Source organism: Bidens hawaiensis, unplaced genomic scaffold, assembly GCF_021521415.1.
Source record: "Bidens hawaiensis isolate Kalapana, Puna unplaced genomic scaffold, B.hawaiensis_p1.1 tig00036749_1, whole genome shotgun sequence".
Classification (NCBI taxonomy): Eukaryota; Viridiplantae; Streptophyta; class Magnoliopsida; order Asterales; family Asteraceae; genus Bidens; species Bidens hawaiensis.
The window spans coordinates 40,079-184,257 of NW_027496412.1; the positions used below are offsets into that span (position 1 = coordinate 40,079).

At 36.1% G+C, this 144,179-nt stretch overlaps 3 protein-coding genes across 3 annotated transcripts; 2 read left to right on the forward strand and 1 right to left on the reverse strand.

Annotated features, from left to right (window-relative positions):
* Positions 1 to 41,294: 41,294 nt before the first annotated feature.
* Positions 41,295 to 46,969, reverse strand: LOC143588738 (beta-glucosidase 44-like). Its single transcript, XM_077069666.1, has 11 exons — positions 46,697 to 46,969; positions 44,920 to 44,978; positions 43,946 to 44,021; positions 43,770 to 43,841; positions 43,588 to 43,675; positions 43,185 to 43,437; positions 42,945 to 43,060; positions 42,663 to 42,880; positions 42,314 to 42,345; positions 42,132 to 42,234; positions 41,295 to 41,760 (listed from the first exon to the last, which is right to left on the reverse strand). Exons 1-11 carry the CDS (start codon positions 46,893 to 46,895, stop codon positions 41,483 to 41,485), a joined length of 1,494 nt encoding a protein of 497 aa, XP_076925781.1. The 5' UTR covers positions 46,896 to 46,969; the 3' UTR covers positions 41,295 to 41,482.
* Positions 46,970 to 72,802: 25,833 nt separating this feature from the next.
* On the forward strand, positions 72,803 to 73,836 carry LOC143588739 (uncharacterized). The gene is made up of 2 exons (XM_077069667.1): positions 72,803 to 73,297; positions 73,507 to 73,836. Exons 1-2 carry the CDS (start codon positions 72,803 to 72,805, stop codon positions 73,834 to 73,836), a joined length of 825 nt encoding a protein of 274 aa, XP_076925782.1.
* Positions 73,837 to 137,486: 63,650 nt separating this feature from the next.
* Positions 137,487 to 137,852, forward strand: LOC143588740 (uncharacterized). Its single transcript, XM_077069668.1, has one exon. It carries the CDS (start codon positions 137,487 to 137,489, stop codon positions 137,850 to 137,852), a length of 366 nt encoding a protein of 121 aa, XP_076925783.1.
* Positions 137,853 to 144,179: the final 6,327 nt, after the last annotated feature.

Genomic DNA, 144,179 nt, shown 5'->3' on the forward strand with positions numbered 1-144,179 from the left:
GCCATACTTCAAAAGGTGTCCTATCTACTTTCTTGGTGGTGCCATATTCAGAATACGGGCAGCAGAGATCAAAGCGAAACCCCAAAATGATATAGGTAATCTACTTCTAGCCATCATAGATCGAACCATATCCAATAGATTTCAATTCCTCCTCTCGGACACACCATTATGTTGCAGTGTTCCAGGTGGAGTAAGTTGTGAGACAATCCACAACTCCTAAGATGTTCTAAAAACACATCATTGAGGTATTCACCTCCTCTATTGGAACGAAGTACTTTGATTGTTTTTTTGTGTTGATTTTGTACTTCATTTTGGAAGACTTTGAACATTTCAAAGGCTTCATCTTTGTGTCTTAACAAGAACACATACCCATAGCGACTATAATCATCGGTAAAGGTAATGAAGTATCTTTCACCTTTCCTTGTCATTGTCTTAAAAGGACCACATACATCCGAATGTATGATACCTAATAAGTCTTTTGCCCTTTCATTAGTTCCACTAAAGGGCTCCTTGGTCATCTTCCCCAATAAACAAGATTCACATTTATCAATTGAATCATCATTCGCTTCCAAAAGACCATTCTTTTTAAAAGTATATTAATGTGATCCTTTTTTATGTGACCAAGGCGAAAATGCCAAAGAAAAGTTTCACTCAAATCCAATTTGAGTCTTTTGGTTTTAGCTTGGTACGACGAGTTATCAATGGACGTATTATCATGAACTAATTCATATATGCCATTAGACGGCATTGCTTTAAAATAAAAGACATCATTCATGAAAACATAAATACCATTGTCAACAAATTTAAAATCATATCTAAATTGTCTTAAAACAGAAACAGAGATAATATTCCTAGTCAAACTAGGAGAATATAAAATGTTTTTCAAAATAACTTCCAAACCATGTTGAAGCTTTAAAACATAATCTCCTCGGGCTTAGACGTCAACCTTTGCTAAATTGCCCATGAAGAGACTAATATCTCCTTTCTTCACATCATTTCTTCTTGTGAACTCCTGCAATGAATTGTGTATATGAGTTCCACATCTGGTATCCAATACCCATGTGTCAGAAGAAACAATATTAAGATCAATATGTATCATAAAAGATGTACTTGAGGTTTGCCCCGCATCCCTCTTAGCTTTCAACTCTTTGAGATAGATCAGACAGTTTATCATCAGTGACCTATCTCCCCACAACCAAAGCACGGATCCTCAGCTCTAACCTTTAGCTTCTTGGGTTTTGGTTCTGCCTTTGCCTTTCCCTTTCCCTTGAACCCCTTCTTGACTTGCCCCTTACCAACAGCAACCTTTGCCTTTGGTTCTGGGTGATGCCTCTTCTTTAAGCCACCCTCTGATCGCAAGAACGGGTAAAACTGTCACACCCCGACTAGGTAGTTGCGGAAGCGTAATACGGGAATGTAACAGATAACACTGGTATCAACAACATTGTTTATAAATAAATTCAACAACTAATTTACATCATATTACATGGGTTGGTACTATGTTTACAAACTAGATGAGAATCACATAACCGGTTTACGAGCTTTTTATTTAATATTATATGTCTGCGTCTATTCACAGCTATTCAACTCTCCTTCTAACACCAAGCATGTAAGCAATTCATTCCACTTTCGCTTTACCTGAAAAGCATGTTAAAACGAGTCAACTACGTCTAGTTGGTGAGTTTCAAGTTTCACGAGTATCAACGAAATCAGAATACGAGTTCGTAAAGTTTACAGTGTGTATGTACATATGTATGTGTATGATGTATTATACTAAGCCACAAGTGAAACCGAAATGAGCTAAAACGCATGGCCACCCCTGCCCATGCACTCCCGTTGGCATTTAACAGCCACTTTGCCCCAAGTATGTACTATGTCTAACACCACATAGCAGTATGTAATAAGTTTAAATGACAATGTGCAACTGGGTTAACATGTTCCGGCATACCCCACCGGCTCTGTCAGTTGGGTTTGTCAAACCGATAGTACTATCCACACGTCACCGGCACGAAGTTAATCACTTGTGTTTGTGGGGACTTGTCAAGTGTTAGTACTTAGATAATCCACATCATCACACGTTTTCAAGTATATAAGTATATGTAAACATGCTTTTCACCCCAAAAGTTCGTAAAACAGCTTAGAAAGTGGGGGTCGTGAAACTCACCTTATCGTAGTTCGCACGGAAATTACGTATCAATAAGTCAGGTGCCTCGCTTATAGCCTGATTCCTATAAACGGTATCGTATCGTTAATACTAGTACAATGTTCAAGCTAATTCCGGCTATATAGATAATCTGGGTATAGCTGTTAGGCCCAGAACATGACCATAGTCTTAGATTGTGACGTTGTATACTATGAAATGTTAAAAACTGGATTTGGCTCAGTTTCACCGTTTCCCGAGCCTAGCCAAGTTGATTGTTTATACGTTTCGGGATTAGGTAAGATCACATAAACTTAAGTAAATATATTGATTGATAAAATGATTTGATTTATTAAAGAATTTTAAGGTTTCGGTATCTGGTTTGATCGCAGGGTTCGTTTCCGTTTTCACACGGGTTTGATTATACAAAACGCGTACAATCCACCCGAATTGTCCGGAATTCTCGTAAAAAGTTTGTTTTTATCAGTATCATTCAAAAATATGATATTTGACCACTTTTGACATTTTGACATACCAGTCAGTCCGTTAAACACAAAACTGTCGGTTTCGTTAAAACAATTATAATTTAAACCTTTGATTAATCATAACTAAATATATACTTATACATAAATTATGTAAATTTTTGTAAAAATACATTAAGACATGGAGAATTTTATAAAAATATTTTCAGAAATTTTATGATTAATTATTTACTTATAAAAATTCATTTAATAGGTTATAATCGTGTAATAAATGGCCCGTTTCTATCAAACGACCTCCGAAAAATCCAACAATTTTTAGAAATGGCCTCAATGTTATTAAATAGCCCCTGAAAAATCTCCAGAACCTAACTCTTTTGACAAAATGCCTTTTTGTGCATTTTTCGGCTGTTAAGATTCGGTTAAACCATAATTGCACAAACCATACTTAGGCATTTCCAATGATCCCCAAACTTTACCAGTGATCTTACCATCACATATTAAATTCCAAAATCAAGTTTCATAATTTTTCAATATGTTTAGCTATTTTTCCCAAATACACGCTCATAAACGGGAATAAATTCACCAAATATTCTCCGTTTATAGAAATATTACCAAATTTGAACAGGGACTCATTTATATGATCCCTAATGTCCCTGCAAATTTTCACAAGCTAACAACAAGCACGTCACAACCTAATACTAAACAGCTCTTAAATGAGTGTTACGGGTTTACCTTGTCGGTTTTCGATGAGTTTTGCTAGCTTAAACGACTCTCCGGGTCTCGGGTTGCAAACTCAGTGTATCTACATATCATATAACATCAAACCAAGCATAAATCATCCATGTGACAGCCTTGATAATTAGGGTTTCGGTTTTGGTTTCAAACCGAACTTTCGAACCGTAAAAACGTCGTATTCGTGTTCTAATCCGCGTTTTTGACCAAAAATTAGTATGTTTCTGCTTTGTAGACATGTTTAACATCAAAACATGATTTTACTTAATTTTTATGATTTTTGAATGGTTAAACATGTTTAAAACTAAACAAGACTTAATTTTCTATGACTAAACTTGGTTAATCAAGTATAAATATTATCAAAATAGAATGTTTACCTCTAGGTTTTGGCTGAAAGGGGTGAAGAACGCAGGTTTTAGGGAATTGGTTTGAGGATTTTTGTGCAAAATATCTAGGTAAACATATGTTATAAGCTAAAACAAAACAAAAGATTACAATATCTTTTTGCGGCCGGAATAAATGGGGGGCCCATTGGGCCTCCTCTTGGCCCAATAAAGCCTTGGTTTCCATGCCACACGTAAATCTCAGTCCAAAATTTAGTTCGAGTTCGGTTTTTCGCAAAAAAATTAGTTCGAGTGCGAAAAACAGCGCGAAAACGAGTGTTTTTCAGCCTAGTTTTGTAAAATAAGAAAAACGTACTGACTCGTTGTAAAATTCCAAAATATTTTCACGGATTGCTTAGAACATGTCATATAAGTGTTTTATAAATCTTTTTTGGCTTAACGGATGCTACAATTCTCGTTTTGATATTAACGATTGCGTTTAAGCTTATAGCGTATCGATAAACGAAACCTTTTTCATTTAAAGAGTTTTAAACGTACTGGGGCCTAATTATCAATATGTTAGCCTCTATAACATATATATATAACTCGTATATGACCCCTCAGTATGTATACGGGTCATAATTAGTATCGGTCGGTTACTCGTTTAAGCACTACGAATTAACCGATTTATCGTTTACTTGTTACGTAATGATATAGTATACCTCGTTTTGTCACGAATGTCACAAAAACCTTTTTACCCATGCCGGCTTCGGCTGTCTTAAACATTGCATGAAGCTCACCAATGCTTTTATCACATCCGTTCATGTTGTAGTTCATGACGAGTGTCTCAAACCTTTTAGTTAGGCCATTGAGGATCAAATACGTGACTAACTCTTTTGAGATGGGACAATTAAGTCGTTCAAGCCGATCAATGTGGCTTTTCATCTTAAGCAGTGGGTTTCTTCCATATGACATGCATGAAGTGCTCGAACCATTTCGAAGCGCTTCACCCTTGCTTGAGTAAGGAACATTTCCTTAAGCTGGGTTATCATGTCATACGCCCCATGATTCTCGAAATCCTTTTGGATCTCAGGAATCATTGTTCCCAACATGAGGCAAGAAACTTGCACCGAATTCTCGGTGTATTTCAGCCAATCCACGTAGGCATCCAAGTTATTGACATCGGGTTCATCGGGAATAGGATCGTCCAAAATGTAGGACTTCTTCTCTTGCTTGAGAACAATTCTCAAGTTTCGATACTAGTCCATGAAATTGTTGTAGTTTAGACGATCCTTATGTAGAATGGATCTTAATGATAAGTTATGCACGAGTGGGATAATAGCGTTCTGTGGATTGTTTGCGGCCATCTATAAAGAATTTAACAAAGTTCAATTTAGTATTTTCGATATTAATAAATTTTAATCGTTAATACCCTTTATTGTCTCCAAGACAATTAATGATTAAAATCTAGAATCCAACAGTTCATCCAAATAGTAGTTAGGTGACCTTTATCCCACTATTCGAATTAACAAGGTAGTCAATGTTTGACAATTGCAACCCTTTGCAACTTCTAGTTTTAAGGGATCGCCTAAACATCATATGTTTAGTTGGCATGTTTAATCCCATCAACACCTTTGTACGCCATGCTTCGGTGACCCTATTCACATGGTTTCCAAATCAAGTCGTCCTACTTACACACACGTGTGAGTTTACACTTACAAGTGGTTAGGTGACCTTTATCTGTGTTGTAAATCCACCTCAAGATCACAAGTCTTCTTAAATGTGGTTAGGTGACTTTTATCCCACATCAAGACTCCAAGTGAATCGAGTGTTGTATAAAAGGATGATGTTCAACTTGTTTTGAAAAGGGATTTAAGTTTTCAAAATTCTAGATTGGAAAACTTTTAATGTACCTTCCATAAGCATGCATTCAAATGTATGGTACCTTTGAAAACCAATTTTCAAATTCTTTTTAATAAAACCCATTTTATTATGAAATTATTAATAGTTAATAAAACCAATTTTATAACTTAATAATTTCAAAGGAATCACTTTTATGCTAGTTGTCGATTATAATTGTTAACATCCAAACATTATAAAACAATAAACATAAATCAACCATACAAGCATAAAATACAATCACATGTTCATAACCATAGCGACCTAAAATTAACAACACTTGTTGACCGAAACAAGTGTGCCAAAAGGTCTCTCCTAAGGGACGAGCATGACACAAGGTATGAGATGGTGAACTCCCACTTGACTCTGCATCCTTATGCTTCAAGCGTTCACTTGTAGTTGTGTGATCCTTTTTCTTTAATTGGGCTTCCACTTGGGCTTCAACCAAAATGGTATTGTAGTTGCATCTCCTTTACAAAATACATCCTAATACATTTTGTCTAATAAAAGAAATACAACTATTCTACTTATTATTACAAACTATTTGAAAAAATAAATAGATTACAAACCCGAATAAAGAATATTACAAACAAATGAATAAATCACAAGTCTTCTTCAATATACACAAGGTCATGGCTAAGTTATGAACATCCATATAACAGGTCAACCCTTGACCAAACAGGTCAACCTTTGACCAGAATGGTTCCCCTTGTCCCTTAGTTCTTGGCCTAAAACAGAGAACACATAGTTCTCGGACAGAAGACCAGAGCTTCAGAGTTTTCGGCCCGAAAGCTTTGGTTCACCGAGAACCTATTGTTCTCGGTCAACACCGAGAACTAGATTTCGGTCCAACCGAGAACTATGGTTCTCAACCATGAGTTCTCGGTCCAACCGAGAACATGTTTTCGGTCAACCAAAATCTCATGGTTCCCCAACGATGAGTTCTCGGCCAACCGAGAACAGGGTTTCGGGTGTCTTCGGCCAGACCGAGAACCATGGATTCTTACCATTGAGTTCTCGGCCAAAGCTGAAGAACACAGTTTCAGCCCAAACAAAATTTGGCAACCAAAATGACCAATTTTTCTTGTTTTTACCACATACATGTATGGTACTAACTTGAAAAACCAAGGGGCAACCAAAAGGCCTAAAGTTCTCGGCCAAAATGGTAAAAAAATACCATCAAACCCGAGCACTTTAGAACCCGATTTGAAGCATGTAATCATATAAGCGGCTCTTGATACCATTGTTGGGTTTTATCAAGATTATCAAAGTCCAAAATTACCATTTATTTAGGGAAACGTAGCGGAAATATAGTTTTAAATCTTGTTTAACCATTACACATAAACCAGTTTATGTTAAACCCAATCCAGGATCCATATACGATTATACATACTATCAAAGCACAACCATAGAGTGTCTCAAGAACATACCTTCAAGTGAAGAAAATGAAAGGGATGAATGAGAACGAATGGCAAGACTTCAAGAGAGAAATCCTCAAGCTTGTATACCCAACAAGCTCCAACAAACACCTTGGTTGCTAGGTCCCTTAACACTCTTGCAATCTCTTGTTATTGCTCTTAGATTTTCGGCCGAGAGGTTAGAGAGAGTTTGTGTGTGAGAGAGAAGGTGTAAATTACATTCACCAAGAAAAACTAATCTCCCAATAGAAGAGATTGCATGTATTGGAAAAATACAAAGGAGAGAGAGAGAGAGAGAGAGAGAGAGATGGGGCTAGCCACCTTGGGTGGTTTTCCCCCCAAAACTCAAACCCACATTGTTATTATTTTTCCTAATAGTTATTTTTGTTATTCATCCAAATAAATAACGTTTCTCTCATATATAAATTATCCATATAATTTACTTAACACACAAATGCAATTATTTGGAAAACCCATTTTCTAAATGTATAAGTGTTGATTATTATTACTTAGATCATATATAATAATAATTATCGTGGCGTTTGTCTAGGTTGTTATTGGGTATGACCTGACTTGGATCATAACGTACTAGCCACATCAACTCTAGTATGGGTCTTGGGTAGATCGATTCCAACATATTTATCATAAATATCATATATGGCATACACTTACCATTTAAGGTAAGTGTATTAACTATCACATCGAGTATGCACACAGCCCCGAAAACATAACAAGGAAATGGGGCTAGAAACTCACCTAGGTTCTGTTACGTTTGCCGTTAACGGTTATTCCTTTCTTTAATTGAGCTCGGCTAACTGTACATTAGTTACGTGTATCAATACTTGTCTTAATCATATTATTCATTTTTCAGCCAAAATGGCTAAGTCTGATCTATTCTAATGGCCTTGTAAGGCATTGTATTCATAAGCATGGCCTTGTATTCTAATGGAACTTAGTTAGGATACTTCTTGTGTTTGAATGGGCATTTTATGTTAGAATACAATGTATATTCAAATGCGGATATACTTGTAACATTTTCCTGTCTTTCCTTGTTGTATTCGAATGGAGGCTTATTAGAATACAATTGCATTCAAACCATATTGCACTCAAAGACATGTAAGTATACAAATACACAATGTATGCAAATGCATGATGTATTCGAATACATTGTGTATTCGAATACATATTGTATTCGAATACACAATGTATTCGAATACATATAGTATTTGAATACTTAGTGTATTCGAATGCTTAATGTATTCGAATACATGGTGTATTCGAGTACCTGTTGTATGCGAGTGGCTTGTATCTTGTAAACTTGTATTCGAATTGAACCCTTTTTCTCTTTGTATTCGAACACAACATCACCCTTTTCTTGCATTTCGAATACTCATTGTATTCGAGTTTGGTTTGTCACAAAATCTTGCTTTCGAGTGACCTGCTGCTAGATATATTCCCTTTATCCTCGTTATCATTATATATCGCAACATTAATACTCCTATTATGGCACCATATCAACCCTTAATCATTTTCGACTTAAGATCTAGTCCGTTTATCCATAAAGCTTGAACCTTTATTGGTTTAATCTTGACCAACTAACAAGTCCATTAAATCCGTTTTAACATCAAGTTTACATTTTTATGGTTTATCTGCACCCGATTAGCCTCCTTGACAAGTTTTAGAGAAAACCTTTGTTGGTGCATAATGCCAGTAGTTAATTTATCTCGTGTTTATTTGTGTCTGTAATCGTTACATTGTTCGTATTGTGTTGAACGTGTTAGTTTGCTTTAGTGTTTAGCGAACTTGGGGTAGCGAAGTTAGGACAACTTCACCTAGCATGTTAGGCGAAGTTGTCGTATTATATATACCCTAACTTCGGCTTATTTTGGAAGAATTTTGACGGCTGTGTTTTGTGACCTGGGTGTTACGTGTTTTGGTGTCCTTGTTTATCAATATCGCCATATAACAAGTATTCCTTTATATTCGGGTGTTTACGTGTGATTTACGTGTTCATCGTGTTAGCACTCGTATCGTATACGTAGGGGATTCCGCACCCTCGTGTTACGAGATACTCCTATGTAGATCCGGCTGGGAACCTACAATTGGTATCAGAGCATTTTTCTCGTGATTGTGTGGTTCGGGATTATCACACGAGTGTTAAAATTGTTCCGTTAGACCATTCACGAAACTGTTTTACGTTGAAACACCGCTCCTTTGTTAGTTTCTCTACAATACTCATCAATTGCACTTTCCTGTCACTCTCGCAACCTTCAAAATCATACGTATCAAACCTGCAAATGTAAGCCATTCACTTGGCGAAGTTTCCGTTAAACGACACTAGGGTTTTAGAGAAGATATAGGGTTTCAGCGAACCTATAAGGTCAGCGAAGTTGGGGCCAAGGCGAAGTTAGCAGTAGCGAAGTTCTGATAAGTTCACTGCTCACTGTTCACAGTATATTGTATTTGGACTCTAGGTCTCGTTTCATTCAAGCATGACTTCGAAAAACATCACAGAATTGGTAAAGATGGAGGTTAAAGCTGGCTCAGCAACTAAAGCTCCAAAACTTCTGAAAGGAACTGATTTCGTTGCATGGAAAGATAGGTTTGAACAGTATGTGAAATACCAAGATGCAAAGATGTGGGTCTGCATTCAAGATGGGTACATTCCACCGACTACTGAGTTTGAAGGTCGTGAGCAACTTAAGAAATACAATAAGATGGAGGATGATGAAAAGAAAATGTACGAAGCAGAAAGTAAAGCACTAGCAGCCATAACAATGGCACTACCTCAAGAGATCCTCCATACCTTCAAAAAGTACAAGACCGCTAGAGAGTTGTGGGAAGCACTAAAGAATCGCTATGAAGGAAACGTTGGAATTCGAAATTCAAAGTCAAAACTGTTGAAAACTCAATTCTCAGTGTTCAAGTACCTTAAGAATGAGTCACTTGATGATATAATTACAAGATACTATCACCTAATAACTGAGTTGAACAACTACACCATCAAATACGTTGAGGCAGAAATTGTAGAAAAACTACTGGATGCTCTACCGGCCAAATGGGAAATATACATAGCCTTGATAAGAGATAATAAAGATTTTGAAACTTTCGAGTTGGAAACGGTGGTCGCTAAGTTATGTAATTATGATCTAAATATGATAAGAAAAGAGACTCCTACTGATCAGGTTCAAGATCCCGGAATGTATGGTGCAAAAGGGTCTCCAAATTCAAGCTCTAAATCTGAAACGACTGCGTATTACTCAGGAAGTGAACCAAACTCTACTCAAGATGGTCATATGGTGATGAATATGGATGGAGACATATGCTTTGTAGCGGGTGGAAGTAGTTCGTCAAAAACATAGTCCTCAGCTGGTAATTCCTCAGCCAGTGCATCTAGCAAGAATTGCTTGCAGATGCCTATGAGTGTGAAATCAGCTGAACAACAATCTGCTCTTTATGCCTCCTTCATTGCCTCTTATGAGAATTACATCAAGGGAAAGATAGTAGATCCTGGAACCTTGGATGAGGATTATGATCAGATAGATGCCGATGACATGGAGTAAATGGATCTACAATGGCAGATGGCAATGGTTGTAAGAAGGTGAAGAGGTTTATGAAGAAAACTGGTAGAAAGTTCGTTGGAGAGAGACTGGGGTTCGACAAGTCAAAGGTTCGTTGCTACAACTGTCAACAAAATGGCCACGTTGCTAGAGAGTGTACAAATGAGAGAGTCAAACGATGTTAGAACAGACGTACTCAACAGAATGGAAGTGGAAATGAAATCAAGGCTATGGTGTCTCAACAGAACGGTGGGTATAACTGGAATATACAAGTTTAGGAGGTGATTGAACAAGCAAATCTGGTAAACATCGAGACTGGAAGATGTGACAGAGAATCAGTGGAGAATCAAGCATACATGGCAGAAGTGAACGATCAGCTATCAGAGGTATGTTCTGAATTTCACTGTGAGCAATGTGAAAAACTGTCTGATCAATTGAAAGCCTTAACCGATCAGTTTGTTAGTTCGGATATTGAATTAAAAAAATTAAAGGAAGAACATCATTATTCTAAAACTAAAGAAAATAGTTATTCGGTAAAACTAAAATCTAGTGAAAAAGACATCAAAAGCCTTAAGGCCACCCTAGCTGAAAAAATACAAGTAATTGATCTTAGCTATGAGATTGTAGAGGAAAAGACCAAACTGATAGCTGAAAAGGACAAACAGATAGCTGACTACCAGGTAAAAAGTGGTGGAACTGAACAGAAAAATTGAACAATTTAGAAATTCTTTTGTGGTTCTTGATCATATTCTAAGTGTTCAACGTTCCCCAAACAACAAAGGGGGAATCGGATACACTGAAGTTCCACCACCTTATAACAATAATTATACTTACAATCCTGTTAATCAGCAATCCGTTTGTAATGAAACTGGTCAGACAGTTCCAATTAAGGTTCATTCGAACAACACCGATGTTGAGATGAGTGAGACTGTTCAGACAAGTCCAAATTCATCAAGTTTGGACATAACCTTTGAGTCCGTTGAGATGAAAGATGAAGTTGTGTTACTCAAACGTGGGGAGGAATATGATTTTGACAAAAAGAAATCTTCTTTAAACCCATTTGTTCCGCCGTATGTGAGACAAACTGATAGAAACACAACCTCATCGTCTAAAGCAACTCTTGATACAAATTTTCAAAGGAACGTTAATAATTCGAACAACAGTTGTTTTAGATGCAACAAGATATGACACTTTGTCAATGACTGTCCTCTGAAACGGAGAAAATCTAGAAATATGAAGCCAACTACAAACAAGAATAAAACAAGCTCTAAATCTGATGCTGGTAAAAATACTTACACAAACAATTTTAATCGTTGGAATAATCCAAGATTTCAATGAAACCAGCCTCGTCTTTTCTCAACTAATTATGAATCAAGTAACTATGAATCTTTTAGTGCGAGAAACTCAAGGATATATAGATGGCATCATAATAAATGTTCTAGAAATTCTCCATTCAAATCAAACATAAACTTTTCTCAAAGGAAATTTGGATAACCAAGGAATTGGATGTCTTCTAATAGGTTAGATCAACCCAAGACCAAAAGGTCTTGGGTCACCCGCTTCTAATTCTTCTCTTTAATTGTGCAGGAACAGTCGAGCTGGACTGTAAACAACATGTGGGTTGTAGATAGTGGTTGTTCCCGGCACATGACTGGTAACAAGAAATTGTTACGTGATTGGAAGACTGTTCAAGGAGGAAGGGTTAGTTTTGCAGGAGAAAGTGGATGGAAAGTTACTGGCATTAGTACTGTTACTAATGGGAGAATCAAGTTGGAGAAAGTCAATTTTGTAGAAAAGTTAAAGCATAATCTTTTAAGTGTCTCTCAGATCTGTGACAAAGATTATACCGTGCATTTTACAAAAGATGAGGCACTCGTGCTTTATCCTGGTGTAAAGATTCCTGAAACCTGGGTTGTGATGAAAGATCCAAGAGAAAAGAACACATATGTAATGGACATGCGGTCAACCGAGATGGCGACGGAAGAGTCGTGTCTTCTGTCAAAAGCAACAGAGTCTGAGTCAGAATTGTGGCACCGAAGAATGGGTCATATTCATCTTCATAAGATGAACTACATTGTCAAGAATGGGTTGGTACTTGGGGTTCCATTGAAGAACTTCAACTTTGAAGATAAATGTTTGTCATGCAAGAAAGGAAAACAACACAAGAAGCCACATCACTCCAAGAGGGTTAACTCAATTGTCAGCACTTTGGATTTGCTCCACATGGATATTTTTGGTCCCATAAATGTCAAGAGTCTAGGAGGAACATCATATTGCCTGGTTGTGACTGATGATTACTCACGTTACTCATGGGTCTACTTTCTGAAGGCAAAAGATGAAACGGTTCAGTTGGTAATTAACTTGATTACCAAAGTGGAAAATATTGTTGGGAGAAAGGTTAAGTTCATCAGAAGTGATAATGGCACGGAATTTAAGAACTACCAAATGGAGATGTTTGGTTTGCAGAAAGGGATTGAACATCAGTTTAGCGCACCATACACTCCGCAACAAAATGGAGTAGCTGAAAGGAAGAACAGACTTTTTTGTTTCTGATTCCGCCGTTAACAAACAAGAATCTTTCCTTATTTAGAAATCCGTCATTAACCTTCTTGTCGACACAATATGTGTGGGTTATAACATTGTTATTGATTATGGAGTGATTTTTCGGGACCGACAAGTGGTATCAGAGCTTGTTGATTGCTGATTTGGAATATTTGTTGATGATTGAAGATCTGAAGAAGAACAATGACGTAAGCAAAGCATTGTTCCATTAGAGAGTGACGTCAGCTGCTCTGTTTTTTCTTTTCCGTCCAGATCTACAAAAATACGGTGTTTTCTTTTCCTTATTTCAGTTAAAGTTTACATCTTTATTGTCATTTCTTGTTCCAATCGGACCAGATTCATCAGATCTGAGGATTTGATAGTCAGATCTGATTATTTTCAACTGAAAACTTGATTTTTACTCTGTTTCCGTTTTTCAAACCATTAAAATAGCTGGTCTTGAAAAACAAGAAGTGTCTACTAACAAAATACCTAGTTATGGACAGGAAAACTTCACCAAATGAAAAGTTCTATTTGAAGCGGTTGTTTGCTACAACGATGTAGACATGTGGGCATCAATCAAAAATGGACCACGAGCCGAATATGGTGCAGCTACTGGTGTTGTAAGAGATAGGTTGAGGAAAGCTGATGACAGGGCCTTAGCAATGATAAAGCTAGGACTGTCTTGGGAAATACTTACCAAGGTTGCACATCATGCCACCGCAAAGGCAATGTGTGATGCAATTTTTGAAATGTTTGAGGGTAACACAGAGCTCAAGAACATAAAAAAGCAAAGGCTTAAGCAACAACTTGAGAGGTTTAAGTACAAAGATGGGAAAGGTTGAAGTCCATCCTTGAGAGATTCTTGGCAATTGTGAATGATCTTCGAACAACTGATTATGTCATGACTGATTCTGATATGAATACCAAGATGCTCAACTCAATGCCTAAGGAATGGTACACTGCCTGCAAATTCATCCTCCAAAAGCCTAATTTCAATGATTTGAAAGTGGATGATGTAGTGTGTTTCCTTCAGGCTGCAGAAATTGAGATGATTTAAAATGAGATGATCAAAGAAGAAAAGCCTTGTTTCAATGTTTCTAATGCATTGATTACACCCATGGGAAACTTGTCTACCAAGAACCAACAACAAATTCCCATCATTGAGGAACCAACAGAACATGTTAATGACACATCTAGGTTATTTGTTGGAGGTAGCTCAAGCCATGGAAATCACACAAGGTTAAATGTCCAACTCATTGAAGAAACTGGCACTGCCTCAGTGGCACATGTGCCACACCATGGTGGAAACATTGGTCAAGCTAATGATACCCAAGCACTATTCTCATTGTTCACTGAGTCATATAATACATTTGTGGCTAAAAACATAATCCACACAAGTGTCATCCAAGATGACTTGGAGCAAATAGATGCTGATGACCTTGAGGATATGGATTTGAAATGGCAAGCTGCAATGCTAGCACTGAGAAGGAAGAGGCTATTCAGTAGAACTGGTAGATCATTGGTCTCTGGGCCAAATGAAAGGATTGGATTTGACAAGTCAAAGGCTATTTATTACAACTGCCAACAACCTGGACATTTTGCTAGAGAGTGTAACCAGCCCAGAAACTTTCAAGCTAATCAATTTCAAAGTCAACAGCCAAGAAACCAAATGCAATATCAACATAATTTTCAGCAAAATCAGAACACAAACAACTTCAACAACAACAATCCCAACTTCAACAACTTTCAACAGCCTCAAATGTATAACCAACAAGTTGTTCCTCAAAATCAAAACCAAAACTACCAAGGAAACCAATTCCCTCATGCTGCTCAAAACAACCTCAACAGATCCAATCAATCTCAACCAAGAAATCAAGGGAATGTAGCTCTTGCTGCACAACAAGATGGTGATTTTAACTGGAGTAATCATGAAGATGACATCAAAGCGGCAAATGTTGCATTCATGTCAAAGATTGAGAATGAAGCTGGAACATCATCTTCTCAGGTACAATCATCTATCACTGATTTAAATGAAACAATTACTGCTTTGAATATGAAACTAGGCAAGCTAGAGAGTGAGTGTTTCAGAAAACAAAGCATCATAAATGGATATGAAGTAAGTGATGTTGTTAGTGAAGAGAAGATCAGAAGTTTGGAAGATGATTGTGTGAGTAGCTACAAAGCTCAACAAAGGTATTGCACTGAAATTGAAGGGTTAAAGAAGATGTTAATTGTAGAAAAGGTGAAGAACACAAAGCTGGAAACTAATAATTAGTTTTTAAAGAATTTGGTCTCCACAGGAAACATATGTGGGATACTGAACCAAATTAGTGAGAAAGACAAAAATAAAGCAGTTCCACCTCCATTCAATAACAACTTTTTACCTAAATTTGACAAAGAAAGAGGGATACTTATCTCAAGCAGTTTAGAGAAGTGTTTGAAGACAAAGAGGAGTTTGTTGATCTATATAAGAAGGTTGAGGTAAATGAAGAGGGAGAATATGTTGTGAAGGAAGAAGTGAAAGAAGACAAGTCAATTGGAATTCAAGTATCTGAAGATGACTCTGACTCTGAAGATCTTAATGCTGATGATTTAAGTGATTTGAGTGATCAAATCACTGATGAAGAAATTAAAGCTGCTGAAAGAGGTAGAAGTACAAGAAACTAGATTCAATTGAAAAGCTGCCACAACTGCCACCAGTGACACGAAGAAAATGAATGAAAAACTTAGAAAAGAACATGTGTCTTTTGATATATGTGAAAGGTCTAAAGTCAGATATAGTACAGTAAGACCTCCAAGCAAGGCAATGCTACAAAGAATCAAAGATAACAACAAGAAGAAAGTGGCTGAAACTGTTGTATGTGAAAACTTCATTCCAATTTACCCAATATTTTCAAGTCATGAAGTATTTGACATTACGGAAGTGGAAACCATGGATGAATATGAAAAGAGACAATCAAGGCACAAAGGAAGCCTAGATGAAGAGCCCATGAATATGAAGAAGATTGTCTTTGTCAAGGGAAAGATTGAAAGAAATGATATCAAGATTGATGAATTTGTTCATTTCTCAATTGACTTTGATGGTCTGAAGACTCAAAAGACACTTGGAGTTGATCCACCAAGACCAAGTGAAAGGTTTAAGAAAGGAGCTGACCATGAAAAATTCAAAGGAAAAGTGTGGTGCAAAAGATGTGATGAGTATGGTCATCACAATGACACATGCAATGATAGACTCAACTTTAAACCTTTCCATGTTCCAAATGAGGCGAAGTTTGGACAAAACTTTGTTCTCTATAAATTGAAATATGAAGAATACTTGGGAAAGGGGAAAGTAAGTGAAAAGGGGAAGAAGAATGAGTCTGATCAGTCAGTTGCAAAAGAGAAGAAAGCTGAAGTAAGATTGAAAAAACCATTTGATAAGCAAAACAGAAGAAGTCAATCTCCCAAGAAGATTAAGTATGAAAAGAAAAATAATTTCCAACTTTTGAGAATCATTCCCAAAAATGACACAAAATCAGTAAAATCTGATGATTCTCAAGGATCTTCAAACAGTCAAAAGAAGAGAAACAAGGGTGTTCTTCCTAGAAAGAAACCTACTGAATTAACTAGAGATGAGAAATTCTTGCTGAAACATGGTTATGAACCTCAAGGTTTCCTATGGAAACCTAAAGTTGAAAACAAAGTGGAAACATGTATGGATGTGAGAGACTTTTCAAGCAAGAAAGACTATGTTATTCAAGAAAGTAACACTGAAGGTTCTGAATATGAGGGCACAACTTCATTTGTGAAAACTCCAAGAGGGTGTGGATATGAAAATGATGATCCAGATCACATAGAAATTACTCATGAGGACCCTGAACCCATATCACTCACTCCTAGTGCTGCCACTGAAATTGAATCTGATGATTTGCAAGTTAAAGTAGCTTGCACTTCATCATCAAACTAATCACTTTCTTTGTATTGTGCAGGAACAGTCCACTACACTAAATGAAGTATGGTATTTGGACAGTTGATGTTCTTGGCACATGACTTGTGACAAGAGGTCACTTGTCAACTATGAAGAGAAGTTTGAGGGACCAGTGGCATTTGGAAGTGATGAGAATGGAGGAAAAATTGTTGGAAAAGGAATTTGGACAAATGGGAAAGTTACTTTTGACAATGTTTTCTATGTTGAAGGGCTTCAATACAATCTTTTAAGCATATCCCAGATGTGTGATAAAGGTTACAAAGTTGGCTTTGATGATTCTCACTGTTTCATCTTAAGGCCTGAGTATGTTATTCCACCTGACATGATCATGATGATGGCCCCAAGAAATGGAAATTTGTATGAACTGAACATGAAGGATGTTGTTTCTAGGGTTGGCATTTGCTTTGTTTCTAAATCCACTGAAAATGAGTCAAAGCTGTGGCATAGGAAACTCTACCATGTCAATTTGAAGAATATAAATAAGCTAGTCAAAGGTGAGCATGTGATTGGCTTACCTACAAGAGAGTTTAAATTGGATGACAACCGTGTCTCATTCCAGAAGGAAAAGCAGCACAAGTCTTCTCACAAGACTAAGCTCATCAACTCAATTGATCAACTGCTTGAAATGCTTCACATGGATCTCTTTGGTCCTGTGAGTGTACCAAGCATTGGAAAGAAAAGATACTGTCTTGTGATCATTGATGATTATTCAAGATATACTTGGGTTTATTTCCTAAGTAAAAAGGATGAGGCTGCTGAATTCATTATGAACTATCTTAACAAAGTGGAGAATCAATTGAATAAAAGGGTTAAGGTGATGAGAAGTGACAATGGTACTGAGTTCAAGAATGGAGTGATTGAAGAATTTTGCAACAACAAAGGAATACTTCAACAGTTCTCAGCTCCTAGAACTCCTGAACAAAATGGTGTTGCTGAGAGAAGAAATAGAACACTTATTGAAGCAGCAAGAACCATGCTTGCTGATGCTAATTTACCTGTCACATTTTGGGCAGAAGCAATTAACACACAGGCAATGTTCAGAACAGGGTACTAATAAACAAAAGTCACAACAAGACTCCATATGAAATATTCTGCAACAGAAAACCCTATATCAAGTTTTTCAAAGCATTTCGATGCAAATGTTCTCTGTTGAACACAAAGGATTACTTGAACAAGTTTCAAGCTAAATCCTTGGACTATTTCTTTGTAGGATATTCTACACATTCAAAGGCCTACAGAGTGTATGTGAAAGATTATTTGGTTGTAATTGATTCCTCAAATTTGGTTTTCAATGAAAACCAATTCAACACAGTTGATGGTGCATCATGGTTATTTGATTTGGAGAAATTGATAAAGTCTTTCAAGATATATCCTGAAGACTATGATGAAACCTTCTAAAAACCAATATGATTGAAGAGTCAAAACAAAAGAGAGTGGATTTGGAAAGGCTGTGGAAAAGATTGCAAGAAAAGAAAAAGAATACACATTCATAAAGAACTCCTATGGGACAGATGTTGATCAATCTCAAGATGACAATCAAGTGAACAATGAAAGTCTTGTACAAGATCAAGTAAATGATATTCAAGACAATCAAAAAATGCAAAATGATCAAGTACAAGTTGAGGAGGATCCAAGCAATCAAAGTGAAGAAGCAACTGCTACAAGTGCAAGGTTTCAAGACCTATTTGAAGAACTGAGATCAGGAAACAATGGTGCATCCACCTCAAGATAGTTCAATGAGGAGACACCAGCAGTTGATGATTATTCACCTAATTTGATCATTGAAGAACCAGAACTCAATGAGTCAAATCTTGACACAACTATGTCTACTGATGTGATTATTCAAACCCCCTATGTTGAAAAGAATCATCCAGCTGAACACATCATTGGCAATATACATGAAAGAGTCACAAGAAGTCACTCCGAAACTGCGAATATTTGTTTATACTCATGCTATCTATCCCAAATATAACAAAAGAATATTGTTCAAGCTCTTAGGGACAACATTTGGGTACAAGCAATGCAGGAAGAGTTGGCTCAATTTAGAGACCTACAAGTTTGGGAGCTTGTAGACAGGCCAAGAAATAGACATGCAATTGGCACAAAATGGGTGTTCAGAAACAAAAGGGATGAAAGGGGTATTGTGATCAAGAATAAGGTTAGACTTGTAGCATTGGGATGCCTTCAGGAGGAAGGAATTGACTTTGAGGAGGTCTATGCACCTGTGGCTAGGGTAGAAGCAATAAGGATCTTTTAGCCTATGCTGCCTCAAAGAACATCAGGGTATTCCAGCTTGATGTCAAATCTGTCTTCCTAAATGGAAAGATTGAAGAGGAGGTATATGTTTCTCAACCACCAGGTTTTGAGGATCCTATCTATCCTAACAGGGTGTATAAACTGAACAAAGCCTTGTATGGATTGCATCAGGCTCCTAGAACATGGTATGATGAGCTGTCAAACCACCCATTTGAAAATGCAAAGGGGAGCTATTGACAAGACCCACTTTTACAAGAAGAAAGGAATAGATTTGCTCTTGTTACAAGTCAATGTGGATGACATTATATTTGGGTCAACCAATGAAGATGTGTATGGAGTTTGAAGAGGTGATGAAATCCAAGTATAGCGTGAGTTCAATGGGAGAAATGAACTTCTTCCTAGGCATACAAGTTCGGCAAAAGGCTGATGGGATTTTCATTTACACTACAACAAAAAGGGCTTTTTAGTACGCACAAAAGCGTCCTAAAATGCAATTTTATAGGACCTTTCATTTAATAGGACCAACGAGAAAAGCGTTTCATGTAAAGGGGTCGTAATAAGTCTCGGAACTCAAAAAGCGTCCTGATATCCCAAATAAGATTATGAAACCAATATTATGGTCGTATAATATATCCATTAACAACTCAAAATGTGTCCTAATAAAAACATATTACGAAACTTTTACAATGTTTTAACATATACTTACCTACCTTTAATCTTTTGATACACATACAAGTGTCCTTAAAAATTAATCTATAGGGCACTTATGATGTAACACTATATGTACTTTAGTACCAAGAAAAAAGTTCTAATACCCCAAATAAGATTATTAAACCAATTTTATGGTCGCATAATATATCCATTAACAACTCAAAAAGCGTCCCAATAAAAAGACCATCAACATATATATACTCAATAGTTGTTGTGTATAAAAGATTAAAAGAAATGAAACTCAAAAGGCTGTCTACATCTTACCCTCCTCAGACCCTACCATAGCTTTGCTATTGGTGAGATATACTGAGTACGATGATGATGATGATGATGAGTTGTTGTGTATAACATCACTATTGAAACAAATGAAACTTTATTATAATGAATAAACTTATTCATAACAAAAACACTAAACATAAATAAGTTACAACATTATCCAACATAAACTCTTGTAACATTCAATAAAGAAATTAAAAGAAATAAAAGAAACAAGCATCATAAAATCCTGAGTCATCCAACGTCCTCAATCCTCACGGACTACCTACAAATAAACTATCCATGTATAAGCATTAAGTTCCATGTTAATAAAATTACTCGCATCCCAAGTTTAACAAATACATACCAAGATGAATGGACCAGGCCATGCGATGGATGCACCAATAAAATCTTGAATTGTTGAAAATAACCCATACGGTCTCACCAACTTTTCTTCTATTTTTATTGGTACTTGAACATTTACCTCACACTAGTTGTCCATCAAGTCTCGTCTCATCCAAGAACTTATCTTCTTTTCCATGACTTGATCTTCATATTTTCATCCCAATCCTGAGCGAAGATACAATCTTTACCTAAGGTATATTAGCACAAAAATTAGTATTAATATTACTAGATCAATATATAAATAACTTTACTAAGAAAAAAAACAGTTAAGCAATTAAAAATCCAATAAAAACAAGCTCAGGGTATGTTATGTTGGGTTCGGCGTAGTCTACGCTGATCTAGCGTTCACCACGGCGTAGCTCAAGGCAGATTCACGTTCAATCTCCATTTCTAGCATCACCTATGCTACTGCCAGCAAATACTACATCAGCTACAGGTCTGCAGCACCATATTTTCCTTCTCTCTTTATTTTTTTGTTTCCTGCAGTTTAACTGTCCCTTTGGTCTTGAACCTCTTGTACATGCTTCGTATATACTTTCCCGTAATCATTAAAGTTTTAAATCAACACTTTCTACAATATTTTTAATTCTCCCACTCACTAATGATTGCAACTGCACCTATGGTGTTATCCACAATCAAAAATCAGAAAGCTCACCAACAGGTAATACCAATTGTAATTATACCAGTTGAATTATTATTACAACTAAGGAATCAAATTTCCATTTAAACATACTACTTTCAATAACCACAACAAACTATCTATTTAGGATGATTAATTATATCAGTAAGACATCGTTGACTGGTTAATAACCAAAACAATTGTATTTCATATGTGCATATGGTGTAAGATCTTGTTATAATTACACGATAAGTTCACTTAAAGTTGTAACGGGTAGAACAGATCCGTTCTCACTTTTGAGGTTAAAATAAACCAAATACTTTTAACTATGTCGAAAAGACATGTGACCATAGTTTGAAGCTATACTTAGTAAGATATCCTTTAGATGGGTCCGAAAGACCCGTTTTCACCATATAAAGTTATGCTAATCAAATACTTCAAAAACTCCTATTTTAGATTTACAACAAGTACGATTATGATAATGATAATTATCCCACTATTTAAGGATTTAATTTAAGTTAGACTTACCTTTGCCCGTAGGAGCTTGATTACAATTCGTTTGTTTGATCCACTGATTTCCAAGCTATCCCAGAACCTAGCTTGTTAACAAGTCAACTTTCAGACATTCAAAATACATAATGTGGATAGTTAAATCACCCTACATTAGTACTCTTTCATAAGACATCCAATATACAATGCTCACAAAGTCCAACATTCAATAGGTACGATATACCATTACAAATAACAATCCAAGTTTAACCCAAAGGTGTACAATCATTCTTCATTAACTTATATTGTCATAAAATTTATTTCTATGCAGCTCGTTTCCGTGCAGCTACTGTAAACGGTTGATTGGCTCACTTAAAAAATATATTTTCTTATTTGTTCTAAAGTTTTGTAGAAAGTAGACACGTAGGGCTTTCCAACCATATAAAATATGTGTTTATCAGAGCTACGGTTGACTTTATACAATATTTCTAAACACCGGACAGAATACAAAATCCACACAGCTCACTTGATATTCAGCATATGTAGTCTATACAAAATTCTTATTTTGACCCAGCTTCAGACCATGTCTGCTTTTATACTAAAATTATGTAAAAAGTAGACACTCGGGGCTTTCCGTTCGTATAAAGAACTCCTCAAACGGACGCCCAGTTGATTTTATATGATATTTCAAAGTCAGATAAAAATCTGAACTAAAAGCTGCGAAACCATGTTTAGGGTTCTCCCCACTTTGAACCAATAACATAAAAGACCTCGTATACCTGGTTTTAATTCAACTCAAACATGTATAGGAGTCTAGGAACATCCTATACAATGATATAAGTTAAAAGACGTCAAAACACTATAAAATCTATAAAAACTTTGGTTCAAACATTTTATCAAACACTTGGTGTGCACAACAAACGACAAAGCCTTAACATCTTAACTATGGATATGAGATATAATACCCAGGATTATCAAGTTTCATCACACATATAACAACATTTACTCTTAATTCAGTTTGTATGCGTAGCGCGTTCATAAGATGGAAGAAACCACATAAACATCAATTTCTTTTCGACAATTATAACACTATTTCAGATTGAAGATGGCTTCAATCTGATTGGGGCTTGCTTCAATTCCTCTTTTAGTTACCATATATCCCAAAACTTTTCCAGCCTTAACACCAAAGTGGCATTTTGACGGATTCATATTCAGGTTATAATGGTCAAAGATATTGAATGCTTCCTCGAGGTCTCTAAGATGATCCTCAGCTTTCTTTGACTTCACCACCATATCATCTATGTAGACCTCCATGGTCTTACCCAACTGATCCTTGAACATCATGTTGACTAGTCTTTGGTATGTTGCCCCTGCATTTCATAGTCCAAATGGCATAGCAGTATAACAGTATATGCCGGTGGGAGTCATGAATGTTGTATCCTCTTGATCAGATGGTTTCATCTGAATTTGTTGAAATCCAGATGATGCATCCATAAAGGTAAGCATTTCATGTCCTGCCGTTGCATCCACCATGGAATCTATATGTGGTAATGGGAAAGGATCCTTGGGGCATGCCTTGTTTAAATCGGTAAAATCGACACACACCCTCCACTTTCCATTCTTTTTTGAAACAACGACCACATTAGCTAGCCATCGAGGATATTGAACCTCTCTGATCATGCCGGCCTTAAAAAATTTTTCAACTTCTTCTTGTATGATCTTGTTCCTCTCAGGAGTGAATTTTCTTCGCTTCTGATAGACGGGTTTAACAGATAAATCAAGGCCGAGTTTATGAATGATTACCTCTTTTGAAATACCTGTCAAGTCAGAATGCTTGAAGGCAAAGGTAGATCTTCTTCGCCCTAAGAAGGATATTAAATCCTCCTCAATCTTACTGGGGATACTGGATCCTAGGAACACCTTTATCTCTGGATCCTCGGGGTCCAATGATACTTCTTTAAGGTCTTTCTCCCAAGCTTCCAGCACGTCCCTAGGATGTTGTTGTAGTTGCTATGCTATAGTTTGCTTGGCTGTTGGCTTCATTGATGATGAATAATAATTCTTGGCCTCCGCTTGGTCACCCACTATCTTTACAACTCCCCAAGGAGTAGGTAGCTTGATGCATTGGTGATAAGTTGAGGCTACTGTCTTCATTCCATGGAGCCAGGGCCTACCTAATATAACATTGCAACAGGAAAGGTTGTCTATAACAGAAAATTTTTTGTATGAATTTAACCCTTCGATATAAATTGGGAGGTTGATGTCCCCCAATGTCTTCTTGGTTTCACCACTGAAACTGACTAGCACCGATGTTCTAGGAATGATTTCTGAATCCGAGATGTTCATCTTCTTGAGGACATCATGTTGGATAATGTTGACCGAGCTCTCACCGTCAACTAGGATCCTGCATACATAATGGTTAGCGATAAATAAAGTAATAATCAAACCGTCGTGATGAGGATCCTGGATTTTTAGCTTGTCTTCCTCATCGAAGAAGATTCTTTTGTCTGTTGTTAAGGTGGTCGATACTATTGGTCGGTCTCCGTTGTCCAACTTCGTTTCTTTAGCGAGTCTTTTTGCTGCCGAAAAGGAAGCTCCACAAATATGGCAAACACGCAAGAGACTCAAAATATTTCCATTGATATTAATCAATAATACAAAGGAATAACTTTAGGGTTTCTAGGTAGAATGATAGGTGCGCCTAGTTTCCGTCCAAAGATATCCAGTATGCTAAGAAAGTCTAATCTACCGTTTTTCACCGTTGTCATAAATGTGATTTGGTATTTCCTTAATTAGGCACACCTGAGACCTTCTAGAAACCCTAATTATTAAAACCTAAGAAGAAGAAAGGATCAAGGGAATGAAGCACATGGCAAAACATGCAGGTTCATCATTACATTTGGTGGATGAACCAGATGAAATTGAGGAAAATATTGTGGAACCAGAAGTGGTCGTTGGTAAATTCGTTCCAGAATTAAATGTTGAGGAACCTGTTATTAATTTGGGGAGAGATGACAACATTTTGAAGAATCCTGAAGTTTAAGCTACTCATTCATCACAGAAAAAGTAAAGTCCAAAAGCTACTACTCCAAAGATTACTTCACAGGCTCAATCTTTTGGTAGTATTCCTGACTTTGATACGACTGTATTTTTGGATGGTTCATCGAAAAGAGAATTTGATATGTTAAAGAATAAAGTTAATGATCAGGATATTCGTATTGAAAGTCTTAAAGAAAAGAATATGAGGTTGAGAAGTGAAAACGTGGAGATAAAGAAAAAGTTAGAGGAAAGTGAAAACAAGATATCTTTACAAGCTGATTTGTTGAACCAACAAATGAAATACTATGTTATTATTTAAGAAAGTTGGGTATTAGACTTGCTTCTGAGGCTGAACATGTTGATGATAAAGTGTTTAAAAGAGTGTATGGTGGAGATGTTGGATTGGAGGAGTGTGCTTTTCGAATGATGTATGACCAAGACAAGGCTGATATTAAGGGTAAGGGAAAGGTTGTTGAAGAACCTATTGACTTATCTGAAGAAACATATGTTGATCAAAATGTTGGATCTTCATCTGTAACTTTGCTTGCTACACCTGAACCTGTTGTGACAGAACCGATGTTGGATTTGTTGGTGTACAAACCCAGGGTGGATGAGCCTTTAGTTGTTGAACCATTTGTTATTCTGCCTTTGGTTGTTGAACGTTTGGTGAATGAACCCTTGTCTATTGAGGATGATGAAGAAAAAGAGGACGAAGAGGAGAAAATTGATTTTGGAGATTCGCCTGATATTGGTGGCGATTATGATGATTTAGATGATGATGATGATGATGATACTAATGTTGGTCGTGGAATTGGTGTGTTAGTGAGTTCTTGAGGTAACAAAGAACAGGGTGATGTGATTACTAAAATTCATACATCTAAGGATCAACCACAACAACAAAGTGTTGGTTATAAAAATATGGAGGATGCGGAAGTTTTCAACGTTAATCCAATATCAACTAAACCTCCTGCTTTGTTTCAAGCTAAAGGAGCGGTATATGAAGCTGAAGAAGAGGAGATAGTGATGGATTGAGCTGAATTAGCAAGGCTGTTGAATGTCATTGAGGAAGAGTTTAACTTTGACTTTGAACAGGAGATGGGATTTGTATGTGATGATAAACAAGAGTTTATATCTATTGAAGATTCTGTTGTAGAGGATGCTCTAGAGAAAGAACTTGTTCGGTATGTTACTCATGATGATCATGAATTTTCTTAATTTCATGAAGACTTTGACAAAGAGATTGAGATGATTAGTCAAGAGTTTGATGAATCGGATAAACTTGTGGTGGATAATGAGGTTACTAGTAAAAAGAAGAATGATTGGTTTAAATAGCATAATGTTGAACCAGAAAAACAATGTCTCAGGCCTGTCAAGTACTACAAGAAAACAAAGAAAGATCTTGCTCTTGGTAAATGTATCAGCATTGCATATTTGAAGAAAATCAGAAAGATTGTTGTGAGAAGATTGTTCGAGGTACAGTATTTTGAAAGTTTGTTGGAGTTGAAGCCATTTCCTTTGTTTGATGTGTACGATATCTGCCAGAAGAAACTGTTATATGTGCCTGCAAAAGGGCAAGTTCTTATTATATGGGATTTTACTACGGGAGAAGCTGTGATTAATATGGATAGAGGGGAGAAGAAGTATGATGTTATTAAAGTGTTAAATCCAATGTGGCTAATCAACTGATCTAAGAAAGATAGTGAAATTCTTCATGCCAAAAGATTCAAGTATGGTAAAATTGGGATTCAAAATGGAAAAGTGTTGCTGAAGAGGAAGAAAATAATGAGGTTGAGCTCGAAGCAGAACGTATAAAAATATCGTCGCCTCATGGAGGATCTACCAAACTCTCATTTGAAAAAGCATGCAAACAATACAGGGAGAGGGTATTTGGTATGAAAAAATAAAGATCAAAGACACTCATCTCCTAGAAATATCCAAGAGGAGTTTGTTAGAAAATAATGTCTAGTTCTAGGGTCTTATATTTTATATGTAAAACAGATTAGGAAATATGTAAAGCATGTAACGGCCGCATATGTACATATACGACGTATAGGTTATACTCCGTATTTGACTTATCCGAGTGTATATGTCTCCACTGTATAAAGTGGCATATCCGTTGAATTAGATAGATTTTTCCAATGTACAGAAGTTATTATATGTCATATCCTTTGCACTTACAATATGTTGATGATCTATAAATCTTAAACATTAAAGTAATCTTGTGATATCTCATCTCATGATGATTTACGCTCATTATGTTATAGAGTAGATAGGAATTCAAGTCGTATCGATCCTAATAAGTCCAGTTCTTTTCATATGCTTGCTAAAAGCTCTAATCGAGCTGAGCCTAAACAAGCTATAGTCCAAGCTTGTTTAATAAACGAGCTCAGGCTTCACTTGTTGACTTGAGCACAAGCCTATAAGTTTGGCTTGGGTGGGGTTGATGTATGGTGGTGGTGGGTGGTGGACAATGGTGGTGGCCGACGGTGGGGGGTGGTTAGGTAGACGGTGGTGGTGGTGAACGGTGGGTGGTGCGGTGGTGGTGGTGGTGGACGGTGGGTGAGTGGTGGATGGTGGTTGTGGACGGTGGTGGACATTGGATGTTGGTTAGGTGTGGTTGTTTAATCCTCTATAGACCATAAAAGATCTTAGAAGTGGAATGGCCAAGTCTGCACCAAGAAGAGATGTGCAGACGTTTTTTTAATGAAAGGTATTCGAGAAAACAAACTGACTGCAGATGGCAATGTCTGTGCGTGGTCTGTGTGGCGCAGACAAAAAAGACTACGAAGATCTTTTTTTAAAAAACAAACAACACCTTAATGTGTAATTTCTAGAAGTAAGGAGCAAAAATAACAATGTGGGCCAACAATATGATATTGCCCAGTCCTATCAAATATGTATTGATGTTATTCATTTTAGTCTATTGTCAATTTTTAAGAGGGGCCAGGGCACTAGTGTGGGTAAGATTTATGGGTAGTTTACCATGTGACAAACCTACCCCTAACTATATTGGTAGTTTGTCAAATTACAATTTGTGGCAAAGGTTTACCGTGTGTTTATATGATTGTTGGAGATATTTGAAGAAATTAAAACACCCATTAATAATTAATTTATTACATATATAAAATAATAACTCTTCACCATTTTTATTCACTCAAACATTTCACCATTTTTATTGAGTCAACATCCACCATTTCCATTCACTCAAACCCCCAATGGTTAATTTCTACAACGATGATCTCGGGATATTCATACCGCGCGCCAAACAATTTTGATAACGATATTTTTTCAAATAATAGTAGCTTACGCTTTTTCAAAGATCTCATCGAGCAAGCCAAAGAGAGAGACGCATCAACTTCATTGCACATTTCTAAAAAAATCGTTTGACGTGATTGCGAAAAAGGTAACGAAAAATATAATTGGCCGAAGGATCTAGTCTAGATGTGCATTTTTTAATTATTTTGGTTTCGATCATCATATTTTATTTTTCCGGTTTTCAATTATGTAATATTTTTAATTTTAATGAAATTTTAATTTAAATTACAATTAAATGTTTTATTTAGTTTTAAATTTTAACAAAAAACAAAAAAAATTATTGTACTTGTGGTAGGTGTTTCCAGTTTTTTTTTTTTGTTTGTGGTTACTTGAGGATTGAAATGAAATAACGGTGTATGATTGGCCGGTGAATGAATAGTACCATGAGCATTAATACGTATGGGCCAACTATTTTTTTTTAATATCTTATCGAGCCTGAATCACTTTATGAGTTACCAGGCCAATAATCTACCTATACTAATAAAAAAAAATAATTCATGACACATGACATTATAAGATTAATTTTCACTATCAAATTCCCGCCCAAAATCAGTTCTCTTCAATGGATGGAAAATAAAAAAAATCTTGGTTATAAATATAGTATTGATTATAAATTCAACATACCATATTAAGTAGTCAATTTTCATTGATTGAATTATTAATGTCATATATTATATTGTAAATCTATTTAATATAAAATAAATATTAATATAATAATTATGTGTCATAAAGATATTTTCTTTAAAATCAAAATATATATAAAAATAAAAGAGTTTATGTTTAAAGTATACACTAACATTCAATTTTTGAAACATATTTATATTGAAGAAAACTATAATATTTTTTATTAATTTTCTTTTACAATTATTCAGTCTTAAAAATCATAGATAAATTTTCTATTTTTTAAATTTAGTATAAGACTATTGTGATAGTTGAATAACAGTGTGCTTATAAGAACATCATGAAAGTTTTTTAATAAGGAAAATCTAGAGTACTTTTTGTCTAAAGCCGGGTATGGAGTGTAAAACATTTTTGTGAAAGACTTTAGCTACATCTTTCAAATCGAAATGCCTCATTGTTTAAATGTTGCTTCGTTACTGTATAACGCTGGTAGAACAACTCATTCTCGATTTATAATTCAAATGCATTTGATGATATAAATGAATATATTTGTAATACATTTTTTTATATAATATAAAGAGACTTAATTATCTTTTTTTTGTATTAAATCAGTCATTGTAATTTATACATTAACTTATCCCGTGTAATACACGGGTTTCTAAAGCTAGTGAAGTAATAATAAAACTTTATGTAATCTATATTATATATAAAGGAAGAGTGATGGGCACCAATGTAATTTCATAATTCCATGACAAGGACAAAATAGTCATTACATAATTGGGCAAGAAAAGTAATTTATCAATGTCTCCATCCGTTTTTAAAGCTTTCGGTACAACTTGATGAAGCTTCATATTTTGTTAAATTACTCATTTATCCTTTAACCATTCAAAAGGTTGTCAACTACATTAACTACATATATATTTATATAATAATATGCCATAAATTGGATAAACCACAAAAGCACATCAAAGGTCCAATTTCAATAAATATAGTTGTTTATATGCTTTTGATTATAATGGTGTCTAACTTCATCATGATTCATATATGCCTTTTTAGGAGGCTAAGGAGGCCTTTAGTGAATAAATATGATTAAACATTTGAAATTGTAACACCCCGCAACCGCAGCGGAAACATAAACGGGATGCAACAGACACCTCTGATATCAACCACATTGTTTATAAAGAAAACTGAATACATTAATATACTTCAAATTACATTATCTCATATTTCATTACCGTCTAGGTGATACACACATCATACAATACGATACATAATTCTATTTAATATAACGTATCATAACATCCTGCACGCAAATCTTACACACATCAAGCACTTAGCACGTAAGCAATCACTTCATCTTAATCGTACCTGAAAAGCATGTGAGAAAACGGGTCAACTACGAATAGTTGGTGAGTTTCACAATTCGAGTAAACCATGATAAATCAATATCAAAATATAATATTATCGATGTAATTATGCTGAGCCCACAAGTGAAACCTCTGACTATCCACATACAACCTCGTGGTATACTCCGCCCACGAACCTGCCCCAAACCGCTATGTCTAACATTACATAGCAAAATAAATAACAACAAAATAGACATGTGCAACTGGCTGGGAAACATCAGCAAATCCATGCCGAACCAGTTGGGTTTCTCAGACCAATAGTACTATCCACACTCTACCGGCTTTCAGCTAATCACTCGTGTTGCGGGGCCTTACAATGTTAGCAACTCAGACAATTACCATCTTAGTACATTTCCGTACGATTCCCGTACAATAAAATATATATAAACACACGCAAATCCATGCGTTCAGTATGTACTTAAACATTTTAATAGTAACATGTTTCCGCCCCGGGAAAATATTTAAAAACAATTCAGAAAAAGGGGCTCGTGAAACTCACCTTAGCACATGCAAGCAGGTAACAACAGTCATTATTAGTTAACACGTCCAATCTGTAATATGATCCCTACGATCGTTATTATACAATTATTGTTTATATAATCTTTAAACGTGTTAACCTGTACATTTGGGGACACTGTTAACCCAGTACTGTACCTATTCCAGGGCAATGTTAACCCAGAAACACTTCTCCGGACTCAGATTGTGATATCGTTTAGAGTTCAATAGTCAAAATTACTATTAGTTTGTTTTCCCCGTTTTGCGTGCCTAGCACGGTTATCCGTTTTTATGCTTCAAAAATGAGTTTGGTCACACACGACCCGAAAATGGTGGTTGACTGATAATTTAATTAAAGATGTAAAATTAGAGCTCGGTTTAGACGCCCCGATTGGCCGCGGGACCCGTTTCCGTCTTTAGTGTACCGGAAACTGTTAAATCGGATAAAATTATCCAAATCATCCGAATTATTTTCGGATGATTTATTTTTACTTGATAAACTCAGTTATATGAAAATAGTTCATTTTTAGGGTTTTTATACACCAGTCAGCTCGTTTAGGAGAACTTTACCGGTTTACGCGTTTTAAACTTTAAAAGTGTGTTTTGCACAAATAATTATCCGTTTAATCTCGGATCTTGAAATTTTGCACAAATCACTTTTTGACAGTGGGGAATTTTATAAAAATATTTCCAGAATTAATTTTTATATTTAAAATTTATTTATCTATTTTTAAACACCACTTAAACACTAAATATGTCGTAAATACCAAACGACCTTAGAAAAATCCCAAATTTTTCCTGGATGACCCCTGCCATCCACATAGTCCCCTGTAATTTTTCCAGAACCAAAATCTCTTTTTACATGCCATTTTCACTAAAACCGAGCTAGAAAACCCTAGAACTCGTTTAACCGAAAAGCCTACTTAGACTTCTCCAACTGACCTAAAATTTTGTGTGTGACTTATACATGTTATAAAAAGATTATCTGGAATGTTTCAGAATTTGTCATGATATTTTAGTATTTTTCACCATTTTTAGCCAAAACCGAGCATTAAATTCACCAAATATTCATCCTTTGTCCAAACATTACCAAATTTTCACAGAACTCATATTTTCATGTATTTAACACTTCTTTAAAATTTCATGACCTAACTCTAAACCGTCCACAATCTGTCCAAAACACTCATAACCGAACATAAACCGAATATACCTTTTGTTTTCCGCCACTACAAGCTACACACTCGTCTTTCCGCCGTATCTACCACTAAATACAGAACCTACAACCAACATACTACAATACCAAGCAAGTTACACTCACAATCAAGCCTCTTACACTATAGTTTCGGTTATTGTTTCAAAACTAAAGTTTAAACCGTAAAAATTCGTTTTTGGTTCGTTTAACTCCTTTCTTGGACCAAGATCCCTTGTATAACCCGTATACATCACTTGATCATGCAAGAATCGGTTTTCATCTCGGGTTTTCACCCTTTTTCACTTGAAACCTCATTTTCTTGCAAATAAACTCAAGAAACGAAGATGGAAACGTAAATAACTCGATTTTTACCTCGGTTTTCTTGCTACAAACTCGGGTCTTTAGATCATAATGTGGAGAGGAGAGTATGAATGTGGAGGTGATTGTAAAAAAAAATAAAGAAGAGGCAAGGGTTGCCGATCGGAATAAAGGTGGGTGGGGTGGGACCCACCTTTCCATTTCTAGCCACGCAATCGGATTTTTGGAAATCCGGATAATGTTTTGGATAATCTGGTTCAGTTTGTTTTTCGGTTAAATGTTTAATTCGGCATAAAACGAGGCTAAAACGGTCGTTTTCGGCTTAAAAATGAAATTTATATAAAACCGATTTAAAAACTTTAAAAACTTAAACCATGACATTTATTAACTTAACACATCATATTATTAATAATTGCGCATCTTTTTCGGCTTGATCGATCGTCTCTTGCTCGGTTTGGTATTGAAGGTTTCGTTTAACGTACCGACGTACTATTAAATCGAAAATTCTTTTTCTGTGCCGTACTTTACTTATCCCGAAGCATTAATGCTTCGTAAAATCACTAAATATTATAGATATCGTCTATAATTGAACCCTCGATTAGTTCGGGTTTCAATAACTATCGATCGATTAATCGCATATTCAATACGATGAATTATATATTCACGTGCAATCAATATAGTGAACCATGTATTCTCGTATAATTACTATGGTAATTCATGTACCCGACATTAAATATAACGTAACTACTGTCTACCGGTTAGGGTATCCCTGGTTTCGTCGGAATCGTTACAGAAATCTTCAAGCCGAGGTTTAATATTGAAAATAATGATTTTTATCATTTGAGTAACAATAACTAATAAGGGCTAGCTTCCTCATAAGATGTCTTGTTTTATTACTCTCTTTTTCTTTGTTTTTTATGTTTCAAGCATTGTTTTTATGTTTCAATAATATGTGACAAAATTCAATTTTCAGCTTTCATGTGGTTGTTAGTAATAATATGCATATATATCTCAAATAATGGTTTTTTGCGTTATGTAAAGATTGCAAAAAGTTTAGTATACAAACCAGTTCGTGATGCGACTCTTTGTTGTAGATGGATGGCGGTATAATATATTCTCTTTTTGCGGATTTACTTTTTCCATTTATTTTAATAATAAATCATATCAAATTCGTGTACCAAAATTAACCATAAGTAACTCTCGTTTTATTTAATAAACCAACTTACAGAGTTATGACACTTCTGTGTTTTTACTAAAAAATCGATTAAATTTTCACATTTACTTTCTGTTTTTCAATTGAAGATATTTAAGTATACCTTATATTATATTGCCTCTCTATAAGACATTTGAGCATATTATTTTTGATCTATTTAGAATAAGACTCTTCTTGAGTGTTTTGGTGACATTTTGTAACAAAGAAGCATTTTAGATGAACATTGGCTAATCCATAATTTCTTTAAAACCTATTTATTTTCATTACATAATGTTAATTATGCTATAAATATGTTATTATTGTGACTATCCACATTCTTAACTCTTATATTATGGATTATGTTTGTATTAACTCTATTAGCCTATATATAATGGTTTAATGTACTTGTATTAGATATACATATATACCAATGAATAAGAACCTCCATTTTCTACTTTTCATGTTCTCTATACACTATGATAATATGCATATCTAATGTAGTTGCTATATATATATCTGAAAATGAAATTCACCATTTATGTTGTGCGAGTTTGAATCATAAACAAGGTGACCAGGTTAGTTTCATTTTCACACCGGGTAACTAAATCATAATAGTAATACTTTTTTAAAATTTCTCTAAAAGCTTGTGAGTTAATTAGTTTCAAATATTCTTTTTGAATTTAGATTGATGATCAACCCTATATGCATACTGATATGCATGTATATTCATTCATATTTCATTATGAAGGCGAGGTGATCATGTTAGTTTCATTTTCACACTAGGTAACTAAATCATAATTCTTTTTTTAATTTTCTCTTACTGTTTATGTGTAGGATTAGACATACTATTTCCACTTTAATTGATCTTTTGCAGGTTTGTTTTTGTTTACTTTTGTTTAATTGAGATGTGGGGTATTGACATCTAATAACATCCATGGGCTGAGGTTTTCGTGCTTTTGCAAATAACACATTAGCTAACTACGTAACTAAATCATAGATTCATAATTCTTTTATATCATAAAAACATAATTCTTTTACTATTTATGTGATAGGATTAATCAAATTGAATCCTTTGTAGGTTTGTTTTTGTTTATTTTGGTTAATTGAGATGTCGAGTATTAAAATCTAATAACATCAATGGTATATGATATAGTTAACGTCTTTAGTGTGCCATATTGACTTCTAATCTCTTTAGCCAACTATTTTGTTAAATTTTAGATTATTTTATAAAATCACACACCTCCATCTCCTCGTCGTAGTTTCTTTATGGTTTGTTTATTTCCCTTTTATTGAGGATAGAGCATTATCTAAAAGATTTTAACATACAAGCATTTTTTGTAGGTTAATTTTGATGTCTTTATAAAACAATTGATTGGTATTATCTGCAAGTTGCCTTCAGGGGGTGCTTTCTTATCTGCAAGTTTCCTTCAGGGGATGCTTTTGTTGGTGGACTATTAAACAAGTTACCTTCAAATCCTCAATTACTTAAGGTAACTTACAAAGTTTGTTCATATTTTTTGCTTGATGTTTTCCGGATAATAAATGTAATGTATGGGGACAGAAAACTATTTGTTAATTTTTTTTATTGATGAAGAACCAATTATTCTAAAATGCAGAAGGTTTAATTTAATTAATGATTGATGATTTCTCAATTTCATTAACTAATCCTACTAAAACCCCAATCAACTAAAATTGAATGCACTAATATGACAATTGAATTCCAGGAAATTAATGGTTTTTGGAATTGAATGTGCAATCTATAATTATTATATTTTAACACCCTTGAACTTTATAGTGTAGTTAATACCGATCGGTTTCAATCAATTTCATATCTTCCTCTCCGTCTCCCTCTCTCAGTTATGTAACTGACTCACATACCCACTTAAATAGTCGCTAAGAAATTGGCAACTCACTTCATTAAAAACTATGGTACTCTCTTCTTCAACCAAATATTATACAATTATGTTCAAAATCGTTACTAATTTCATCACTTTGGTGTTATTTTACAGCTCTCAGGTTCGGTCATCATTGATACGTATTCGAAATGTCAGCGGACATTATTTGTGCCTATGAAAACCCTACATGTATGAACTATATGTGTTTATGGCATATATTTTAGGGTTTTTTGTTGCTAAATGGTGTATGTTGCTCATGTGTTCATAACAATTGAATGATTACCTATGATAGAATGAAGGTTTGTTATAAGTATCAAAACATGATCTTAATATGATTGTTGATAACCGACCGCATCAGGGTTTGGCTCTTGATGCATCGCCTTTAGAAATGGTGAATATAAAAGAACCGTATCATGTGGTGGGAAATGAAGGAGCTGGGCTTTGGGTGGCTTTAAAAAACGTTATGGTTCCACAAAACTTGGGTGCTATAATCCGGTCGGCTTACTTTTTTGGTGCAGCAGGGGTTCTACTTTCTGCAAAAAATTCTACACCGCTTAGTGGTGTTGTAACTAAAGCGCGTGCTGGTTTTCTTGAGATAACCGAGCTTAGGTGGTGTAAGAATAGTTGGAGGGTTCTTGGTGGTTCGGTGTCTTCACGAGCCATGTCAACGAAAACGAGCATCTTCATTTTCTTAACGAACGAACACAAACAAGAATAACATAACGAACACAAACAAGAACACCATGTTTGTGTCCGATCGTTTGTTCGGTTAAAGTTAAACGAAGAACACGAGCATGTTGTGCTCGTGTTCGTTCGGTTCGTTTACAAGCCTAATTTTAAGTGTTTTCAAATGCAAATGCTTAAAACCTCCTGAACACTTTATTAGAGAAAAACAATTATAGGTTTGTTAAAAGGTGAACGAACATGAACGATTAGTCGAACAAGGTTTTCTTGTTCGTTCTTGTTTATTAAGAAATGTACATATTAGTGTTTGTTTATGTTGGTTCATAAATAGTATAAATAAATCACCGGACATAACTGAATATAACTAATAAAACACCAATTAAAGTAAACTGAACATAACTTATTGGCATAAGTATTTAATAAAACTTGACTGTAATGAGCAATATCTTAATTTTATAAACCAGACTATTTATAACGGGTCGGGCATAAAAACTAAGTGAATATACAAACAATGTTTATGAACAAGTTATGCGTTCAGTTCGTTCGCTTTACTAAACAAACAAAAAAAAGTTTGTTCAAGTTCGCTCATTTAATAAATAAACGAACATAAAGTAACTTCTGGTTGCATTCTATTTGTTTACATGATGCCGGGATCATTTTCAAGAATCATGTTTTTTTTTTCATTTGGTTTCTTGAGGTGAGTTATTTTGAAAACTGAGCCGAGATCATTGTCGTTGGATTTATGTTAGATTGAACATAGTTGCACACCATATTTGTAATCGAAATGTCACTCACACTTCGGTTGCTTAACAAATCAATCGAGTTCACGTGAGCATGTTCTGTTTCGGTCAAAAACCGAATTATTTTGTTGATAAAGTTTTGGCTAGAGAAATACGTTGGATATCATATGGTGTGTTTTCTCAAATGTGTATTAGTTTGACAGAGATCATCTTGCAACATCATTCTTGTAGCGCCACTTGTCACCCGGTAATTGGTCTAAGTTTGGTGCTGATTTTCATGATACTATTGTCACGTGGATTTTTTGGACGTTCTATGATTGGAGTGGTCTAACGTGTCATTTTGGAACGAAGATTTGTGGTACACTGTTGTGACTTGTGAGGAGTTGTATATTATTAAATGTTTTATGCATATATTTGTATATCATAATGGACGTGAAAGGGTGAAAATTTGAATTTTTACTACCTTTTTACATAATGACGTATATATATATTACTTGATCATCAATGTTATATTAATATGATTATTTGTGTTTTTAATAACAAGGGTTTCGTTACAACTTAACATTAAGATGTGTTCAAAACAAAGTTAAGATTAAATGTTGTTATAACAAATATTGGACCAAGGATGGTTTAGACGACTCCGGATCTTGATAGCTTGAACGGGTTCTGCTAAGATGAACAACCGTTTTGGATTTTTCTTCCCAGGTTGAATATTGAAGGATTCCCTGTTTAAATCTAAAGATGTTGGACTTTAAAAAACCGTTAGAAACTAACTGAATAATTCTAAATGAACTAAATAGGTCGGTTCAATCATGTTAGAGATGATATGATTTGATTATGTGCTAAGAAAATCGCCAAAACTTTAACGTACACCGGCAAAACCAAATTGTTTTGGCCAATCGCAAACCCCCCCCCCCCATTCCATACTCTCATACGTACACTCATACTCTTCTCTCTCATTTATCACATTCAAAAAACATATTAACCTATTCTCACGGTCAAATGTTGATGTAACATTCTAAAATATTCTAATATTAAATTAAGACAGTCGCGTTTAGTTATCGTGTGTTAATAGTTAATAAATATTAAATGAAGAAAGATCATGGACTTGGATTAATTATGGTGGATTAAAGGGTAATGGGCCTTAGGTCCATGGGCTTTAAGGGATATAAATACCCCCTTAAACCAACCTAAAACCCTAATCCTCATTCCATCTTTCCATATTGCCTACACACTCAAAAACACACACATACACCTACACCATACATACGGCCGAGAGTGGCGAGAGAGATTTGAGACCAAACGGACTTTAGCTTGCATTAGATCTTTATTACACGAGCTAAATACAAGATCTAGAGTTCATAAACAAGTTAAACAATATCCAAACGAGCACTAAAGGTATGTTCTTCACCCTTTAAAGTTTACGTTTTTATAAGCGTTTAGCCTTAAAACGTAGAACGAGAATAGATTGGGTGTAAATGAAACGTAAAGTTGTAACTTGATAATAAAGCGAACCTAATGAACACATGAATAGAAACGGCTCGTTTAAAAGAAATCCTAAGATCTAGTTTTGAACATTTAAGGATAAAGGTCCGAACTTTATGAGTTTCCGGGTCGCGTTTATCCGAAATTAGCCATGGGGACGATTTACGTGAAACATTAACATCATATCTGGAGGTTTCACGTTAAAACTGAGATGTTTATGGGTTACAACCAAACCCATGGCCGTCACTGAATAACTTCGCCTGCAGCTAAGTTCGCTGCAGGTAAGTTCGCCGGACACCAAGTTCGCCGGATGTTAAGTTCGTGTGAATATAAGTTCGCTGCAACTAAGTTCGCCAGATACCAAGTTCGCCTGGTGATAAATTCTCTTAATACTAAGTTCGTTTGAAATAAGTTCGCCACTAACATGTTCGCTTAACGAATCAGATAGCGAATCAGACTTAATTCGTTATGAAGAATGAGTTAACGAATTAGAAAATAAATTAAAATCCTAATGGAAAATGAGTTAAGACAGTTAATGAAAATAAAATTTTTCCAAGCTGATTTGGCAGCTTAACCCCAGCCAGGGGCTCTGCCCCTTGGACCCCACTAGGGGCTTCCGCCCCTAGAACCCCGCTGCCAGGGGCGCTGCCCCCGGACCCCCGTTCGTTGTGGATTATATAAGATAGAAATACGATACGAGTAGTAATAGTTAATTGATACGTGTAATTGTTATACAGTTAGTCGTGCACAGCTAAGGAAAGGGATTACCATTAACGATGAACGTAACCGCATTCAGGTGAGTTTCTAGCCTCACTTCCTTGTTATGTTTTCGGGGCTGTGTGCATACTCGATGTGATTAGTTAATACACTTACCTTAAACGGTAAGTGTATGTCTTATATGATTTATGTATGAATGAATGCTTGATGATGCATGAACGATCTTTGGATATTGCGTGTACCGTCAAGGGATAGTTTAAAGATATGATCGATATATATATATATATGTATGAGATACAAATGATGTATGTACTATGGAAGTTATAATTAAGAATGTATAGAAAGGTATGGAAGGTATGGTTAGAAAGGGAACGGACCCTAATAATATCCGCGAATGAAGGAACGGGCCCTAATAAGATCCGCGAATGTAGGGTACGGACTCTAATAATATCCGCGAATGTAGGGAACAGATCCTAATAATATCCGCGAATGTAGGGAACAGGCCCTAATAATATCCGCGAATGTAGGGAACAGACCCTAATAATATTTGCGAATGATCTAGGATGAGGTATATGTTATGTGTATGTATAAAAGGAAAGAAAGAAGGTATGATAGTATGAACGTACGAAGGAAGGTAAAGAACTATGTATGCATATGTACTTTCGGATACGTGTATATGAATGTGTAAGGACGTATTGTATGTTACCTGATTAACTAGAACTCACTCAGCGTAGCTGACTTTTAGTATGCACGCAGGTGAGTAGAATGAGTCAGCTGGCTTGAGCGGGGCACATGGCAGAAGAATAAGAGTCTGGCATTTGAAGACTTGTTATGTTATGTTTTGATTTTGAAAGACAAGATGGATGTTTTAAGACATGTTATAACTTATTATTGTAATGTTATGAAAGTTTTAATATTCCTATGTTTTTATTAACTCTGATGATTAGAACTATGTTGATGAGTAAATCCAACGTCCAAATGTGAGGCACCGGTAACGAGGCCTTACAGTTGATTGCAGAAAAATCCCTCTTGCGGTAAGCTGTATCATGCCAATGATGGTTCGATTGGTTAGAAAACTCAATGTAAAAATGGGAAGTACTTGTATAGTGGTTTTTTGCCACTCGAGGGGGACTCATTCGATATGCATTCGCTTGCTGTTGCTACCGAATATCTTATAAACCCATCGCTGCGTCCCCACTGCAACATGCGGACTTTTGTGAAACATAAAGGTATCGATGGTGGTTTTAGAATTTATAGTAGGTTCATTTGGATATTTAAAAAAGACAGAATTTTTGGATATTAAACATTATACTTTAACCTTTACAATCATTTAAAAAAAATTGTTTTTATAGCCCGGGAAAGCAAGTCTAGATATGCTTGTGAGGTAAAGTTTTATATTTTTATATGGTATGCATGTGTACTCAAAGTTACACCACAAATGGCAGCTTGTTAACAAACATGCCCTTTAACTAGCATGATACAACCAGCTATGTTTAATATCATAGTTACTAATTTCCGACAAGAATAATTGACTGATAATATTCAAGTTTTGATATTGACAAAGACAAACGTTTGTTCAAGTTGTTAAAATAGGACCTCAGACGTTGTAAAAATTATGTGAACTATCCACTAATATCTTCATGAAGACTGCATATGATGTTTTTATGGTGCTTTCGCTACTTTACTCACCAACCCTATGAAAGTTGTAAAGTTGAAAGCATGTCAAGAATTACCAAATCTTCTTGAACTGCTCTAACTTACAACTTTAAGTACTTGTAAATTGTTATGTCTAAAATCATTTTTCTTTTTAATTTTTAAATCAAATTTCTTATTTAAGCAGGTAAAATCATTGTTGATGGTCGTTTTGTGAATTCTAATCAACATAAAGGTTTGAATGTGTATTAAATAGTGAGTATTTAGGGTTGAAATTTATCTAGGAGATGAAAGAGATACTCAAATTAAAGCGAATAAGATGTCGATTAACGAATCGTAAGAAAAGGTAAAGGGGTGGGCATACGTGATTTGCTTGTGAATATGCATACTGGCATATGCATATATTGGATCGATGATGTTATAAAGTAACTGATACTTAACTTGCAGAAATAAAAAAGTTTTTATTTGATGTCTTACAATCTAACAAGAAAGAATATTAACAAACATTTCACAAAACACGATATTTCCAACATATATGCATCCATTAATATTTTAGTGCGCACCCCCTCCCAAAAATAACACCCAACAAACCAAATGCACATGCAAGAACGCACTGATACTGATAACCCATTACACAACACGCCAAACACTACAAATTAATTCGAGGAGATGACTTGCATAACCCGCAGCAACGCGCGGACACTTTTGCTAGTAAAACTTTTAGTATCTGACTTAAAATGAATTAAACACAACTTAAACTAATTCATTTGCTTGTAAAAACGTTGGCTGAAATTGTCCCATTCATGGCATTTTGTCAGTTACAAAGCAAAGCATTCGAAAATGATTAATATTAACATTTGCATATGTTTAACCATTTATTTCAACTTATTGACGCATGTTTATTTAGAACTTGTTCCACATCTCATGTCTTCAGTGCTTATTTCTGCTTAGTATTTTCTTGAACCAGTAAGCAGACATCTTCGGGTAACGCTTTAGCGTTTTAAAGTCAACGTAAACAATGCCAAACCTTGAAGTGTACCCTAATCGCCATTCAAAGTTGTCTAGCAGTGACCAAGCAAAGTAGCCAATAATATTTGCACCATCATAAACCGATTGCTTGAGAGCAGACAGATAACCCTTGTAGTAATTGATCCTTGTAGTGTCATGTAAACCCTTAGCAAGGGTTATATTGCCCGGATCATCCATGCCTATAACATACACAATGAAAACCATAATTAATTGGATGATGTTTGTTTGATAAATGTTGTGTATTGATACTTGAACCAAATATAGGGGTAACTATGTCATTAGTAAAAAGTATGTTTCATGTATTTGTTAAAATAAAAGGGTCTAGTATGTACATATGTAAAGTTAGAAACTTATTTACAATTATTAGGGTTAGAAGTCACGACGTTGTGTCTGTTGGTTGGGTATATGAACCCATCAACACCTGTTGAAATAAACGCTCGATTCAACAATCAGAAAGTTTAATTCATAATTGTTCTTCAGTTCATGTTCATATCAGTTTGTTATATGATAGCATCATGATTTACCAACAGTGTGATAATTTGGTTCATACCATTTTCAGCTAGAATAACAGTTGGGTTCCCGTAACGTTCTTTAATGTACATCATTGCTTTGTGTAGACCCCATGGTACGTTGTACAACCAGTATGAATATGCCTGCATTTTCAACGAAGTCATGAAAGTTCTCTTAATAAAATTCATAAACGTCTTTTGCTTTGAAAAATGATGTGATTACCCTTGGACCGATTGGAACCCCTTTGCGCTCATCTACATAAAAGGTAAAGAACATTTAAGTACATTTACTAATTTGAGAGTACTTGTCACATATTAAAACAGGTTGTTCAATAAATATTAGCTCCAATAATTTACACCGGTGTGCCTATCGCATCGTACATGCATTATGATAGAGGGAAAAGAGTCACATTAGCTAATTCTTTGTCAGTAAAAAATCATACAAGACGTATGATTTATCACTCATACGGCAAGTATAACCATTGGCTCGTATGAAACTCAGTTGTTTGTGGATATTGTGTCAGGGGTGAGGTTTGTTTAGATGTCCCTAAATAAAGAAAAAGAGTTCTTACAAGCAAATCCCGCATTCCAGTCCATTTGATAGCCAAGGTCCTTTGGTGTTTTTTGATGTGGATCATACATGTAATAGGTTGTATACTGATTAATCCCAATTAAATCAAAGGATCCCTTCACCATTTTCACCTCTTCTTTTGTGAATTTGGGTAGACGATCCTTGACAATGTTTTGCATGGTTTTTGGGTATTCACCGTATACAATAGGATGCAGAAACCTACATAGGAAAACATCAGTCATATCTTATCATATCATATGCATGCAGGCAATGTTTCATTTACCATCCAACATGAAAGTCACGTGCTCTTTGAGCAGCCAAATTGTCAGCTTTCGATCTTGTGAGCGGTTCATACCAAACAAAATCCAACAAAATCCCAATACGTCCCTTCTGTTTTTCCTGTATAACTTAAAGTGTTCATACTTCATACTAGGCTAGCTATAACAAAATCTAATCACTTAATTGGAAAATTACTAGTTGAAATAATTTAAAGTGTTTAGTTAAGTTTGTTGCGTCATCTTACTTGATATTTTTTACGGTATCTTTCAACTGCGGCCGCATGACTTAAGATGAGATTATGGGCCACAGTGTATGGCTCGGTTGCGGAATTTCCAGCTGTGCAATTCCCGTATGCCTTGGAACATCTTCCTGGGGCGAAAAACCCAGTGTCATAACCCAGGGCGGCCACAACTCTAGGCTCATTAAACGTCATCCAGTTCTTAACTCTATCTCCAAATGCGTTGAAGCAAAAGTCGGCATAATTAGCATAATCTTCCCTGTTTTTTGCACAAGCTAGTAGTTTTAATTTGAAGAATGTATGTAATATATATTTGGGTTAATAGTTAATACCATAAAAAAGTAGTAAACTTTCCAACTTATATTAAAGGCTTAAAGCATTTATTTCTTCCAACATGTGTAGTACTTACACAGCTTGATGGTTCAGCCATCCAAGATACTTTTTTTCAAGGGCTAGTGGAAAATCATAATGATTGAGATTGGCGTAAGGGGTAATGCCTGAAACAAAAAATAAAATAATTTCATTAAAAAGAATGCCGGCCGTTTTCTGATTTGATTTAATTTAATTTATTTATTTAAATTAAAAGAGTACCTTTCTTCAACATGTAGTCAATTAAACGGTTATAGTAGGCTACTCCTTTTTTATTTACCTTCCCGGTCCCCTCTACACATAATAATTGAATAAAATTCAAACAAACAATAAGCACAACTGCTGCTTTCTTAGGTCATGTATTGAGTGATTAAATTGATATGAGGTTCGATAATTACTTGGAAATATTCGAGTCCATGAGATCGAGAAGCGATAAGCATCGAAGTTGATATTTGCCATCAAATCAATATCTTCCTGTACCCGTACAAACACTTTAGCTATGTACGCAACTAAGAATTACACTTTTAATCATTTTCTAATAATCGTCATATCATTTGTAGCGGATCATGTAGCAAGTGGAACCCGCAAAATTTATATGAAACCCGAATGTGACACATGTATTTTTTATTAGCACGGACACAACCCTTTAACCTAAAGAAATAACTATACTAATTTTGTTTTAGGTAATGACATTGTAAAATAAAAAAATTACATATATTTTTTTAATAGGTGTGTTTTCTAACATTTTATTCAAACCTTATATTTTTTTAAAGAAGTGAATCTTCTAAAGACCATACCATTTGGTGTGATGACAAAAGTGGTTTAGTTTTAAAGTGGTGATCATGGGTTCAATCCCTACTATAAGTGATTTGTAAATAATAATGTATTAGGCTGTTAAAAAAAGAGAATCTTCTAAAGGAAAAATCTTTGGTGGGCTGAAAGCAATAAGAAGAAAACAAAAATGCAAGAGGGGCATCTGGGTCCAGTCACCACTGCCCAAGGCGACTGTCAGACACATGCTCACGGGGCCTTTCAATTTCATTTCAACGTTTTGGACCACTAATTTATTCCACTTTATAATATTACTCAATTCTGTTAAAAAATTTCCATATTTATTCATTTATTAATTACATTACAAATATTCATATTTAAAATTTATTAGTTAATTTTTATGTTTATCCTTGAAAACACACAAGTAGTATTAATAAACAATTTTGATGGATCTAATTTCCAAATACATTATTTTCATTTATTAAACAAAAAAAGTTATTAAACAAAAAGAGTTATTATTCAATTTATTTTAAATATTATGTTTTTCAAACAATGAGAGGTGAAATGGAGTATTATGTAATAATTTAATAACCAAAATCACCTTGTAGCGGTGATATTGATCCACGGAAACTTCCCCCGTGGCGTTGTTCGGCTCAAGTCCTGCACATATTCAGTTACACCCTGTTGTTAGCATTTAATAGATAAATCATGAAACAAACAAAATATCTTTAAGTAAACGGAAAGATTGCTTAAAAGTCTCAAATTTCAAACAAGCATAACTCGGGGTGGAGTTATGAAGCCCATTATCAATGGGCGGAATTGTCTTTAGTGGCGAAGCCTTGGCCAACTGAAAGGGTTTGGCTAACTCATAGGGCTGGCCAAAATTCACGAACCCAAATAAGAATAATAATAATAATAATAAAATATTGGGGTTGATATAAAAAGAATCATGGGTGCCCTATAATTTTTTAAAAAGATATTTAAGATTAATCAGACTTAATACTTATAAAAATTTTTGGGTGAAATCATCAAAATTTATATTACTATAATCAGGGCCAGCTTATAGGGGTGGCGGGGTGGTCCACGGCCACGGGCCAGACACCTTGTGAGGCCCGGAATTTTTTTAAAAAAAATATATTTTTATTTTATTAAAAACAATATGTTTATTTAATATTTAAACTTAATTACATGACCAATAGCTTGCTCTAGTGGCAAAGGGGTATTACTCTCAACCAAAACGTTATGGGTTCAAGTGTCATTTGAGACATGTTTAATCTTATTTTTATACAAAAAAATTTTACACAACTCAAATTATAACCAAGTAAACCTAGGGGTGCTCTTCGGGTTCGTTTTTCGGGGGTCGGGTTTTTCGGTTCGGGTTTCAAAGTTTTAACCTTGACCCGAAACCCAACCCGAATCTCTCACTGGTTTTTCGGGTTCGGGTAAACCTATGGATGTTCTTCGGGTTTGTTATATTAATTCTGTATTATTATTATTTTATTTTTATCACAAATCCTTTTCATTTTTCCTTTTTTCCCCCCTAGAATGGATAACTCTTATGAAGATTTATTCAACTTTTAAACCAAGTTCTTTGCTTATATCCCAAAAAAAGTCTTTTTGATTATAAATAACTGGTTATTATTCTTCGTATTACGGGGTTGTTTTACATTATTCATTTTTAATATTTATATATTTTTTTAGATTTTAATTTTATTTATTGTAAAATAAGTTAATAATATAATTAAAATTTGATAACGAAAGTGTTTCGTAAATAAATGATCTTACTCTAAGTCAGTTTAAAAGCTATTTGGGTTTAGTGAGACCCATAATCCGCTTTTGTTTAATATAAAATTGTTTTTTAATTAAAAATAATATCCCGTTTAAAAAAATCGGATTACGAATTTTTTGTAATTTCCTATTTTATAAGAATTTCATATCGAATATTTGGTGAGATTAACTTTTAATTTATAAATGAAATTTTATAACCCGTTTAAGAGTTATCTGGATTCAGTAAGACCCATACTCTTGAATTTGGATCAAATGAATGATAAACCTTCGTTACAAATAAAGTAATAAGGAAGTTTCAGTGAATATAAGGAGGTTTTGTTTATTAATATTTAAGATGTTTTCTGTTTAACGTGTCTCACGTTTTGGTATCTTTTAAAACAATAAATAATTGCTATTTTTTTATTAAATAACTGCGTATTACAGTATATGGTTGTGAAACTAAAATTACATATATAAGTACGTAATATATACAAAGAGCGTATCTCAAATGACATACAGAATCTTAATAATGTTTATTAAAGTGTGTATTACCAATTGACATAATATATAATCACTAAAACACTTTGAAGAAATTAAGAGATGGAGATTACCGGGAGTCTTGATGAACTCATCCCAGATGCTAGGTCCTCGTCCGCCTTTATGGGCCATGCCTTCTACTTGATATGCCGACGTTGCGGTTCCAAACAGGAACCCCTTTGGAAAGCTCTTGCGGCTCACATCGGTTGAGCCGACCGCTACCGCCGATAAGGAAACCACCAAACCTAGTAAAATTGGCAATGGTGTTCTCATGTTTCAAGTGTCTGGAGGAGGTGTATGCAGATCCTATCTATTTATATTTGAAAACAAAAGCTAGGCTGAGTGTCTTTGATACCCAAAGATGGTTGTTTTGTTTTTGTTTACTACGCCATATTATTAAATAGTAAGTTTTTGGGGTGTAATGGTGTTGTATTATATATGTATATATATATATATAGAGAGAGAGAGAGAGTTATTTTGAGAACCATGGTGAGTTTTAAAAACTTTATGAACTCAATTTTGAACCACACATTTAATTAAATGATATGAAATATGTGGCTGAGATTAAATTTAATTAAAAAATGAAGCAGGAGAGAGAATAAGTATTTTTGATAATTACACAAATTTAAACGTTAGTTACATATGTGTAAAAAGTCGATTCGGTGTGTAAAAAAATACCATAATTTTTTGTACATCACTTACACTTACGTATTATACATGTGTAAAAAAAATTCAAAAAAAAATGTTACATTGAGTTCTTTCGAGTTCTTAAAACTCAAAGTGGTTCTCAAAAGAAATCAATAATCTATTATCGTACATTACGTACGCGACACCCTCAACTCTAGATTTCAAAAAACACGCGGTGGCAAATTTGTAAATTATTTCAAATCGTTTTCATAATTAATCATTGCATCGATTTAACCATCGTCACCGGCGTCATTTGCAGACACACACTTCAATTGATTTTGAATTGTTACGTCATTTGCAGAAACCCAGTTGCAGACGTTTCATATTTTGTTCATATGATCGAATCAATTATCAAATTGACGGTCGATTGATAATTGTTTGATGATTACGAGATTATATGAAGTGATTCCATTGTTCAATTTAATGTTAAAGGTGTTTAAGTTTTTTTGTTAGTTTAGAAGTTCTGCTTTGAAGTTCAGAACTTCTAAACTTTTTGAACACCCAGAACTTTTTTGAACGTATTAGAACGTTTAAAGATGTTCATTTTTTTAACATACAGAACTTCCTTGAACGTATTAGAACGTTTAAAGATGTTCATTTTTTTTAACACCCAGAACTTCTTTGAACGTATTAGAACATTTCAAGATAGGGCTGTTCAAAAAGCTCATGACTCGAAGCTCGCTCGAAACTCGCTTGAAAAAAGCTCGGAGAAAGCTCGCTCGAAATCAGCTCGATTGTAAACGAGCCGAGCCTGAGCTAGCCCCGGCTCGACTCGAGCTCGCTCGATTGGCTCGAACTATTTTATTTTAATTTATTATATATATATATATACACACACACACACACATACATACATGCATATAATTATCGAGCCCAATTATTTTAACACATGGGCTTTCCTTTAATCCAGCCCAATTTCCTTTCTCACTCCGTAGTCCATATTCATATTTTTATATATTGAGTAACTGAGAGATGAGACTTCATAATTTACACACTCAATAATCAGTATACGTTCTATTTTTCACCCTAACCCTAGCCGCTCATATTCACGTCCGCCGCCGGCCGCCGCTCATTGATAATACTTCTCTGCTTAATTTTGTATTTGGTTTGGTTTAGACTTGTTGAAAATATTTTGTTTTCGATGGTGTTATTAGACGTATTTATTTAGTTTGTATATGGTTGTTGTTGATCTCCACATCATATTTATTTAAATTAACTTGATGGTTACATATAATTATTATTATTACAGGTAAAATCGAGCCAAATCGAGCCGAGCCATCTCGATTTAAAACTGAGCCGAGCTTAAGCTCAAATTTTTAGCTCGATTAAGAGTTCGAGCTCGAGCCGACCCAGCTCGATTAAATATCGAGTCGAGCTTGAGCTTGCCTTGGCTCGGGCTCGGCTCAGCTCGTGAACATGCCTATTTAAAGATGTTCTTTTTTTGTCAGAACGTTTAAAGGTATTGAGTTTTGTTTCAGAACATTTAAACATAATATTTTGAGCCCTAATCAGAGCTCGATTGAGTGCACTATTTCTGCAATTCCATATTCGATTGATGAATCTAAATCCTTCTACACACTAATTCGACTGATTAAATCATCATTTTTTGATCAATTGAAGATTTCTTTATGTTCAATGCTGTTCGATTTGATTTAGTTTTTGACTTTAGAGATTTGATACTTTAAGCTGTGATTAGAGTTTATAAATTGGATTAAATTGAGCGACGAGTTCTGAATTTGGATCAGAGTCGATTTGTAATCGACGAATTTTGATCGCGAACTACTATTGGGTAATTTACGAAATTTCCACCGCGTGTTTTTTAATCTAACGCTCTAGAAGGTCGCATACGCAATTAATGTATGATAAGCCATTATTGTACGTTAACCCAATATATATATATATATATATATATATATATATATATATATATATGGAGAGGATCATGAGAGAATTCCATTTTATGAAGAGAACTAGAGAACTATAATGAAGTATTTTTAATTTAATTAAAAAAATATTTTTCAAACATTTTTCTTTCATCCTTCTTATATGTTATTATTCTTCACCACAAAAATATATAAAAATGAAAAAAAAAATTAACGTTGTAATGCATATATGCAATACATCGACTTTTTTTATAATGCATATGTGCAATATTATGTATTTTGATATTTGAAATAGTGTTGAATATCATATATATAGTTGTTTGTATTGTATAATTGCAATAGTGTTATACTATATACAAAAATTAAAAAAATCGATATAGTGCATATGTACGTCAGTGTTGTATTACATATATGCAATAATGTGTTTTGTATACAATTATTAGTTTCGTATTTGCATATATTCAATAGTGTGTATTAGATTATGTATCTGTGTTGTATTATATGCAATAAAACACTATTTTATATATACAATACACATTAATGCATGTAAGGATTACATCGACGTGTTTTTTTTGGAACAATATCATCTTATTAGAAGGAGGAAAGAAAAAAAATCATAAAATAATTTTATAAAAATAATTAAAAATAATTTTATAAAAATAATTAAAAATAATTATTTACTAGTTATCTAGTTATCTCTAAAGAAGTTCTCTCTAGATCCCACCTCTATATATATATATATATATCATAAATTATAATAAAAATCATAAAAAAACAAATATGACGGACGATAAAACTAGTCATCTTATCGTCCATTTTAGACGCTCCACTCCGGTAGCCTAACAAACTAATATTATCAAGAAAAAACGATAAAATCGTGACATGTGTGTGACGCAAGAGTTGCAATCTCTGTTATGCCTAGAAGTTAGTATTTTTTCTTATAAAATATGATATTATCTTAATTGAAGAAACGAGGAAAATCAAAATATAGAAGATAACATTTGAGTGGAAAATGTCCTAGTTTGGTCTAGATTGATTTATATATCTCTAGCTAGAAAAGAACTATGAGTTAACTTATTATTTGTATAGTTGTTTAGGTGCAGGGCCGACTCTGAGAATATAGAAAAAAAAGTGGGGTTGGACATAAAAAACGAAAGGCCCTAAAATACAAATCTAAGCCTCATATATAATTTAGTGTGATAACAATAAAAATAAACATTTTTTTTTTCCGTTTCTATCAAAATAATCTAACTAAAATACTAAAACGACTCATGATGCTTTTCTATATTTCAGAGGACTTTGTATATATAGCTTACAATAAAAGCAAAATAGTTTATTAACCACTTTTAAACACATCAGTCATATTCTACCGAATACATGTTTAGATTTAGAAGACATGATATCTGAAAAAAAAAATAACATAAAAAATTGATTCAATGACTTCATTAACATAAATTGATTTAATCATATATCATTCAGTCACTAATTATTTAATTAAATATGAAATTTCTGAATTTAATAATAAACTTTAAATGTCTATTTTAAAGCATAAAGATAGTAACAAAAAGGTCAACAAAACAGATTCTTCATAAATCGAAACTAGAATTCCAACCATCGCGCGTTGCGGCGAGAGCATGTTTGTTACCGCATACGTCAAGTTGGTGTTGGGTATTGCCGCTATTACCATTTAAAAAGTTAAGATAGAAACATTGAAACTATTTTTTTTAAAGAAGGGTTGATGATGCGGTTATAAAACACGTTTTAACAGCTTAAAGTTAACATATTGCAATGGTTGGAGTTAAACCTATAATAATGATGTACATGCCATTTTTGTACAACTTCTGTACACCAAACAAAACAACAAAAAACAATTCAAATGCCTCATTGTTGTGTGCTTTATCGAATGCAGCCCAACATCACTGCAACTTTGGAGCTCCAGTAACTAAGTAAATGTGACCTGAGTATACAGTAAAATATCAAAGGTTTATTCATGAAGATAACAAAGATGCAGGCACTGTGTTTCACATAACATTGATGTACATGTCAATATAGAAAGCATAAAACAAAATATCATAAGACAAGTATGATCCACAACAAAAAAAGATATACACACATGAATCTGACTAAAAGTCTACATAATTAATATATTTATGCATATAACTAAAATTAAAGAAAAGCTTAGAGCCTAATAATGAGTCTTGACTAATGTTCCATCCTACTCTGTAGTCGTTAAACTCATCAAGTGGATTTTTTTTGTTGTTCGTTTCTGAGCCAAAATAAGCGATGAATGTACATCATATTGCTCATCAGCAAATAAGCGATGAATGTACATCAAAGTTTCCAGTAATTCATACCCCCCCCCCCCCCCCCCACACACACACACACAAAAATTATGATTCTCTAATTACTTAAAAAGACATAATTGGGTACTAAGGTAAGAAGTAAATTATCAAATTAGCATTTAACTTAAAACTACTGATCCTAATACTATATACATTAAAAACATCAATTAGTTAAGGATAATACTTGTTAAAGCAAAGTAAAAAACCCAAATGATTGAATTCCCAAGAGTGTAGTGGATTCTGTCAAATTGTAAACTGAGATAAAGATCAGTTAGTCATAAATATTTCACGTAATTATATGTATACATAACTGAGTAAATGTGGGCGTACCTTTCTGTTACGGTCGCAGCTTTGTTTGAGGATTGAAAGTGCTCTAAATCTAGTAAAATGAGGCCAACCCTTCACCATTAACGATTTGTTACAGATCTAAAATGTGATGGCTTGCGATGTCTTGCAGATTGGGTCTCGTTTTCAAATTAGTTTTACTACTGAAGATGTCGTTTATACCATAAACATACCAAAATCCTAAATTAACAATAATCACATTCTTTGTCATTTATACATTTATACCATTTTAAATATGCAACAAAGGCCTGCACTTCCGTTATGATGTGATAAGCAATTTTTTTTATTATTACAAAACTCAATTGACATGGCCACATGCATAACCTCACACCCAAAATGTGTTCACCACAACCTTCCATTTATTCACAACTTTTTGAATAGTAATATTCACTAGTCATAAATATTTTAAAATTTGACTCGTGAAAGAGCAAATGTCCTGTTATAAGTGCACAAATCGGGTATTAAAACACGGAACCCGGGTTTTTTTTATCGGGTACAAACTGGAACCGCTTCCATGTTGGATTAATTTCTATTCCGGGTCACAAGTCGGTGAACCGGGCCTAAGAGGTTTTAATAAATCGGTTAAAGTCTAAGGGGTATTATGAAATATTCTTCCATATGCTTGGTGGCCAAGTTCACCTTGTTGCCCAAGTTCACCTTGGTGGCCAAGCTGAGTAGTGACCACATATTATGCTTGGTGACCAAGTTGGGTTACTAGTATAAATACATGTACAAAGTTAGTGTTAGAAACAACAACAAACACAACAATCACCACCATCACTACCAAAGTTATTGTAATCAGTTTTTTGAGTTATATTTTCTGGTTATAATATAAGTCGGTTATTTCTAAGTTGTGCGTTAATTATCGTTTATCATTCTTGAATTGGTATCAGAGCCAGGTTCAAGAACGCGATAATTAATGGCAACAAAGAAGGTGTTTCGATCGAACAAGTTGGTTTGATTTCCCGAAGAAGTTGTTAACGTGGTTGATAGAACAAGTTGGTTTGATCTACCAAAGAAGTTGTTGTCATTGTCGATCGCATAGTTCGTTCAATTGTTACTTTATTCAAACAAGTTGGGTTTGAGTAGCCATGGGTGACACGACTCCACCGCCGCCGCCAAAGGGGAAAGAGAACGGGCCATCTTCCGTTCAATATCCAATGTTAACTGCAACGAACTATACCGTGTGGACTATGAGGATGAAAGTAGTCCTAAGAGTTCACAAAGTTTGGGACACCATCAACTCGGGTGTCTCTGATGAAGACAAAAATGACATGGCTATGGCCTTATTGTTTCAATCCATACCCGAAACCTTGATCATGCAAATTGGAGATCAAGAAACTGCTAAAGCCATGTGGGATTCGATTAAAACCCGACATTTAGGTGCCGAGCGGGTTAGAGAAGCACGTCTCCAATCCTTGTCAATGGAATTTGACAATATGAAGATGAACTAGTTAGATTCCATAGATAACTTTGCGGGCAAGTTATCGACCATTGCCTCGAAATCAAGAGCTCTCGAAGTTATAGATGAAGCAAGGTTGGTAAAGAAGTTTCTCAAAAGTCTCCCAAGATCAAAGTATATTCAAATGGTTGCTTCGCTTGAGCAAGTGTTGGATCTCAATAAAACGGGATTTGAAGATGTTGTAGGCCGACTCCGAGCCTATGAGGAGCGAATCCGAAAAGAAGAAATTCAAGGGGGTGACCAAGGTAAACTTTTATTCGGTAAATATGATTCATCAAGTCATAGAAGTTTTGAATCTAATGGGGGGCGAGGACGAGGAGGTCGAGGTCGCGGTCGAGGCCGTTTCAATGGCCAATACCGAACCCCCAGTACCGAACATGGGTCATCAAGTCGGGGAAAAGAAAGGGTGAAGATAGATCGGTCAAAGATTTTATGTTACCGATGTGACCAGTTTGGTCACTTTGCATCCGGTTTCCCTGACCGAGTTCAAAAGGGTCAAGAAGCAAACAAAACCGAAGCCCGTGAAAATTTTGATGATGCGGCGTATATGCATCAAGTTGTGTTCTTAAATGAACAAAACCTAATACCAAAGAAATACGAGACCGAGCGGCTCGAAGATGATGTATAGTATTTGGATAATGGGACATGTAATCAAATGACGGGAAACCAGTTGTATTTTTAGAGTTAAACAAGAACATAACCGGGAGAGTTAAGTTCGGAGACGGGTCATTTGTTCAAATCAAGGGAAAAGGCTCAATTCTTTTCCAAGGAAAATCGGGTGACCAAGACTTTCTAACCGAGATTTATTACATTCCGGAGTTAAAAAGTAATATAATAAGTCTCGGTCAAGCAACGGAGTCCGGATGTGACATCCGGATTAAACACGATCTTCTGACCATGTACGATGAGAACGGGAGGTTACTCATGAAGGTCAAGAGATCCGCAAACCGACTTTACAAAATACGAATAAAGATTGGAGCTCCCGTGTGTTTGCAATCAAAGATCTAAGATTATGCATGGCGTTGGCATGCAAGACTTGAGCACATCAATTTCGAGTTAATGAAATCGATGGCTAAGAAGGATCTTGTAAGAGGTTTACCACATGTTGAACACGAAAATCAGTTGTGTGAATTGTGTTTGGTGGGTAAACAAACGAGGCGTTCATTTACGGCTACATCCTCGTTTAGAGCATCCCAACCTTTGGAGTTAGTTCATGGTGATTTGTGTGGTCCAATAACCCCATCCACTGTCTCGGGTAATAGGTATGTCTTTGTTATTATAGACGATTACTCACGATATATGTGAACGTTTTTATTGAAAGAAAAAGGTGAAGCGTTTGAAAGTTTTAAGAGGTTTAGAGCCCTAATCGAGACGGAGGCGGGTTTACCAATGAAAACTCTTCGAACCGATAGGGGAGGAGAATTCACTTCACGTGATTTCAATCGGTTCTGCGATGAAAGTGGAATTATTCGGCATTTAACCGCCCCGTACACGCCGCAACAAAATGGCTTGTTAGAAAGGCGAAACAGAACTTTAATGGGGATGGTGCGGAGTATTCTAAAGGCAATGCAGGTACCAAATTATATGTAGGGAGAAGCGGTCGGACATTCAACCTTTTTAATTAATCGGGTCCCAACCCGGGCCTTGGTTGACCATACTCCATATGAACGGTTCAAGAAAAAGAAACCGATTATTGAACGTGTTCGAGTATTTGGGTGCATGGCGTATGCTAAAGTTAATAGTGTACATCTAAAGAAACTTGATGATACGTCAAGACAGCTCGTTTATCTCGGGTCAGAGACGGGTTCAAAAGCATACCGTCTCTTCAATCCGAACACCCGGAAAATTGTTGTTAGTCGAGACGTTGTGTTTGACGAAAACAAAGGGTGGAATTGGGTAAAGAAAGTTGAGAAGAATGACTACGAGCCAGGTATGTTTTCTATTGTTGGGGGGGGGGGTTGAAAATGGAACTGGTCAAATCGAACCCACCATTGAAGAAACGTCTGGAAGCAACCCGGGTAGCCCAAGCTCTGAACCTACATCGTCGGTTCAACCCGAGTCCAAGGACTCACCCGAACCAAGTCATATCCGGTCTAATTCCTCAACCCGCTCTCAAGTCCAGTCGACGAGTAATGGGTCACAGGTCCATTCGGGTGATAATGAGGCTCAAACGGGTCTAATACGTTTAACCCAAGTCTCGGTTTTACCAAGAAGATTACAAGAAGATTATGTGTTACATGTTGACTCTAACTATGAGCAATTGCTACTTACATCAAGTGGTGAACTGAGTAGCTATTTTGAGGCTAAGTCGAACCAAGAATGGGTTTGAGCTATTAATACCGAGATCGATTCGATAAACAAGAATGAAACATGGAGGTTAGTCGAACTTCCAAAGGGTGCAAAATGTATCGGGTTGAAGTGGGTGTTCAAAATCAAACGAAACGCGGATGGAACGATAAACAAGTACAAAGCAAGGTTGGTTGCAAAGGGTTACGTGCAACAACCCGTGATTGACTTTGATGATGTTTTCGCCCTGGTAGCCCGAATCGAGACCGTTCGGCTACTAATCGCATTGGCTGCATCTATTGGGTGGGAAATCCACCATCTTGATGTAAAAACGGCTTTTCTACATGGTGAATTGAAAGAAGTTGTGTTCGTTTCACAACCTGAAGGATACTAGAAAAAAGGCGAGGAGGCAAAAGTTTACAAGTTGTCAAAGACCTTGTACGGGTTAAGGCAAGCTCTCCGAGCTTGGAACACAAAGCTCGATAACATCCTACGAGACATGAAGTTTCAAAAATGTTCGAAGGAACAATCGGTTTACCGAAAGACGGATGGGAAACATTTTTTGATCGTAGCCGTGTATGTGTGGATGATTTATTTGTGACAGATACAAGCTCGAGTATAATTTCCGTTTTCAAAAAGGGTATGGTGGCCAAGTTTGAGATGTCGGATCTCGGGAAGTTAACCTACTATCTCGGAATCGAAGTATTCCAACGAGAGGACGGGATAATAATTACACAAGAAGGATACGCCAAAAGAATTCAAAAGGAGACCGGTATGCAAAATTGTAATATGTCTCAAGTACCGATGGATCATGGTCAATACTCAAAAGCCGAGAAAGAAGTCGAACTCGATGCAACCGAGTATCGAAAGGTAGTGGGTTGCTTACGATATTTATTACACACTCGTCCGGATATGGCATACTCTGCGGGTATTGTTAGTCGATATATGCAAAGCCCACGAGAATATCATGGTATGGCAATACGACACCTATTGAGATATTTGAAGAAAACGACGAGTTACGGGATCAAGTACGGGAAGAACGGGCCCAAACGACCTGTAGGTTATAGTGATAGTAGTCACAACATAGATGAGGATGATGGTAGAAGTACCAGGGGGCACATGTTTTATTACGGTAATCTCTAATTACATGGTGCTCACAATAGCAAGCGACAGTTGCACTCTCATCGTGTGAAGCCAAGTACATGGCGGCTTCAGCAGCCGCATGTCAAGATGTATGGCTCCGAGAGTTGTTGAGCGATTTGACTGGAGAAGCGTTGCGAAAAGTTGTGTTGAAATTTGATAACACGTCCGCAATAGCCCTTGTGAAAAATCCTGTTTTTCACAACCGAACAAAGCATATAAAGTCTCGCTTTCATTTTACCCGAGATTGCTACAACGACGGCGAGGTTGATGTTGAGCATATTAGCTGGAAAGAGCAACGAACTGATATCCTCACTAAAGCACTCGCAAGAATCAAGTTCACGGAGATGCGCGAGTTACTTGGAGTTGAAGACCTTACTAATCCGAATCAGAAATTAGGGGGGTGAATGTTGGATTAATTTCTATTCCGGGTCACAAGTCGGTGAACCGGGCCTAAGAGGTTTTAACAAGTCGGTTAATGTCTAAGGGGTATTTTGAAACATTCTTCCATATGCTTGGTGGCCAAGTTCATCTTGTTGCCCAAGTTGACCTTGTTGCCCTAGTTCATCTTGGTGGCCAAGTTGAGTGGTGACCACATATTATGCTTGGTGACCAAGTTGGGTTACTAGTATAAATACATGTACAAAGTTAGTGCTGAAAACAACAACAAACACTACAATCAACACCATCACTACCAAAGTTATTTTAATCAGTTTTTTGAGTTATATTTTCTGGTTATAATATAAGTCGGTTATTTCTAAGTTGTGCGTTAATTATCGTTTATCATTCTTGATTCCAGTCAAAAACCGGGTAGGAGAATATGGGAACCCAGTGGAACCGGGTCCGGTTTGTACCCAAAAACCGGGTATTTTGAATTTTATTACAAAACCCACTTGAAAACCATGTCTCTTACCACTATCAATGTAAGATGCTTGGGTGTTAGTCAAACATAGTTGAATCGGTAGTTAAAATAATCCAATTCAAAACCCTAGTTATTTGCTTTCGTATTTAGTTTTTACTCACATAAACCCAGACCAGAACCCTAACCAATTCAGCCCCTCCCATATTACAGCCTGCTAATTAAAACCAATATAAAGAAAACTTATTAATAGACACATACCTGCAAGGCAAAGTATGACTATAGTACAGATTCCGATTCTGAAGCTTCTAGTAATACAGCTGCAGAAAAGATAAGAGCAAAAGAAAATAAGAAGATAACACAAAAGGGCTCATTAACTATCGATGAAGATGAAAGAAACAAAGCCTCAGAAACCCTATATTTAACAACCATCAGTTCTCCACGCCTGAGCACTGTCACCAACAATCGAAGACGATGGCGACAACTGGCGGAAAACAAAGAGGGCACCGCCGTAACCGGTAGAGAAATACACACAAAACCAAATGAAATAATCTGAATTAGCATGCAATAGAATAATTAGCATGCAATAGAATAGAATGGGTTAATCTATCAAGTGCGTCTGTGTGATTGCAGGATGAAATGACTGAGGAGCGACACGCGTAACCCAGGTGGCAATACGAAGACGCTGTAGGTGGTTGTAACTTGCTCATTAAAAAGCTGTCGCAGTAGAACAGTAACTAATTGAGTGTAGGGAAGCAACTTCACAATTAATATATATATATATAAAATAAATTATAAATCAATTATATTAAACAAATAAATATATAAACTTAAAGTGAGCTTTTAAAATTGTTGGCCTAGAAACTGCATTAATATACAAAATACGTTTAGAAACCCATGGCCCTAAACGGGGACTGAGCCTGGGACTTGAGCCCTCCAAGCCCTCCCCCATAGCCGGGCCTGTTTAGGTGTATGAGTATACTAGGTTAGAACTCGTTATGATATACGAGTGGTTAGAAAAATACAATAAAAAAATGAATTTAATATTATTTAGATAGCATGCCTTGTGGATTTATATTATAATCGCCAAGTTAGTGGATTATCTTACATAAATTCCGTCTAAAAGAAAAAAATGACAACTAATAAAAAAACACTTTAATAACATAGATAATAAGATATATAAACAATTATACAACTTTAAATGAACATGCAAATTACAATTATCTGAATATCTCATATATATATATATATATATATATAAGGTTTGTAGTTCTACTTGTGACTTTAGAAATTCAAACACGGATACAATAACATAATTTAAAACTTTTACAATATAAAACTATTCATACTATGTCTTAAAAAAACCACATTTACTATTAGTCTATTGTGAGATCATCAAATTTTTCTTACATTCTTTCTTCACTTCCCCATCTTTCATTTGTCGCATTCTTGTTTCATAACATTAAATTACGTTTATAACTTTTGAAAAAAAACACTTATAACTTCTGAACAAATTTGATATTGTTTTAAAAGAGCTTATTTAAACCCAAACTCATTCCGTTCATAACTCAGACAGAATCAAACTCATTTTATTCAAAACAGTTAAATTAGAAATTTATTAACTATGAAAAGTTTCAGAATATAGAATTTATTAATATGGAATTGTCGAAAAGGTTTTAGAATTAGTAAAATGCTTGTTTAAGATATTTAGGTTGTTAGGTCCAAATTGAAAAATGTTGCCCTGATTTTTGGAAAATAATTGACAATTTCTAGTTTTGCCTAACTTCATTTCAACCTTAGTTGTGACAATCAGCTTAATATATAATGACAATATAAAAGTTTATTGAACGATGTATTATTACTTTAATAGCATAAATAGTGAGAATTCTTTATTTCCATCAATTCGGAAACCATGAATTCTGCTCTACCCATTTAAATGGAATTTGTATAGAGCTTAATAAAATCAACAAAATTTTTTAACAAAACTGAGTTTTAACTTTTAAGTACATAAGTTTTACTTTTATTTGAAGACTATATTACTTCACAAACTCATAGTTTCCAAACCATAGATACATCTTTCTGATAATATCATTTTACTTACCAAATTTCCTATTTAAATGTTCTTATGCTTATCTTTCTTTTTAATATTTTAAATTTTCACATTAAGAAGATTCAATACATGAAGCTATGCCAAATGAATGACATTTAAACTCATCAATCATTAACACATTAGTCTCTTCAATTTCAATATGCTAGATACGAATAAAGTATAACTGAACAATACATATAAAATAGTTACAACTATGCAATCAGAAACACACAGAATGGCCTAATACATAAAAATATTCACTGATCCTCAAGAGATTAGTTAAGCGTACCTAGCGTCGTGTTTGCATTCTTGTAGACGTGCATTAGAATGTTATCTAACTGCAAAAAATAAATTAAAGGTCATACTTATTTAGTAGACTAATAAACATATAATGTATATGAATGAATTAGTTAAGGTTTATATATAAGATAACCCTTAATGATCACGTCTGCCTTTAAATCCTGGGATCAATATCATAAACATGTTTGAGATTCAGATGTTAAAAATGGATCTAATCAAAATTTAAAACAATAATTGAATCAAAGCTTTAAACTTACATCAAATTATGTATAACACTTGTCGTCCTCTAACCCTAGAAATTCCAAAAGCCCGATTCCCTATAAACAATAGTGAATGTAACAATCAACTAATTTCATATTAACTTTTAATCCAAAATCATTGAATTAGAAAGTAACCTTATCAATTGAAGGTTCTACTAATCAAGTTAGAAGACATAATTAGTACAATCGAAAATACCCATTGCGAAGAAGGAACTAGCGATGATTGTTGATTTTTGGTTGGAATGAACTGAAGATTAAAGATGGTGACAATAGTGTATTATGAAAATTTGGATTTGACCTGAAATTGGTATGAAGTATATGTGGAATCGATTAAATCAATGAGGGTGATTATTTTAATTTATGATATTTAGGAGAAATCTTGAAGTTGATTGTAATTTAATTTAATTTTGAATTATTTTATTAGCAAAATAAACATGGGAATACAAGTTATTTTTGGAAAGAAACCTTGTTTTAATAGTATAATAGATTTGATTCGAGTCAACCTAGATGTGTGACCAATTTAATGGAAATGTGGCTACCCATTTATAGTTTTAGAATAAAAGCCTAAAGATTTCATGTGATGAATTGGGTTTTAACTTTTAAGAGTAGGATGTCTCTTTCGAGTCCCAATCAGGGCATCTCAAATCTCAACTGTTTCGGGGGTCTAAAGTGTAAAAAAACATATATGCCTCTTTCTTTTCTAAAGAATCTTGTTAAAACCGTCATTCCTTTAGTTGGGCTTTGGCACCAGCAAACTGAATCACCACTTGAACAGAACTTGATTGAAATGTATTGCAAATTGAGGCTTCACGACTGACAACCACTTTATCTTATTATAGTATACAGATCGATAGAAAAGAAGTAGTTGTGAGTGAGAGAATAAATGGACAACAGATTTTTGAGTGTTGGAGTAGACACAAATCTTTAAATCTGATTTCATGATTTTTGAATTGCCAGTTAGGTTTATTTATTTCAGTCAATCAATCACCCTTACTAAAATCTCATTCATAGCTAAACTATTGTTGTAACAGCCCGACATTACCACACCATGATATTGTGTGTTTTGACTGGGACATACCACCATCGCTTTATGGATTTAAAGCGCTTCATGGTAGGAAAGGTATCCGCATGTGTATATGCTTACATGTGACTATAAAAGACGGATTTCATACAAGATATCACATGCAAGGAATGTTCTTATTCAAAATAAATGCTTGTTCTCAAAGATGTGTGTGCGTGTGTGTGTAAAATGTTCTTGAGTTAATGCATTGGATTCTTTTTCTTTATCTTGTTTAAATGGGACGCTCATGTATTGGTGTAACGATTCCGGCAACTCCAGGTATACCCTAGCCGGAATATACTATTTACGTGTTATTTAATATTGATATATGAGTTATAGCACATTGATACGAATATATATGGTTCACAGTATGAATCATACTCAATTATATAGTGAATCATATTGGAATTACAATTAACCAATGAACGATTATTGAAACCCGAACGAATCGGGAATTACATTATAGACGAAGTATATAATGTTTAGTGATATTTACGAAGTATTAATGCTTCGGGATAAGTAAATTATAGCACAGAAAAAGGATTTCGATTTAATGGTACGTCGGTACGCTAAACGAAACCTTTACCACCAAACCAAGCAAGAGACGATCAATCAAGCCGAAAAAGATGCGTAATTATTAATAATATGATGTTTTAATGTCATGGGTTAAGTTTTTAAAGTTTTTAAATCAGTTTTATATAAATTTTATTTTAACCCGAAAAACAACCATTTTAGGCTCGTTTCAAGCCGAATTACGAGTTTAAACGAGAAACGAACTGAACCAGATTATCCACAACATTATCCGGATTTCGTAATCCAAATGTGTGGACAATATTTGAGATGTGGGCCCCCCCCCACACCCCCACATATGGCCGGCCACCCCCCTTGTTCATATTATCTTTCATTTTTCTTTTTTTCTATCACAAAATCTCTCAAACTCTCTCAAATCCTTCAAACCTTCAAACATTCAATCCAAAGAACCCAAGTTCTAACCAAGATTTGAAGGTATAACATATGTTTTTAAGCTTGAATTTTGTTTTCTAACTTTATGATCTTGAGAAAAGGAGGTTTCATGTGAAAAATGGGTGAAAACCCGAGATGAAACCGATTCTCGTGTGATCAAAGGATGTATACAAGTTATACAAAGGATTTTGATCCAAGTAATTAGTTAAAAGAGTTTAGAATGAAATTTTACGGTTAAAATCTTGTGAAAATGAGTTTTCATGTGAAAGATGGGTGAAAACCCGAGATGGAACCGACTCTTGCATGATCAAGGGATGTATACATGTTATACAAGGGATCTTGGTCCAAGAAAGGAGTAGAAAGAGTCGAGAACGGATTTTTACGGTCAAAATCGTTGTTTTGATGTTTTAACCGACACTAGGAAAGTAATGGCTTGATTGTGGGTATAACTTGCTTGGTGTGGTGTTGATGTGCTTGTAAGTGTTGTATCTAGCGGCTAGCAAAGGCTAGAAACCGAGATCCTTGCGATCTAAAGCTAGAAAACACAAAATAGTTCGGTTTTCGTGTGTTTTATGAAAAATGGACAGATTTACGTGTGCTTAGAGTCGGGTCACGAAATTTCACAGAGATGATCTACACATGAAAATATGAGATCTGTGAATTTTTGGTAATTTTTGGATAAAAGATGAATATTTGGTGAATTTAATGCTCGGTTTTGGCCAAAAATAGTGAAAAATAGCAAAACATGATGAAAAATTCCGGAAAATTTAAGATAAGCTTTTTATAACATATAAAAGTCACCCACAAAATTTGAGCTCAGTTGGAAAAGTCTAAGTAGGCTTTTCGGTGAAACGAGTTCTAGGGCTTTCTAGCTCGGTTTTGGGTGAAAATGGCTTGAAAAATAAGTTTTAAATACTGGAAAAAATTCCAGAAAGTTATGAGGATGATAGAGATCATCCCAGAAAAATTTGGGATTTTTCTAAAGTGTTTTGGTATTTTTGATATATTTAGTATTTTAATAAGATTTAAAAATAGATAAATAAATGTAAATATAGGAAAATAAATCTGGGAAAATTCCAGAAAGTTATGAGGATGATAAATATCATCCCAGAAAAATTTGGGAATTTTCTAAAGTTTTTTGGTATTTTTGATATATTTAGTATTTTAATAAAATTTAAAAATAGATAAATAAATGTAAATATAAGAAAATAAATCTGGAAAATTTTTACAAAATTCCTTACTGTCAAATTAAGTTTGTGCAAAATTTCAAGACCCGAGACTAATCGGGTAGTTATTTGTGCTAAAAAGAACATAAAAACAAGTTTTTAAAGCTTAAAAACGTGTAAACCGGCAAAGTTCGCATAAGCGAGCTGACTGGTACATGAAAACTCTAAAAATGGACTATTTCATAAATCTAAGTAAATTAAGTAAAAATAAATCATCCGAAAATAATTCGGATGATTTGGGTAATTTTACCCGATTTTACCGTTTCCGGCACCGAAATGACGGAAACGGGCCCCACGGCCAAACGGGGTGTCAAACCGAGCTATAATTTCATCACTTTAACTAAATTGACTGTCAAACTCTAAGCAATGTCACAATCTGAGTCCTTAGAAGTGTCACGGGGGTTAACATTGTCCCCGAATCGAGTACAGTACTGGGTTAACAATGTTCCCAGATGTACCGATTGATACGTATTTAAGTTATGGGAATTATATAGTAACGACTAGATATTATATTACAGATCCAGGCACGTAGCTGTTCCTTATATTACTCACCGACTCACAAAAAGGTGAGTTTTCACGAGCCCCTTTTAATGTATTGTTTTAATTATATTTTCCCGGGGCGGAAAACATGTCTTATTTAAAGGATTTAAGTACATACCGATCGTATGGAAATACTTGTACATTTATATATATATGATCTGATGCACAGAATATATAAAATGTTTATCATGTGTTATTGTTCTGGGGTAACATAGTTCCCAGGGGTTATTATTGTTCTGGGGTAACATAGTTTCCCAGGGGTTATTATTGTTCTGGGGTAACATAGTTCCCAGGGGTTATTATTGTTCTGGGGTAACATAGTTCCCAGGGGTTATTATTGTTCTGGGGTAACATAGTTCCCAGGGGTTATTATTGTTCTGGGGGTAACATAGTTTCCAGGGGTATTTATTGTTCTGGGGTAACATAGTTCCCAGGGGTTAGTATTGTTCTGGGGTAACATAGTTCCCAGAAAGTTAATGGAAATGTTCTGGGGTAACATAGTTCCCAGCATGATTATATTGTTAATAAATGATTATTAAAATGATTTGTCAGTGTTTATTTAAATTAGTGAAACTCACCAACTATTCGTAGTTGACCCGTTTTCTTTACATGTTTTCTAGGTATGCCCAAGTTGGAATGATTGATATGTGCTTAACTATCTGTGCTACCTGTTGGAAGCTTGCTGCTCTATGTTTTGTAATGAATTTATTAATGTCTTATTGGTAATATATGTGTGTAACACCTAGACAGTAACGCAACTCGCAACAATGTAATATGTTATAAATTAATGTAGTGGTATTTTCTTTATAAGCAATGCTGTTGATATCAGATGTGTCTGTTGCATCCCGTGTACGTTTCCGCTGCGGTTACGGGGTGTTACAATTGGCATGACAGTTTACATTAGTCCTCGTACTTGTCCAGTATTATCCGCCTTACTCTCGGTGAGAAGTAGGCGGACCAGATCTTAGTATTGACTGCCTGTCCTCGCTTCTGAGTGCATTGAAATACTCTCCCATACAGATGGTTGGCACCTTTTCCGTGTTGCCTTGTTGACCTTTTCTTCTGTCTCCTGGGCTTGGGTCCATTTTGCCTATTGGGCTTATTCGAGAATATCTCCTACAAGTTCCCCAAGTCTTGGGCCCAAACACCTTTGTTTAGGCTTAGGAGTTATGTTCCGAATATGGTAGGTGGAGCATTGTTATAGTTTTTATGTTATGATCTAGGTAAAAAAAAAGTGTGCCTGAGGCGAGCTAAGAAGATGGTCTCTTCGCTTTATGCTAGTCAAGGCGAGCGATGTTTAAAAGGCGAGCTTGAGACGAGATTTTTAGGCTAAAAAAGCAACCTAAAGCGAGGTCGAGGCGCTCACCATTTCGTACGGAAGTGGTTTTTTTAGCATATAAATGTTATACAATATGCGTTTTACGTTGTATGTGTAGGTATTTTTTATATTAAATCATATATAGTTCTTAAATATAGTAGCTTGATTATGAGCCGTGATGCTTAAATCCGGTGATATATATATAAAAATTATGTAAGTATGTTCGCCACGTGTACCAAGGGCTCTCGCTTTGGCACCTGGTGCTTCACGCTTCTGTTATAAACTCCATCTCTTTTCTTCGCATGTCGTGTTTTAAAACGAAGGTTATGATGACCTTGGGCAAAACGTCTTGTCGAGTAGCTTGCCTCTTATGAAAGTGATCCAGCGAATGAGTTTAAATTCGTTGGGACATGTGGGGGTGATCGATGAGCCCTCCTGTTTTCAAACTTCATTTACTACAAAATAAACCCTATATTTGTTTCTTCATCGTTCCTCTTCCTTCTAATTTCTCTGGTTTCTCTGCTAGTTCCCTTTCCTCAGGTTAGCTATGATTACTTGTTTTGGTTATATCGTTATGTATCGTGGTGATCTGAGCGTTTCACGCTCTTTATTGATGAAAGAGGAGATGCTGACATTTTCTTTTGAATATCAAATTCCTTTTCATCTTCAACCTTGTCTTCTTCAATTCGAGGATGTGCGACGAGTTGTGCAAAAAAGATTTGTCTCTTTACTACCGTATTTTCTTTCTCTAATGTTTGTTACCCTTTGACTACTTTTCAAATGGATTAGTTGAAACATTATTGTGTTCATTTTCCAAGTTCATCCTCTAGGATTTTGTGTGTTGTTCCATTTGAGATGTGATGTATTATAACTTATACATCTTTTCAGCACTAAAATATCTCCAAAAAAGCTTAATATAGGTAATTATATTAAAATAAATAACCACTAACGTTTATAATTTCTATATATGGGTAAATATAGCCCTAAACCTAAAGAATAAAATGAGCTGATATATGAAGAAAAATGAAGAAAATGATGAAAAAAACTCAACACACCTCATGGTGAATCAAGCGTGGCCATGCCTTGAACATACGATGAAAAGACAAAAAATCAAGAAGTTATAACACGACCATGTTAACCAAAGCACACCCAATGTTGTAAGTACAATAGAAAATGACAAAATAGAAGATTCTGAAGCTAAACATGACCATGTTAACCAAAACACACCCCATGCTGAAAGTACAAGAGAAAATTACAAATTTTGATTATTCTGGAAGTCACCACAGCTGTGCCCAACTCACCACGACCATGTTCACATTTGTTGTACAATCTGACAATGAACATTTATTACAACACGACAAAAAAGTCACCATGGCCGTGTTTTTCTAAACACGACATTGTTTTGATGACCTGATCAGCCTACAAATTGAATGTTCATCTTCCACATTCAATACATCTTATAACACCATTATATTCACTTCACCCACCTCCTTTCACCACAATTAATAAGGGAATTGTCCCATCCATCAAACGCTTGAAGATTAAGAAAATTAAGCTTGTGGAAGAAGTTATTAGAATCAAAGATTAGTCATCCAAATTGATTAGATTGTTTCAATTTGATCATGTTTATATCTATTACTTGGATGATTACATTATGTTTATTATTGTCTAAATTTTCATAGTATCATCTTGGTTATAATGAATCTTAACTGTAGTATAATAATAGTTAAACAAGTCGATTTTTAATAAGTAAAGGTTATGTTACAATTATCATTTGATGAAGAACATTAAAATACTCTTAAAATATACCCCAAGTGCCAAACTTGAAAATAAGCCAATGAATTTCTAGTCTTGTGAGGCCTTGGTTATGAACGTTAACCGAGCTTAATGATAAGCCGTGGAACTGCCATTCTTGTAAGGGCTTGGTTGAGAAAAAAACATAAATCCTAATATTGACATGGATTAAGTGAAGTATTATTGGTAATTGATCATTTTAAAAGAGGAATAATTAACAATGTTGTGAAAACGAATTGTTGGCATTCATCCACTAAATCGATTATCTACTTGTCAAGTGAGCGTGCAACATAACATATTTAAACAACTCTTGGGTGGTTATTATATGAGTTCTATAATTATTCAAGAGTTGTGTGGGTTAATAATTGATAATTCAAGGTTAATCCTTTACAACTTAATAACTAATATTAATTGGTATTTTAAGTATAAAACAAAGGTTATTTTTACTAAAATATCGAGGTCAATTCACTTAGTAATTTAGGGGATTGTCTCATCTTTAAAGAAGTTATCTTATAGATACTTATTATAAATCACTTGCTTACCTAAAATGATGTTTTATTGGATGTCATGAACTTATGCATACTTTTTTCTTAACTATTAACTATCATGGAATAACATGATTTAGAAACTACACGTTATTCCCACATTTAATCACCATAGAAAGCTTATATCACATGTTTACCAAATAATTACTAAACCAAGTTAAGAGGAGTTTTAACCAAGATGATTCACTTTTATCCTTGATCATCTCTTTAAAATATAAAAACCCAAAAATATCATCTTTAATTTATGCTTTTAAATTTCTCTTTAAAACTTATTTATCAACCCAAAACCACTATGATGTAAATATAATGATTTAGTAGTGAAAATCAACAAGTGTGTCAATAGATCGATATTTAGTTCTTACCTATAACTTACTACATATTCTATAGGTACACTTGCATATTTGTGTGTGGTTTAGTTAAGATAATAATTATTTTTATAAATTTAAAATTCGACTTTGTGTGAACAAACTTTTGAAAGACTCAACAAGCTCTTTCCATACTCTACTCACAACACACATCAAGTTTTTGGAGCTGTTACCGGGGAAACACTGTGAATTTTTACAAATAGTCCATATTAAACATTGTATACAATGTTTATATTTAAAAACCTATCAAAAAGAACATAAAATTTTTCTATCTTCTTTATTTTTAGTTTTATTTTTTATTTTTATCTTTCTAATTGATAAGTTGGTTATCTTAGCTCAGTTTTAGTTAGGCCATTTGATTGTTTTACTTTCCTAGTTAGTCTATGTCCTAATTCTCTCTCTAGAATGGCGACTTTGCTGAAATTTGTTCTTCTTGTGATCGATCTTGTTTAGGGTTTGGGGTTCATTCGGATTCCTTATTGGTAGTAATCCTTGACTATAACCCTCAGTTCTAAACTTTGCTCGTTCTTTTCTTTTATGTTCCTTGCTGCCGTCATTCTATATTAGGGTTCTTTGGTGTTTTTCGTTTTTCTTGTGCATGGGCTGTGTTTGATTATGGAGAGAGGTGTTAGTGATGTTATGGATCGGCCACCAAGTGATATTAACATTGAACGATTGAATCATGGTTTTTCAGCCAAAAAGGTAACAAAAATTGATGGTATTCCTCCTCGTAGGGGAATTTTAAAAACGTCGTTGGCTGCAAACTAATCAAATGCAAGATCTTCAGTTTCTTTCATGGAGAATTCTACGTTTTATATCCCGTTGCGTAAGAAAGATCAGCCTCCACAACTTTATGGTGATGCAAGTGATTCAAATCCGGATATGGAAGATGGTAAGGTAAGTTTTGGAGATGCTTTGGAAAATAATAATAATAATAAAAATGCTGCTGCAATAGGTGGTGTTTCGTTTGCATCAGTTGTTAATAGTGGTCCAAATAAGAAGGTAAATTTCCGTAATCTTGAGGCTGCTGTGAAACTTGATAATGTGGATATTGTTATTCCAAGGGAAACAGTCAAAAGGGTGCAAGATAGGTTTACAAATACTTTGTTTGGGTACTTTCTTGGTAAGCAATTACCTTTTCCGGTTATTGAACATTTTGTAAAGAATGTCTGGACCAAGTTTGGATTGCAGAAGGTTATGATGAATGCGAATGGATTTTTCTTCTTTAAGTTTGAGGACTAAGGGAGGAATGGAAAATGTTCTTGAAGGAGGACCTTGGCTGATTCGTAATGTGTCTATTATTTTGAATGTTTGGACTCCAACGGCTATTCTAAAGAAGGATGACATAAAAAGGGTTCCGGTGTGGGTTAAGATCCATAATGTTCCATTGGCTGCATACACGGAAGATGGGCTTAGTCTATTGGCCACAAAACTGGGTAATCAAAAACTTCTTGACTCTTATACGAGTTCTATGTGTTTGGAAAGTTGGGGACGAAGCAGCTATGCTAGGGCTATGATTGAGCTTGACTCAGAGAAGGAATTAAAAGAAAAATTGGTTGTGGCTATTCCTAAGTTAGAGGAGGATGGGTATATTCGGGAAACGATGAAAGTAGAGTATGAATGGAAACCTCCAAAGTGTAATGCTTGCCGTGTGTTTGGGAATGTTGACGCCAATTGTCCTAAACAGCCTAGGATTGACGTCAAGGATAAAAAGATTGATGCTGATGGGTTCCAAGAGGTAAAGATGAATAAGGCGGCACATAAACCGGGATTTCAGATCCCAAAACTTAAAAAAAAGATTTGAGTATAGGCCAGTCAAGAAAAGGGATCAACCGAGTACATCTAATGCTAAACCTACAGTTGATTTGGTGGAGGTTTTAACAGCTAATTCTTTTGCTGTTCTGAATGATATTGAGACCAATACGGTGGAACAAGTTAATCAGGAACATTTGAAGGTTGGGGAAAATAAGGTTATTGAGGATGATTCAGATATGGAGGAGGAATTTAAAGAATCAAAAACTTAATTGGGTCGGCTAATAGATGATAGTTTATCTGAGGGGGCAAGCACTCCCGGTTTAGACGGTTCTCATGTGTAGTATAGCTGCTTGGAATGTAAGGGGGCTGAACTGCTCGCTTAAACAAACTGTGGTTCGTCATGTTATGTCTGAAAATAATCTTCAAGTGTGTGCAATTTTGGAGTCGCATGTGGATGTTAGTAGTCTTTTTGATGTGTGCAAAAGGGTTTTTAGAAAGTGGGAGTGGACTTCTAATGGCAATGTTTATGATAAAGGTACTCGTATCATTCTAGGGTGGGACTCGGATGCTGTCGATGTAATGGTGCTGTCCCAGTCTTCGCAGGTTATGCATGCTCAAGTTTATTTTTAGATTGATAAGAAAATGCTTTTTTGTTCCTTTGTGTATGCGAAGAATTGTTATATGGAAAGGCGAAACTTATGGAAGGATCTCTGCATCCAAAAACAGTTTATACAAGATAAACCGTGGGTTATATTGGGGGACTTTAATGTCTCCCTCACGTTGGAAGATAGCTATGCAGGTGTTTCAAAAATTAACACGGGTATGAGAGACTTTAAGGAGTGTATAAATCAGATTGAGGTGTTGGATATCAATAGCTCGGGATTACATTATACTTGGAATCAAAAACCAAAGAAGGGTATTGGGATTTTAAAGAAACTTGATAGAATTATGGGGAACATGAAATTTATTGATCTTTTAGGTCTTCGTATGCGATTTTTCAGCCTTATCGTGTGTCGGATCATTCTCCATGTGTTCTCAAGCTCCTGTCAATTACTAGATGGAAACCTAAGCCATTTAAGTTTGCAAATTTTCTGGTTAGAGGGGGTTTAAGGATGCTGTGAAAGAGGCTTGGGGTAAGAAGGTAAGGGGAAATAAAATGATTTGTGTGGTTAAAAAGTTGAGAGCTGCAAAACCAGCTTTGAGAAAGCTTTTATATGATCAAGGTAATTTGCACTCTAAAGTTACAATCTTAAGATCGAATCTGGATTTGTTGCAATCTCAAGTGGATGGTAACCCTAATGATTTGGAGCTGCGTGAAATGGCAGCCGCTTGTTTGAAGGAGTTTGAGGAAGCGGTGTATGATGAAGAATGTTTCTTGAAACAAAAAGCTAAGATTGAGTGGCTTAATGCTGGTGACTCAAATATGGCCTATTTTCATAGATCTCTCAAATGTAGAAACCATAGAGGGAGAATTGAAAGAGTTAAAAATAAGGATGGGGTGGTGTTTGAAGGTAACTCGGTTGCTCAGGCCTTTGTTGATCACTATCAGAATTTTTTGGGTTCAATAAGTCATATAGATAATCTTAGTCTGCATGGACTATTTACTAATAAATTGTCTATGGGTTCAGCTAATGAAATGGTAAAACCGGTTACAAATGAGGAGATTAAACAGGCGATTTTCTCAATTGGGAATAATAGAGCCCCAGGTCCGGATGGGTACTTGGCTGCGTTTTTCAAGGGGGCTTGGGATGTAGTTGGGAATGAGGTGTGTGGGGCGATAAGGGATTTCTTTATGCATACAAGAATGCTTCGGGATGTAAATCATACTATCATTGCTCTTATCCCTAAGGTACCCACACCTAAATCTGTTACTGATTTCCGTCCTATTGCTTGTTGTAATGTGCTGTATAAATGCATCACCAAAATTATCTCTAATAGAATTAAGGTGGGGTTGGATGAAGTGGTAAGTATTAACCAATTAGCATTTATACCGGGGAGAAGAATCTCAGATAATATCCTTCTTACCCAAGAATTAATGCATAATTATCATTTGAACAAAGGAACTCCTAGATGTGCTTTTAAAGTTGATATTCAAAAGGCTTATGACACGGTTAGTTGGGATTTTCTTCATAGAATTCTAGTTGGGTTCGGATTTCATGATGTGATGGTTAATTGGATTATGGAATGTTTGACTACCGCCTCGTTCTCTATTTGTATTAATGGAGACATTCATGGTTATTTTGATGGGAAACGAGGCTTGAGGCAGGGTGATCCTATGTCTCATTATCTCTTCACTTTGGTGATGGAAGTGCTAACTCTTTTACTCCATAGGGCTGTTCGCCAAAATCTTAACTTCAGGTTTCATGCTTTATGTGAGAAACAACGGTTAATCAATCTGTGTTTTGCGGATGATTTATTCCTTTTCTCTAGGGGTGATGTAAGGTCTAGTAAAATTATTATGGATTCGTTAGAGGAGTTCAAAGAAGTGTCCGGTTTGGTCCCGAGTGTTGCTAATAGTACGGTCTTCTTTGGGAATGTGGCGGATGAGGTTAGACAGGCTATTCTTTCTTGGATGCCGTTTGAGTAAGGGAAATTACCGGTGCGTTATTTGGGGGTCCCGCTTATCTCCACAAAATTTCTCTATTCGGATTGTAAGGGTCTGGTTGAAAAGATGGAAAACCGAATGGATGATTGGAAAAATAAATCTCTATTGTTTGCGGGTAGGCTTCAATTGGTAAATTCGGTTCTTTCGTCTTTGCATGTTTATTGGGCTTCAGTTTTTATCCTTCCTTCTCAAATTATTAAAGATTTAGAACAAAAGATGAGACAGTTTCTTTGGAGATCCGATAATGAGGGTAAGTATAAATCTAAAGCTTGTTGGAATTCTGTGTGTCTTCTGAAGTCGGAGGGGGGGGGGGGGGGTTGGGTATTCATCGATTAACGGATGTTAATAAAGTGCTTATGGCCTACCATGTTTGGAGTATCTTGTCTAATAGAAATTCATTATGGGTTCAATGGGTTCAAATGTACAAGCTGAAATGTCGAAATTTTTGGGAGGCTCAGTTGCGTGGGAATGTTAGTTGGGGCTGGCGCAAGATCCTTAAGATCCGTGAGACCTTTAGACCGTTTATATGGAAACTTATTGGTGATGGTATGGATACGAATTCTTGGAGTGATAGGTGGAATGACTTTAGCCCTTTACGGGGTTTTATTACTCCAAGGATTATTGCTAGATCTGGTTTTGATTTGGACTCTAATGTGGCTGAGTTGGTTGAGTTTGGGACTTGGAGATGGCCGGTTGCTTGGTATGATTTATTTCCAGTCCTTATTAATATTCCAATACCTATTATTGATCCAAATAAAAGAGATGCTTTGGTTTGGCGAGTTTTTGGAAAGGATTATACGGCGTTTTCAGCCGCTATTGCTTGGGATTCGATTCGGGTGAGGCAACCTGAGGTGAATTGGGCAAAAATTGTATGGTTTAATCAGTGTATTCCGAGACATGCGTTTCACATGTGGCAGGACGGAAGTTGAAGACGCAAGATAGAATGAAAGAGTGGGATGCAACAAGCTTGACAAATCTGAATCTCATGTGCTGCTCATTGTGCTTGAGGGGTCCTGACTCACATGATCATTTATTTTTTGATTGTATTTTCTCTAAACAGGTGTGGAATCAAATGAGACCAATGTTTGATATGGATCATGTGGATAGTAGCTGGAATAATATTGTTGATTATATGGTGTCCCGAGCAAACAATCGCTCGGCTAGTGCTATTATTGAGAAGATTGGAGTAGCAGCGTGTTCGTATTTTATATGGCAAGAGCGCAACTCAAGACTCTTTACGTCTAATAGAAGAACTCCCTGTCAACTTAGGGAGGTGATTATGAAGACCATAACTTTGAAGATTATCACGTTAAAGTTCAAGAATACGGAAACGAAGAACCGTGTATGGCAAAAATGGAAGATTTCTGGTATTGGGGACGGCTATGGTTGAGTCTTTGTTTGTTTTTCTTTTTTTTTTTCACTATGTAACATGTAATATAGTGGAAGGGTGTTGTGTTTTGTAATTGGGGGGTCTAGCTTGGCTGGTGGGTATTTTCGTGTAATTGGCATGTCGTTTACATGAACTAGTATGATACTCTGTCATACTACTTGTTTTTTTTTGGTTGAAGTTTTAATCGAATCACCGGGGTAACCCTTTACCCAAAAAAAAAAAGTTAGTCTATGTCCTCTACATCTAGTCCCGAACTCATTTCACCACTTTCCGAACCTGAACGCTACTTTCACCGAAGAACATGCACTCGGGCATAAATAGCAACCGAAGGAGTTAAGGACAACCAGAAGGAGATACAACAACCGAGGAGAACCAAGAGGAGCCTATGATGGCAGAACTAAACAATGGGCTAAACATTAGCCAATATGGCAAACCGACACTCGACGGCTTTGACAATAGTGTTGCACCACCTGAAATTCTTCTAAACTTTGAAATCAAATTTAGTACAATTCATATGATTAAAAATTGTCCAATTTCATGTACTTCACGATGAAGATCCTTAATTCCCGATTTCTTTGAATAAGTGGAACTTTCAAAAACCAAAATTGCTTCGAAGATCAATCTAGAATTAAACTCTTTATGTTTTCGCTTTATGGCCACGCCTTGAAATGGCTTGAATCTTTATCATCCGGTTCTATCACTAACTCGGATCAGATGGTAGAGCAATTCCTTCTAAAATATTTTCCACCCAACAAAACTGCCAAGTATCGTGTCGGCATCACAAGATTCTGGACTGATGACGATGAGTCACTACATGCAACATGGGAGAGATACAAGAGCCTTCTTCAACGATGTTCACGCCATGGATTGAACAAGTGGCTTCAAGTCTAAAAATTTTTCGACGCTCATACTTGTCAAAACAAACAAGCAATCGATCATGTCGCTGGTGGAGATCTCGGAACCAAGTCTCCGAATGAGGCATTCAAGATGTTAGAAAAAACTGCCAAGAAAAGCTTTGCCTATATCCACCTCGATCAAACCATCACACAAAGGCATACACCATTGAGGCCCTCTTAAAGAAATTTGAACAGCTTTAGTCTGATCTAGTCAAAGCAAAGGTAAAGTTTGACACGTGTGGGGAGATCACAAGGTCAAATACTACAAAAGTATGACTATCGAAGAACTCGTAAGCCGAAAAAATAACATGTATGGTAAGACTTACAACCCTGGTTGAAGAAATCATCCTAACTTCAGCGGGAGGGATGGAGCCAACAATCAAGCCCCACCTGGCTATGATATATGGCCTTTCAATCAAAACCAACACTCTCAACCTAAACCTCCATACCATAACCAAGGTGCAAGTGCCAACCAATAACCAAATGGTGGATTTATAGCGGAGACTGTTCTATCGCAACACACAACAAGTACTGGCGCTTCAAACAAATTGACCGAAGACCGACTCATGAAGAATGAAGTGGAGCTAAGGAACCTGAAGGCATCTTTGCAAAACATCGAAAACCAAGTAGGCCAGTTAGCCCAGTTACTTTCTGAGAGACCGCCTGTAGGACTCCCTAATAACACAATTACCAACCCCAATGCTCAAGCCAATGCTATAACCCTAAGAAGTTGCATAACTGCTACAAACAACTCACAAGTCACATTTATCCAATTTGAAGGTGAATGAGATTCTTGACACACAAAACAATCAACCTAACCCAACTACTCCTAAACCTATCAAAGAACCTGAGAAACCATATGTTCCACCAATTCCTTATCTAGATCGCCTTAAACAATAAAAGATGGAGGTACAATATGGCAAATTCCTACAACTCTTTAAGCAACTACATATTAACCTCCCATTCATAGAAGCAATTTCCCAAATGTCAAAATATACAAAGTTCTTGAAAGAAGTTATATCCTACAAAAGGAAGCTAGAAGGCTATCCCATATGATACTCAATGAAGAATACTCCTCTATTCTCCAGAACAAGCTTCCGAAGAAAATGACTGACCTGGTAAGTTTCACTATCCATGTCTGATAAGGAACTTGTTTTTCAGCAATGCTTTAGTAAACTTAAGAGCTACCATAAACCTAATGCATTATACAGTATTCACCAAGCTAGGACTTGGAAAAATCCCATTTGAGCATTCAACTAGCCGATAGATCAGTGAAATACCTAAGAGGCATAGTTAAAAACATGTTAGTGAAAATCGACAAATTTGTCTTTTTAGTCGACTTCGGGATTTTGGATATGGATGAAGCTAATTTTGTACCCCTTATCCTATGAAGACAATTCTTAGCTAGCGCTAGAGCTAGTCTTGTAAAAATCGGTAGTATCTGCTTATCCAAGGAAGACAGTTCTTAACAAGACTCTCAATGATGCTCAGGAGAATTAAACAACTATCGAGAAGGAACTTAAGGCCGTATGCATTTGACAAATTTTGTTCTTATCTAGTCCTTTCAAAAACCATCTTCTACATAGATCATGTGGCGATTAAGTACTTGTTCAGCAAACAAGATGCTAAACCCCGTCTAATCCGATGGATTTTACTTCTACATGATTTCGATATCAAAATCAAGGACAAGATGGCTGCTGAAAATGTTGCGACCGATCATCTTTCTCATCTGGAATGCCCAACTTCACAAGGAACAACGGGAGTCAAAATAAATGACAATTTTCCTTACGAATTTTTTATGCATATACTCATAAAGGAAATCGTAACACCCCGGCTTTAAGCGGAATACGCCCGAGTGCAACGTACAAATCACTCATAAGCTTGTAACGCTATTAATAGTGACAATATATTTATTTTATTTCATAATTTCACAAGTACACAAATAGTTTGATAATAAGACAAAAAGAACATCACATCTAAATGAAGAAAATATTATTCATTGAAATAATCCTAAGGTATAACTAATTTTCTTGTCCTGTCACTTCATCGTATTAACCTGCAGCACGTTTACAATAATATATTTTGTCAACAACACATGTTGGTGAGTTTTCATAAGTTTTTGCGTATATAAATATATATAAAAAGTGTGATTCACCGATCGTCAAGCAATAAACATTCAAACATAATGTAAATGAAATCAAATAGTGTCGTCCTCCCCCGTTCATTTAGCCGAAGCCACAGAAGTCGGGGAATAGAAGTCGGCTAAATGAGAACCACCTTACGTAAACAACCGAAGTCGTAACGTTAGACGGCGCAGGTACGTCCCGTCGGACTCTCCCATTATATGTATGCGTTTGCGTAACTTCCACCATAAAAACAGTAAACATGTTGCAAGCAAGTTCACGTATAATCATAAACAATATGCAAGAATAATATTAACATGTGTACGATAAATGTGAATCGTTTTCTATATTGGGATTATAAAAAAGATTTTGGTTATTTGATTTGTTAAGTTAATTTATTTTAGTCTTAAAAAAACAAATGGGTTATAATAAATATTAATTAATTTAGATGAGTCCGCTTTGTTCCAACCAAACAATTAATTAAGAAAACTAGTTTAACGAGTGGTTCGTTTTTTGGTCGGACACGAACCCGGTTATTGAGTCGGGGTTGTGAGTAACATAATTTGAAAAAGATGAAGTGGTATGTTAAAAAATGTTTGTTCTTGATTATTAGTTTGTTAAAATAAAAGTTGACTTTTAAACATAAATTCATAAACCGAACATAAGCGAGCCGATTATAAAGGATGATATGTCTCCATGAATGTCGTTTGGGTTTTCATCATGGAAACAATCGCTATGCGTAATGATAAGAAATAAACAATACCCGTGGATTGGATCAAAAAGAAAAAGAAAATAATAATTCTTGAGCAATTGTCTTTTAAAAGTCAAACTTGAGACTTAAGAGAACTTGTCAAGCTTGAATGATTTTGAGTGTAAATTAGTTGTGCAAGGAATATAGAGAATGAATGAACTTTATATAAGCTCAAAATCGTTAATAACAAGGTCAAGTGAGTTAATTTGACGGCTAGTCAAGAGGATAATCATAAGGCTTGAAATCATGGATTTTAACTAATTGAATTTTTAAACCCATTAAATGTCTTTGACTCAATTGATTAAAGAAAGATAATATAATACTTAGAATTAAATTTGTAACATCAAATATAATAAAACAACATTATAAACCTAAACAACATCATGAACATAAATACAAAAATAATTCACCATTTTATTAATAAATGAAGATCCGAAAGATGTCGAAATTTTAAAATGGTTCCGGTTTTTGGCTTTCAAAAATGATGAATGTCACAGAGATCATCCTTGGTTAGCTAATATAGTAAATTACAAAGCCAGTGGAATCTTTCTCAAAGAAATGAAGTTTGGGAGATTATTCTTGGTTCGCTGATCATCCTTGGTTTACTGATATAGTAATTAGAAAAGGAAGAAATTCTTTTTGATGCCAAGTATTACTTTTGGGAGGGTCCTTACTTATTTCGCGTAGTAGCCGATCATCTCATTAGAAGATGTGTGTATGGATATGAAGCACGTAAGATCCTGAAATAATGTGACCATGGACCATCAGGAGGTCATCTTGAAGCATCGGAAATTGTAAAGAAAGTATTCGACGCTGGCTTCTATTGGCCTACCATTTATCAAGATGAACGTTAATGGTTCGGTCATTCGATACATGCCAATGTGCTAGCAACATCTCATCTGAATATGAAATGCTACAAAGACCATTCCAGGTTTGCGGTAATTGACGTTTGGGGCTTCAACTTCATGGGACCATTTCCAACATCAATTGTTCATCACTACATCCTAGTTGCGGTAGACTAGGTGTCCAAATGGGTTGAAGCCCACCCTTTACCCATGAATGATGCTAGGATGGTGGTCAAATTTCTGAAGAAACTATTTTCTCGTTTTTGTATTCCTTAAGCACTAATAAGCGATCAAGGAACACACTTCTGCAATGCGCAAATGAAAAAAGTATTGACAAGATACTGGGTGCGTCATCGACTCGGTACACCTTATCACCCCTAAACTAGTGGTCAGTTAGAAATCACCAATCGGGGTATCGAAGGAATCTTGGAGAAAACTGTCATTTATAACCGTAGAAACTAGTCGGAGAAACTAGACACCTCTTTGTGGGCTTTTCGTACTGCATGCAAAACTCCTACAAGCACAACACCATTCAAATCGGTGTAGGGTAAAGGCATGCCGTATCCTAGTCGAGCTAAAACACAAAGCATATTAGGCACTTAAAACCGCCAAACTAGATCTGCATCCATTGGGTAAAACAGATTCATGCAGCTACATGAGCTAGACAAACTCAGGATGCAAGCTTATGACAATTCAAGAATCTACAAGGAAAGGAAAAAAAAGAATTCATGATGCACGTCTAAAAGGTGAAAAACAATATATAGCAGGAGATTGATGTATAATAATTTATACATCTTTTCGTCACTAAAATATCACCAATTAAGCATAATTTCGGCAATTATAACAGAATAACTAACCACTAACGGTTATAAGTTCTATCTATAGGTAAATATAGCCCTTAGAAATTTAACAAGCTACTAAAGAAAAACGGAGATAAACAGTGAAAACAGACTCAGCACACCCCATGGTGAATCAAGGCATGACCATGTCTAGAGCTTACGAAGTAAAGATAAAATTCAGGAGGACAAAACATTGCCATGTTAACCTCAACACACCCATGTTATTAAAAAAAAGAGGTAAAAAACAAAATAGAAGGTTCCGAAGCTAAACATTACCGTGCCTTCCCAAAACACACCCATTGTTTAGTACAAGAGAAAAGGAAAAAATTTGGACTGTTGTGGACTCACCATGACCGTGCTTTTCTTAATACGATCGTGTTTTCCCTTACTGCACGATCTAACAATAAGCACTCGATGCTGCCGAACAAAAATGTCACAATGGTCTTGCTTTCTTAGCACTACCGTGTTTTGGGCACCTGATCAATATATAAATTGAATGCTTATCTTCCACATTCAATAGACCTTACAACCTCATTTACTCCACTTCAACCACCTATTTTCACCAACATTAATAAGGGAATTATTCCATCCACCAGAACCTTGAAGATTAAGGAGATTAAGCACTTGGAAGAAGTCATTAGCATCAAATAATCAGTCATCCAAATTGGTTAGATTGTTTCAATTCGATCATGTTTGTATCTATTACTTTGATGATTAACATTATGTTTATTATTGGCTAAACTTTCATTGTACCATCTTGGTGATAATGAATCTTAACTGAAGTTTAATAATGATAGTGATAAACTGTTAATTTTTTATATTTCCCTTGTATATTTAATGTATTATTTTATTAGTTTTTTCATTATTAGTTAGAATTTGTATACTAACATATTTGTGTTTTATAGGTTCCGAAAGTTGGACGTGGTTGAAAAGGGCGAAAAACGAGTCATAATAAGCTTAAACGAGAAGCCGGAACGAATCAGGAAGGAATAAGAGAGATAGCCGGTCAAAGAGATAGCTTAAACTTTTGACATTTTGAGGTACCAGTCAGTTCGTTAAACATAAAACTGCCGGTTTTATTAAAACATATATAATCTAATTCTTTAAAATATCAAAGTTATTTATGTAATTATATATAAATTAAGAGAGTTTTTGTAAAATTAATTAAAATTTGTATAATTTTATAAAAATACTTTTAGAATTTATATGCTTAACTATTTATTAATAAAAATTCATTTTATGTGTTATAATTAACCGATAAATAACCCATTAATACCAAACGATTCTCGAAAAATCCGATAGCTTTTCTAAGTGATAAAATAACATAACATAACACCTATAAAATTTCCAGAACCTAATTCTTTGGCCAAATTACATTTTTGCGCGTTTTTTGGCTGTTAAAACCTGATTAAAACGCAAGTACACAAACTGTATTAAACATCACCAAATGATCCCAAATTTTACCGTGATCTTATCATCACATGTATGAGTTCCAAACCAAATTTCAGAATTGTTAAGAAGGTTAGCTATTGTTTATAAATAAACGCTAATAAACGATTATAAATTCGCCAGATATTCTCCTTTTATCTATAAATTACCAAATTTGAACAGGACTCACTTATATGATACCTAGTGTACCTGAAAAGTTTCATAGTCTAACCAAAAGCACGACACAATGGAAGCATAAACAGTCCCTAAACGAGTAAACCAGTAATACCTTGTCGGTTTTTCGATTGATTAAGCTTTCTGTTCGGGTTTTCAGGTCCTTGGTCATAAAGTTAGTGTATCTACATATCATATAACACAAAACCAAGAATAAATCATCCATGATCAAGCCTTGTTAATTAGGGTTTCGGTTAGGGTTTCAAACCAAACTTTTAAACTCTAAAAAAATTATATCAACGTTCTAATCTGTGTTTTTGGTCAAAAATCTATATGGTTCTGATATGTAAACATGTTTAAAGATCAAAACATGATTTTAGGTCATTTTAATAGGTTTTGAGTGGTTAAACATGATTAATACTAAATAAAACATGTTTATATGTTAATTATATGATCAAAAGTTGTTTAAATCTTCATAAAATTTGATCTTACCTTAGGATTTTGGCTGAGAAAATTGAAGAACAGCAGAGAGCAGGTCTATTGATGTGTTTAAAGTGTGAAATGGACTAAGAAACATCAAGAAGATGTTAAAATATCAAGGGGGGGGGGGGTTCCAACTTGGCGGCCGTAAGTTATGGGTCTCATTTGGCCCCCCCTCTTCTATAATATGTCTCGGTTTTCATGCTACGTTTAAATCTCAGTCGAAAATTTAGTTCGGGTTTGGTTTTTCGAGAGAAAACTGATTTGGGTGCGAAAAACAACGCGAAAACGGACTTTTTTCGACTCATTTTTGCAAAATAATAAAAACATTTTAAATGGTTGTAAAACCCAAAATATTTTCACGGGTTTCTTGAATCATGTCATATAGGGCTGTCACTTTTACCCAAAACCCGAAACCAACCCGAAAAAACACGTACCCGAACCCGAACTAACCCGACCCAAAAAACTCGAACCCGAGAAAAGGGTAACCCGAACCCGAACCAAAGTAATTCGGGTTGGTTCTCGGGTTTGATTTATAAGTTTCGGGTCAACCCAAATAACCCGAATAAACTTTTAGATTTATAATTAAATATATTTTTAGGTATAATTGGCTTAGTCTTAGCCACTAACATTATCAGAATCTGGTCCTAAACGATTGTTGTCATTATAACTATTAAAGATAGATTGTTTATTGTTAATTTATGTTTTTCGTTTATTTTGATAGCAACCGTAATCGACAAACCAAATCACGTCCGATTGAAGATGATTATGGTTCTCGTTAATTTTACTCTTCTTTTGGATTGTTTTATCAAGTTATGTTGGCTTTTTAGTTGATTATTTGTTTACGAGGAAAGAATAATTGTTTTTTTAATTTTAGAATTATAATTATTTTATTTTATTTTTGTTTTTTGTTTTGTTTTATCGGATACTTGAAACCCGATTAACCCAACCCGAAAAACCCGAATTACCTGAACCAGAAAAACCCGTGAGAGATTTGGGTTGGGTTTCGGGTCATGATTTAAAACTTTGAAACCCGAATAACCCGACCCGAAAAACCAAAACCCAAAAAATGAACCCGAAGAACACCCCTAATGTCATATAAGTGTTCTATAAATCTTTTTCGGCTTGACGGCTGCTACAATACTCGTTTTGATGTTAACGATTGCGTTTAAACTCATAGCGTATCGTTAAGCGAAACCTTTTTCGTTTAAATGGTTTTAAACGTACTAGGGCCTTAATATCAATATGTTAGCCAATACTAATAGTAAACCCACGCTATGCTGCGGAAACGACAATATGTTTAAACATATTTTTAGTAGTTACAACTTTTTAAACGTATGATGAGATATAGTTTATTCAAAAAAGTGAATGTTTCTATTTGTACGTTACAATTATTATATGAATCCTAAAGACTTAGTTTTATACCCGTAGTCCGGTAGTTTAACGCCATAACGACAAATCTAACTTTTTAACCATAAATTTCTTGTTGATAACTTACACGATTGGTTTAATAAATTTGATATTACACTCCACAACCGTGCCCTGTTAGATCTTAAAGATAACAAATAGCAAACAATATTAACAAATGATTTTAAAAAAACATGGTCTTTTTTTTTCGACAAATAATCAAATGTAACTTTTTTTTTCTATACCAATTAAGTGAGGCTTTAGTCATTGTGTCGACATCTGACAATATATATAAAAATAATGTAACATCCCTAAATTTCTAAAAATGATATTTAATATATTAGTTATTTATGAGTGAAAAGTTTACTTGAATTAGTAGAGGAAAATAATCAAATAATAAAGATGGAAGGTTAAATAGGCTTTAAAGATGGAATTAAATATGGAATAAAAAGGAAAGATATGCCTAAGGTCCATGGGCTTAAGGGAGTATAAATACCCCTTAAACCCTAATCCTTTCCATTTTCATCCATCTCTACACCTTAGCCTACACCATCAAAAACACACACTTCTCCAATTCCCGTTTTTGAGAAAATAGCCCACACAGACATGAAGATTCCTGGAGATCTAACCGTCAGATCCGTCTCTAATTTTAAGTGCGTGTTTATGGCATAAAAATGAAGATTTCCACCTATTAGATCTTCTATCAGAGGTCGGTAAGTCTGGTTTTTAACATAAAAAGCATAACAGCTAAAATAAAAGATTCCGACAACATTTTTGGCATTTCCGGCAACTGTAGCGGCGGTTTCCGGTGACTGCGAGCTAATGGGTTTGTAGATCGGGGCGAGAAGGTTTCATGGCCGCTTGAATCACTCAATTCTAAGTTAGTTTGATATGGTTTTGGTCTTCTCGAGTGATTTCAGACATAAACCTCAAAGTTAGCTGTGCTTAGTTAAGGAAATGAATTACCAGTAACTCTGAAAGAAACCGAGCTCCGCTGAGTTTTTAGCCCCTTCTCTCTGTTATGTATTTCGGGTCTGTGTGCATAAATGCGTACTCATATGTGTTAGTTAACGCACTTATCTTAAGTGGTACATGTATGCTATATGAATGTCTTATGAAAGATATATGAATGATATGGAACAAATGAATAAAAGGTTAGGATGATATATGTAGATGTTTATATATATATATATATGGTTGTATGAAAAGATATGTATGGTTGCATGGTTTGTATGGTTGTATGCTTAAAGGGTTGCAGACCCTAATAATATATGCGAAGGTTAAAAGGTTGCAGAACCAAATAATATATGCGAAGGTTAAAGGGTTCCAGACCCTAATAATATCTGCGAAGGTTAAATGGCTGCAGACCTTAATAATATCTGCGAAGGTTAAGGGGTTGCAGGCTCTTCTAAATTCTGCGCAGGTTAAAGGGTTGTAGACCATAATAATATTTAGAAGGTTAAAGGGTTGTAGATCCTAATAATATCTGATAAGGTTATAGGGCGAAAGGTTCTTTAAAACGTAGTGATAATTACGTATGTATATGTAAGCTAAACCAAGAAACTATGAAAGTATGAAAGAATGGAAGTATGAAAGTATGAAAGAATGCAAGTATAGAATTATGTATGTATGTATGTATGTATGTATGCATGCATGTATGTATGTATGTATGTATGTTTGCATGCATGTATGTATGTATGTATGTATGAATGTATGTATGTATGTATGTATGTATGTGTTTTGGATAAAAATCAGCTAAGGATAATGTATCCAAATCTGTCAAGTGAGGTATAGTGCTAACACGATAATAGTGAATGTATAATCGAAATCTTGATTAACACGATGATTTGATCACGAGGGAAAAAACCCTTAATTACGATAATCTTACTTCGGTAAAAAACTAGCAAAGTAATCTTTGGTCGAATTGCTTCGGTCAAGGATTAACAATGTAAAATCTTTGGTCGGATGGTACGTGATTATAGTAATCTCCGGCACAAAAAACCCCTGGACGGTGAAAACTATCACCGTCAAGTTTATTAATAGTAAAAGGTGATTACAAGTGTTGTGGAGTTTATGATCGAGGTTACAAACTAAACTAGTGAGTATAGAGAGTTAATTGCTTCTGCTCTAGTGTGTGTGATAGTACATGTTTCTTTCTACTCGATCATAACTCGATTATATAAGAAATTCAAATAACAATATATCCTAATATTCCGCAAGTCTTCCACTAGCCACTCCCATGACTTTGACCACGTGCCATATAAGTCCAGTAGCGAGATAAGAGGAAGAACAAGTCTAAGAGCCGTTGTTGATATTTAAACATCAATCTTCACATGAATTCGTCCATTAACAGCTATGTTGAATAAGGATCCTGGATCCATACTCCAGCTAAAGAATGCTCCATGAGGATAGTTGATGCTAGCACGTCTTAAAATTGTTATACCTGTCTAACACATCACCATACTAAACACAATCATTAGTATACAAATAATACCGAGGATCGTCGATCCTTTGTACCCTGATACATATCTCAAGGATAATTTATCCATAAGATAGTTAAGGATTAAGGATCCTCAACATAAAATTCATGCACTAACAATTACCCCCAAAATGGCGGGTGATAGTGGAACACAACTGTCATTTTGAAATTCATACTTACTACAAAGAAGATGATTAGACGTGTGTCAAGCGGTTAATATCTATTAACCATTATTATACGCCGCCTATATATGCGATGATCATAATTCTTTTATAACCACATATCCAACCGTCTTTCAGGTATCCTTCTTTCTTCTTGTTTATTTACTTTCAACATGTTGACTGTTTCTGTATCCTCTTCCTCTCCTTCTTTCAACCATACCGACCCCGATGATCTTTACTCGCAAGGTATCCTTCAATCACCTTCTTTAGAGATCTGTACATTCACAAATTCGGAAATCGATGAAATCCGATCACATTTTCCAGCCGAGACAGTTTCCGACCATTCGATTCCTCAGCCCGTAGCTACAGCATTTCAAAAAACTTGGTTTGCTTTCCGGCCCAACCGTTTCTCATAGGTTATAAATATCCTTTTCCTGACTTCACTCAAGGTTCTTCACTTTGACAAGGATTTGTTATATCCAGGCCATGCCAATGCTGTGGAGAGTCCTTCATACCATAGAAAGAATAACCGTAGAGGAGGGTATTGAGTTTGGTTTAGCAGAGTTATCATTCCTGTACAATCTTGTTACCCATGGTTCCAAACGCTTCATCTTCAAATCAAAACCTCACCAAGTGACCCCCATTTCCAAAGTTACCCTAAATGGTACCCTCTGGAGGAACCAATTTTTCTTCATAAAAAGGGATTCCATTTCGGGTGGAACTGATCTTCCCAAGAAGTGGATACCAAAGGGTAGGATGTAGGATACTTAGGTAACCAAGGTAGAATACTTTATTCTTGCGCTAATATTCTTTATTGCTTATGCAATTGAGAATTTTGATTTGCTATCTGATCTACCTGGAGTTGAAGATAGAGTTGAGAAGTTTCTATCACTGGATCCTGCAATCAGAACTTTTTAAGCCAAGTTCATAGAAGCCTTTCAAGGATCAAAATCAGAGTCAATCATGTCAAGTAAGAATAACAGTTTTTAATATTAAAAATATAAATATTTGAAAACTTATCTGTGAATTGCTGTTTACAGGTGCTCAAAAGTCAGGAAAGTCTGTTTCTAAGTTCTCCTTTGAGGACATTGATTGCATGTTTATCAAGAAAGAGACCCCGAAACCAACTCCATTGTCTGAGCCACGTCCAATCACCACTCGAACTAAATCAGGATCCAAGAGGAAGAAGAATTCAGATCCAGAAAACCCCTTTGATACTGAGAAACAGCTCCTTGAAATGATTTCGACTGTAAGGATATTTTATTCTTTTAATCTTCATTGTCTCGGTATCCTGCTTAACTTATCCTGTTTTCTTGGTATAGGCCATCAATTCTGCTCGAAGCCACTATGAAAAGACTGTTGGAGAGTATGAAGAGACCCTTGCTGCGATGAGTTCCATAGCTGCCGCCAAGGACAAGGCCCTCTCCAAGATGACCAAGGAGAAAAAGCAGGCAGAAGACCATGCTTCCACACTTGCAGTCCAGATGCAGGACGAGATCAACCGAGCCACTGAAAAGGCAAAGTTCTGGGCAGCTAAGTCGGTCCTCGAAGCTAGAGTCAAACTGGTGACCGAGGCTAATGATCTGTCCTTTGACAAATCTTTATGGGAAATCAAGAAGTGGAAGCAAGCCTTGATCAACTTGGGTGGAGCTGAGGATGAAGCAGAAGGTGAGATGGTTGATGCAGGTGAAGCAGGAACAAGCGTTGTGAAGGATCTGGATGAGGCTGAAGGAGGCAATGAGGCAACGGTGGAAGTGGAAGCAACCGCATGAACGGGCGATGAAGGATACAGAAGAAAAGGCCCAAGCCCGTTTTATTTTATGTTGTGATGTTTTCATGAACAATAACTTTGGTTTGTAATAAAAAAAAGTAACTAGGATAAAGGATCCATGATCCTTAAGACAATCTGCGGGGATGACAAAGGTGGAGGGATCCTCTGTTTGTGGGGATGAAACCTTTGTTGCCCATGTTTTTTTAATTTTCCTGCACTTATAAACTGTTAGTAACATTCACTTAAACCGGATGGATGGTCCATCTTTTGCATGGTGAAGTCCGGGTTAAGAATTTTGGATATGTCCTGGAGGCTTATTCAAATTAATATAAATCTTTTGACTATTCGCTTGTTGTTTATTTGTAAATGTTTGTTAGATATAACTTTAGCATTGTTAAAAGTTTTGAAAAATAATTTTAACTAAAAGATTTTAGGATAAAAAATCCTTATGAAAATTACTTAGGATAGAATATCCTTAAATAACAAACAGTAGGATAAGATATCCTTAAAAGTTGATAAAAGTTATACCATAGAATATCCTTGAAGGATAAATTTTTGGATAGAGTATCCTTAAAGTTAAGTAAAAAGTTTTATTAATAAAACAACTTTAAGGGAATATCCTTCTAAACTGAAAAATCCAAAATTATTGCGACTAATATAATACATAAATTAGTTAACAGAGATCATACCAAAAGGTATAGGTAGACCTAAGTTACCATAAGTACTAAACGTTCAGTGATCCTTGAAGGAATAACTTTAGGATTCTGGATCCTTAGAATTTTGATCTTCACAAAGAACTTAGAAAATCTGTTGCAAACCATTCATAGTGTTAACTGGGATTAAACCCAATAAGCTGGGAACAAGCCCAAATAATAAACTGGGGATAAGCCCGTGTAATCTGGGGACAAGCCCATGAACTGGGGACAAGCCCAAATAATAAACTGGGGACAAGCCCGAAACTGGGGACAAAGCCAAATACAGATGCTAACTAGGGACTCGCCCAAACCGGGATTTAGCCCAAACGAAGATAACGTGAAAGCATTATAAACCTTAGCTAACATGAAAATGTTAGAAACCTTTGTCTTGAGAAAATGTGAAAACGTTATAAACCGGTGGTATGGTACGTCTACCATAAATCGTAGGATCTTCCAGATAGCCGAAAGCAACGAAATTGTCAGCTACTAAGCGTGTACTGGTGGGACTACACATTGGATAACGTGCGCTCCAGGCGAGAGGGTAGAAACTCTATTTATAAGAAAGGTGAAAACCTTTAAACCTTAGAGGATATGACCATCGGGGGTCATATCCAAACGTGGGCTAGGCCAAGAGAAATAGGATAGTACCTTGAATGTAAAGGAGATGTGGCCAACCTCTTAGACATTGAACCTCTTATTGAAATATGCATTGTTACTTAAAAACTTGGAGAGGATATGTTGTTAAGAATATGTTATCTTGGAATTAATACTAGGAAATTGTAAAGAATAAGTAATCAGATAAATATTACCGATTTCGGGATCCTAGATCCTTTAAGGGTAATATATCCTCTCAGGATACTGAATCCTGATCAGAAAAAATACTTTTTGAGGTGGATAGCATTCCATGCTCTTGGTAATCTGCTGCCTTCCATTGTGAGCAAATGATATGCGCCCTTTCCTGCCTCCGACTCAATCTGATAAGGTCCTTCCCATTTGGGTGCTAACTTTCCATCAGTCGGATTGGTAGTATTTTGAAAGGCTTTCCTCAAAACTAAATCTCCTTCTTGAAATCTTCTTATTCTTATATTCTTGTTGTATGCCCCAGCTACCCTTTGTTGATAAGCTGCCATTCTGATCTTGGCTAGGTCTCTGAGTTCTTCTATAGTATCCAAATCTTCAAGAAGGATTTCTTCATTGGCTTCAGGATCACGGATGCTTGTTCTTGCTGTAGGAACCACCATCTCTGTTGGAATTACTGCCTCTGAGCCAAATACTAATGAGAATGGTGTCTGGCCGGTTGCATTCTTGGGTGTTGTCCGGTCTGCCCAAAGAACGTAAGGTAGCTCTTCGGCCCACTTTCCCTTATTGGATCCTAGTTTCTTCTACAGATTATTGATGATAATTTTGTTGCTAGACTCCGCTTGACCATTAGCTTGAGGATGTACTGGAGTAGAAGTTATCATCTTGATGCCCCAACTGTCAAAAAAGTTAGTAGTTCTTTTCCCGATAAACTGGGAACCATTGTCACAAATAATTTTCGAGGGAATACCAAATCTAGTAATAATATTTCTTTTAATGAAAGATATCACCTCTTTTTCGCGTACTTGAGCAAAAGCTTCTGCTTCTATCCATTTTTGAAAAGTAGTCAGTCATTGCAAGCATGAATACTCTTCCCCCTAGTGCCTTAGGTAGTTTGCCTATAATATCCATACCCCATTTCATGAAAGGCCACGAAGAGGATATAGGATACATAGGTTCTGCTGGCTGATGGAGGATGTTTGCATGTCTTTGACAAGCATCACATTTATTTGAATATTCCATTGCATCTCTCTTTATTGTTGGCCAGAAGTATCATGTTCTCAGAATCCTGGAAAACAGGGCTCTACCTCCGGTGTGATTACCACAGTCACCTTCATGAAAATCTTTGAGCACCTCTTGAATTTCAGGACCCTCGATGCACCTCAAGTATGGACCTGCAAGAGATTTCCTGTATAGCATATCATCTAATAAAATGTATTGTGATACCTTGAGTTTGAAGGATTTTGGATTCTTTGTTGCTGGAATCTCTCCTGTTTGGATGTTCTTCTTGATTGGAAGGATCCATGATTCTCGGTTATTTGAGGATAATGGATCCCAGAGTACGATTCTTTTTCATTTGTTATTTCTCCAACTTCTTGTTCTCCTATTGCTGGTGAGAGAACATGAATGATTGGAATCTTCGTACCTTCTGGAATTTTCAGGGATGAGGCTAAATTTGCCAAAGCGTCTGCCCCGACGTTTTTTTCCCTTGGTACCTGATCAATGCTAAACAAATCGAAGGATTTTGCTAATTCTTTCACAAGTTTTAGATATTTGATTAGTTTTTCTCCTTTAACAACATATGAGCAATTAAAGTGGTTAGCAATTAATAATGAATCTATATATACTTGAAGATACCTGATCCTCATGCACTTAGCTAATTGCAAACCTGCGATCAGAGCCTCATATTCTGCCTCGTTGTTTGTTGCCTGAAATTCACAGGCTATAGACTGGGGTAATATGTCCCCCCGTGGCGATTTCAGTAGGATCCCCAATCCTGTTCCTCTTATGTTGGATGCTCTATCTGTGAAGAGGATCCATGGATCCTTAGTCTTTTCTAGTTGTTGGACCTCCAAGTCAGCTTCTTTTTGTATGTCACTAGTGAAATCAGCCACAAAGTCCGCTAGTGCTTGAGACTTGATTGCTGTTCTTGGCTCGTATTGGATATCATACGCACTTAATTTTACAGCCCACTTGGCCATCCTACCTGATAACTCTGGTTTTCTAAGAACATTCTTCACAGGATAGTTAGTTCTCAAAATAATAGGATGAGTTTCAAAATAATGTCTCAATTTAGAAGAAGCCATAATGCGTGCAAGAATTAACTTTTCTAAATGAGAATACCTGGCTTCCGCATCTAGAAGACTTTTACTTACAGAGTAAACAGGATGTTGTTCGCCTTCATGATCCTTTACCAAGACGGCACTTACTGCATTTCCTGAGACAATAGATATAAGGATTCTCCATCCACTGGCCTCATTAGAGCTGGAGCTGAGGATAAGTAATCCTTCAAGGCTGTAAGCGCAGCCTCATGCTTTTCCGTCCATTCTAACTTCTTATTCTTCCTAAGGATGTCATAAAAGTCCTTGCACTTCTCGGAGGATCTTGAGATGAACCTATTGAGAGCAGCTATTCTTCCTGTGAGCCTTTGGACATCCTTAGTGTTTGCAGGAGATTTCAAATTGAGGATGGCTTCAATATGTTCGGGGCTTGCTTTAATTCCTCTTTTAGTTACCATATATCCCAGAAATTTTCCAGCCTTAACACCAAAATGGCATTTTGACGGATTCAATTTCATGTTATATTGGTCGAGGATATTGAACGCTTCCTCGAGGTCTCTAAGGTGATCCTCTGCTTTCTTTGATTTTACCACCTTATCGTCTATGTATGAACTTAAGGGAGTATAAATACCCCTTAAACCTTAATCCTTTCCATTTTCATCCATCTCTACACCATAGCCTACACCATCAAAAACACACACTTCTCCAATTCCCGTTTTTGAGAAAATAGCCCACAAAGACACGCTAATTCCCGGAGATCTAACCATCAGATCGGTCTAAATTTTAACCGAATGTTCATGGCATAAAAAATGAAGATTTTCACCGATTAGATCTTCGATCAGAGTTTGGTATTCTGGTTTTTATAAGCAAAACCGTAACAACCAAAATAGAAGATTCCGGCAACTGTTTTGGTATTTCCGGCAACTGTAGTGGCGGTTTCCGGTGACAGCGAGCTGATGGGTTTGTAGAATAGGGTGAGACGGTTTCGTGGCCGCTTAAATCACTCAATTCCGAGTTCGTCTGATATGATTTTGGTCTTCTCGATGATTTCATACATAAACATCAAAGTTAGCCGTGCTCAGTTAAGGAAAGGAATTACCAGTAACTCTGAAAGGAACCGAGCCCTTTTCGTTGTTATTTTTTTCGAGGCTATGTGTGTACTGATATGTGTTAGTTAATACACTTATCTTAAGTGGTAAGTATATGCTATATGAATGTCTTATGAAAAATATATGAACGATATTGAACAAATGTATAAATGTAGATGTTTATGAATATCTGTATATATATATATATATATATATATATATATATATATATATATATATATATATATATATATATATATATATATATATATATATATATATATATATATATATATATATAATGCATGTATGGTAAAGAATGTGTGGTTGAGTGGTTTGTATGGTTGTACGCTTAAAGGGTTGCAGACCCTAATAATACCTGCGAAGGTTAAAGGGTTGCTGACTCTTCTAAATTCTGCGAGGGTTAAAGGGTTGCAGACCCTAATAATATCTTCAAAGGTTAAAGGGTTGCAGACCCTAATAAGATCTTTGAAGGGTTAAAGGGTTGCGGACTCTTCTAAATTCTTCAAACGTTAAAGGGTTGCAGAGCCTAATAATATTTGTGAAGGTAAGAGGGTTGCAGACCCTAATAATATCTGCGAAGGTTACAGGGCGAAAGGCTCTTTAAAACGTAGAGATAATTGCGTATGTATAAGTAAGCTAAAACAAAAAAGTTTGAAAGTATGAAAGTATGAAAGAATGGAAGTATGAAAGTATGAGAAAATGCAAGTATGAAGGCATAGAAGTGTGTATGTATGTATGTATTTATGCATGCATTCATGTATGTATGTGTGTATGTTTGAATGGAAGAAGAAAGTTAAATATGCAATATGTATCTACAGACACGTATACATATATATGAATGTAATGTATGTTGCCTGATTAACTAGTACTCACTCAGCGTACCTGAATTTTAGTATGCACACATGCAAATAGGATGAATGAGATGGCTTGAGGGGGACACATGATATGGACTGAGCTGACTGGCATCTGGTGAAGAAAAGTTATGATGTTTTCTGTTAATATAATTTGAGAGTTTAAAGACAAGATTTTAATGTTTGTAATGAATGGTCGATGTTTTTATATTCCGCGAAAAGTTTTAATTCACTATGATATTTAGAATTGTGTTTATTAGTAAATCCAAAGTCCAAAATAGGGCACCGGGACCGGGGCCTTAGGAATAAATTTAACTCTCAAAAGTTTTTAAATGAGATAACATAAAATACAATAATACTATATGGTTGAACAAAATATACCTCTCATAAGAACATAGTAGACAATAAAACTAGGAAAAACTGTTTATACTCATCGTATGTGTAAATAAAACATCATCCAGTGACGAATTCAGTTTTTTTCATTGGGTTCACTATTCGGTGGCGTTCCCGTGACACGCCCCATCCTTTAATTTACACCGTAGATCCAAGTCAGCCCCTGAAATCAACTTTACTAAGTCTTGTGTTCACGAAAAGTTTGTCTAGTAATTATTATAGAAACTGCATGTTACCTACTAATTATTATAAAATATATATATTAAAAAACATATTATCTATAACATGCACGTAACTTTGCACCAATGATCTTTGGTTGTTTATGAAGATTCAATGTCCATATCAAATACACAATGTCACTCTGAACAACAAACTACTATGGTAGTCACAGTTATTTGGGAAGCCCTTTGAAACCTTCATAAATGACCAAAGATTAAATGTGCACCCGGGCCAAAATTGATATTATTTTAAATGACCTAAAATCATTTTGCATATAAATGTTTTGACGCAAACCAAAACCAAAAGTATTTTTAAAGATGACTTGAATTCGATATGCTCATAACATGTGTTAACCATAACCAAAATTGATAGTTTTGACCTGAACAAAATTTTAAACTTTTCTTTTAATGACCTAAACCCATTTGGCCTACAACCCGTTATAACTCGAACACGTTTTGACCTGTCAAAGTCCTCAATCTTTGACCCAAAACAACAAAAAGTATTTTGAAAAAATGATCGAAAGTTCGAAACTCACCAAATTGATACCTTTTTTTTTAAATAGCACGTAATCATTTTTTTATAACATGCACATTTATATTCGGTAAATCTTACATCGAAACATCGACAAAAAGATATATGTTGTGATTGTATGTTTGAAATTTATTAAAATCTATTATATTCATATATATAAAAGAAAAACAAGTAAAAGAAAAAATATTAAAAACTATATGAGTAAACTTAAGGGGGTGGAAGAGTAATTATTAATTAAAATTCATAAAGTTGAGTATAATTAGAGGGTTAAATCTGTAAATATGTGGATAATTGCATATTCGAGTTGTACTCTTATGCTTAATTGACTTGTACTTTATAATAAACACCTCAAAATAAAATAAAATTTATATGGAAACGTCGACAAAATTAACCATGTTGCAATGGTAAATTTGTTTTTTTAAACATAATATATTAAAAGATATAGAAGAAATAAAAATTTAAATTAATTTGTCATAAAAATGGGTAAGGATAAGGGATTTATATGAAACAACTTGATAAATTAACAAAGTTTTGCTGAAGTTGAAGGATCATAATTGTAATTATTTTCTAGACTACATATTATTAACCGTACAAGATGTCTAAAATACTATATTACCCATAAATTTTCAAATTTTCATGCATTAGAGATTATGATTTATGCAATAGTGATTGTACCTTTTAAAATTTAAGATGTCGATCACTCATGCATTATATATAGTATAGATAATATATATATATATATATATATATATATAACTCATATATGACCCCTCGGTATATATACGGGTCATGATCAGTATCGTCGGTTACTCGTTTAATCGATACGAATTAACCAATTTATCATTTACTCGCTACGTAGTGAATAAAGTATACCTCGTTTTATTACGAATGTCACATTTCCCTTCCATGAAGAGCACGTGATAAGGTGGCCAATCAGAGAAGGACAGTTGGATGGTTTGTTACAACAATGCACATGGCTAGCTGTCATCTCCTATCAAGTGATGCCACGTGTCCAGTCAGTTAGAAAGAATATCCTCTGGAAGAGGACATCTGCACCAATCATATTCCTTTAACCATTGGCTATAAATGCTTAACTCATCATCATGAGGTATTCATTCACACTTCGGACATATTACATCAATCACTTAAGTACTATCTCTCTCTAAGAACTGTACTTATTCTCACACCGGTGGGTGGTTACGGGAACACCGCTACTCTCGTCCTTCTCGTGACGAGCTCACGGTGGTTTTGTTTTGCAGGTTATTGTCATTAGAGCTGTTAGATCCGAACTTCTGTTAAGCTATTTCCTACTATATAATCCATACCTGGTGGATTCATCGGTCTAACCAATTCGGATTTAGGTACGTGCTTCTTCACGGTACTCGCTTTGATACCTCTTTGTTCTTTTTTTTAAAAGAATTTCCACTAAACTAGGTAACGGTAACTGTACGATACCGACAATCAATTATCTATAATACCAAAATCGTAATATCGCAACCAAAACCTAATACCAAAACTAAAATATTTTATTTAGTTTATTGCTTCCTCAAATTCTATATAAAAACAAGAGAGAAAGTTAATATATTTTATTTAATTATATACACGATTACATATACATGAAATAAAATATACGAATACACAATATATGAACATACACATATAAATTGAGAATGAACTTATTCAATTAAGATATATTATGTTTTGAAAATCCTGCTTGAAAGTTAAGTCATAAGTGTTGGAAACATAATAAAAACCCCTACGTATTCTAAACGGGTACTAGTACCCGTAATACCCGTACCTGTACCCGGAAGTACCCGTACCTATAATCAGTTAATTTACGTACCCATACCCGTTCCCAATAGACACGTACAGGTACAGGTACAGGTACGAGTACATGTATGGGTACTGAACAGGTACGGGTACGGGTATTTAGGAATAAAAGCTCATCCATATCTTCACCTACGAACCATAGCCGAATTTGAAGTTTCTTGGATCATAAAATTGCATAGTTTCTTGGTTTTGAAGGCAATGAATAATTCGGTGAAGTGCTATTTGATCAAGATCAAAGACTACGGGTTTTATCGCCTTTAATATTTCGTTTCTACTGTTTTTCACCATGTTTCCCTTTATTATTATTTTGGTTGATTTCCCGACGCTAGGCTAAACATTATAGACTACCTAGGCTATCGACCTCTGTTAATGTTTAATTTTTATATTGATTATGCTTTTCCTTATGCCTTTACGAATCAGTAAACAGTTTTGTTTTATTTAATACATGAATATGTGTGCTTGATTATGATTGATTAGTTTTATTGTTCCACATTATCCTTGGTGATTGTTTCATATAATAGAATTTTGTTAGGTCATCTACGGTGGTGACAAGACGATCCGCTGGACTAATTGGTCCTACGCCTGTTGATGCGGGATGAGTGAAAATGGAGGCTCGTAGGATTCGTCAGATTCCAGATCTGGAAGTTCTCCCCCTGTGAGATCTCTTCGTCATAATCTCTGATCTAAAAAAAGTTCTAACTCCTGAAGAATGGTTGCAACTACAACAAGAGAGACTCGTGGCTGAGTACGAGCATATGCTGCTTAAAGAGAGGGTTCGTGCAAGGACTTTAACATATGAAGATGATCATCCTTTATCTCCATCTCCTCCACTAACAGTTTTTCACAGTCAATTTGATGACAGTGTTAGGACTACGGCGTATTCTGAGGAAGTGGAAGAAGACAAAATTCATGACAGAGGTCGTCGGGTTGCGCGACGTTTCTCTCACAGAACCGCATATGACCAGAGTCATGCTTCCAGAAGTCGAAGGGATCCACATATCGTCGTGATGATGCCAGTTATTTCAGTGAAGACAACCAAGTTTATGGCCGGGAAGCGGCTAGTCGCCCACGTGCGGTTGTCAGACACACGGAATACTGTAGCGACGCGGAGGAAGATATCACCAAGCCTTACCGACCCGTAGCTTTTACTGAGAAGTAAAATTTTTTCCCGCGGATTGCTACAACTCATTCCCAGTTAACGTAATGATTCCAACTAACTTAGGTAAATATAATGGCTTGACAGATCCTAGTAATCATTTGGTCAACTTTACCGCGGTTGGTAGAGTTGTGATTGAACTTTACCATACTGGTGTCATATGTTTACCCTTACTCGACTGGGGCAGCCCACGAATGTTATGAAAATTTGCCAGATGGTCAAATTCAAAGTTGGAATGACTTAGTTGCGAAGTTTTCACAACACTTTAGCCAACAGAGAAAGCATACGCAGGATCCCGCAGAGATTTTGGATGTGATCGGACATGACAATGAAACTGTTGACGATTTCATTTATCTTTTTAACGATGTGAGTATGAATATTGGAGGTATTAGTGTGGATTTGTTGCGGGGTACATTCCAGAAAAAATGTACATAGTAATGCTTTGATTCGTTATTTGACTGGAAGAGATGGGATGTCCAAGACCTGTAACAAGATTGAGTCAACCGCAAAGGTGTTTGTGGCAACATAGAGAGTTTTGGAACTTGATAGTCCTAAACAAACAGTGAAGGCGGAATTCAAGAATGCATAGTCAGATAGGCCAGTACCGGGATCTATATGGTCTCGAAGTCAACCTCCCGCAGAAACTTCTAAGTAGCCAGATGCAAGATCACTAATTGGTAACAAGAACAAAGATAGTAGTTGGGGACATGGTAATAGCAAGTGAACCCCATTGACGAAAACTCCATCAGAAATTTTAACAACAGTTAATGTGGACTTAAAAAAACCACAGCCGATTGTGCAAAGAGCACATCTGAACCCAAATAAGCAATGTCTGTTCCATAATGACATAGGTTAATACATTGATGACTGTGTGAGTTTGAGGAATGAAATTGAGCAAGCAATAAAATTGGGTAAACTCAAAAATTTGTTGAAGAATATTAGACAGGGGGCCGCAAGCTACCCACACAGGTAAATAATGGTCTGCCAAAAAAGCAAGTAAAAGATTTGAATGTTCACATGATCCAAAGATGAAAACTTCCAAGAGTCAAAGGATGATTGGAAGAGCTAGCCGATAGTCTTTCCAAGAGTCAAAGGTGGCCCGATACGTCTTCTTTGATAAAGGTGGTACGTTCGATATTATGTATGAGCAGTGTTTTGAATAGCTTGATGACAAAGATAAGGCGAGCCGATAGTCTTTCCAAGAGTCAAAGGTGGCCCGATACGTCTTCTTTGATACAGGTGGTACGTTCGATATTATGTATGAGCAGTGTTTTGAATAGCTTGATGAAAAAGATAAGGCGAGGTTGAAACCCATTCATGCCCCCGTGACTGGTTTTGGTTAAGAAGTTATGCACCAGCATGGTGTTATTTCCTTTCCAGTTACCCTTAGTGATGGGATTCATTCACGGACAGAAGATGTGGAGTTTTTGGTACTTCCCGCGAGGTCGAAACATGATATAATTTGGGGTCGGGAAGCTATTGGTAATTTCAATGCTAACCCATCTACCGCACATGGTGCAGTGGGAGTTCCAACACGCACATGTATAGCAATCATACATGTTAACAAGCATTGTTTCACCATTGAAAGTTCAAAGCCAAGTAAATTTCCAAAACTGATCAAACGTACTGAACTTGAAAAATGGACGATGACCCAAAGTTTCCAGAACAAACAATGACAATTGGGCCCACTATTTCTGAAATAGTGTGAACATTTTTGAAACATTTGCTCACAAAGAATGTGGATGTTTTTGCCTGGAAACCCGCAAATATGATGGGTGTTCCAAGGGAAATTGCGAAACATAAACTGCGGGTTAATCCGGCCTTCACCCCATTGTTTATAAGAAGCAGAAGATGGGTCCAGACCAAACGAAAGCAATGAATGAGCAAGTCCAAGATTTGTTAAACACAGGGATGATCTGAGAAATGCCAAACTTGGGTTGCTAATCCAGTCATAGTTCCTAAGTGCCATGGGAATTGGCAAATGTGCATTAGTTGTAAAGACTTAAATAAACCTTTCCCTAAGGATTGTTATCCCTTGCCGGAAATAGACTTGAAGGTGAACGCCGTTGCATCTTTTAAATTCCATTGTTCCCTTGATGCGTACAAAGGATATTACCATATCCACATGGTGGCTGGGGATGAAGACACGACTGCCTTTCGAACAGATCATGGAACATTTTGTTATAAAATTATGCCTTTTGGGTTGAAAAACGTGGGTGCAACATATCAACGGTTGATGGATGATGCATTTGAAGGTCAGATTGGGAATAATTTATAAGTTTATATGGATATTTGATAATTAAAAGTGTCGAGGAAGATCAGATGCTGCGGGACGTCGAAGAAACATTTCAGACTTAGAAAAGAATCAACATGAAACTCAATCCTAGCATATGTAACTTTGGTACGGAAGAGGGAAAGTTCCTGGGTGTAATAGTTACAAATGATGGTTTCAAGGCCAACCCAGATAAAGTTCAGGCAATTGCTCGCATGCTTCACCTTCTTCCCTTTAATAAGTGCATACTTTGAATGGAAGACTGGTGGCGTTGAACAGATGTTTGGCTAATCATGCATCTAAGTCATTTCCATTTGTTTCAACACTCCGCAATTGTTTTAGAAAATCACATTTTAAATGGAATGCGAAAGCTGAGCACGCATTTTTAGAAGTGAAAAAATGTTTAATGGAGTTGCCAAAGCTGTCCGCACCACAGGCTGGAGGACCATTGACCTTATATCTGTCCGCATCAGATATAGAAATTGGTGTAGTATTTTTAACGGACAGGAAAACTGTGTAAATACCAATTTACTATGTTAGTCGAACACTGGCGGATGCTGAAACTCGGTACTCTATGTTAGAGAAATTGGTCTTGGCATTGCTTTACGCGGAAAGGCGTCTTCGCAGATACTTTCAAGGTCATCCGATTAACGTTTTGACGGGATAAATTTGAAGAGTGTGCTGAGCAGACATGAGTTTTCTGCATGATTAGTAAAATGGGCCATTGATTTGGGTGAGCATACAATTGAGTAATAACCAAGACCCGAAATCAAAGGACAGATTTTGGCATATTTCGTTACTGAAGTTCCGCAAAGTAAAGAAAAAGAATGTTTGACCAAACAACAATCTCTAGTATCACCTGAGAAGATCAAGTTTGGTGTTTGTTTATAGATGGTGCATTTAGTGGGGAAGGACCTGGTGCGGGTTTAAGGTTGATTAATCCAGAAGGACATGAGTTCATGTACGCTATCAGGTTGGGTTTTAAGAGTACCAACAATGAGGCAGAATATGAGGCATTCTTAGCTGGATTACGAATTACTAAGAAACTTGGGGTATGCCATCTTGAAGCACGCATTAACTCAATGTTGATTGCGGGGAAAATTAATGGATCGTACGAAGCCAAGAATGAAACTATGGCCTCATACCTTTCTCAAGTGAAAAGCTTATACTTCAATTTGCATCTTGTAAAGTAATTCACATCAAGCGCAGTGAGAACAACCGTACGAATGCTTTAAGTAAGTTAGCATCAACAAGTTTTGACCACTGAGCCAAAGATATGCGCATTGAAGTTCTTGATCTACCATTGGTTCCGCAGCACCAAGTGTTAGTCATTCAAAAAGGAGTTATATCGTGGATGACACCATTAATGGCATATTTGTCTTCAAGAATACTTGATGAAAAAATGGCGGCTCAAAAAATTCGCCATAAAGCTTTGAATTCTTAGCTTCAAGATGGTATTCTTTACCACTGATCTTTTTTATGGCCACTTCTCCAATGTGTTGATGTGGAAGATGCTAACTACTTAATTCAAGAAGTGCATGAAGGCATTTATGGCTTACATGTGGGAGCAATGATGGTAGTCGTCGAATTGATGAATGCGGGGTATTACTGGCCCGGAATGCATGTGGACGCAGCTGATGAAATCCACAAATGTGATTCATGCAAAAGACATGCATCGAAAACTTTGCGTCCTAAAAATGAGTTGGTACCATTATCTCCTGCTCGGCCATTTCAGAAGTGGGCGATTGATATTATGGGCCCATTTCCAGAAGCTCTAGGGCGTGCAAAGTTTTTAATAGTCGCCATGGATTACTTCACCAAGTGGATCGAGGACAAGCCAGTCGCATCTATCACAGCCTCAAGCATGAAAAAGTTCATCTGGGAGTTCATTATCTGCCGATTTGGCTTTCCGCAATCAATAGTTAGCGACAATGGAATTCAACTTGCGAATGGTGGTTTAAAATAATGGTTGAAATAAGTTCAAGTTAATCAAGTGTTTACTTTAGTTGCTCACTTGCATGCTAATGGTCAAGTGGAGCGAGCTAACATAAGTATCAAAGATGAGATTAAAGCAAGATTGGGTAACAAGTGTACGGGTTGGATTGATGAGTTACCACATGTGTTGTGGGCTTATAAAACTCAAAAGAAAACGAGTAACTCAGAAACACCATTTAGCCTTACATATGGAATTGAGGCTATGATCCCCTCGGAGATTGGGATTCCATTCACACGAACGCTTTCCATTGTTGACGATGTTGAAGAACCGCGCCTTAACCTAAATTTACCGGAAGAAAGACGTATATTAGCACTCATTAGAGAGAGTAATTACAAACTTTAACTCCAGAAATATTATGATTCAAGGGTCAAGGTTTTCAATTTTGAAGCGGAGAAATTGTATTCCGCAATAACGAATCACGTACATGAGCCTTCAGGAAAATTAGCTCCAACCTGGGCCTTACCTTACAAAGTCAAAGAAGTATTGAATAAACGTGCATACAAGCTAGAGAAAATAGATGGAACTAAGATTCCACGAACTTTGAATGTAGCACAATTGAAAAGGTGTTATATTTAATTACCCGTGTGTCAAAGAAAGAGGCACGCGTGCCTTTTTTTTGAACTTTATTTACGGTCTGCGTGCCGTTGTTTAAAAAATTGATCTATCACCTTTTTTGATTGATATCATAAAGAAGGCTTGCATGCCAATTACTTTTATAAAGATAAAATTATCTTTTTGGCTTGAATATGATATTGTTGTAATGATGTGCGTTCCATTATAGCCTGAGTGTCATCACATTTAGTTAGAATATGCACCATAATGACCCGCGTGTGAGATACACATTCCTTGGGTCTGAGAACTCAATATCTATTAAGGTGGTGTGCGTGCCATATTTTATTCAAGTGGCGGTTGGGATTAATCTTGATCTTGAGGATCGGGAGGAGTCTCTGACTTCTCTTCTGAAGGGCCGTAGAGGTAATCGCGGAGCAGTTGCACGCCATTTTCCTTGGAAGAAAAATCCGGTAATGCATCTAGAAAAGGAAAGGTTAGCTCATCAAAGCTTGTAATTTCTCGCTGTATTCAACCTCCAGGTCATGGACATGCAAAGGATGCTCTTCAAGTGGCCGCTGGTTCTTCATAAATTCAACGCCTTCCACAAAACTGAATTTGCGTCAGGCTTAAGAAGAGGCATTCAGAAGTAATGCTAGATAATCTACAAGCTCTGGCCCATCCTTGAATGCTCAATAACCTGAAGATAACAAAGAATGAGGAACCAAGAAAAAAGATAGAAATTTTTTAAAAGAAAGCTAAAATTACTAACCATCGGCAAGCTCTGAGTCATTGCCATTGCTTTTCTTCTTCAGACTGTTTGGCCTTCACCTCCAGCTCATTATAGCTCTTCACAAGCTTTATGTTATCTTCTTTGAGCTCCTGAGCGCGCCTCTCCGTGTCCTCTACCTGTGTTTTCCGCAGCTTAGACTCCTCATAATTTTTGATCAGTTCACCTTGAACAGTGACCTGACTATCCAGCGCCGTATTGACTTCCAATGCCCTTGCGAGGTTAGATTCTTTCTGGCGGGTCTTCTCCCGAGGAGCCGTAAGAATAGCGTTCTGATTCTTGCAAGCCACTTCCCGTGCCTTGGAGGCAGTCGCTCGACATTCCTTCTTAGCCAACATGTAACATTCGTTAATTTTCAAAACCGAAAACCCGACCCATTTTAAATATTCGGTTTTGTTTCTATTTAAATTTATATATTTTTATAATATTATTAATTAATATCAATTTTCGTTAATGTATTTTATGTGATCATTTCTATGCAGTTATACTTTAAACAACCCTTTTAGTATTACATACTCATTTAAAACATTCATAATCAAGATCAAATATTTATGTACATGTCCCATGCAATTTACTAGAATTATTATTTAACTTATTGCTACCGCTGCTGCTGCCGCTGTCGCCGTTGCCGCTACCGCTACTACTACTATTCATTATCATCATCTTTGTATATTATGTAACTTTACTAATAAAAACTAATGAATGTTTTAATTAAATAAAGTTTATTAAATAGTTAAATCTTTTGAATACCCGATTAAACTATTTTTAAATTGTGTTTTAATTATATTAAACTTGATTTAATTTCTTTAATTCCATAAGAAACAACTCTAAATTTTTACTATAAAAGGAGGAAAAACCCTCTATTATTTTCACACCTCAATACATTTTTTTCTTAAGGTGAAGAGCACTAACAAGTAAGTTTTTACCATTTCATGCATTTTATAGCAATTGTTTTGATATTTATCTTGAATGTTTATACTTGTTTATAAGTTGTTCTTCATTATCATATTATCATAAAAATCTTATATTTTGGTTTTAAGAATCATTATGATCATGGATATCCAAAATAAACACTATGATTTTTCTAAATCTTGGATCAAACCTAGTTATTTTACAAGGACAAGCATGAATATATATTTATCTAAATCTTATTATTTGTTGATCATCATAAACTTGTAAACTTTCTTTTAAATAAAATGATTTATAAAAAATTCTTTTATTTAAAATATTAAACAATAGATATAGCATACTTCATATCTTTATTTTTAATAATTGAGTAAATTAATTATTGGTTATTTTATTTCAATATAAACTAATATTTATAATTTCTTTAAAGGAATTCATGCAAAACATTTAAGAATTAGTAAATTAAGTATGTTACTTGAAAAAAAAACGTTTAATCATAAATTGTTATTAATATATTTATTTAATCTTATATTAATAAGTTATAACTATTTATCTACAAATCATTATTCAACTAATAACATCATATGATTTATATAAACTTTATTCATTTTTGTAATACTCATTAAAAATCCCCAAGTCCCCATTTTCCATAAGTTAATGAAATAAATATTAAAATAATGCATAATTTCTAAAACTAATATTATTTAAATTTTATAATCCTGATAGTTAGTCTTCAAATTTTGTATTTCCTTTTTAATTATAGTTTGTGAGGTTCGATCGTTTCAATTTCCTAAAATGCGCTTTCGGTTATTATTTCAAGTTGTCTTCAATCTCAAAGGTGAGTTTCTCACACCCCATTTTTACCTTATTATTACTTTTGGGGGTAGCATATATATATATCTATCAATATTACAATGTCGTTTATTCATTACTTACAAACTACAATTTGTTACATAGATTTGTGTGTTTGTTTGCTTACTTGCTAAAAGATTACGTGCATGGTTTCCTCAATAAGTATGATCATCCCCCTATGCACTCATGACCTCGATGTTATGAAGATATGAAGATATGGAAGGAATGGCTTGATTAGTGGCTAAAAAATAGGAGATTTACTTATTATATTTCGTGTATAAATAGAAGCTTGATCAGCTAGGTTTAGACACAATCATACACATACACACTCTGCTCTCTACGATATTAGCATTATACATACACTTAGACATCATTGTAATCACTAATCAAAGCTTCCAACCCTGTATCCTTATTTTCCATATTAATAAAGTGGTGATAGACAATTGTCATCAATCAGCCGGGGTTTTTGTGCTGGCGATCCGACCAAGATCAAGGGCTTTTCCTCGTAAAAATCCTTGTTTTCATCATTATTTCATTTACATATTCATTATTATCATCATAGCACTAGACCTCACAATTACGAATTTGGTTATATTATCATTAATCGATTTTTGACCAAAACAATTTGGCGCCCATCGTGGGGCAATTGGTGCTATAATCCATATTATTCCTATAAATGTTCAATCTATTTACCTACACTACCATCAATGGCCTCTCAACAATCTTCTGCTTCATCAACCATTCCTTCATCAGTTTCACTCCCACCGAGATCCTCACTACCAACGCCTCCTCCACTTGCGGAAGCACCAAGGGCTACTGCCGCTGGAAAAAAGACACAACTACCAATCTTCCAGAGCTCGAAAACCATTGTTGCTACTTCGGTGATTAACTCTAACAATGATGTTTCTTCTATGTTTTCACAGGTTAAAGCAAATATGGAGCAGCAAACCAGGACTAATCAGAAGATCCTTCGTGAGATAGAAGATCTCAAGAAGAACAACAGGCCACTGGAGGATCAGACTCCTTTGGTGCCAAAGGATGCTGGATTTCACCACTCATGGATCCTTGGCTCAACTTTCTCAAGGATCATCTATCCTTCAACAGGGGTCTATGGGTCAACATGATCAGAGATCCTCGATTTTCCAGCAAGGATAATCTATCCTTTAACATGGGTCCATGGGTCAGCAAACTCAAGGATCCTTGTTCCTTCAACAAGGATCATCTATCCTTCAAAAGGGATCCATGGTTCAGCAAACTCAAGGATCCTCGTTCCTTCAACCAGGATCCTCTGGAATGTATCACCAAGGATCCTTCAACTCCCAAATTCAAGGATCCTTAGGATTTCAACATTAGAGGTCTTCAGAGGTCCATGAAGGAGACATCATCCCCATGCAAACCATTGCCTCTGGTGGACCAACTACCATGGAAGATGCTTCTAATCATGGCTACACTTCTGGGATGCCAACATTCAATCAACCAAGAGGTAACATGTATAATCATATATCCATAGACACTAACCTGGGCTCTATGCAGGATACAAGTATCAACCAGGCTATGGTTAAGGAACTTCAGAAGCTTAAGGATATGATATCCAGCGTGCCAGGAGTGGTCCGTCCAATTCCTGAAATACCAGAAGGAAGCCATAAGTTGTCCAGATTTGCTCCACCCTTATGTGATACGGAGATCCCGATAGGCTTTCAAACCCCCAACATGAAGGTGTATGATGGGACCACTGATCCGGAAGAGCACGTGGCTCAATATAGGTAGAGGATGGAGATCAATCCATTTCCTGAAAGACTTAAGGAATCATGTCAATGCAAGGGTTTCGGATACACACTAACAGAATCTGCACTTAAATGGCTACTAAGTCTTCTTCCCTATTTTGGCACTTCTTTTTCGCGTTTAGTTAACTTGTTCAATAGCCAATTTTCTTGTAGTAGGAAATTTGAGAAGTTAACTAGTGATTTGTATAGAGTTATCCAACCTTATAATGAATCCCTTAGGGATTTTGTTACAAGATTTGGCAGGGAGGCCCTAGAGATCCCTAGTCTTGATATGACTATTGCTGTTGAAGCATTCAAGATGGGACTTCAAAGGGGCTCCCCATTTTATGACGATCTTGTGATGACTCCATGCAGGACTTAGATGAAGTCGGAAACAGGGCACTCATATTTATATGGCTAGAGGATGACAAGAAGATCCAAGAACGGTTAGGAGCTCCAAAAATACAAGAGTCATCTAACCAGAAACAAGGATCCTGATTTAGGAACAATGACTCAAAGACGTACTCCAAATTCAACAATAAAAATGTCCGGGCAGTTGAAGAAGGAGAAGATGATGAGGACTACCCAAGTATTTCCGAGTATTGCTTCTCTGTTGATACTCATTGTTAGGACTGATATTTTTAATACTGGGGATGTGTTATCCTTGAAGATATGTCTGGATCAGTTATCCTCCTGAAGAGTTCCAGAACCATGCCGAAGATCAAGGATCCTCAGAGGTTGGTATTATTAACATTTGTTTCATGTGTGTAGGTTATTATTCAATGAATGCAATGACTCTAAGACTGAGTCCACCTTAAAATTCGCTACTGGAAGCTCCCAGCACGTGGTCAAGGAACGTTGGAGGAGTTATGGAAGAGTGGCGGATAGTTAGGACTTTTTGTTACGTGTATTTTTCTTTATAAACATCGAGATATGATCGATTAGAAAATCACTTGTACTCTCACACACGCTAGAGCAGAACCGATAACTCTCTCTACACACTAGCTTACTTTGTAACATCGATCGTAATCTCCAAACACTTGCAACCTTTTTTGTGATTAATAAATTGGTGATTGACGATTTATCATCACCCGGGGTTTTCTTCTTATGATATGAACAAGATCAAAAGGTTTTTCCTCGCAACAAATCACAGTGTTCATCTTTACTTCATTCACCTAATCACTGTTATCGTTTTAGCACTAGACCTCACATTATAGATTTGGATACATTATCCTTAGCAGATTTTTATCCAAAACACTTTGGCGCCCACCGTGGGGCAATTGGTGCTATAATCCAGATTATTTCCTATCAATTTTCAACCTTTCATACCCATATCACCATCAATGGCCTCTCATTCAACCTCTGCTTCGTCAACCATGCCATCTTCGGTTCCTCTTTCATCCAGAACCTTGCCACCGATGCCTCCGCCAATCACGGGAGCACCACGACCTGCTGCTGCTGCTGGGAGCAAGACACAACTACCAGTTTTCTAGAGCTCGTAAACCGTTGCTGCTGCGCCGGTGGTTAATATAACAGTGATGTTTCATCTATGTTTTCGTAGGTTAAAGCATACATGGAGCAGCAGTACAACACTAACCAGAAGATCCTTCGTGAGATAGAAGATCTCAAGAAGACTAAGAGACCGGCAGAGGATCACACTCCCCTGATGCCCAGGATGCTGGATTTCACCAGTCTAGGATCCATGGCTCAGTTCACACAAGGATCATCTATCCTTTAACCGGGGTCCATGGGTAAACAAACTCAACGGTCCTCGCTATTTCAACCAGGATCATTTATCCTTCAACAGGGTTCCATGGGTCAACAGACTCAAGGATTCTCATTGTCTCAGCCAGGATCATCTATCCTTCAACAGGGGTCCATGGGTCAGCAAACTCAAGGATCCTCATACTTCCAACAAGGATCATCCATCCTTCAACCAGGATCCCCTGGGTTATATCACCAAGGATCCTATAATTCCCAACCTCAAGGATCCTTCTTTCAGAATCAAGGATCCTCAGGAGTTTAACATCAACGACCCTCCGAAGTCCATGAAGGGGACATAATCCCCATGCAGACCATAGCCTCTGGAGGACCAACTCCTGTGGCAGACTCTTCTTATCCCAACTACTCATCCGGGATGCCGACCTTCACCCAGCAAAGAGGTAACTTCTATGATCATATACCCTTAGATGCTAACCATGGTTCCATGCAGGATGCAGGTATCAACCAAGCTATGGCCAAGGAACTACCAAAGCTCAAGGATATGATATCCAATGTTCCCGGGGTGATACGTCTAATCTCCGAGATACCAGAGGGAAGCCACAAGTTATCCAGATTTGCTCCACCTATCTGTGATGCTGAAATCCCAAAGCGATTCCAGACCCCCAACATGAAGACTTACGATGGGACCACTGATCCGGAGGAGCATGTGGCACAATACAGAGAAAGGATGGAGATAAATCCTATTCCTGAGAGACTCAAAGAAGCCTGTCTATGCAAGGGCTTTGGATCCACACTGACAGGATCAGCATTAAAATGGCTGCTAAGTCTTCCTCCCTTTTCATTTACCTCTTTTTCTCATTTAGTTAACTTGTTCAACAGTCAATTTTCCTGTAGTAGGAAATTTGAGAAGTTAACTAGTGATTTGTACCGAGTTATGCAACCTAGTGATGAATCCCTTAGGGATTTTGTTACGGGGTTCGGCAGGGAAGCTCTGGAAATCTCGAATCTTGACATGGCTACTACTGTTGAAGCATTCAAGATGGGACTTCAGAGGAGCTCCCCATTTTATGATGATCTTGTGATGACTCCTTGCACGTCTCTAGATGAAGTAAGGAACAGAGCACTAAGGTTTATACAGCTGGAAGACGAAAAAAAAATCCAAGAATGATTGGGGACTCAGACAAAACAAGAATCCCCTAACAAGAATAAAGGACCCTCATACAGGAACAACAACTCGAAGCCGTACACCAAGTTCAACAATCAAAACGTACGAGCAATCGGAGAAGGAGATGATGATGAAGACTATCCCTGCATCTTTGAGTATTGTTTCTCCGTAGATACCCATGGCTTCATTTGTGCCATGAAGGATCTAGGGGAGAGAGCAAGGTGGCCCCGTAAGAACGAGAAGCCAACCACCTTTAGAGACAAATCTAAGTGGTGTGATTTCCATGAAGATTTTGGCCATATGACGGACGATTGCATTGGTTTAAGGAGGGAAATTGGATGCCTCCTGAGCAAGGGCCACTTTAAAGAGCTCTCGGGAAGTAAAAAAATCCAAGATCTAGGATCCTGAAGATCTTCCACAAAAAGCAACACCACCACCACGATGCGCATGTGACCAACTTCGTCTCTAGATACTATAACATATTTTGAACTTCCTGTTCTACAATGAGGAAGCTTACCAAAGAGACTGAGTTGGATGATGGGGGAAGACCACTTATTCCCACTACCTCAATAACCGACAAGAGGATCTTCTTTAATGAAGAAAATAAGACGAGCATCCAGGAATTTCTTCATGACGGACCTGATGCCCGTATGATCAACTTCATCTCCGGAGGATCAGACATATGCGGCACTTCCTTCTCTGCAGTTAAGAGGCTCGCCAAGGAAATCAAATTAGATAGCGGGGACCGACCGGTTATATCTAACACCTTGACCACTGACAAAAGGATATTCTTCGACAAAGAAGATAAATCGAGCATTCAGGATCCTCACCATGACGGTTTAATCATTACCTTATTTATTGCTAGCCATTATGTACGCAGGATCCTGGTCGACGGTGGAAGCTCGGTCAATATCGTCCAACATGATGTCCTGCAGAAGATGTACATACCAGATTCAGAGATCATCCCAAGAACATCAGTGCTAGTTGTTTTTAGTGGAGACACCAAGAAAACATTGGGGGACATTAACCTCCCAATATACATCGAAGGGTTAAATTCTTAACAAAGATTTTGTGTTAATGATAACCTTTCTTGTTGCAATGTTATTTTAGGCAGGCCTTGGTTACATGGGATGAAGGCGGTGGCTTCTACTTACCATCAATGCATTAAACTCCCTACCCCTTGGGGAGTAGTAAGGATAGAAGGTGATCAGGTGGAGGCCAAGAATTACTATTCTTCATCAATGAAGCCGACAACCAAGCAAACTGTAGCATAGCAACCACAACAACAGCCTAGGGACGTTCTAGAAGCTTGGGAAAAAGACATTAAAGAAGTATCCTTGGATCCTGAGGATCCAAATGTAAAGGTGTTCCTAGGATCCAGTATCCCCAGCAAGATCGAGGAGGATATAGTATCCTTCTTAGGGCGAAGAAAATCTATCTTTGCCTTTAAACATTTAGACATGACAGGTATTTATAAGGAGGTAATTACTCATAAGTTAGGCCTTGATTTATCTATTAAACACGTCCATCAGAAGCGATGGAATTTCGCTCCTGAGAGGAACAAGATCATACAACAAGAAGTTGAAAAACTTCTTAAGGCTGGTATGATCAGAGAGGTTAAATATCCTCGATGGTTGGCTAATTGGTTGTCGTTTCAAAAAAGAATGGAAAGTGGAGGGTGTGTTTCGATTTTACAGATTTAAACAAGGCATGCCCCTAGGATCCTTTCCCATTACCACATATAGACTCCATGGTGGATGCAACGGCAGGGCATGAGATGCTCACTTTTATGGATGCTTCTTCTGGATTTCAACAAATTCAGAAGGAACCATCCGACCAAGAGGATACAACATTCATATACTATTATATGGCTATGCCTTTTGGACTAAGAAATGAAGGGGCATATCAAAGACTGGTGAACAAGATGTTCAAGGATCAATTAGGCAAAACTATGGAGGTCTACATTAATGATATGGTGGTGAAGTCAAAAAGAGCTGAGGATCACCTCAGAGACCTTAAAGAAGCGTTCGATATCCTTGACCAATATATTATGAAACTAAATCCGTTAAAATGCCATTTTGGTGTTAAGGATGGAAAGTTTCTAGGATATATGGTGACCAAAAGAGGGATAGAAGCAAGCCCAGAACAGATAGAAGCCATCATTAACTTAAAGTCTCCTGAATATGCTAAAGATGTCCAGAGACTGACCGGAAGAATAGTTGCACTTAATAGATTAATTTCCAGATCCTTCGAGAAATGGAAAGATTTCTACGACATCCTTGGGAAGAATAAGAAGTTCGAATGGACGGAAAAGCATGAGGCTGCACTCAAAGCCTTAAAGGATTACTTATCCTCAGCACCGGCTCTGATGAAACTTGTGGATGGAGAATCCTTATATCTGTACCTAGCTATTTCAGGTAATGCTGTAAGTGTTGTCCTTGTGAAGGATCACGAAGGTGAACAACATCCGTTTACTATGTAAGTAAAATTCTCTTGGATGCAGAAGCCAGGTATTCTCATTTAGAAAAATTAATTCTTGCACTTATTATGGCTTCTACTATATTAAGACATTATTTTGAGACTCATACTATTATTTTAAGAACTAATTATCCTGTTAAGAATGTGCTTAGAAAACCAGAATTGTTAGGAAGGATGGCCAAATGAGTTGTGAAATTAATTGCATATGATATTCAATATGAGCCTAGGACAACCATCAAGTCACAAGCACTAGCGGATTTTGTGGCTGATTTCAGCAGTGATATACAGAAGGAAGCTGATCTAGAAGTTTAACAACTAAAAGAAACCAAGGATCCTTGGATCCTCTTTTCAGATGGAGGCTCCAATGTAAGAGGAACATGATTGGGTATCCTACTAAAATCGCCACAAGGGGATATATTACCCCAGTCTATAGCCTGTGAGTTTCAAGCAACGAAAAATGAGGCAGAGTATGAAGCTCTGATCGCAGGTTTGCAATTAGCTACGTGCATGAGGATCAGGTATCTTCAAGTATATATAGATTCATTATTGATTGCTAACCACTTTAATGGCTCATATGCTGTTAAGGGAGAAAAACTAATCAAATATTTAGATGTTGTGAAGGATTTAGCAAAATCCTTCGAATTATTTAGCATTATACAGGTACCAAGGGAAGGGAATACCGGAGCAGATGCCTTGGCAAATTTAGCTTCATCTTTGAAGATCCCAGAAGACACGAAGATTCCAATCATTCATGTCCTCTCACCAGCAATAGGAGAACAAGAAGTTGGAGAGATAACAAATGACAAAGAAATTGTACTTTAGGATCCGGTATCCTCTAATAATCAAGGATCATGGATCCTCCCAATCAAGAAGTACATTCAAACTGGAGAGATTCCAGCCATGGAGAATCCCAAATCTTTCAAACTTAAGGTATCACAATATATTTTATTAGATGATATGCTATACATGAAATCTCTTGCAGGTCCATATTTGAGGTGCATCGAGGATCCTAAAATCCAAGAGGGGCTCAAAGACTTTCACGAAGGTGATTGTGGTAATCATCAACAACTTGAAGAAGAAGCTAGAATCCAAGAAAGGAAAGCGGTCCGAAGAGCTACCTTATGTTCTTTGGGCTGACAGGACAACACCCAAGAATGCAACAGGCTAAACACCCTTCTCATTGGTTTTTGGCTTAGAGGGAGTAATTCCTACAGAAATTGTGGCTCCTATGGCCAGAACAAGCATCCGTGATCTTGAGGCCAATAAAGAAATTCTTCTTGAAGACTTGGATACTGTTGAAGAACTCAGAGACCTGGCCAAGATCAGAATGGCAGCTTATTAACAAAGGGTAGCTGGGGCATACAACAAGAATATAAGGATCAGAAGATTTCAAGAAGGAGATTTAGTTTTGAGGAAAGCCTTCCAAAACACATCCAATTCGGTTGATGGGAAGTTAGCACCCAAATGCGATGGTCCTTATCTAATCGAGTCGGAGGCATGAAATGCATATCATGAAACGCAACAGATTACCAAGAGCATAGAATGCTATCCAACTCAAGAGGTATTTCTTCTGATCAGGATGAAGTATCCTTTGCTGACCCGTTATCCTTGAAGGATCGAGGATCCCAAGAATTGGTAATATCTATCTGATCACTTATTCTTTTTAATTTCTTATTATTACTTAAAGAATAACATATTCTTAACAATTTGTTTCTTCCAAGTTTTAAGTATCAATGCAGGGTTATAACTACATATTTGATGATCAAGAGGTTGGCCTAGCCCATGATTGGATATGACTCCCGATGGTTATATCCCCAAAGGTTTAAAGGTTTTCACCTTTCTCATGAATTAGAGTTTCTACACTCTCGCCTGTAACGCACGTTATCCAACGTACAGTCCGGGGCAGCGGGACCAGTACACGCTTAGTGGCTGACAATTTCGTTGTCATAGGCTATATGGAGGATCCTACGATTTATGGTAGACTTACCATACCACCGGTTTATAACGTTTTCACGTTATCTCACGTTTGGGCTAAATCCCGGTTTAGACGAGTCCCTATTTAACATCCGTATATTGGGCTTCTCCCCAGTTTGGGCTTGTCCCTAGTTTTTGGGCATGTCCCCAGTTCATGGGCTTGTCCCCAGTTGCACGGGCTTGTCTCCAGTTTATTTATGGGCCTGTCCCCAGCTTAATGGGTCTAACCCCAGTTTATATTATAAGTTGTTTGCAACAGATTTTTTAAGTTCATTTTGAAGATCAAGACTTATGGATTCGAAATCCTTAGCTTATTTCTACAAGGATCGTCAAAGGTTCTGTACTTATGATAACTTAGGTCTATATAGACCTTGTGGTATGATTTATACTTATAACTTTGTATCGTATTAGCTAGAATGATTTTAAATACTTTTGTTTAAAGATTTGATATTTTTGAATTACCCTTCTAAGGATACTCTATCATAAAATTTTGTTTCTACTATTTTTAAGGATATTTTGTCCTAAAATTTTTTAGAATACTCCATCCTTAACATTTCACAATAAAATTTTTGAAGTTTACAATAAAGTAAAGTTTATATAAAATAAACTTTCACAATAACAAGCAAATAGTCAAAAGATTTATATTATTAAGCATAAGTCACTTGGACTTATCCAAAATTCTTAACCCAGATTTCACCATGCGAAAGATGGACCATCTATCCAGGTCAAGTTAGTAGTACTAATTGTTCATAAGTGTAGGAAAATAAAGAACAGGGGCACCAAAGGCTTCATCCCCACAAACAGAGGATCCATCCACCTTCGATACCACTGGGAATTGTCTTGAGGATCAGTGATCCTTAAATCCTACTTACTACTGTCTATTACAAACCATAACCATTGTTCATAAAAACATATACATAAAAAAATGGGCTCGAGCCTTGTCTTCAATATCCTTCATTGCCATTTAAGCTGAATCTTCACCATCCGCAGCACCTGCTCCTTCGCCGGCTTCAGCCACATCCGTGACTCCGCTAGTCCCAGCCTTGTTCTCCTCAGCCATCTCCACGTCCTAGTCACCACCAAGAGCCGCCAGAGTAGTCTTCCACTTCTGCACATCACAGGCCGCCATATCAAAAGCAAGATCACCGGCCTCCATCGCCATCTTAATCCTTGCTTGCAACACCGACCTGGCTGCCCACATCTTAGCCTTATCTGTCGTTTGCTTGACTTCCTCTTGGCGCTGGGCATCTGCTGTGGATATCTGATCCTCAACCTGCCTCTAGAGCTGGGCTAAAGCCTTGTCCTTGTTGACCACCGCATTTCCTAACCCAGACAACTTGTCACTCATTTTGCTCACAATCTTTTCATAATGCTCTTTGAAAGCATTCATAGCCTGTAACCAACCATTGAGTAAGAATTAGAAGGATATTGGATCCTTAAATTCAACGTAGCAGGATAAAGGATACTTACAGAGAGGATCGTGTCATAGTGTTTCTCGGGATCAGAGGACCTCTTTCTCTTGGAAGCGGCTGACTTGGCTCTAGTAGTTACAGTCTTGGGCTCGGAACTGGTTGCTGCCTTCAGAGCCTCTTTCTTGATGACTTGAGGAGTGATCATTCAATCAATGTCTTCCAAGATGAAGTTTCTGACCGATTTTTGAGACTTCTTGGCGCCTACAAGGTTAAGTAAACAGATAAGTACTCTATCTAATAATATTTATTTTTAAAACTATTATACTAAACTTACTTGACATATTGGAGTCTGAGGAGATCTCACAAAAAGTTTTGATGAATCGGGATTGAAAAGTTCTAACCTCGGAATCCAGTGCAAGGAACCGCTTTGTTTTCTCTTCTGTCCCAGGTAGCCTAGCCAAAGAAGCAAAATTCCGAACTGCAAACAAAAGAAGAATCAAGGTTAAGTTAATGATCAAGGATCCTACCGCTACTAAGGATCCATGATCCTACCCTTTCTGACCCATTTTGAAGGAAGGTCAGCCCCTCCGGGTATGGAGTCACGTTTTACGAAGAAAAACTGATTCTTCCAGAAGGAAATCATTCAGTGTGATTTTCAAAATCGGAAGGGGTTGTCGAGGTTTAGATTTCAAGATAAATCGGGCTGGACCATGGGTAGTAAGAGTATACAGATGGGACAACTCTGGAAGGCCGAAATCGATCTTCTCTTCCTCAATAATTTTTTCAATAGCGCAGAGGACTTTCCACACCATAGGCATAGCCTGGATGTAGGATATTCCAGTGGAATCAAAGAAGCTATGTGTAATGGAAGGGAACAGATAGCGATAACCAATAAGGAAAGGGCAAGCTGGAAAACACACCCAATTCTGTGAATATATGTCGCAACGGATGCTGGAATCGTACGGACGGAACACAGTTTCTGGCGGAAACAAAGGATGGAACTCATCGACTTCGGGATCCGTGAATTTGTAGATTTCGATAGAAGGATTAGCTATTAGGTTTTGTGGCTGCAACTCCGAAAACCCAGAATCACCGGAGGATTGCTCGGACGGCTTAGAAGGAGATAGAGAAGATGAAGTGATAGTCATTATTATCAAAGCAAAGGAAACAACATAGAAGAGAAAGGATACCTGGTGTGTCGCCTGAATATGTGGTTAAAAAAGATATAGGGACGGCATATATAGGCGGTTATGATTAATATCAAGGACTGGATAGTAAATATCCCTGGCAACCGTCTAATCACCCAGTTTTCGCAGAAGATTCAAATTTCAAAATACCTGCTGTAAAGCATAAACACCCGCCATTTTGGGGGCAATTGTTAGGACTGATATTTTCAATACCGAGGATATGTTATTCTTGAAGATATGTCTGGGTCAGTTATCCTCCTGAAGAGTTCCAGAACCATGTCGAAGATCAAGGATCCACAGAGGTTGGTATTATTAACAATTGTTTCACGTGTGTAGGTTATTATTCAACGAATGCAATGACTTTATGACTGAGTCAACCTTAAAATTCGCTACTGGAAGCTCCTAGCACGTGGTCAAGGAACGTTAGAGGAGTTATGGAAGAGTGGCGGATAGTTAGGACTTTTTGTTACGTGTATTTTTCTTTATAAACATTGAGATATGATCGATTAGAAAATTACTTGTACTCACACACACTAGAGCAGAAGCGATAACTCTCTCTCTCCACACTAGCTTACTTTGTAACATCGATCGTAATCTCCAAACACTTGTAACCTTTTTTGTGATTAATAAATTGGTTATTGACGAGTTGTCATCACCCGGGGTTTTTTTCTTTTGTTCTGAACAAGATCAAAGGGTTTTTCCTCGTAACAAATCACGGTGTTCATCTTTACTTCTTTCACCTAATCACTGTTATCGTTTTAGCACTAGACCTCACATTACAGATTTGGATACATTATCCATAGCAGATTTTTATCCTAAACACTCATGGTTTGATTTGTGCCATGAAGGATCTTGGAGGGAAATCAAGGTGGCCTCGAAAAAATGAGAAAACAACATCCTTCAAAGACTAGTCTAAGTGGTGTGCATTCCATGAAGACTTTGGCCATCAGACAGAAGGTTGTATTGGTTTAAGGAGGGAAATTGGATACCTCCTGAGCAAGGGCCATTTCAAAGAGCTCTTGAGAAGGAAAAAGGTCTAGGATCCAGGATCCTGAAGATGTACCACAGAAAGCAACTCCGCCCCCACCAGACGCACAAGTAATCAACTTCATCTCCGGTGGCTCAGATATATGCGGTACTTCTTTCTCCTCGTCAAAAAGACACGCCAAAGAAACCAAGTTGGAGAACGGAGAATGACCAGTCATATCCACTATTTTGACGACTGACAAAAGAATCTTCTTTGATGAAGAAGATAAGAAAAGCATCCAGGATCCTCACCACGACGGTTTGAATGTAACTTTATTTATTGCTAACCATTATGTGCGCAAGATCCTAGTCGATGGTGGAAGCTCGGTCAACATCATCAAACATGACGTGCTGCAGAAAATGAACATCCCGAACTTGGAAATCATCCTGAGAACGTCAGTGCTAGTGGGTTTCAGTGGTGAAACCAAGAAAAAATTGGGGGACATCAAACTCCCAATATACATCGAAGGGTTAAACTCTTACCAAAAGTTTCGTGTTATTGACAATTTTTCTTGTTGCAACGTTATTCTTAGCAGGCCTTGGATACATGGAATGAAGGTTGTAGCCTCTACTTACCATCAGTGCATCAAACTACCAACTCCTTGGGGAGTAGTAAAGATAGATGGTGACCAAGTAAAAGCCAAGAATTATTATTCTTCATCCATGAAGCCGACAGCTAAACAAACGATAGCATAGCAATTACAGCAACATCCTAGGGACGTGCTGGAAGCTCGGGAGCGAGACATATTAGAAGTATCTTTAGATCCTAAAGATCCATACATGAAGGTGTTCCTAGGATCCTGTATCCCTGACGCGATCAAGGTGGATATAATATCCTTCCTAAAGCGACGAAAAACCACGTTTGTCTTCAGACATTCAGACATCACATGTATTTCTAAGGAGGTAATTTCTCACAAATTAAGCCTTGATCATTCTATTAAACCCGTCTATCAGAAGCGAAGGAAATTCGCTCTTGAGAGGACCGCGATCGTACAAGAAGAAGTTGAAAAACTTCTTAAGGCCGGTATGATCAGAGAGGTTAAGTATCCTTGATGGTTGGCTAATGTGGTTGGTGCTTCTAAAAAGAATGGAAAGTGGAGGGTGTGTGTCGATTTCACCAATTTAAACAAGGCATGCCCCAAGGATCCTTTCCCGTTACCATATATAGACTCCATGGTGGATGCAACGACAGGACATGAGATGCTTACCTTTATGGATGCTATTTCTGGATTTCAACAAATTCAGATGGAACCATCTGATCAGGAGGATATAACATTCATGACTCTTACCGGCATATACTGTTATATTTCAATGTCATTCGGACTAAGAAATGCAGGGAAAACATATCAAAGGTTGGTCAACATGATGTTCAAGGATCAGTTAGGCAAAACCAGGGAAGTCTACATAGATGACATGGTAGTGAAGTCGAAGAAGGCTGAGGATCACCTCATAGATCTTGAAGAAGCATTAAATATCCTGGATCAGTACAATATGAAGCTGAACCCATCAAAATGCCATTTTGGTGTTAAGGCTGGGAAGTTTCTAGGATTCATGGTGACCAAAAGGGGAATAGAAGTGAGCCCCGAGTAGATAGAAACCATCATTAATTTAAAGTCTCCTATGAATGCTAAAGATGTCTAAAGACTAACGGGAAGAATAGCTACTCTCAACAGATTCATTTTCAGATCCTTAGAGAAGTGCAAACACTTCTATGATATCTTGAGGAAAAATAAAAAGTTTGAATGGACTCAAAGGCATGAAGATACACTAAAGGCTCTTAAGGATTATCTATACTCAGCGCCCGATTTGATGAAGCCACTAGATGGTGAGCCGATGTCCCTGTACTTAGCTGTGTCAAGTAATGCAATCAGTGCTGTTCTAGCCAAGGATCATGAAGGACATCAACAACCGATATATTATGTAAGTAAAATCCTGTTAGATGCAGAGGTCAGATATTCTCACCTTGAAAAAATAATTCTTGCTTCGATTATGGCCTCAACCAAGTTGAGACACTATTTTGAAACACATACTATTATTATAAGAACTAATTATCCTGTTAAGAATGTGCTTAGAAAAGCAGAATTGTCAGGAAGGATGGCCAAATGGGCTGTGAAATTGAGTGGATATGATATTCAGTATGAGCCCAGAACAGCCATTAAGTCACAAGCGCTTGCAAACTTTTTGGCTGATTTCAGTAGTGACATACAAGAGGAAGCTGATTTGGAGGTTCAACAAAAGGAAGAAACCAAGGATCCTTGGATCCTCTTTATTGATGGATCATCCAACGTAAGAGGAACAGGATTGGGTATCCTACTGAAATCGCCACAGGGGACATAATACCCCAGTCCATTGCGTGTGCATTCCAAGCCACCAATAATACCTGGTAAGTTTCACTATCCCTGTCTGATAGGGAACTTGTTTGTCAGCAATGCTTTAGCAAACTTAAGAGCTACCATCAAGCTAATGCCTTATACAGTATTCTCCAAGCTAGGACTTGGAAAAAACCCATATAAGCATTCAACTGGCCAATAGATCAGTGAAACACCTAAGAGGCATAGTTAAAAACATGTTAGTGAAAATCGACAAATTTGTCTTTTTATTCGACTTCGGGATTTTGGATATGGATGAAGATAATTTTGTACCCCTTATCCTCGGAAGACAATTATTAGCTAGCGCTAGAGCTAGTTTTGTAAAAATCGCTAGTATCTGCTTATCCAAGGAAGACAGTTGTTAACAAGACTCTCAATGATGATCAGGAGAATTAAACTATCGAGAAGGAACTTAAGGCCGTATGCTTTTGACATATTTTTGTTCTTATCTAGTCCTTTCAAAAACCATCTTCTACACAGATCATGTGGCGATTAAGTACTTATTTAGCAAACAAGATGCTAAACCCCGTCTAATCTGATGGATTATACTTCTACATGAATTCGACATCGAAATCAAGGACAAGATGGCTGCTGAAAATGTTGTGACTGATCATCTTTCTCATCCGGAATGCCCAGCTTCACAAGGAACAACGGGAGTTAAAATAAATGACAATTTTCCTTATGAATTTTTTATGCATATATAGACTCATAAAGGAAATTGTAACACCCCGGCTTTAAGCGGAATACGCCCGGGTGCAACGTACAGATCACTTATAAGCTCGTAACGCTATTAATAGTGACAATATATTTATTTTATTTCATAATTTCACAAGTACACAAATAGTTTGATAATGAGACAAAAAGAACATCACATCTAAATGAAGAAAATATTATTCATTGAAATAACCTAAGGTATAACTAATTTTTTTGTCCTATCACTTCATCGTTTCAGCCTGCAGCACGTTTAAAATAATATATTTTGTCAACATAATGTAAATGAAATCAAATAGTGTCGTCCTCCCGTTCATTTAGCCGAAGCCGCAGAAGCCGAGGAAATGAGAACCACCTTACGTAAACAACCGAAGTTGTAACATTAGACGGCGCAGGTACGTCCCGTCGGACCCTCCCACTATGTGTATGTGTTTGCGTAACTTCCACCATAAAAAAATAAACACGTTGAAAGCAAGTTCACGTATAATCATAAACAATAATATTAACATGTACGATAAATGTGAATCGTTTTCTAAATAAGTGCATAACTAAAGAAATAAAAACTTGTGACATGCTACACCCCAAAAATATTAAAAGAGTTAAAAAGGGGTTATGAAAAACTCACATGTTAAGTAAGCGAGTCGAGAGCGAAAAATGCCTTTAAGTAAGTGAATCGACAAAGTCGGTTCAACGAATGACCCTAGATAAATAAATAGCTAGACATAAAAAGAATTTGCAAAAAGAAAGTAATTTGGCGATTACTTTCGGTTTATGACAAAGCAATTTATAAAGAAAAATATATGTATATTGGGCTTATAAAAAAAAGATTTTGATTATTTGATTTGTTTAGTTAATTTATTTTAGTTTAAAAAAATAAATGGGTTATAATAAATTTAAATTAATTTAGATGAGTCCGCTTTGTTCCAACCGAACAATTAATTAAGAAAACTAGTTTAACGAGTGGTTCGTTTTTGGTCGAACACGAACCCAATGAGTCGGGTTTGTGAGTAACATAATTTGAAAAAGATGAAGTAGTATGTTAAAAAATGTTTGTTCTTGATTATTAGTTTGTAAAAACAAAAGTTGACTTTTAAACATAAAATTCATAAACTGAACATAAGCGAGCCGATTACGAAGGATGATATGTCTCCATGAATTTCGTTTGGGTTGTCATCATGGAAACAATTGTTATGCTTAATGATAAGAAATAAACATTACCCGGGGATTGGATCAAAAAGAAAAGAAAATAATAATTCTTGATCAATTGTCTTTTGAAAGTCAAACATGAGACTTGGGAGAACTTGACAAGCTTGAATGATTTTGAGTGTAAATTAGTTGTGCAAGGAATGTAGAGAATGAATGAGCTTTATATAAGCTAAAAATCGTTAATAACAAGGTCAAGTGAGTTACTTTGATGGCTAGTCAAGAGGATAATCATAAGGCTTGAAATTATGGATTTTAACTGACTGAATGTTTAAACCCATTAAATGTCTTTGACTCAATTGATTAAAGAAAGATATTATAATACTTAGAATTAAATTTGTAACATCAAAAATAATAAAACAACATTATAAACCTAAACAACATTATGAACATAAATACCAAAACAATTCACCATTTTATTAATAAATGAAGATCTGAAAGATGTCGAAATTTTAAAATGGGTCGGGTTTTTGGCTTTCAAAAATGACAAATGTCACAGAGATCATCCTTGGTTAGCTGATATAGTAAATTACAAATCCAGTGGAATCGTTCTCAAAGGAATGAAGTTTAGGAGATTATCCTTGGTTCGCTGATCATCCTTGGTTTGCTGATATATTAATTAGCAAAAGAAGAAATTCTATTTTGATGCCAAGTATTACTTTTGGGAGGGTCCTTACTTATTTCGCGTAGGAGCTGATCATCTCATTAGAAGATGTGTGTATGGATATGAAGCACGTAATATCATGAAATAATGTCACCAAGGACCATCAGGAGGTCATCTTGAAGCATCGGCAACTGTAAAGAAAGTATTCGACGCTGGCTTCTATTGGCCTACCATTTATCAAGAAGCACGTTAATGGTTCGGTCATTCGATGCATGCCAACGTGCTAGCAACATCTTATCTGAATATGAAATGCTACAAAGACCATTCCAGGTCTGCGGAGTATTTGACGTTTGTGGCTTCAACTTCATGGGACCATTTCCAACATCAATTGGTCATCACTACATCCTAGTTGCAGTAGACTAGTTGTCCAAATGGGTTGAAGCCCACCCTTTACCCATGAATGATGCTAGGATGGTGGTCAAATTTCTGAAGAAACTATTTTCTCAATTTTGTATTCCCTAAGCACTAATAAGCAATCAAGGAACACACTTCTGCAATGCGCAAATGAAGAAAGTATTGACAAGATACTGGGTGCGTCATCGACTCGGCACAGCTTATCACCCATAAACTAGTGGTCAGGTAGAAGTCACCAATTGGGGTATCGAAGGAATCTTGGAGAAAACTCTCATTTATAACCGGAGAAACTAGTCGGAGAAACTAGACACCTCTTTGTGGGCTTTTCGTACTGCATGCAAAACTCATACAAGCACAACACCATTCAAATCGGTATAGGTAAAAGCATGCCGTATTCTAGTCGAGCTCAAACACAAAGCATATTAGGCACTTAAAACCGCCAAACTAGATGTGCATCCATTAGGAAAAACAGATTCATGCAGCTGCATGAGCTAGACGAACTCAGGATGCAAGCTTATGACAATTCAAGAATCTACAGGGAAAGGAAAAAAAAGACTTCACAATGCACGTCTAAAAGGTGAAAAATAATATATAGCAGGATATTGATGTATAATAATTTATACATCTTTTCGGCACTAAAATATCACCAATTAAGCATAATTTCGGCAATTATAACAGAATAACTAACCACTAACGGTTATAAGTTCTATCTATAGGTAAATATAGCCCTTAGGAATTTAACAAGCTACAAAGTAAAACGGAGATAAACAGTGAAAACATACTCAGCACACCCCATGGTGAATCAAGGCATGACCATGTCTAGAGCTTAGGAAGTAAAGATAAAATTCAGGAGGACAAAACATTGCCATGTTAACCTCAACACACCCATATTATTAAAAAAAGAGGTAAAAAACAAAATAGAAGGTTCTGAAGCTAAACATTACCGTGCCTTCCCAAAACACACCCATTGTTTAGTACAAGAAAAAAGGACAAAATTTGGACTGTTGTGGACTCACCACGACCGTGCTTTGCTTAATACGATCGTGTTTTCTCTTACTGCACGATCTAACAATAAGCACTCGATGCTGCCGAACAAAAATGTCACAATGGTCTTGCTTTCTTAGCACGACCGTGTTTTGGGCACCTGATCAATATATAAATTGAATGCTTATCTTCCACATTCAATACACCTTACAAATTCATTTACTCCACTTCAACCACCTATTTTCACCAATATTAATAAGGGAATTATTCCATCCACCCGAACCTTGAAGATTAAGGAGATTAAGCACTTGGAAGAAGTCATTAGCATCAAAGATTAGTTATCCAAATTGGTTAGATTGTTTCAATTCGATCAAGTTTGTATCTATTACTTTGATGATTAACATTATGTTTATTATTGGCTAAACTTCATTGTACCATCTTGGTGATAATGAATCTTAACTGAAGTTTAATAATGATAGTGATAAACTGTTAATTTTTTGTATTTCCCTTGTATATTTAATGTATTATTTTATTAGTTTTTTCATTTTTAGTTAGAATTTGTATACTAACATATTTGTGTTATATAGGTTCCGAAAGTTGGACGTGGTTGAAAAGGGCGAAAAACGAGTCATAATAAGCTTAAACGAGAAGCCGGAACGAATCAGGAAGGAATAAGAGAGATAGCCGGTCAGAGTGATAGATTAAACTTTTTTACGTTTTGATGTACCAGTCAGTTCGTTAAACATAAAACTGCCGGTTTTGTTAAAACATATATAATCTAATTCAATAAATTATCAAAATTATTTATGTAATTATATATAAATAAAGAGAGTTTTTGTAAAAATAAATTAAAATTTGTATAATTTTATAAAAATACTTTTAGAATTTATATACTTAACTATTTATTTATAAAAATTCATTTTATGTGTTATAATTAACCGATAAATAACCCGTTAATACCAAACGATTCGCAAAAAATCCGATAACTTTTCTAAGTGATCAAAATAACATAACATAACCCCTGTAAAATTTCCAAAACCTAATTCTTTGGCCAAATTACATTTTTGCGCGTTTTTTGGTTGTTAAAACCTGATTAAAACGCAAGTACACAAACTGTAGTTAAACATCACCAAATGATCCCAAATTTTACATGTGATCTTATCATCACATTTATAAGTTCCAAGCCAAATTTCAGCATTGTTAAGAAGGTTAGCTATTGTTAATAAATAAACGCTAATAAACGATAATAAATTCGCCAAATATTCTCCTTTTATCTATAAATTACCAAATTTGAACAGGGACTCACTTATATGATACCTAATGTACCTGAAAAGTTTCATAGTGTAACCAAAAGTACGACACAATCGAAGCACAAACAACCCCTAAACGAGTAAACCGGTAATACCTTGTCGGTTTTTCGATTGATTAAGCTTTCTGTTCGAGTTTTCAGGTCCATGGTCACAAAGTCAGTGTATCTACATAACACATAACACAAAACCAAGAATAAATCGTCCATGATCAGGCGTTGTTAATTAGGGTTTCAGTTAGGGTTTCAAACCGAACTTTTAAACCGTAAAAACGTTATATCAACGTTCTAATCCGTGTTTTTGGTCAAATATATATATGGTTATGATATGTAAACATGTTTAAGATCAAAGCATATTTTAGGTCATTTTAATAGGTTTTGAGTGGTTAAACATGATTAATACTAACTAAAACATGTTTATATGTTAATTATATGATCAAAACTTGTTTAAATCTTCATAAAATTTGATCTTACCTTAGGCTTTTGGCTGAGAAAATTGAAGAACAGTAGAGAGCAGGTATATTGATGTGTTTAAAGTGTGAAATGGACTAAGAAACTTCAAGAAGATGTTAAAATATCAAAAGGAGGGGGGGGGTTCCAACTTGGCGGCCGCAAGTTATGGGTCTCATTTGGGCCCCCCTCTTGTATAATATGTCTCGGTTTTCTTGCTACATTTAAATCTCAGTCGAAAATTTAGTTCAGGTTTGGTTTTTCGCAAGAAAACTAGTTCGGGTGCGAAAAACAACGCGAAAACGAACGTTTTTCGACTCATTTTTGCAAAATAATAAAAACATTTTAAATGGTTGTAAAACCCAAAATATTTTCACCGGTTGCTTAAAAAATGTCATATAAGTGTTCTATAAATCTTTTTCGTCTTGACGGCTGCTACAATACTCGTTTTGATGTTAACTATTGCGTTTAAACTAATAGCGTATCGTTAAGCGAAACCTTTTTCGTTTAAATGGTTTTGAACGTACTAGGGCCTTAATATCAATATGTTAGCCAATACTAATAGTAAACCCATGCTATGCTGCGGAAACGACAATATGTTTAAACATATTTTTAGTAGTTACAACTTTTTAAACGTATGATGAGATATAGTTTATTCAAAAAAGTGAATGTTTCTATTTGTAGGTTACAATTATTATATGAATCCTAAAGACTTAGTTTTATACCCGTGGTCCGGTAGTTTAACGCCATAACGAAAAATCTAACTTTTTAACCATAAATTTCTTGTTGATAACTTACACGATTGGTTTAATATATTTGATATTACACTCCACAACCGTGCCCTGTTAGATCTTAAAGATAACAAATAGCAAACAATATTAACAAATGATTATGTCAGGTCCCCGATTTCAGCTGAATCTTACTTTAATCATGTCATAACTCACACAAATAGATGTATCGACAAGGGAGTTAATGACGGGTTGCTATATTTAAAAGTTTATCGTTTGTTAAAGGCGGAATCAATAACAAACATACGGTTGCTTAATCAATATTCAAAGGTAACCAACAAAACAAGATTCACTCAAAAGATTTCCATTTATATAATATCACTCATACAAACAATAATCTATTTAGGGTTTCTTGAAGGAAGGTTTATCCGTACGAATCCTAAGACAGCCGTCACACACAAAAATATTCTTTTTCAATTAATGTGTCTCTACCTTGGGCGGTGTGCCCTAAAATATTCTATTTATAGGCCTGCCACCCTAGGACATCTGTCATTCCTTCTAGAAACCGTAAATGTAAATACATATTCAAATTACATAATCAGAAAATATTCTAAGTGTAAAACAAGTCTTCTGGGTAGGCTTTGCAACAGTCTTCATTCTACGAGTAGGCTGTGTACTCTGCCATCCTTCAGGACTTGGTAACATAGAAGTGTACTCAAAATCAGTTTCCGGGTAGACTTTACTTGAAGAGTATTTTACTTACTCACTGGGTAGACTTCAGTCTTCTTGACTTTGCCAGACTTTGCCCGACAAACCCTTACGAGCAACCTTTTTCTTCAATGGTCCATTTCAACTCCTTGCTAGAAAATAACTTATTAGCAAAGTGTACTCGGCAGTACTGTTCCTTGCTTGAGTTGAACCTTGCCCGATATTACTTAGAGATATTCAGTAAATCATCAAGCTTGCTCGGACCACTATTATTAATGAATACCTTGCCCGATCTTCCAATCACTTGGCTTCATGGACTTGATTAGCCAAAAGCTTACTTTGGAGTGAACTTTACTTGGCTATGAAGAACAGGCTTGCTTGATAAAGTGAACCTTACCCAGATTTACATTAATTAGTGAACCTACCCAGATTTACATTAATTAGTGAACCTTGCCCGACAATGCACTAATTGCAAACCCTGCTCGGATATCCACTAAAGAAGACTTCTTGAAGATAACCTTGCCCGATAGACAAAATATCGTACCCGGCTAAGCAAAAAGCTTGCTCGGACGTCTAAGGTGTGCCCGGTTCCATTCTTAGCGAATACTGAGGTGGTTGAGAAGATTCCAATCTTCCATAAGTCACTTAGAACAAATCTTTAACTTAACAATCTCCCCCTTAGGTCAATTGTTTGACTCAACAGATTATAAAAAAAACATGGTCTTTTTTTTCAACAAATAATCAAATGTACCTTTTTTTTTCTATACCAATTAAGTGAGGCTTTAGTCATTGTGTCGACATCTGACAATAAATATAAAAATAATGTAACATCCCTAAATTTCTAAAAATGATATTTAATATATTAGTTATTTATGATGGAAAAGTTTACTTAAATTAGTAGAGGAAAATAATCAAATAATAAAGATGGAAGGTTAAATAGGCTTTAAAGATGGAATTAAATATCGACTAAAAAGGAAAGATATGCCTAAGGTCCATGGGCTTAAGGGAGTATAAATACCCCTTAAACCCTAATCCATTCCATTTTCATCCATCTCTACAACATAGCCTACACCATAAAAAACACACACTTCCCCAGTTCCCATTTTTGAGAAAATAGCCCACACAGACACGACGATTCCCGGAGATCAAACTGTCAGATCGGTCTCTAATTTTAACTGTGTGTTCATGGTATAAAAATTAAGATTTCCACCTATTAGATCTTCTATTAGAGGTCGTTAAGTCTGGTTTTTAACAGCAAAATCGTAACAGCTAAAATAGAAGATTTTGACAACTTTTTTGGTATTTCCGGAAACTGTAGCGGCGGTTTCCGGTGACGACGAACTGATGGGTTTGAAGATCAAGGCGAGACGGTTTCGTGGCCGCTTGAATTACACAATTCTAAGTTAGTTTGATATTGTTTTGGTCTTCTCGAGCGGTTTCAGACATAAACCTCAAAGTTAGCTGTGCTCAGGTGAGTTTCTAGCCCCTTTTCTCTGTTATGTTTTTCAGGGCTGTGTGCATACTGCATACTCATATGTGTTAGTTAATACACTTATCTTAAGTGGTAAGTGTATGCTATATGAATGTCTTATGAAATATGTGGAACAAATGAATAAAAGGTTAGGATGATATATGTAGATGTTTATGAATATATATATATATATATATATATATATAATGCATGTATGGTAAATAATGTATGGTTGTATGACAAGATATGTATGGTTTGTATGGTTGTATGCTTAAAGGGTTGCAGACCCTAATAATATATGCGAAGGTTAAAAGGTTGCAAACCCTAATAATATCTGCGAAGGTTAAAGGGTTGCAGACTCTTCTAAATTCTGCGAAGTTTAAGGGTTGCAGACCCTAATAATATCTACGAAGATTAAAGGGTTGCAGACCCTTATAATATCTGCGAAGGTTAAATGGTTGCAGAACCTAATAATATCTGCGAAGGTTATAGGGTTGCAAACTCTTCTAAATTCTGCTCAGCTTAAATGGTTCTAGACCCTAATAATATTTGAGAAGGTTAAAGGGTTGCAGACCCTAATAATATCTGTGAAGGTTATAGGGCGAAAGGCTCTTTAAAACGTAGTGATAATTACGTATGTATAAGTAAGCTAAAACAAGAAAGTATGAAAGTATGAAAGAATGGAATAATGAAAGTATGAAAGAATGCAAGTATGAAAGTATAGAATTATGTATGTATGTATGTATGTATGTATGCGTGTATGCGTGTATGCGTGTATGCGTGTATGCGTGTATGTGTGTATGCGTGTATGTTTTATGTATGTATGTATGTATGTATGTATGTATGTTTGTATGTATGTAAGTATGTATGTACGTATGTATGTATGAATGGAAGAAGCTTGCAATATGTATCTACGGACACATATACATATATATAAATGTAATGTATGTTGCCTGATTAACTAGAACTCACTCAGCGTAGCTGACTTTTAGTATGCACGCAGGCAAATAGGATGAATGAGCTGACATGAGGGAGACATATGGCATGGACTGAGCTGACTTGCATCTGGTGAAGAAAAGTTACGATGTTTTCTGTTAACATAATTTGAAAGTTTAAACACAAGATTTTAATATTCGTAATGAATGGTCGATGTTTTTATATTACGCGAATTCACTCTGATATTTAGAACTGTGTTTATGAGTAAATCCAACGTCCAAAGTAGGGCACCGGGACCGGGGCCTTAAAAGTTGGTATCAGAGCATTAGTTCGAGAGAGTTAATCATCCTACATGCTTAGACTCGAACAGAGAATGAGACTTAATGAAGAAAAGAAAGAAGATGCCAGTTCAAGAAAGGCATGTGTCTCTCAAGCAAACTCGAGAAAGGTAAGGTATATGAATTTGAATGAATGTATGAATGTTAGCTTAATTTCTAAAGAAAGAACGTGTGTATGCTAGCTTAATTGCCAGGATAAGAATGTTGGTTATATTTATGCTTGCATGATGGTGTAAGTAGTAACAACTAGCACACGTGAAATCATGAAGGGAAGTATGTAGGACCTGAGGACTAATGTAAAGAGTTAATTACATTTGGCCACTGTCATTAACTACTTACCTTACGAATCATGTGCTAAATAAATCCTAGAGTGATAACGTTTGTGTTTCCTTAGAGATAAGATAGATGACTGATACCAAGGGGAGAGCACGAGGAGGTCATACTGGATGCTGTGGTAAGACACGTGCCAACCAGACACTTGTTTAAATAAGGTGTGACAAAGCGATATACGAAAGCAGTAGGAATTTGACTTTAGGAAGTAATAAAAAAGGATTACACTTGGAGCTTTTAGTCATATACACTAAGGGAGTTGCTAAATTGTTTCGCATTATAATGCCAACAATGTTCCGTGAAGCATCAAAGGCAGCCCGAACTGGGAAGTCCAAATGGAAGCAACAAGAAAGAAACGGAGATAAGCCAACTAAAATGAGTCAAGACTTGTAGTATGTCTGCAATAGTTAACATCATTATGGAACTTGCTGGGATCGTGAGTAATGAAGCGAATGATGAGAAACTAGAGATGATCGAGAAGGATGGGTGATTGTCAAGGTATCCTAATTGAAAGGCATAAAAGGATGAGGCTACATAGTGTAGCGAATATGAAAAGAAGATGCTAAGAAGAATGTAGTTGTGTACCTGAGACTTTAAAAGAGGCCACTAGTGATGCTTTCGTTGAAGTATGAGAATGGTTAAGAATTGTAAGGTAGAACTAGAGGAACGTGAGTTCCTTGCTACTATTTAAGTTCGACCTTAAGAGAGTTCGATGTCGTTTGGGAATGGATTTGCTGTTTTAGCCTAAGGCTCATATAGAATGTAAGAGCAAGTTGATAAAGTTTAAGTCTATGGATGGCGGTACAATGACGATTTATGGTATTAAGGAAAGTTCAGGGCTTAAAGTCATTTCGATGATAAAAGCTGAAGTTTTGTTAAGACGAGGGTGCAGTGCCTACTTGGCATATGTTGTCAAAGCTACGGCCGAGACGAAAGAAATGAAATATGTTCCTATAGTGTGTAACTATCCATAAGTGTTCCTAGAGGACCTTCCGAGGTTACCACTGGAACGAGAGGTAGAATTCCAGATAGAGTTAATACCAGGAGCACAACCCGTCGCGAAAGCACCTTACCGCCTAACTTCGTCTGAGATGAAAGGGCTAATGTCCCAACTACAAGAACTACTCGACAATGGTGTTTGAATGCCGAGTGTCTCCCTGCAGGGTGTACAGATGATGTTCGTGAAGGAGAAAGACAAAAGTATGAGAAGTTGTATAGATTACCACGAGTTAAACAAGCCTACTGTGAAGAATAGATATACGTTGCTATGGATTGATGACTTGTTCGATCAATTGCAAGGTGCTAGTTGGTCCTCTCAAATAGACCTCAGAGCAGGTTATAATTAGTCGAAAGTAAAAGAGTCAGACATCCCTAAGACAACGGTTCCGACACTATATTGACACTAAGAGTTTCTCGTGATATCGTTTGGATTAAAGAATGCTACAGCAACACATATGGTTATGATGGATAAGGTGTGTCATCCGATCCTGGACAAATCTGACATTGCGTTTGTTGATGATAATCTTGAAATATTCATGGAATAAGTACGATTATGCTGATCACTTGAGAGAAGTGACGGAGACGCTTGAGAAAGAGTAATTGTTTGCTAGGTTTTCAAGGTGTACCATTGATACATGTATCTCTTCAAGCAAAAAGAACATAATATGAGGCAAGAAGATGGGTAAGGTTGATAAAGGATTATGATTGTGAAAACAGGTATCTACGGACACGTATACATATATATGAATGTACTTTATGTTGCATGATTAACTAGAACTCACTCAGCATAGCTGACTTTTAGTATGCACACATGCAAATAGGATGAATGAGCTGGCTTGAGGGGGACACATGACATGGACTGAGCTGACTGGCATCTGGTGAAGAAAAGTTATGATGTTTTCTGTTAACATAATTTGAAAGTTTAAAGACAAGATTATCATATTTTTAATGAATGGTCGATATTTTTATATTCCGTGAAAAGTTTTAATTCACTATGAGTAAATCCAACGTCCAAACTAGGGCACCGGGACCGGGGCCTTAAAAATAAATTTAACTCTCAAAACTTTTTAAATGAGATAACATAAAATACAATAATACTATATGGCCCAAAATTGATATTATTTTAAATGACCCAAAATCATTTCGCATATAACTGTTTTGATGCAAACCAAAACCAAAAGTATTTTTAAAGATGACTCGAATTCGAAATGCTCATAACATGTTTTAACCTTAACCAAAATTGATAGTTTTGACCTGAACAAAATTTTAAACTTTTTTTATAATGACCTAAACCCATTTGGCCTACAACTCGTTATAACTCGAACACGTTTTGACCTGTCAAATTCCTCAATCGTTGAACCAAAACAACAAAAAGTATTTTGAAAAAATGATCGAAAGTTCGAAACTCACCAAATTGATACCCTTTTTTTAAATAGCACGGATTCATTTTTTTATAACATGCACATTTATATTTGGTAAATCTTACATCGAAACATCGACAAAAAATACATGTCGTGATTGTATGTTTGAAATTTAATAAAATCTATTATATTCATATATATATAAGAAAAACAAGTAAAAGAAAAATTATTAAAAAATATATGGGTAAACTTAAGGGGGTGGAAGAGTAATTATTAATTAAAATTCATAAAGTTGAGTATAATTATAGGGTTAAATTTGTAAATATGTTTTAGGTTTATAATTGCATATTTGAGTTGTACTCTTATGCTTAATTGACTTGTACATTATAATAAACGCCTCAAAATAAAATAAAATTTATATTGAAACGTCGAAAAAATTAACCATGTTGCAATGGTAAATTTGTTTTTATAAACATAATATATTAAAAGATTTATAAGAAATAAAAATTTTAAATGAATTTCTCATAAAAATGGGTAAGGATAAGGGATTTATATGAAACAACTTGATAAATTAACAAAATTTTGCTTAAGTTGAAGAATCATAATTGTAATTATTTTCTAAACTACATATTCTTAACCGTACAAGATGTCTAAAATACTATATTACCCCTAAATTTTCAAATTTGCATGCATTGGAGATTGGATGGTTTGTTACAACAATGCACATGGCTAGCTGTCATCTGCACCATGAAGAGCACGTGATAAGGTTGCCAATCAGAGAAGGACAGTTGGATGGTTTGTTACAACAATGCACATGGCTAGCTGTCATCTCCTATCAAGTGCTGCCACGGGAACACCACTACTCTCGTCCTTCTCGTAACGAGCTCATAGTGGTTTTGTTTTTAGGTCATCATCATCAGAGCTGTTAGATCCGAACTTCTGTTAAGCTATTTCCTACTACATAATCCATACCTGGTGGAATCATCGGCCTAACCATTCATGCCCCTGTGACTGGTTTTGGTTAAGAATATAGGCACCACCATGGTGTTATTTCCTTTCCAGTTACCCTTAGTGATGGGATTCATTCACGGACATAAGATGTGGAGTTTTTGGTAATTCCCGCGAGGTCGAAACATGATATAATTTTGGGTCGGGAAGCTATTGGTAATTTCAATGCTAACCCATCCACCGCACATGGTGCGGTGGGAGTTCCAACACACACATGTATAGCAATCATACATGTTAACAAGCATTGTTTCACCACTGAAAGTTCAAAGCCAAGTAAAGTTCCAAAACTGATCAAACGTACTGAACCTGAAAAATGGACGATGACCCAAAGTTTCCAGAACAAACAATGACAATTGGGCCCACTATTTCTGAAATAGTGTGAACATTTTTGAAACATTTGCTCACAAAGAATGTGGATGTTTTTGCCTGGAAACCCGCAAATATGATGGGTGTTCCAAGGGAAATTGCGGAAAAAAAATTGCGGGTTAATCCAACCTTCACTCCCATTGTTTAGAAGAAGCGGAAGATGTCAAACTTGGGTTGCAAATCCAGTCATAGTTCCTAAGAGCAATGGGACTTGGCAGATGTGCATTACGTGTAAAGACTTAAATAAACCTTGCCCTAAGGATTGTTATCCCTTGTCGGAAATAGTCTTGAAAGTGAACGCCGTTGCATCTTTTAAATTCCATTGTTTCCTTGATGCGTACAAAGGATATTACCAGATCCGCATGGTGGCTGGGGATGAAGACACGACTGCCTTTCGTACAGATCATGGAACATTTTGTTATAAAATTATACATTTTGGGTTGAAAAACGTGGGTGCAACATATCAACGGTTGATGGATGATGCATTTAAAGGTCAGATTGGACATGATTTATAAGTTTATATGGATATTTGGTAATTAAAAGTGTTGAGGAAGATCAGATGCTGCGGGACATCGAAGAAACATTTTAGACTTAGAAAAGAATCAACATGAAACTCAATCCTAGCATATGTAACTTTGGTACGGAAGAGGGAAAGTTTCTGGGTGTAATAGTTACAAATGATGGTTTCAAGGCTAACCCAGATAAAGTTCAGGCGATTGCTCGCATGCCTTCACCTTCTTCCCTTTCATAAGTGCAAAATTTGAATGGAAGACTGGTGGCGCTGAATAGATGTTTGGCTAATCATGCATCTAAGTCATTTCCATTTGTTTCAACACTTCACAATTGTTTTAGAAAATCACATTTTAAATGGAATGCGAAAGCTGAGCATGCATTTTTAGAAGTGAAAAAATGGTTAATGGATTTGCCAAAGCTGTCCGCACCACAGGATGGAGGACCATTGACCTTATATCTGTCCGCATCAGATATAGAAATTGGTGTAGTGTTTCTAACGGACAGGAAAAATGTGTAAATACCAATTTACTATGTTAGCCGAACACTGGTGTAACACCCCGTAACCGCAGCGGAAACGTAAACGGGATGCAACAGACACCTCTGATATCAACCACATTGTTTATAAAGAAAACTGAATGCATTAATATACTTCAAAATTACATTGTCTCGTATTTCATTACCGTCTAGGTGATACACACATCATACAATACGATACATAATTCTATTTGTTATAATGTATCCTAACATTCCGCATGCAAATTTTACACACATCAAGCACTTAGCACGTAAGCAATCACTTCATCTTAGTTGTACCTGAAAAGCATGTGAGAAAATGGGTCAACTACGAATAGTTGGTGAGTTTCACAATTTGAGTAAACCATGATAAATCCATATCATAATATAATATTATCTGGGGACACTGTTAACCCAATACTGTACTCAATCTGGGGGCAACGTTAACCCAGAAACACTTCCAAAGACATCTGGGGACACAGTTAACCCAGTAACACTTCCAAAGACATCTGGGGACACTGTTAACCCAGTACTGTACCCATTCCGTACGATTCCCATACAATCAAATATTTATAAATACACGCAAATCCATGCGTTCAGTATGTATTTAAACATTTCAATAATAACATGCTTCCGCCCCGAGAAAATATTTGAAAACAATTCAGAAAAAGAGGCTCGTGAAACTCACCTTAGCACATGCAAGCAGGTAACAACAATCATTATCAGTTAACACGTCCAATCTGTAATATGATCCCTACGATCGTTACTATACACTCATTATTAATATAACTTTAACCAAGTTACCGGTACATCTGGGGACACTGTTAACCCAGCACTGTACCCGTTCTGGGGGCAAGGTTAACCCAGAAACACTTCTCCGGACTCAGATTGTGATATCGTTTAGAGTTCCATGGTCATAATTACTATTAGTTGTTTTTCTCGTTTTGCGTGCCTAGCACGGTTATTCGTTTTTACGTTTCAAATATGAGTTTGGTCACACACGACCCGAAAATAGTGGTTGACTGATAATTTAGTTTAAGTTGTGAAATTAGAGCTCGGTTTAGACGCCCCGATTGGCCGCGGGACCCGTTTTCGTATTTGCCGTACCGGAAACTGTTAAATCGGTTAAAAATACCCAAATCATCCGAATTATTTTCGGATGATTCATTTTTACTTGTTTAACTCAATTATATGAAAATAGTTCATTTTTAGGGTTTTTATACACCAGTCAGCTCGCTTAAGCGAACTTCACCGGTTTACGCGTTTTAACTTTAAAAGTTTGATAATTAGCACAAATAATTATCCGTTTAACCTCGGATCTTGAAATTTTGCAAAAACCACTTTTTGACAGTGGGGAATTTTATAAAAATATTTCCAGAATTAATTTTTATATTTAAAATTTATTTATCTATTTTTAAACACCATTTAAACACTAAATATGTCGTAAATACCAAACGATCTTAGAAAAATCCCAAATTTCTCCTGGATGTCCCCTGCCATCCACATAGTCCCCTGTAATTTTTCCAGAACCAAAATCTTCTTTTACATGCCATTTTCACAAAAACCGAGCTAGAAAACCCTAGAACTCGTTTAACCGAAAAGTCTACTTAGACTTTTCCAACGGACCTCAAATTTTGTGTGTGACTTATACATGATATAAAAAGCTTATCTGCAATTTTCCAGAATTTTTCATGATATTTAACTATTTTTCACCATTTTTGGCCAAAACCGAGCATTAAATTCACCAAATATTCATCCTTTATCCAAAAATTACCAAAAATTCACATAACTCTTATTTTCATGTGTAGAACATCCCTGTAAAATTTCATGACCTAACTCTAAACCATCAACAATTGTCCGAAAACACATACACCGAACATAAACCGAATATACCTTTCGTTTTCCGCCACTACAAGCTACAAACTCGTCTTTCCGCCTTATCTACCACTAAATACAGAACCTACAACCAACATACCACAGTACCAAGCAAGTTACACTCACGATCAAGCCATTTATTTCATGGTTTCGGTTATGATTCCAAAAACAAAGATTTAACCGTAAAAATTCGTTTTTGATTCGTTTAACTCCTTTCTTAGACCAAGATCCCTTGTATAACCCGTATACATCACTTGATCATGCAAGAATCGGTTTTCATCATTGAAACCTCATTTTCTTGCAATTAAACTCAAGAAACGAAGATGGAAACGTGATTAACTCGATTCTTTACCTTGTTTTCTTGCTACAAACTCTCGGTTTTGGATCATGATCTTGAGAGGATTGAAGGATGTTGATATGTTGGTGTAAAAAAAAAGAAAATGAAATGGGCTAAACCCATGGAGACCGATCGGACTTGATAGGGGGGTGGGGTGGGACCCACCTCTCCATTCTTATCCACACATTTGGATTCTCGTAATCCGGATAATGATTTGGATAATCTGGTTCAGTTCGTTTTTCGGTTAAATGTTTAATTCGGCTTAAAACGAGGCTAAAACGGTCGTTTTTCGGCTTAAAAATGAAATTTATATAAAACCACTTTAAAAACTTAAACCATGACTTCCATTAACTTAAAACACTATGTTATTAATAATTGCGCATCTTTTTCGGCTTGATCGATCGTCTCTTGCTTGGTTTGGTATTAAAGGTTTCGTTTAACGCACCGACGTACCATTAACTCGAGGTTCTTTTTCTGTGCTTTAATTCACTTATCCCGAAGCTTAAATACTTCGTAACATCACTAAACATCATAGATATCGTCTATAATTGAACCCTCGATTCGTTCGGGTTTCAATAACTATCGATCGATTAATCGCATATTCAATGCGGTGAATTATATATTCACGTACAAACAATACAATGAACCATGTATTCTCGTATAATTACCATGGTAACTCATGTACCCGACATTAAATATGACGTAACTATCGTCTACCGGTTAGGGTATCCCTGGTTTCGTCGGAATCGTTACAACTGGCGGATGCTAAAACTCGGTACTCTATGTTTGAGAAATTGGTCTTGGCATTGCTTTATGCGGAAAGGCGTCTCCGCAGATACTTTCAAAGTCATCCGATTAACGTTTTGACGGGATAAATTTGAAGAGTGTGCTGAGCAGACATGAGTTTTCTGCAAGATTAGCGAAATGGGCCATTGATTTGGGTGAGCATACAATTAAGTATAAACCAAGACCCCAAATCAAAGGACAGATTTTGGCATATTTCGTTACTGAAGTTCCGCAAAGTAAAGAAAAAGAATGTTTTACCAAACAAAAATCTCTAGTATCACCCGAGAAGATCATGTTTGGTGTTTGTTTATAGATGGTGCATTTAACGGGGAAGGACCTGGTGCGGGTTTAAGGTTGATTAATTCAGAAGGACATGAGTTCATGTACGCTATTAGGTTGAATTTTAAGAGTACCAACAATGAGGCAGAATATGAGGCATTGTTAGCTGGATTACGAATTACTAAGAAACTTGGGGTACGCCATCTTGAAGCAAGCATTAACTCAATGTTGATTGCGGGGAAAATTAATGGATCGTACGAAGCCAAGAATGAAGCTATAGCCTCATACCTATTTCAAGAGAAAAACTTATACTTCAATTTGTATCTAGTAAAGTAATTCATATCAAGCGCAGTGAGAACAACCCTACGAATGCTTTATGTAAGTTAGCATCAACAAGTTTTGACCACTAAGCCAAAGATATGCACATTGAAGTTCTTGATCGTCCATTGGTTCCGCAGCACCAAGTGTTAGTCATTCAAAAAGGAGTTATATCATGGATGTACCATTAATGGCATATTTTTCTTCAGGAATACTTGATGAAAAAATGGCGGCTCAAAAAATTCTCCATAAAGCTTAAATTATTAGCTTCAAGATGGCATTCTTTACCGCCGATCTTTTTTAGGGCCACTTCTCCAATGTGTTGATGTGGAAGATGCTAACTACTTAATTCAAGAAGTGCATGAAGGCATTTATGGCTTACATCCGGGAGCAAGGATGGTAGTCGCCGAATTGATGAATGCGGGGTATTACTGGCCCGGAATGCATGTGGACGCAGCTGATGAAATCCACAAATGTGTTTCATGCAAAAGACATGCATCGAACACTTTGCGTCCTAAAAATGAGTTGGTACCAGTATCTCCTGCTTGGCCATTTCAGAACTGGGCGATTGATATTATGGGCCCATTTCCAGAAGCTCTAGGGCGTGAAAAGTTTTTAATAGTCTCCATGGATTACTTCACCTAGTGGATCGACCCCAAGCCAGTCGCATCTATCATAACCTCAAGCATGAAAAAGTTCATCTGGGAGTTCATCATCTGCCGATTTGGCTTTTTGCAATCAATAGTTAGCGACAATGGAATTCAACTTGCGAATGGTGGTTTAAAAGAATGGTTGAAAAAACTTCAAGTTAATCAAGTGTTTACTTCAGTTTCTCACTTGCATGCTAATGGTCAAGTGGAGAGAGCTAACAGAAGTATCAAAGATGAGATTAAAGCAAGATTGGGAAACAAGTGTAAGGGTTGGATTGATGAGTTACCACATGTGTTGTGGGCTTATAGAACTCAAAAGAAAATGAGTAACTTAGAAACACCATTTAGCCTTACATATGGAACTGAGGCTATGATCCCCCCGGAGTTTGGGATTTTATCAAGTGTTTACTTCAGTTGCTCACTTGCATGCTAATGGTCAAGTGGAGAGAACTAACAGAAGTATCAAAGATGAGATTAAAGCAAGATTGGGTAACAAGTGTACGGGTTGGATTGATGAGTTACCACATGTGTTGTGGGCTTATAGAACTCAAAAGAAAATGAGTAACTTAGAAACACCATTTAGCCTTACATATGGAACTGAGGCTATGATCCCCTCGGAGATTGGGATTCCATCCACAAGAACGCTTTCCATTGTTAACAATGATGAAGATTTGTGCCTTAACCTAAATTTGCTGGAAGAAAGATGTATAGCACTCATTAGAGAGAGTAATTACAAACTTCAACTCCAGAAATATTATGATTCTAGGGTTAAGGTTTTCAATTTTGAAGCGGCATTGTATTCCGCAATAACGAAGCACGTACATGAGCCTTCGGAAAAATTAGCTCCAACCTGGGAAGGACCTTACAAAGTGAAAGAAGTATTGAATAAACGTGTATACAAGCTAGAGAAAATAGATGGAACTGAGATTCCACGAACTTTGAATGTAGCACAATCGAAAAGGTGTTATATGTAATTACCCGTATGTCAAAGAAAGAGGCCTGCGTGCCTTTTTTTGAATTTTATTTACGGTCTGCGTGCCGTTGTTTAAAAAATTGATCTGAGTATCACCTTTTTTGATTGATATCATAAAGAAGGCTTGCATGCCAATTACTTTTATAAAGATAAAATTATCTTTTTGGCTTGAATATGATATTAATTATTGGTCATCACCCGGGGTTTTTTTCTTTTGATCTGAACAAGATCAAAGGGTTTTTCCTCGCAACAAATCACGGTGTTCATCTTTACTTCATTCACCTAATCACTGTTATCGTTTTAGCACTAGACCTCACATTACAAATTTGGATACATTAAGATTTTTATCCAAAACAATTTGGCGCCCACCGTGGGGCAATTGGTGCTATAATCCAGATTATTTCCTATCAATTTTCAACCTTTCATACCCATATCACCATCAATGGCCTCTCATTCAACCTCTTCTTCATCAACCATTCCATCTTCGGTTCCTCTTTCTTCCAGGACCTTGCCACCGATGCCTCTGCCAATCACGGGAGCACCATGACCTGCTGCTGCTGGGAGCAAGACACAACTACCAGTCTTCCAGAGCTCGAAAACCGCTGCTGCTGCGCCGGTGGTTAATACTAACAGTGATGTTTCATCTATGTTTTCGCAGGTTAAAGCATACATGGAGCAGCAGAACAAGACTAACCAGAGGATCCTTCGTGAGATAGAAGATCTCAAGAAGACTAAGAGGCCGACAGAGGATCACACTCCCCTGATGCCCAGGATGCTAGATTTCACCAGTCCAGGATCAATGGCTTAGTTCACACAAGGATCATCTATCCTTCAACAGGGGTCCATGGGTCAACAGACTCAAGGGTCCTCGCTATTTCAGCTAGGATCATCTATCCTTCAACAGGGTTCCATGGGTCAACAGACTTAAGGATTCTGGTTGTCTCAGCCATGATCATCTATCCTTCAACAGGGGTCCATGGCTCAGCAAACTCAAGGATCCTCATACTTCCAACAAGGATCATCCATCCTTCAATCAGGATCCTCTGGGTTATATCACCAAGGATCCTATAATTCCCAACCTCAAGGATCCTTCTTTTAGAATCAAGGATCCTCAGGATTTCAACATCAACGATCCTCCGAAGTCCATGAAGGAGACATAATCCCCATGCAGACCGTAGCCTCTGGAGGACCAACTCCTGTGGCAGACTCTTCTTATCCCAACTATCATCCGGGATGCCGACCTTCACCCAGCAAAGAGGTAACTTGTATGATCATATACCCTTAGATTCAAATCGTGGTTCCATGCAGGATGAAGGTATCAACCAAGCTATGGCCAAGGAACTACAAAAGCTCAAGGATATGATATCCAATGTTCCCGGGGTGATACGTCCAATCCCTGAGATACCGGAGGGAAGCCACAAGTTATCCAGATTTACTCCACCTATCTGTGATGCTGAAATACCGAAGAGATTCCAGACTCCCAACATGAAGACTCACGATGGGGCCACTGATCCTGAGGAGCATGTGGCATAATACAGAGAAAGGATGGAGATCAATCCTACTCTTGAGAGACTCAAGGAAGCCTGTCTATGCAAGGGCTTCTGATTCACACTGACAGGATCAGCATTAAAATGGCTGCTAAGTCTTCCTCCCTTTTTAGTTACTTCTTTTTCTCATTTAGTTAACTTGTTCAACAGTCAATTTTCCTGTAGTAGGAAATTTAAGAAGTTAACTAGTGATTTGTGCCGAGTTATCCAACCTAGTGATGAATCCCTTAGGGATTTTGTTACGAGGTTCGGCAGGGAAGCTCTGGAAATCCCCAATCTTGACATGGCTACTGCTGTTGAAGCATTCAAGATGGGACTTCAGAGGGGCTCCCCCTTTTATGATGATCTTGAGATGACTTCCTGCAGGTCTCTAGATGAATTAAGGAACAGAGCACTAAGGTTTACAGGACTGGAAGACGACAAAAAGATCAAAGAACGATTGGGGGCTCAGACAAAACAATAATCCCCTGACAAGGATAAAAGATCCTCATACAGGAACAACAACTCGAAGCCGTAATCCAAGTTCAACAATCAAAACGTACGAGCATTCGAAGAAGGAGATGATGATTGTTAGTACACGGTTTTGAGTCTCGAGTCTTTGTATTTAACGTTAATGTATTTGTCGTTTATTTATGTAATAAATTATTAATGTATTAAGGCAGTTCGCTAAAGTTATAGTCTAGTTCGCTAAGGATGTTTTGCGAACTAGATCTAAGTTAATTTTCCCTCCTGATTCGCTAAGGATGTTTAACGAATCAGGGGGTGATTCGTTACGTTATTTCATTTTAAGTGTATGTAACGAAGTGAACTCTAGTTCGTTAGGGGATGTTAACGAACCAGGTCCATCTTCTATTAATAGTGAACACTGTTCACAGTTTAATATAAGTTTTGAGTTTTAATTAATGAATCTCTGCCAAATCCTCTCTCAAGCTTCATCTTCATATTAATATTATTAATAAACATATATGCAACTAATATATACATATAACATATGAATCATACGTAATCATGAGCTAGATCCGTATAAGGTTAATCGTATATTAGATCTGAGAATCTGTGTACTGTGTTAGGATTAATCCAGAGATCAAACAAGTGGTATCAGAGCTTTCGGTGATCAATTACGCTTGATTTGATGGTTAATTGATGTTATTTGGATTGAAAATTGATTAATTATTAAGTGGTTTGGTTTTCAATCAATTTGAGACTGATTTGAATTAATTATGGTTTGATTGGATTGGATTTAAGTTTGTTAAAGTATTGGTGAATTGTAATTGACTGGAATTTTATTTTGGATTGTGTTTGAATCGATTTTGGTTTGGATCTGGTTTTGTCCGAAACAGAGGGTAGTTTTGGTTCCAATTAGATTCGAGATAAGTTGTATTGGTTTACGAGAGGTGTTGTTCTGGATTGCGATAATGTTCCGAACGGTTGACAGATTATATGGATTATTTGGTGTAGTATTGATTAAGTATTATAAATCTGGGTCATTGTTTGATGTTCTTCGTTTTTCCAGAAAACTGGAAAATCTAGATGAAGATTTGAAGATTTGATGATTCTAGTCTGATTCGTTAAATTCTGTTTGATTCGTTAACTCTGTCAACTCAATTCGTTAACATATTTAGCCAATTCGCTATGAATTTTAGTTGATTCGTTAACCAAGTTCGCTATACTTTCTGATTCGTGTCAACTGATTCGTGTGACACGTGTCATACCTTGGAAACTGTTTTCTAACAACTTTTGCCACGTGGCAATAGTTGTCAGAGTTTGTTACAACCGTTGTAACAACCTGATTCGCTATAGTTGACTCGTTATCAACTGTAGCTGATTCGCCCTCCAATTCGCTAAGCGTTCTCTTAGTGATTCGTTCATTTGATTCGTTGATCATTTGATTCGTTGACCATTTGATTCGTTGACCATCTGATTCGTTAACATTAATCTTAACTTCGCTAAGGTGTGTGATTCGTTACACTGTTTATAGTTCGTTAACTAATTTTAATTTTTAATCCTTGAATTTTGAAACTTGTCAAAAATGGCTGGTATGTATGCATTAGCTTCTCAAAACATGTTGATGCAACAAATGTTACAACTGGACACTGAGATTGGTTCACATTCAAAATGTCCACGTTTGATGAAATTTAGCGATTTTGTTAAATGGGAACCTCGTTTCCGTGCTCATCTAGGGCCAGTTCACCCTGATTGTTCATACTTTTTGGATGAGGTTTACACCGTTCTAATGATTGGGGATGAGACTATTGGTTTTACACCAAAAGCTATCTCTCAATACTCGGTTGAAGAAAAGAAAGCATTAGAAATTGAGACAAAAGCTTATTCTACTCTTACCGATGGCTTTACCTGAAAACATCTTACACCAAGTAAGTAGTATAAAGATTTGTGCGTCTTTATTTCAACATATCCGTATGAGAAGTATGGGAAACACCGCTGAAAGCAAAAAGGTTATGATCAAGTTTCAATTCAGAAACTTTAATCTACTTAAAGGTGAAACTGTTGAAGAGATGACAACAAGGTTTAATCATTTGATAATTGAGATGGATAAGATGAGATTGGAAACTTCAGAGATATATAAAATTGATACCATTAAAAATGCACTACCGAGTTCATACTCTATATTCTTGATGGTTCTAAAAGAGAACAATTATTTCAACAATGAAGATTTGACGGCATCAGAATTTATGCAAAAGATCGAAGCACGAGAATACGATATTAAATGTCAAAAATCTTCAAAAGACAGTCAAGATCCTGCATTTTATGGTGGAAGTATGCCATTGAGTTCAACCATTTCTCCTATCACTGCATTTCTCACACAAAATGCAAGTGAGAATGCAACAACCATGTATAGTGATCCACGAGCCTGTTTCTACACAGCTGGGAATTCGGGATTCTCTGGTGCTTCTGGTTTATCAGGAGGATCTGGATCTTCATTACCCACAAATCAATTCTCATCTCAAAGAAATGTATACATGAGAGAGGCCGAACAAAACTTTGTGTTTTTTGTCATCCTTCATGACTTCATATGAGAATTTGGTTAGTAGTAAGATTGCTACAAGTGATCTTACTGATGAAGATTACGATTAAATTGATCATGATGATTTAGAACTGATGGACTTAAAGTGGAATATGGCAATGATAGTCAGAAAAGTTAAAATGTATATGCAGA

Bases quoted from the DNA above. Each gene is read 5' to 3' on its own strand.
- LOC143588738 (XM_077069666.1), bottom strand. From the start codon at position 46,895: ATGAGAACACCATTGCCAATTTTACTAGGTTTGGTGGTTTCCTTATCG. The intron at 42,346-42,662 runs GTAAGAACTCTT...CCTTTTATGTAG, and splicing joins CTGGAATGCGGGATTTGCTT to ATGAGCGCAAAGGGGTTCCA. The intron at 42,235-42,313 runs GTAATCACATCA...TTGAAAATGCAG, and splicing joins GGGTTCCAATCGGTCCAAGG to GCATATTCATACTGGTTGTA.
- LOC143588739 (XM_077069667.1), top strand. From the start codon at position 72,803: ATGGCCTACCATGTTTGGAGTATCTTGTCTAATAGAAATTCATTATGG. The intron at 73,298-73,506 runs GTGAATTGGGCA...TTCTCTAAACAG, and splicing joins TTCGGGTGAGGCAACCTGAG to GTGTGGAATCAAATGAGACC.
- LOC143588740 (XM_077069668.1), top strand. From the start codon at position 137,487: ATGTTTTACCAAACAAAAATCTCTAGTATCACCCGAGAAGATCATGTT.